The sequence below is a fragment of the Muscardinus avellanarius genome (genome assembly GCF_963383645.1).
Source record: "Muscardinus avellanarius genome assembly, chromosome: X".
Taxonomy (NCBI): Eukaryota; Metazoa; Chordata; class Mammalia; order Rodentia; family Gliridae; genus Muscardinus; species Muscardinus avellanarius.
In genome coordinates, this window is record NC_137792.1 from 45,443,041 (window position 1) to 45,587,219 (window position 144,179).

Here is a 144,179-nt window from a genome sequence, read left to right on the forward strand (position 1 = left end):
GCAATTATACTTTTTTGGGGTGGTAATTGGGATTGAACCCAGAGCCATTATACCTCCAAACTACAACTGTAGCCCTTTTATTTTTGTTTTGAAACAGTCTTGTTAGATTGTTGCAATGTCTAGCTAAATTGCTGAGGTTGTCCTAGAACCTGTTCCTGGCTGTGTCCCAAGTATTTGAATTACAGGTATGTGCCACTAATTTTACACTTTTTTTTTTTTTGCGGGTCTGAAGATGAGACCCAGGTGCATTTGACCTCCAAGCTACACCCTCTGCCCTATTTTTTATTCTTTCTTTTGAAACCGGGTCTCACTGAGTTGCAGAGGGCCTCACTAAGTAGCTGAGGCTGTCCGCAAACCGTGATCCTACGGTCTCAGCCTCCCAAATGCTGGGATTACAAGCGTGCGCCACCACGCCCGGCTTCCTAATTTTACACTTTTGAATAGGTCTTATACTATATGTAATTATTGTAACATTTTTTGCTTGAGATTATGCATGTTGAGATGTAAAACTACATAAAAATTGATGTATTTTATTGCTATATAGGATCCCATCATAAGCATTTATTCTTTTTGTACTGGGATTGAACCCAGGGGCATTCTACCTCCAAAGCTTTTAGTCCTTCAGCCCTTGTTAGAGAGAGGGTCCTAGTAGGCTGCTGGGGGTCTTGCTAATTCGCTGAGGCTAAAGCCGGGCGTGGTGGTGCAGGCTTGTAATCCCAGCATTCGGGAGGCTGAGACCGGAGGATCGCAGTTCGCGGACAGCCTCAGCTACTTAGTGAGAACCCCCGCAACTCAGTGAGACCCGGTTTCAAAATAAAGAATAAAAAGTAGGGCAGGAGGTGTAGCTCGGAGGTCAAATGTCCCTGGGTTCCACCCCCAGACCCGCAAAATATAAATAAATCGCTGAGGCTAGCCTTGAGCCTGTGATCCTCCTGGAATCCCCTTACAAGGATTGCAGATGTGCACCACATCCAGCTATTGCAAATTTATATTTCACTCATTATAACCAGGCTTTTTTTTTTATCTTCTCACCACTTTTAAGTTCCACTAACCTTTGTCTTGGTTTAGTGAATTTTCTTTTCCACTATTTTTTCTTTTGTGGTACTAAGGGCAGAACACAGGGGCATTCTACCTCCAAGCTATAGCCCAGCCTTATTTTTATTCTTATTTGAAACAGGGTCTAAATTGCTGAGGCTGGCCACAAACCTGGGATCCTCCAGTCTCAGCCTCCCAAGTACTGAAATTATTGCGCTACCACACCTCGTCTCTTCCATTATTTTAAAACCAAGTGTGGTTGTTGGTCTAGTGACTTTTTCTTTAAAAGCTGTCAGAACTGGTTATTGACCGCTAGTCAATGCCTTATAGCTACTGGGTTTCTTAGTGTTGAGTCCCAGTGGCAAACCATGTTATATAATTACAAATGTATGTTTATATATATAATTACCAGGGATTGACTACAGGGGCATTCTACCTCTGAGCTACACCTCTAGCCCTTTGAAACAGGATCTTGGTAAGTTGCCAAGGCTCGCCTGAAACCTGTAATTCTTTCAACCTCGAACCTGTGATTCTCCTGTCTCAGTCTCCCAAGTACTGGTATTATAGGCATGCACCCTGACCATTGTTATCTTTTTTTTTTTTTTTGCGGGTCTGGGGATGGAACCCGAGAGCATTTGACCTCCGAGCTATACTCCCTGCCCTAGTTTTATTTTTTTATTTTGAAACCGGGTCTCACTGAGTTGCAGAGGGCCTCACTAAGTAGCTGAGGCTGTGCGTGAACCGCGATCCTCCGGTCTCAGCCTCCCGGATGCTGGGATTCCAAGTGTGCGCCACCACGCCCTGCTCATTATCTTCTTGAAGCAGGCTACTGAGTTGGCTTTCTTTTTTCCAGGACTGTTCCCATCCACCCCTTTCCAATTAAAATGATCTGCCAGTTTTCCAGGAACTAGTTCTCAAAATTACCCATCAATTCTGTTCTCTTATTCTTTCCATTTGAATGCTCTATAGACTCCCAGCCTCTCCTCAAGCCAGGCCCTATCAAGTGAGCTGCCATCTTAACTCAGGTGACTCCCCTCAACTCCCACACAGCTTTACATTCCAGGAAGTGCTGACACACTGAGCTTCAGGCTCTTTCTACCTTGCAGGTCTACCCCCAGTCTAGCCCGCCGACAGGGTCATGGGGAGGGGCACTCACCTGTCCTCTCCGTTGTCAGAGCTGGGGAGAGGCCTGGGAAAGTGACTACTGAACAGAACCTAAAGGGGCTGGCAGCTGTGTGCCTCAGGCCCAGGGGATCAGGTTAAGAGCACCTTCCCAATTCCCTACACCCACTTTAGGACATGGCCATAGGGAAGTCTTTAGAAGGTAGTACCTTAGTGAATCAGAAAAACCACACAAAGCAAGCACCACTTGGGGTTATTTTTCTAACTAAACTTTTATTAAATTATTTTTTGTTGAAGGCTGGAACCATCAAAGTCCTTAGATCAGCTTTAAGTGCTGGATGGAGTAAAAACCACAAGAGACTAGTAGGTGATCTGTAAACAGACTAGCAGACAGGCAGGCAGATGACAGGGAGAGACAAAACAGACGAACAAACAGGATGGTCTTCTGAAGAGCTAGTCAAAGTTTTTGCTTTTTAGAATTTGTTAGAAATGAACTAAAATGTTAATAAGGGAAATAAAAACTTTCAACCGAGCCAGACTTCGACTTGCGACTGTGACAAAGGCCCACCTTGGCCACAGCCTCACCCTCGGGTGGGCCGAGGGGCCTCTGAAATGGTGTACAACCTGCTGCGGTTTGTCCCCCTCGAGCAAGGCGAGGCTCTGTCCTCGGCTGCGGTCTCTACCTCCATCACCGCCTCACGTGCAGATTCCATGCTAAAAAACACTTCCCCCAACTCCTGGTGGCTGCCGCTCGTCCTTCCTGACTGGGAGACCAACTTCCACGGAGAAAGCCGAGACAGTGGAGGCAGGTGGGCAAACTGGGAGGGCAGAGATGTTTTTCTGGAGAGTCTACTTGGATCTTTTCTCCAGATATCTAGTATGTGCTTGAGAGTTTTTTTAAGTTGGAAAAAAACTCCATTGTGAAAAGTGAGTTATGAAGAGTGCTCTTTATTTGAAACCTCCACAACACAGACGCCAATCTTGTCTCGCATTGAATCATTAGCTGTGCACATCAACACATTCCAAGCACAAATTAAGAAATGCAAACAGAACAAAAAAATATATATATATATAATTTTTCCCCTATTCAAAGGTTTCAAGTCTCAATGCAGCAAATCCTTCTGAACACAGAATCTGAGGAGCACACTGTTCAAACAGCTGGGACAAACAGGTCCCTGCAAAGGCTACTGCCTTTTTAACAGGGGATGGGGACCATGGACGGCATGGAACGGGGAGAGGTGAGGAGAGAGGAGTGGGGAAAAGAATGAGGAGGAGGAGGGAACAGGTATGCGCTGGGGAAGATGGGCAGCTGGGACGCACACATGGTGAGTTGGTGGATTTCATTTATTGGTTTTTGACATTTTCTTTCTGGTTCTTTTTAAATTTCCCCCCTCCCCAGGTCCGACAAATGGTAGAAAAACCCCACAGAGGCGGACAGGGCCTTATTAGGCCAGCCCAAAGCCTTCAGAGCACTCCTGGATGGCCAAAAGTAGCATGTGGCGGAGCTTCTCAAAGCTCTCATAGGCAGGCAGGTCCAGCTGATTAAAACTAGGGAAAGAAGAAGATGCATGTGTGAGGAATGGTGGATGCAAGCCCTGTGTTACCGCCGGCCCGCCCTCCCTGTAAGAGTCTACCCTATGCTAACTTTTTCTTTTGCAGTATTAGGGATGGAACCCAGGGGCATCTACCTCCAAACTACAACCTCAACCCTACTTTTTATTCTTTATTTTGAAACAGGGTCTCACTGAGTTAAAGGGCCTCAACTAATTAGCTGGGGCTGGCCCCGAACTGTGATCTTCCTGTCTCAGCCTCCCAAATGAGGATTGCAAACATGCACCACCACGCCTGGCTACCCCTAACTTCTTGCTGACTCCGGAGTTTGTCCCAACCTCATCTGCCCTTTTTTTTGTGGGTCTGGGGATGGAACCCAGGGACATTCAGTCTCTGAGTTACACCCCCTGTCCTATTTTTGTTCTTTATTTTGCACCAAAAACACAAAACACCTTAAAATCTTTAGGGAACCAGTTGTGGTGGTACATGCTTGCAATTCTAGTATTTGGAAGGCTGAGAAAGGGTGACAGGTTCTAGGTTAACCTTGGCAACTTAGCGAGGGCTTTTCTTTTTTCCCCCCCGCATGGTACTGGGGATGGAACCCAGGGGCACTATCCCTTCAAGCTACACTCCCAGCCCTATTTTTTTTATTCTTTATTTTGAAGCAGGGTCTCACTGAGTTGCAAAGATGTTCACTAAATAGCTGAGGCTGGCCGCGAACCATGATCCTCCATTCTCAGCCTCCCAAATGCTGGGATTACAAGCATGTTTAAAGCTTGTTTTGAAGTAAAACGTCTTCTCAATTGAATGCCAAGTGTGGTGACACAGGCATGTCATCCCAGTACTTGGAAGGCTGAAACAGCAGAACTGCAAGTTCCTGGCCAGTCTTACCAAATTAGGTTCTCCACAATTTAAGAAAACAGGGCTGGAGGTAGAATACACTTGAGTTCAAGCCCCAGTCCAACAACAACAAAAGCCCTTAAAACCTAAAAATGGGAAGGAGGTGTTAACTCAGGGATGGAATGTCCCTGGGTTCAATCCCCAGTATCAAGCCGGGCGTGGTGGCGCACGCTTGTAATCCCACAGCATTTGGGAGGCTGAGCCAGGAGGATCGCAGTTCTCGGCTAACCTTGGCTACTTGGTGAGACCCTCTGCAACTCAGTGAGATCCTGTTTCAAAATAAAGAATAATAAATAGGGCTGAGGTGTAGCTTGGACATAAAATGCCCCTGGGTTCCACCCCCAGTGGTGCAAAACAAACAAACACAAAAACCTTTAAGGAGGTATCGTATTCAGGGTCACAGGTGATCTGCTGACTTCTTTAGCTCCAGCCATACTAAGCCCTGGAAAACACCATGTTCTCCATTCTATGGTGGTGGTCACCTACTAATATTTTCCCCACCCCTATTGGTTTCCATCTTCTCAAACATCACCTACTCCAAAGAACCACCACCAAACTGAGCTACTCAAGGTCCAGGACTGGGCCAGATTTGTGTTTTCCACCTTAGGTAGAGGCTAGAAGTGTCTAGTCTGAATGCTGAAAAGGAAAAGGCAAACCTATCCTCTTACCAAGTGTGAGCTGAAGGCAGGCGATCTGTGGACCTGTCATCTCGATGGATCTGAAACTTCTGAATACCGTTCATACCTTCGAGGGCAGCAAAGCCTTGCAGGGGCACCTTGGAAGTACCCGTGACAAACTGGAGGAACTTGGCACGGTCAGCTTGGTCAAAAGAACGCAATGCTCTCCAGAACCACTGGATCTGCAAGAAAGGACACAGGAAGGCAGCATTAGGAAAGGAGCTCCTAGAAGGCAGGGGGGAAGGGATCTGGAACACGGGACTGCACTTGGAATCATGGGCAAGCCGTCTCTATGGGATGGGCTTCAGTTCCTTCGCTCAATAGATGGGCATGGACATCACCCGAGTATACCCTCCAGAAGAATGAAGAGTTAGGTATAGAGGTACACCCTCCCCCCTCCCCCGCCGCTATGAGGAGCACGCGGGGAGGGAGGCAGCCAGCAGCTCACCTGAATAGAGTTGGACTGGTATTTGTGGTACTCGGTGTTGGATTTCAGATCATCAATGTCGATGGTGGGCAGTCCTGATATGAGCAGTTCTAACTCCTGCTCAGTGAAGATGGAAATGAGGCGCTTTGGAATGATCTCATAAAAGCCTTCTAAGAAAGCTGCCAGCTGTTTACGGATGGCTCCTGGTGGAAAACCCAAAAACCACATAGATTATGTACTCACACAATTGCTTGAGGCTGGAGATACCGTGTGGCTCTGGATGCTACCAGGATGGTGACAGGTCAGGCTGCTAGTCTGTCACTCTGTTTCTACGAGTACATGGATTTGTTTTGTTTTGCAGTATTGAGGATGGAACCCAGGGCATTCTATCTCTCAGCTACATCTCCAGCCCTATTTTATTATCTTGAAACAGGGTCTCTCGCCAAGCTACTGAGGCTGGCCATGAACCTGTGATCTTCCCTCCTGTCTCAGCCTCCCAAATGCTGGAATTACAGGAATGCACCACCGCGCCCAGCTAAATATTTCTGTTCAGATGCAGTGACTCCCTTTGTGGCTACATCACAGGAGATGACAACAAAAGTAGTGCAGCGAATGAGAGCCGACCTCTTCTCAAAGACATCTTACCTGTCATTCTCATCTGGCACACCAGGTGCACATACTCCTTCTTATTCTCCTCTGTTACCAAGATGTTAGCCCCATTGGGTTTGAGATCACGAACTTCACAGACTCCAAACTCTTGGACCTAGAACACCCAGAACACCAGTCATACATACCAGGCTTGGTCTAGGATGCGATTGACATAGAGACCCTAAATTCCTTTCCATGTGCTGAAAGGAGACAAGGCAAGTCCAGAGCAAACACTGGCTTTATTACTCAGGAGCTTCTAACTCCCAATAGGGAAAGGCAACCATCAACAATGAAACGGAATAGTGCATGATTAGGGTATGTAATATAACACAATACACTTTATGAAACATAAACAACTGGGGAAAGGTAATCTGAATTTTTTCCTACTATGTATAATTTTTTACAATTATCTATATTAGGGAATGAAGCAGCTTGTGGTACTGGAGACTGAACCTCTGAGATATACCCCTGGCCCTTTTTATTTGCTACATGCCTAGCCCTTTTTATTTTGTGTGTGGTACTAGGGATTGAACCTAGAGGCATTCTACCCCCAAGCTACCCTCTGAGCCCTATTTAAAATTTTTTTTCTTTTGCAGTGCTGGGTTTGGAACACCACCACTAGCTCTATTTTTTTAATTCTTTACCTTGAAACAGGGTCTCACTGAGTTGCATAGCCCTCACTAAATAGCTGAGGTTGTCTGAGAACTGTGACTGACCCTCCTGTCTCAGTCTCTTGAATGCTGGAATTACAAGTGTGTGCCACCACTCCTGGCTCACATCTTTCTAAAACTTTTGCTAGGTTGATGAGAGTCTCACTATTTTCTGAGGCTATCCTCAAACCTGTGATCCTCCTGTCTCAATCTCCCCAGTATTGGGATTACAGGCATGGTGTGCCACCATGTCCGGCAGCACTCTTTTCTTGGAAATAGGGTCTCACTAAGTTGCTGAGTATGGCCTCAAACCTGTGATGTTCCTGCCTCGGCCTCTTGGGTACTGGGATTAGAGGCATGTAGCACTGGGCCTGACCCTAAAGCACTTAAAAATTTTTTTTGTGTGGTACTGGGGATTGAACCCAGGGCCATTCTACCTCCCTCCTAGCTACAACCTAGCCCTTTTTTATTCTTTATTTTGAAACAGGGTCTCACTAAGTTGCGGAGGGCCTCATAAGTTGCTGAGGCTGGCCGCAAACCTGCAATCCTTCTGTCTCAGCTTCCCAAGTACTGGAATTACAAGCACACACCAGCATGTCTGGCTTTGAAGTGCTTTTTTTTCTGTGGCACTGGGGATGGAACCCTTAGAGCTATACCCCCAGCCCTATTTTTTATTCTTTATTTTGAAACAGGGTCTCACTGTGTTGCAAAGGGCCTCACTAAGTAGTAGCTGAGGCTGTCTGTGAACCACAATCCTCCTGTCTCAGCCTCCCAAACGCTGGGATTACAAGCGTGCGCCACTACGTCCGGCACTGAAGCATTTTTTTTTAAAAAGGAGAAACCAACTAGCTATAGAATTGAGATATTATCCAGTGCCAGTTTCAAAGAGATCCCCAAATAGGTCTCCTGACCTACCTCAGTGCTGAAGGTGAGGTCATAGCCTAATGTGGACACATCATTTTCCAGCAGATAAACTAGGCCTTGGTAGAAGTGGTAATCTTCACTTTCCATATCCGTGTATCTACAAAAACACAATTAGAGTCATAGGTTGGTTGGGGGTAGGAAACACAGGGATGGAACAAGTAACATACCTGATCCCAGGCCTGAGGACACCTCAGGACTGTGCCATAACCTCACCTGACAGACTTGCCCAAGATGTGTTTGTAGAAGGATCTAGTAAAGTAGCACTCCAGTAGGCGGTTGTCATATACAGCTTTGGCCACAATGCGTCCGACAAACTTGAAGTAGCTGAGGTGGTTGGGGTTGCAGTGGGAAGATGGATTGATGGTGTAGGTGACTCGATCACCAGGTGAGGTACGGAACAAGGCATACATAGGGTTGAACATCTCTCTCGAGATGATCATATACCACTCTCGCAGGAGCCCTCCAGCATCCTGCCCTTCCTCTCCTTCGAACACTATATACCTGCATAAGAGAGCAGAAATGAAAGGTGTACAGAAACAGGGCACATCTGCCCAGCAGTATGTGAACAGGGGAGGCCGTGAGGCTGACTCTGGGAGAGTGGCATCAGACGAAGCGCCAGGAGACTTCTGGGAATACTGGTTTCTTGTGACGGCACAGATGGTGAGCCCAGGACACATGGGATGGGGAAGACTCATCCCATGGCACCAATAAATTGCTCATCTCATCAGCTTCTATCATACTTGGCATTGCAGATTACCAATCTCAAGGGGGCTTCAGAATCACCAACGAGCAGCTATCCACTTCTGTGGAGGTCACTCTTGCATGTACAATCTCCCTAATCCACAGTACCATTTGCTGTGCAGGCTTCCCATCCCTAATCTAACGGTGGTGAAAGCTCTCAATGTGAAACCTTCAGGTGTACCCTTATGAATACCAAAGACTTTCCCGTCTCTGTGGGAATTGTTGGGTAGCTCAGCTAAAGGGCCAGCCAGGTAGCAGGCCAGGCCTGGAAGATCAAGACAGTTCCTTGGAATTATCTAGGGCTAGATTCCCACTGGGGAGGGCAGTAACTTCCTAAACACTCTGAATTTTGAGGCCAGAGTAGTCACTGCTACTGTGTAGAAAGATCCACTCCCGAGCCCAGTCTGTTTTATGTCTGTTTTGAGTTCTTACAATCGATTCTTCATTTCTTCAGGGGATTTGCGGTGAAGCTCACGATAGGAGTCTTCAAACACATGGTCACGGCGAACATGCACAGCCATGTCTTCTTTCCGGAGCCCCTCATCTAAACGCTCTAGCTCTTGGCGGAAATATCTTGGGAGATGAGAAAGAAAGGAAAATAGGATTGGGGGTGATTGAGCAAACTTGTTTGCCTGATTAGGATGAAGACTCCAAATGACTCCATCCTTCACTCCCCTAATCTCTGTATCTCGTTGACCTGACAAAGGCTCAGTAGTTGGGAGAGGTAAATCATTCATTCATACCAATGTGAAATTTTTCCTCGCCCCACTGAATAAGTGCCCAGAGACTGGAATTTCTGCAATAAGCAGGTAAAGACATCTATGTGCACAGAAAGGAGGAGAGGAGCAGGGATGACTCCAGAGGTGCTGTATAAGTCCCTTTGAGCCCAACTGTGAGTGTACTAGAGCTATTTGCACCTCTAGCCCAAGCCCAAAGGATGCAAGGAAGCTAAATGTGGTGATGCACACCTGTTATCCCAGTACTTGGGAGACTGAGACAGGAAAATTGCAGGTTCACAGCCAACCTCAGCAACTTAGTGAGACCCCTTTTAAAAATTAAAGCCAGGCGTGGTGGCGCACGCTTGGAACCCGGTTTCAAAAATAAAGAATAAGCCGGGTGTGGTGGCGCATGCTTATAATCCCCGTGCTTGGGAGGCAGAAACAGGAGGATCGCGCAGGTTTGAAGCCAGCTGTGCTGGCTTAAGAGACCCTGTTTCCAAATTAAAATATATTAAAAAAAATAGGTCTGGGAGTGTAGCCCGGAGGTAGAAGGGCTTCCAGGAACCCCAGTACCACCAAAAAAAAAAAAAAAAAAAAAAAAGAATAAAAAATAGAGCAGGGGGTATAGCTGGAAGGTCAAATGCCCCTGGGTCTCATCTCCAAACCCGCAATAAAATAAAATAAAATAAAATAAAATAAAATAAAAAATAAGTTAGCATGGTGGCACATGCTTGTAATACAAGTACTTGGGAGGCTGAGACAGGAAGATCACAGGTTCAAGGCCAGCCTTGGTGACTTAGCAAATTACTCTGCAACTCTGTGAGACCTTGTTTCAAAATAAAGAATAAAAATTAGGACTGGGGGTGTATCTTGGAGGAAGAATGCCCCTGGGTTTAATTCCTAGTACTGCAAAAGAAAAAAAGGGGGGGTTATAGGGGTATGGCTCTGAGCTGGAATGCCCTGGGTTCAATCCCCAGTACCATAACAAAGCAAAGGGCTGGGGTGTAGCTCTGAGCTGGATTGTTCCTATGTCCAATCCCTAGTATCTCTATCTATCTATCTATCTCTCTCTCTCTCTCTCTCTCTCTCTCTCTCTCTCTCTCTCTCACACACACACACACACACACACACACACACACACACACACACAGCAAAAAAGGACAAGACAGGCATGGTGGCGCATGTCTATAATCCTAGTACTTGGGAGCTTGAGTTGAGAAAGAGGATGACGGGTTTGAGGCTAGCCTCAGCAACTGAGACCTTGTTTCAAAATAAGAGGAGGTAGGGAACTAGAGGTATCGCTCAGCGATAGAGTGCTCCTGGAAATTATGTCATTCATTTTGTTGACAATGAATAGACTGGTGATAGTGGGGATGAGGGTATGGAGAAGGCAGGGAGCATTTATGTCAGAGTCTCTTCCCTCCCCACCAACACAATTCCATGTGTTGCCAAGAGAAACTTATGGCCTCAGGAGCAACTTTAGCTCCCTTCTGGTAGGGGAGATAACATTTGGGCAGTTCCTGCCCCCGCCAATCTTCAGGACACATACTTGCGTTTGACATCAAAGTCGAGGACACGGATATAATCTACCAGGACAGCAAAAGGCCCATCAGCAAGGTGGGTGGTGGACTGCCTTAGGATCTGGTTTAACACAGTGCGATGAGTCTCTGAGGGAAGAAATGACAGCAGGAATCAGCACATCATGAGTCCCCGAAGCCTGCAAGACAGCTTACCAGCCAGCAACTCTTCCCTCTCTTGTTTTGGGGCCTAAATTAGCAGCCAGTCAAAGCCATGTATTTTTTATTTGGAAACAAGGTCTCTTAAGACAGCAAGGCTGGCTTAAGAGGGTTCAAATTGTGAATAGCATCTGACTCCTGTTTGACTTCCCATGGCCTCAGGACAAAGTCTAAACCCATAGAGGGGCATACAAGGGTTTCCAGAACAGGCCCTCAACTGACCCCACTAGGCCCACCACCCCTTGGTTTTCACTCTGTTGAATCAGCTAAGGATAAAACATGAAACAACCCCATCTGTATAAAAGGAAGTCTCTGCATTTGGGACCTGAGAATACCTGCAAAGCGAAGGAACTTCTGTGTGTCAGGGGGAAGGCTTGAGGAGATATGCATAGATGAGGGTTCCCGGGAGAAGAACGGGTCAAGGGAGGAAGGAGTAGCTGGGGTCAAGGGAGCAGGGGAGAGTGGAGGAGGCTCGTCCTTGATGTGTGCCAGCTGGCTCTCACGGGTGTCTCGGACAGGAGGTTTGCTCTCCCGCTCTGTGGCATGTACCAGAAAGAAGGCCTCGACGGCAGGCTGTAGCACTGGAGGTAGGAAAGACAGGGATGTGACACTTGTGTCAACAGACAAACCCTTCTGCCTTTAATTTTTACTTTAATATTTTGGTGGTACTAGGGATGGAACTCAGGGGCCTTCTACCTCTGGGCTATACTCCCAGACCTATTTTATATTTTATTTCAAAATAGGGTCTCTTAAGCCAGCCAATGCTGGCTTCGAACCTGTGCGGTCCTCCTGTCTCCGCCTCCCAAGTGCGAGAATTACAAGCATGTGCCACCACGCCCAGCAAACCCTTCTGCCTTTCTAAACAAACCACAACTACATAATAGAAGAATAAAAACCCGCAGGTAAGCCTGGCATCGTGGCACACACTTGTAATCCCAGCGTTTGGGAGGCAGAGACAGGGAGGATTGCAGTTAGTGAGACCCTTTGCAACTCAGTGAGACCCTGTTTCAAAATAGAATAAAAAAAATAGGGCTGGGGGTGTGGTTCGGAGGTAGAATGTCCCTGGTTTCCATCCCCCTAACCCCCTCAAGTCCCCCCAAAAACCAAAACAAAAAAACCCACATCCAACCACCCAACCAAACAAAAAACCCACAGGCAAATATAATTACAATGGTACAATAAAGCCACACAGGATGTCACAGCTTCCTTGAAACCAAAGAAAAACAGAATAGGCAACTAGTTACAGATTTCTGTGGTATAAAAAGTAACAGATTCCCGCTATTAAGAAAGAAAGTAAAAAAAAAATTGTCTGGTGTTGGAGATCAGATCCAGGACCTTGCACATGCTAAGCAAGTGCTCTACCACTGAGCTACATCTCCTGCCTCAAGGAAAAAAAAAACAAAAAAACAAAAAACAAAACAAAAAAAAAACCAAAAACAACAACAACAACAACAAAAAAAAAACACTTTTTCTTATGGTATAAGGCCAGAGGAAAAAACAAATAACCTTGGAATAATTCTCATTACAGAGATCCTGAGGGAAAGGTCTAACCTGGAAGGAAAAAACTTAACTCACAGTAAAGGTCTAGAGCAGATCCAGGGGCTGGGACCCGGACCCTCAGAGTACAACTCACCTAGCACCGCATGCTGGTCATGGGATTCCTCCAGTTCCTTTAAACACTCCCCCAGCATGTCCCACAGCTCGTCCAGGCTCAGCTGCTCACTGAGCAGAGGTAAGTCAGGTGGTCTCTCCTCTTTCTCCTTCTCCCCTTGTGGGGTTCCATCCGAAGCTACTGGGCACACAGAAGACAGAGTCAGAAAGCCTTTGAGGGGTCTGCAGCCTAACAGCACAGGCTACTAGACAGACTAAGTAGACTGGCTTGTATTACTCACTGAGCAACAGCTGAAAACAAGGTCTAATCCTGCACTAGGTGGCATTTAATAAAGTAACAAATATGGTTCCTCAGTTGCACTAGCTGCATTTCTTTGTGTGTGTGTGTGTGGTACTAGGGATTGAGCCTAGGGGTGTTATACCTCTGGGCTATACTCCCAGCCCTTTTCATTATTGCTTCTTTATGTCATGGTACTGGGGATTGAACCCAGGGGCAATGCATCTGAGCTACACCCCCAGCCCTTTTAATTTTTTTGTTTTGAAACAGGGTCTCACTAGGTTGCTGAGAATTTAGCTATGTTGCTGAGAGCTAGCCTCAAATCTGTAATTCTCCTGTCTCAGCCTCCCAAATTCTGGGATTACTGGTATGTGCCACCACACCTGGCACTAGCCGCATTTTAAGGGCTTACTAGGTGCTTGTCTAGTCTAGTCATTGCCTCATTAGCTCCAGAAGAACCTGTGGGCAAGTTACCTCAGGACAATGCAATCATGGTAGAACTTTAGATGGTTGCCTTCCAGTTCACAATGTATGTTTTAGGACACTATTCTCATTAAATTCTGACGGCTGCCCTGGGAAGTAGGCTGCTTTGTCCCTATTTTCCCACAACGAACAGGGCCAGGATTTAAAACCACATCTTTCTGCCTCTAAGTCTCACGCCTTTTGAATTAGTCATGTAGGACAGTTTAAACCCCCGTAGAAGCCGGGCGTGGTGGTGCACGCTTGTAATCCCCGCGCTTGAGAGGCTGAGACAGGAGGATTGCACGAGTTCGAAGCCAGCCTCAGCAACTTAGTGAGACCCTGTTTCCAAATAAAATATAAAAAAAATGTCTGGGAGTATAGCCCGGAGGTAGAAAGCCCCTGGGTTCCACCCCCAGTAACACACACACACACACATACAAAAAAAAAAAAAAAAAAAAAAACCCTAGAAACCATGGTGCAACAGAGAGACACTGGTATCCTTTGGAGGCTTATTCCAAACTCTGCTCAGTAGCCAAGCATCAGGCTCAGCCTCATTTTTGGGTGGGAAAGTGCTTCCTCACTGACCCTTCCTCCCAACATCCCCATTCTCTATAGTTGCCCAACAATACCCCTGCCCTGCTTAAGCTTCTTCCTGACTTTTGCTTTATATCTTCTACCCAAATCCTGACTATTCTTCAAGGCTTTTGTATCCCTAGGTTTGAATTCTAGCTCTGGCACTTGTAGATCATGTGACCTTGGATAAAAGGAGGATAGAGAACATGGGAATGTTTTACCTCCAAAAGTTCTGAAAACTAGTAAATTACTTAATACAGCATTTAAATGCAGGGGTCAGCGGTGTGTAATGGCAAATGCCTGTAATTTGGGAGGCCGAGACAGGAAGATGGCAGTTCAAGGACAGCCTCAGATACTTAGTGAGGCCCTTTGCAACTCTGTGAGATCCTGCTTCAAAATAAAGAATAAAAAATAGGGCTGAGGGTGCAGCTCGGAGGTAGAATGCCCCTGGGTTCCATCCCCAGTACAACAAACAAAACCAAACCTAAAAAACTCCAAAAACAAACAGGTGTCTTATGAGAACAACTCTTCCGCAGGAATGTGTTCAAAGGGTTCCCAAAAGTATTCTATGTGCAAAAGACTTCTGAGCTACACTATTAATGATAGCATTTGCCACACGTTAAGTACTATGCATGCATTAACTTATTTAATCCTAACAACTGTGAACATCAATATTTTAAATGTCTGCCTTAGGTCCCAGAGGCTAGTAAATTGGGGAGGGGCATGAGGGACTAGAAACATATGCTGTGCACATGTATAATAGCCTATCATATTTTTTTACTACAAGAATCCCAGGTGTGAGCTAGTTGTTAGTAACATTTACAGAGACCAGTATTCACTAGAACCAACTGGAAAACAGAGTTTATATATGTTGGGTGCAAGAGGTCCAGCAGACACTCTACAAGACTGTGTTTCCCTTTGCTGGGCTGAAGAGAAGTAGTACTGACCAATAGACTGAGTATCTTGAGCACTGGGAGATGGCTGGTCCACATCCATGGGCGACTCCTCTCTCCGGACCGCTGCCTCTGACTGGCTAGACTCCGACTGGATAGAAGGGAGACAGAGTAACATGAAGGGTGCAACTTTGCTCTCTTCAGGGACAGGCTAGAGGTTGCCCCTTTCTATTTCTCATACATTGAGCTTGGAGACATTTCCTATATCTGGTGAGGAAACCCTATAGCTCTTCAGCCGAAAGAACGGCTTTCCCATATCCTTTGCTATTCTTTACCCTGAGCTTGCAAATTTCTCAAAAAGCTCCCTGGATGTCTGTATTTCCTACACTCTACTCTTGCCCTGTTCCCAGTCAGACACATGCCTCCTGGAAATGAGTTCAAGTCTTCTTCTGAGACTGGTTGTTTGTGTGCAAACTGTTTCTATCTATTCAAATATGGGAATTGGTCCCAACTCACATGTATGGATGGGCTAAAGAGTCAATATGTGTGTTGTCAGACAGTGGGAAAGAACAGGCAGGAAAAATGCTCCAGAGCACAGATCTTTATTTTCCCTATCCTTCAGAGTCACTGCCCCCAAATCTAGGTTACACCTGCATGCTCAATAAAACCACACTTTGTAACAGTATTCTACCTAAAGAAAAACCAGGCCTCAGGACACCTTTATGCCCTGGATCACGGGAAGATAGCTTGCTTGTTGCAAAGACAGAAAGATGACTGTGCTACTGCACACTTCTGACATCAGCCTTTTACTAAAGCCATACTGTCACTGAGTTGGCTACTGAAGTACCTAAAGGATTCTTCCTAAAGCATCTGAGTGCCTAGGGGCCAAGGGATTATGGAGAACGGAGGCAGAGGCTAGGGTAGAGGGAGCAGCCATAGATAAGAGTGGCCGTGTGGACTATGTATCAAGCTTGGGGACTTTCAAGAGTAGAATTCCTGAGATGTCTCTGATGTAACTGCATTGTTCCATGAGACTGAAAAAAATCTTGGCCCCACATCCCCTCAGAAACCAGACACTTAGCATTAGGCAGTTTGCAAAAGCGCCACTATTGACTGGATAGCTGGGAGTGGGGTATGATGGCCAAGCTTTAAATCAAACCAAACCTCAAACCAATAAACCAATCAACAAACTATAAGGAAAACACCAACAGAAAAGTAACCCTATTGTCCAGAAGCATTCATAAGAGCAAACTCAATGCAAAAGCATACAAGGTAAGGGCAATGAAACCCCACTGATGACATGGTGGGGGGAGGAGGGGAGAGACAAATGAATGAGGGGCCACAGGCATCATGCTAACCGTTGCTGCTTGTTGCTGTCTCCGCGCCCTTTGACCCTCACGTACCATTTGTATAATGGCATCAGCCTCAGCCTCCAGCTGCCGAACAGCTGCCTGGATGCTGCTAGCTGAGCCTAAACCGGAGGAACCTGGGAGAAAGAAAAAATGAAGGCAAGATATCAAATGTAGGCAGAGGGAATGCCCAATCTCTCTCCTATCTCCTGGGCCGGCACAGGGTTTCTTGCTGAGGTCTTTGAGCTTTAGTTCAGGCAGCTTCAGAGTACTCATCATCAGGCACTAAGATCTACTGTTAGGAGTAAGGGCAGGGGACCATGATAGTAGGCAGACTGATGGCATGTGAGAGAGTTCTGTTGGACAGGAGAAAAAAGGTAGGGAAAATGATTTGGTAGGCCATGGCTGAGGCAACACGGCCAGTTTGCTAGGAGTGATCAAGGAAGCAAAAAGGAAGTGCACACCCAGTGAGTTAAGTCTTACTCGGCAATAGGCTGGTCCCCAAATTCCTCACCAGATTTCTATTCCCCTTTAATCCCCACTTGCCCTAAGCAATCTCCTATGCAGATAGCTTGTATGAGACACCCAATGCAGCCATCATTATTCTGATCCTTCTAAGAAAGGATCATCGGTTTCCTTTTGAAATATCAAACAGGAAGGAACCAGGACATGAGTCCTGCCCCTCCAGGGACCCTGGGTTTTCCACCACCAACCCTGCCCCTCAATTGGACACTCTAGTTTCATACCTAGCCTGCCTGTCTGCTTGGCTTTCTTGTTAGCTCGGCGTGTGTCGTCCCGGAGCTGGATGATGACCTGCAGTACCCTCAAGAAGAACTTCTGGGTAGATGTCTTGGATGTCAACATGGACATAGAAGGCAGCTGGAGCTCCCGGCCGCCCAAGGGTCGCTTCTGAGATGCCACAATTACCACATTCTCAGCCATGTCAAACCTAGATAGTGTAGAGGTGGCTTGCGTATACTGACAGCATCAATCCATAAACATCCAGAGCAAGCAGGGATTTCTGGTGTCAACCAGAGGGGTAAGAAACCTCAGAGGAGATTTTATAAAAAAACCAGAACAGGTATAGGAAAAATAGAAAAAATCACCCAGAGAAAAGAAAATAGGAAACCAGCAAAAGCCACCTTTCAAAATGTCCCAGATTCCAGCACACAGCTGAAAGGACAGCTACCACCTACCTGCTCTGCATTTTGCCTTTCAGCTTGGTGGTCTGTGGCTGCTCCTCGGGCAGGCCATCAGGAGAGAGGGTCTCACACTGGGCTCGCCGCTGCTGTTCCAGGTTGTATTCCCGTAGCTCAGCCAGCAGAGTACCTGGGTAGGCAGAGGAATCATCAAGTGTTCAGAGACTTCTCCACATCGTTCTAGAAAATCTACTCAGGCTACTCTCTTTGCAGAGAAACCAGGCAAGCAGGAAATTTGTTCTGCTCAACAGCTTTTGGGGTTGTTCATTGGCTTACTATATGTACTCATGGATCAACTATCTGGTGACCACTGATGTACTCAGCCTCAGGAATCTGCTGAACTCCCACCAAATGCAGGTTGATGTAGAAAAGAAGTCTATCATTTGGAGCCAAACAGGCCATGGTCTAAGTCCTGTACTTAACTGAGGTTTTTATGGAGATCTCAGGCAAATTTCTCGACCACATTTCCAGTTTGCTTAAACATGTTAATAACAGGAATGATACTGTGCACTTATTCCTGTTATTAAGGTTGTAGTGAGAATTAGGAGATATTTATGCATGTCGAGAAGTGCCAAGACAATACCCTAGCCGATGGGCCCAATACCAACAAATGGTGACAGCCAAGAAGGGGCAGAGCCTAGAGGCCAAATCCTTTCCAGAAGAACCTTGTTAATTCGAATGCAGCAAAGAATACCCTGGGTTATACACATCAGGTCACCTCCATTATCTTCTCAGCTTCAGGGACATTTGTGGGGAAAAGATAATTAAGGAGGGAACCAAGATACAGGGAGATCTATGACTAGGACTGGGTGGGAGAGAGACTCCATGCTGAAAGGAAATCTGGTCCTACTTTTGGTCCAATCACCTTATTATCCTGGGTTTTAGTTTTCTTCTCAGTAAAATAAAGAGAAAAGCAACGGAAGCTAGACAGTTTGCAAGTATTAGAATTTTTGCAACCTTGAAGCTGTATGAAAGCAGAGGGTATTTATCTGACTCTACAAGCACACATTTGAGGTAGCTAAGGTACTTCTGCAGCCTCACCGCAGGGCTCCTATAGGTGCTCAAGTGAGCACAGCTGTTCCCATGTGTTCTCTGTCTCTTCACTAACCATGGATGACCAGGCATTTGGGACATAGAAAGAAGCTCAGCCTTGCTAACAAATAGCAATTAGGCAGAGGAAAATGAGGGCTGTGCTATGCGAGTCTGATTTGGCCTGAGGGTTTGGGGAATGCTGCAGAAAAAGAAGATATCTAAGTGAAAGATTTTAGAAAGATAGAATGCTTTACTTCTGCTCATTACCTATCTGTTTACAAAGGGTATAACCCAGATGGCGGGCTCCATTCAGTAGCAGCTTGAGAACTGTGTCCCGGGTGCCAGGGTCTCCCCGAGAGAGCTGCAGCAACACATTGGCAGCATCTTCCAGGCCTTCTTCAGAACACGAGTGGGAAGTCAATACCTGGGAAAAAAGAAGGGAGAAGGGCTAAGCCCTAACCTAAGAACTCAAGCTGTTCCCACCCTGTCCTACCCTCTTTTCCTAACCTTACCAGGTCAGAAGAGCTTGGACTCACCTCCACAGAGAGCTGGAGCTGATTTTCAGTGAGGCCAGAGGATACCATCTTGAAGTCTGTACTGCTGTTGCCTCCCTCACCCACCTTTGCTGGAGATTTGCTGCCTTTAGTAGTAGTAGAAGCTTTGAGGAAACAGACAACACTGTAAGGCTCTGTGACTTTCACAAGCCACAGACTTAAGTGGCGCAAACAAAGAATAGCTGAAGTGTCCAGGGCTTTAAAGGGGAAGCAGTGAAAATAAAAATCTACCCCTAGAGCCAAATCCCAATGACACAGGGTGAGAAGGACTCTTAGGACTGGGCTCCCTTTTTTTCTTTTTGGCGGTACTGGGGATTAAACCCAGGGGTCTTCTACCTCCGAGCTGTACCTCAGCCCTATTTTTTATTCTTTACTTTGAAACAGGGCCTCATTAAGTAGCGGAGGTTGGCCGTAAATCTGCGATCCTTCCGTCGCAGCTTCCCAGTATTGGGATTAGAAGTTTGTGCCACCACGCCCAGCTATGACTGTGTCTTTTATGGTGACAGAGAAGCCCAGGCATTTCTCCAAACTGTTCCTCTACTATCAAAGTTCCATCTATTCTTTAAAACCTACATATACAGACAATTCACAAGTCATCTGCCACAGACCTCATTCCCTTCATTACCTGGGATGTTCTGGCTACCCTGATTCACAATGTATTGACTGCTCTTGGACTACAAGAAATGGCTCCCCTCAGTCAGGTGAGAAAGTGAGAGTTCCCTGAAGACAAGAGTCTTTCTTTTCTTCTTTTAGTACCTAGCCTGGGAAGCCATATTCACTAAATGCCTGGTGCGCGTGCACGCGAGAGAGAGAGAGAGAGAGAGAGAGAGAGAGAGAGAGAGAGAGAGAGAGAGAGGAGAGAAGAGAAAAGAGAGAGAGAGAGAGAGAGAGAGAGAGAGACACACCCACTAGGGCAAGAATACTCTGCACTTACAAATATAAATCAAGCCAATTACTACCGCTTAGGGAGGGAGGAGTACCTGGTTGGGGGAATGGGGATGAGAATGGAAGCCAATCCATACCCCACAGCTCCCAGACTGTAGCCACACTTACTTGAAACAGTAGTGGTAGCAGTCGTGGGGGTAGTCACGGTGGTTGAAGCAGCTACGGCAATGGTGGAAATAGCTGTGGCAGCAACCAGAGCTGGGGTGGAAGTGACAGGGGTGGTTGCAGTAGGGGGTGTGGGTGTGGCGGCGGCAGTGGTGGTGGTGGTAGACGTGGTTGAGGTGGCAGCAGTGGTGGAGGAAGCACTGCTGCCAGAGTTAGCCTGTGCTTCTGACACTTTGTTTTCTGGGAGAGCAATTGAGATGAGCGAGAGGAGTCTGAGGAGTTTTTCTGTTAAGAGAGAGCTCCGCCGGATGACTGGGTGTGACAACATGTTCATAAGCTGCCCAAGTGGAGAGGCTTCAAGGCTGTATGGGGAGGTTTCCCCTTCACCACCAGCGCTCACTGGCACTGACTTCACAGAGTTCTTGCCTTTCCGGCTGACATTCATGTTGTCCAGTTTTACCAATAAGTCCCAGAAGTCTGTACAAATGCCACTGCTGGTGGATTGTGAGGAGCATGGGCTGCAGGCCTGCTTACTGCCCCTCTCCCGATCGCTCTCACAGTTTGTTTCTTTGGTCCGCTGCTGTGTGAAATGGCTGGGAAATACCTGTAGGGAAAAGGACAGGCTTGGTCTCAGGGGTCTCCACATAGGATAAGCCTTTTGACAGAGAAACAACAACTAGCGCCCAGACTCTCCTCTCCTTTGGACAGCTCTGGTATCAGGGACAGCTGGCATAGAGGAATTTTATCCAACAGATGGTGAAGCAGCCTACAGAAATGGACAATGGCTTTGTGGCAGGACAGATTGAAAAGCAAACTTTTCTTTTAGCTCCCTTTAGTGTTTGGATCTCACCCAAATTGTTACTGCCATCCCTCTTCCATCCCCAGAAGTTGGGTTCCTTCAAGCTCCTCACCTTGGCCAACTGAATGAGTGTGTCTAGAACGTGTCTGCAGACAACAGGAGCAGCCTGGGGGTGGATGTGAACAGTGGAGCCACTGCTTGCATGCTTCTCTGTATGCTTACGACCCCCTGAACGCTGGATCTGGAATATATTAGTCCTGCAGCCTAAGGCTGCATCCATGGATACTGAGAGCCAGGAAAGTTGGTTGGAGCTCTTGGACTCCATCTTGTGTAGTAGGTCCAGGGGACGATTCTCATGGCTGCTTGACCCACAGCTCTTGCTTGACTTTTTGCCTTTTTCCTCACTTGTGGAGAGCTTGGGTGTCTCAATGCATAACTCACTCTCACTGCTGCGCTGTAAGATGGACAGGAGGCTGCGGATGACCCAGTGGCGGGTCTGGGCATGATAGCAGAGATTTCTCAGTACGCGGTGTAAACGGCTAGTATTCAGCTTTGGCTCATCCACAAAAAGGAGAACCAAGAGACAAGACAAGGCTTCATGGTCCAGAAGGAGCCGACCTCGGAGGCGGAGGAGAGTGTCCACGTTACTGCCAGAAGGCCTAGAAACAAAGTGTAGTTTCTTTAGCTAGATCTCTAAGGTGAGGTGTGTGTGTCTGAGAGAGAGATCTCTGGGATGAGGCCTAAAATGTGAGTGTGTGAATGCGTGTATTGTTTAGCTGGACACCTCTAGAGATGCTCAAGAAAGGAGGGTGCCTGTAACAAGTGCCCTCTTGAATATCTACTGTACAGCAGAAACTTTACAACACCTATAACTTCTTTCCCACAGGACTGTTGTATACGCATCTTTTGAGATGATGAACCAGAGATTCATTGTCTCAAAAGATGTGTTAAGAGATGTGTTCTATATCACAGGACCATGAAAAAGAGAGCAGAGATTCCAGCTCAGCTCTGTATTATTCACTGATTGGTAAAAACGTGACCACATCTAAAGTATGGAAGACAAAGCTTATTTTTGCCTTCCTTAAACTACCGAGGGGCTGCTTGTATTATAGGGACTGATCTTTATATATATATATATATTTTTTTTTTTTTTTTTTTGGGGGGGCGGGTCTGGGGATGGAACCCAGGGGCATTTGACCTCTGAGCTACACCCTCTGCACCATTTTTTTTTATTCTTTATTTTGAAACCGGGTCTCACTGAGTTGCAGAGGGCCTCACTAAGTAGCTGAGGCTGTCCGGACACGAACCATGATCCTCCAGGTCTCAGTCTCCCAAATGCTGGGATTACAAGTGTGCGCCACCATGCCCGGCCCTCCTTTTTTTCAATTTGCACAGGAAGCAAGTTGCTTGCCTTCTTGTTAAAACCATAGCTAGTGTCTGCTGCCACCCTGCTTTTGTGATTCTAGTCTTTGGTAGTTAAACTAACCCAAAGGTTTGGCTTTCTGAGTGTACTTTATATATAAAGATCTGGGTCTCCCACTCATTCAAGGAAACAGCCAACAGTGGTCAATCAGCTTGCCTCTCAGGGTTTTAGCTTCTTTTTCTATAAAATTAAGGGAGGTGGACTAATTGATCTGAGAGATGGAATGGGGTAAAGTAGAAATGATGAAGGTACCTGTTGTGGCTGCTGCTACCCCCCATTTGGAAGGTACCACCTCTCTGCACTGCAAGACGAGTGTATTGGACCCCACGGTTTCCACTCAGGCGACTTGTGAAAGCTGGAAAGAAAGAAAAAGGAAGCTGAGATGGAGAATGGAAGCGGCAAGCTGGGTCCAGGTTATACAAAGCCAACGGAGCCTCATGTGGCTAAAGCCAGGCTTCCAGAGCCTTCCCCCCACGTGCCTCCCTCTGTACCCGGGCTTCGGAGAATGGCAGAGAGTGCAGAGGTGCTGCTATGCCCGAATAGACGCTCATGCATGAGTTGTCGCTGCCGCGCTTCCTGCTCTCGTCTCAGGGCTTGCGCCTCGGCTGCTATGTCAGGTGGCATCACAGCCAACACGCTATCCTCCATGTCCTCTAGAACACTACGGCGCAGGTCTGAGGGCAGAGTCTGGATGAAGGTCACAGGGTCCATGGGGGTGTCCGAGTTGGCATTCTGGGCCAGTTCCCGTCGCTGCTGTTCAGCTCTCTGCTGTGCCAGCACCTATGGAGGTAAAGGGAGAAGTCAATGGAGGCTGACCTCCCATGGGGCAGCTAGGCCCCACCATTTTCCCGCTCACATACTTCCTCCTGAATGGCTGGAGGCAGGGCGGCCAGGAACTCAGGGCTCACTTCAGTCACGCCAGGATTGCCCACCACTGCGGGAGCTGAGCTATTTGTGGAGGGAGCACTTCGGGTTGGTGGACGAATGCCCAGCTGGTTCTGGAGGACCTCCCGACGGATGTCGTCGGGCAGAGCAGCCAGAAAAGAGGGGTCCACACCTTCAGGGAGACTGATACCTGAGGGGAGATGCAAGATGTGAAGGGACTCACATCTCTACAGATGCCCAAGATGGATAAGAAAAAAGAAACCCACGTTGCTGCTCGAGGGAAGCCAGCTTTCTATGTCTTCAGTGCTTGCAAAGGACAAAGGACAGAAGGCCTATTTACCTACCTTCCCTAAGCTCAGAACAGTTTTCCGGTGGCAGGTTCATTGTGTATAATGTCACTTAACTTTAATTCAGAATCTACCAGGTGGAGATTATCACTGCCTTAATGCTTTGATTAAGTGTTTCCCAAAGGTCCACACATTAAAGGTTTGGTCCTCAGCCTGTGGCACCAGTGGGAGATGGTAGAACCTTTAAGAGGCAGGGCCTCACTGGAAGTCTTCCAGTCATATGGAAATGCGTGCTCTTAAAGCAGATAATGGGACCCTGGTCTTTCCTCTTTCTCTCTGCTTCCATATGAGCAGCTAACTCCACCATGTGATCTTACCATATATTGACCTCATCACAGACCCCACTAAACATGGGCTGAAACCTTCAAAACTATGAGCTAAAACAAACCTTTCCCTCTTTACAGTGGATTGCCTAAGGTATTATGTTACAGCAACAGAGAGATGATTAACAGCATCAATGAGGATTAGAGAGACTAATAGTGGTCTTAGGTTGTAAAGTAAGGGAAATGGGATAGCAGAGGATTGAGTGAGCTACGGTCAGTTTGATTCCCAAGCCTGGGCTCATTCAATTCTGCAATATCAACAAGCCCTTATTACCACTCCTTCTCCCCCACACACGCCCTCGATCTGGAACCGTTTGGGGGGACATTTCCATGCAAAAGGCTATTGGAAGCCAAAATAATCCCAGGAGAGCCTGAGCATATGTGAAACTCACCTGCAAGGGGATCTTCTTCTTCACTGCTCGTTGAAGGCAATGGCTCTTCAAGGATCCCTCGGGAATCTGCCCCAGAAATGGCCACAGCAGAATCTCTGGTGGAAGAACTCTCAGAGGATGCAGGGGGAGAGCTGAGGGAAATCATTCTCAGGTTGTTCTCTGTGGTGTGCATTTCCACTTACAAAACATTCCTAACAACAGCCCTTTCTCAGAGAAACCAGATGGGTTTCCCAAGTGCAGTAAACATGCTCATTAGTTAACAAGTATGAAGGTGGCCCGAAACACCCTCCAACACATCCCTATTTCCATCTTGCCCACAGTGCTTACCTGTCCTCGGGTGGCTGGGTGGATTCCCCTGACCCGTCAGCCCTGCCTTGTGCTTCTGCCACAACTGGCGGGGCATCCCCAGGAGTGGAGCTGCCTGCTGTGGGCTGCTCAGAATTGCCAGCGGCTGAGGGGTCACCCACACCCTCCTCTAGGGTACAGGAAGCTAGGCTACTGGTGTCCATAGGAGAGCCTTCCAGTTGGCTGCTGACAGCAGTCAGTGCATCTGAATCTTCAGCTCTCTCTGGGGAAAGAGAGGCTAGAAGGAAGTCATAGGGAAAGGTTAGAAGTCTGCTTGAAATTGGAGCCACATAACAGACAAGGTCTTTGGTAGGGTTGCTTCCTTCAGAGCACTCAGCTTAGCCTTTTCAATATCTTCACTCCCTGCCGATCTGCTGTTCCTCTTACTTCTCACTTGCTTTTTAACCCTGTCCCAGTCACGCCTATCAAACATCTTCCCTAGGTACCCTAAGTAAGGGATCTTGTCATTCTCAAGATTATCTTCGGGTACCATTTTTAATATGCACATAACTAGTTCTGATTATCTAAATAAACAAGGTTCCCTGCATGAAAAAAAAAGACACCTTAAAGTCTCTCCAGGGCATACCACAGGCAGAATGGTACAGAGCATGGCCACTAAGAGTTTCAGGTTTCAATTTACGCCATTGGAACACTGTGCTTAGAAGAATTTCAAGGCCCCATTTCAAACCAGTGGGAACTAGTGCCATGAGATAAATGGTATCAGCCAGGAAGATGAGGAAGCCAGACACAGGATCACATGCTTGCCATCTGTGAACTGTTGAGGTCACACAGGTATGGATTTTAATCTCAGCTTACTGAGTGGCCTCAGGCTAATTTCCTGTTCGAGTTTCAGTTTATCTCTGGAGATAATATTTTGGAGAGTTGTTTTCAAAATTAAATAATAAGCCTGGTATGATCGCCTACAAACAGTAATTCCCTCAATAAACAGTTGCTATCCTCCCTCATCAGTATCACCTAACTATCAACTATAATCATTTGAGTTGAGGTCCTATTTGAGGACTTCAGCTTTTTTTTTATTGCTAGTGCAAGTGGAAAGAGAAGTTACAAAGACATATATTTGTCCCCTCTGCTCCATCTCCACACAAAGTTGAAATTTACTCACTTATAGTGGGAGCTGGGGATAACTCCATCTGAGTTGTCTCTGCTTCTCCACTTGGCCTTGTAGAACCCAATTCCTCTGACTCTACAGGCATCAATAGCTGTGCAGAGCTCCCCCCTTCTCCAGCTGGGGACTGCAGCTCCTGAGGAACCTCTCCTAATGCTGGTGGCGGTGGGAGTGCTGGCTGCTGCTGTGAGGGTTGCAGTCCAAGGGGCTCCTTGGACTCAGACGTAGTTGCATCAGTTGAAGATGGGGTTGTTGGGTAGCTGTCAGGCATAGGAGTCCCATCTTTCTCGGAAAGAACAATAATGGGGGTTAAGGAGAAATTAGCAAATGGCCAAAGGAAACAACCCAAAGAGTGTATGTGGCATGACAAGAATCCCACCCAAGGATGTGAAACTTTCTCCCACAATCAAATGCTCCAAGGAACAGCTCCTGGCTGGTTTGGCACAACAAGGATGAGGGCTAAAGCATGGTGCTATTTCCATCCCAAGAACTCGAGATCTGGCCCAAGAATAAAATCTTTTCTGTGCCCCAAGGTGGAAGGGGAAGATTGCAGGCCACAAAGATAGGGTGAGGCTAAACGTCTCTGAAGTTGCATAGAAATTCTACCTGGCCAGGTTTTGGATCCTCCCAATTTCTTATCTACTTAGATCAAGAAATGGTCAAGAGTTTCCCTAAAAACTCTTAGAGTAACATTCCCTTCTGTATATTCTTGTTTTATTACTGAGTAAATAAAGTCACCATAGAGTGGAAGACTAGCAAAATGTTAGAATTTATGCCCACTGGCAAAATAATCAATTACATGCTTCAATCAATAAAGGAGAAGCCATTTTATACTGGTATCTGCCTCACCCTAAGTATCACCTGTCCCCTTCCACTCCCTTTCCTTCCAGTCTTGAGTACCCAAGGAACACCTACAACGTTGTCTGATGGAGGCAACACTGCCAAGACTTAGTGTGAATATGCCCACACCAGGGAAAGTAGTAAGTTGTATAGTTATCTTCTTATTGGGGCCTAAAATCCCTACCCCACAACAATACAACTTACTACCTCACCCCGGCATGAGCAGAATCCTCTAATAAGGGCACTGGGGAAAAGTCATTTTACCTTCAGGCAGACCTTTTGCTAGATTAAAGGCAATAGGACCCTCACCTTCAGTGCTTTAAAAACATTTATGTTGGCTTTAGTACAATCATTTCCCAACTCTAAGAAGGTATAGAAAAGCAACAGAAGAAAGGTCTGAGAAAGATAGATGATAATACATGGACAGTTGTTAGAACCATAAAATGGGTACTGACCATTGTTAGGAAGATTTGAAAGCATACAATCATACATTCAGTTCATAAAGTTACCTCCCCCAAAAGTGCAGTGTCTAAGACTGTTCTTAGACTAAGACATCATGCACCATTACGACTTAGATAGAAAAGAACTATAATAAAGTAGAGTAGGGGTCATCATCTTTTGGTTTAGTCATGTAAGAAAAGAACATTTCATCAATATAATTTATTAAGAATATGTTGATAACAAAAGACTAGGAAGGATATAAACTCTAAATATAAAAAGAAACCAGCACTCTGAATGGAATAAATTCGGCCTTATGAAAAACACATTAAACCTTCCAAATTTTGTTCATCTCCACTGAGGACTGGCATTTGAGAACTACCACCATGAAGTGTTCTCATGAGGTTGTCATGTCATGGTGGTCACCAAAGGACCAACCATCTCAAAGATACATGCTGAATTGTAGAGGAAAAAACAGCGCATATGACCTCACTACATGCCATAATGAGGCACAGCATGACTAGAATTGGAACCTGAGCAGAGCCTGCTGGAGAAGAAGCGTACCACCGTGGGAAAGACAGTAGACTGTATAGTTATCTCCAAGATGGGGTATGACCCTAAAACTATACAATCTACTACCTCATCCCACAGAGCACCAGCGTCCATCTTCAGCCCACATGGGCCAGCTATTTGGAAAGGCCAAGAGAAAAAACCGACGCATCAATTAGCTTGAAGGGGGAAAAGGAGGAAGTTACCTGAGAGATTCTGTTCAGTGGAGTCATTTGTCTTAGATGCAGTACACTGCAAAAAGAAGGGACAGACCAATGTAGTACTTCTGCAGTCACATGAGATAGAAATCAACTGCAGGTGTCACCATCCAGGAGGTTCAGAAAACTGATGGAAAATGCTTTGGCCATGTCACCAAAAGATCATTTCAGCGTGCAAATGTATATCCAATTCCTCCCTACATACTCAGGTGGTGTGGGAAGGGCTAGGGATATAGCTCAGTGGAGGATCATGTGCTTAGCATGTATAAGGGGTGAAGGGGAACTGCCAGGGGCGCCAAATGAACAAGTAGGGAGGATAAAAAATGACTTTAGGGCTGTGCACACATGAAATTGGCAAGAAATTCTTAGTTTCATCCATCAATCCATCCATCCACCCACCCACCCACATCACTTCCTTGAGCTTATCTATTGATTGATTGATCTATCTATCTATCTACATCCCTTGAGCTTCTTGCACATGCTATGGGAGTGCTCTCACTGGGCTACATGCCAGTCCCATTCATATGCTAGGTTTGATTTTTTTCACATCTTTTTTCATGTGTTTCAAACAATATTACTGTTTATTAGACATACAGTTCTATATAAGTAATTTGTTTGATCAAGCTTGCTATTGTAACAGTACCCAGGACCTAGTGCAAACCATTGAGATACCACTGAGAAACCACTAAGATATACTCCCAGCCCTCAATGCCTTTCATTTTGTGGTAGTGGGGATTGAACCCAGGGAGATTTTACCTCTGAGATATACCCTAAGCCCTTTGCATATTTTTTTGTGGTACTGGGGATAGAACCCAGGGGCTTTCTACCTCCAGGCTATACTCCCAGCCCTATTTTATATTTTTATTTGAAAACAGGGTCATACTAAGTTGCTGAGAGCCTAAGTAGCTGAGGCTGGCTTCGAAACTGTGCGATCCTCCTGTCTCAGCCTCCCAAGTGTAGGGATTACAAGCGTGCGCCACCACGCCGGCTATATTTTTGTTTTGAAATAGGGTCTTGCTAGGTTGCTGAGAAACTTGCTATGTTGCTGAGGCCATCTTCAAACATGTGATTTTTCGAGCTGGGCGTGGTGGCACACGCTTGTAATCCTAGCATTCGGGAGGCTGAGACTGGAGGATCGTGGTTTGTGGACAGCCTCAGCTACTTAGTGAGGCCCTCTGCAACTCAGTGAGACCCAGTTTCAAAAAAAGAACAAAAAATAGGGCAGCGGGTGTAGCTTGGAGGTTGAATGCCCCTGGGCTCCATCCCCAGACCTACAAAATAAAAACAAACATGATCTTTCGCTCAGCCACCCAAGTACTATGATTATAGGTGTGCACACCACCATGCCTGGCTAATGCCCTTATTTGTTATCTACTGATATCCTAACTGCAGAGTGCAGGCACTCTAGTCTTTTGCCTTACCATTTTTTACTTTGTTTTTGTGGTACTGAGGATGGAACCCAGGGGATTTCAACCTCCAGGCTACACCTGAAGATCTATTTTTATATTTTATTTGGAAACAGGGTTTCACTAAGTTGCTGAGAGCCTAAGTATCTGAGGCTGGCTTCGAACCTGTGTGATCCTCCTATCTCATCCTCCCAAGCGCTGGGATTACAAGCATGTGTCACCATGCCTGGCTACTCATGTATTTTTGAAGCTATACTGTCTGAGGTCCCAGAAGTTTTGGTCAGAGGTAGGCAGCTTCTTTTTACAACCAAAACCATGTTAGGTAGGTTTTAGCCCTACCCTAGAAAATGACATGCTGTGATGACATTCAGAGTATGAACATTTTCTTTGATCTGACATCTAAAAGCCAAGTTTATGATGTCTGTGATAAGATGGGGTCATCCTGGTAAACATTCCTACACAGGCTGTCTGCTGAGAAATAGGATTGGATGAAGAGCATGGGCTAAGACAGGGTCTCTTCTGGTCAACTGTCTTCCTTGAAGGAAGACCATGAGATATGACTGATGAGAGAGGGGCTATTCTAGTTCTGCCTCCGGCTTTCCCCAGTGAGAAAGCTAGAGAAAAACCTTTTGCTTTAAGTTTGAATTCTTTCCACTAAAAACCAAGTGAGTGATTTCCCAGGTTCAATGCGAGTGATCTTGGATTCTGCAGTGACTGGGTTCCATGTGTATGTTAAAAGCACAAGAAATACAGACATAACCAAAGATGAACCCTCCCAAGCCCTTGGGAATACCTGTGCACTCTGATCCCTATTCTCCTTATCTTCTTTGCCTTTGTCAGTTATCTTTGTTTCTTCCTCAGCCAGTTGTTTCCTGCGTTTCTCTCGCCTCTCTTCCAGCTCCTCATCCCTCAGGAATTCCAGGTGATTGACAATGGGCACTTTAACCACTGTATTAAAAAGGCAAAGATCAGGGACTGCCCTAGGGCAGGGGTTGGGGAGAAAGCCAAGAGGCAGAGCTTGTGGCTACAGAACACCAGGAACCCAACACTCCACACACTTGTCCTAACCCTGGAAGGCTTACTAGTGCCCCAATAACTAAGCTTCCACAAACCTGAAACACAGTCGTGCATGCTCTCCGCATCAAGAACTTTGCATTCCTCTGTCCAGCGAGTCAGGGCTGTGGGGATGCTGGACAGGGTCCCTGTAGAGGAATAAAGGGTTATAATACTCTGAGCCTGTTAAGTGTCAACTGATCCAAAAATCAGAGTATTTTCCAAGTAGGACCACACAATATTTTCCCTAGTAGGACCCAAGATCTATCACAAGGTTTGACACATACCAGTTACTTACAGAGGAAAGGTTTTGTTGTCTTTGGCTAAGGCACTAAGTGGTTCTGGCTCCTATAAAATGTGGTTTCTCCAGGGCATTCCCTGATTTTCATCACCAGGAAAGAAAGAACCTACAAACTCTCCCCTTCACTTTTATTACAAAACTTGCCTGCTTGACTGGTAGCTGTGCTCTGGTCATGGAAAAAGTCATCGAGCAGTTCGTCGTCAGATCGGGCGATAATGTGGACGTCATCGTTGCCCACCAAGAGGCGAGCCCGGCCCCGGCTTTGTAGTGGAAGGCTGCTGCTCAGCTGAAGGATGTCAGCAGCAGCGGAGGGGCCAAGCAACCTATAGGGTGATGGTCACTGTAAGTTCTGAGCAGTTTGTTTCCAAGAGACCTTCTACTAAATTTAACACAGTTGTGGACCTTACCCAAGTTATATGTAAGCCATTAACTTGTCTGATTAGTAGACTACTTTGACAGATTTATTTGGGTTAAGGTTGCATAGTACTCTCTATAGTTCCCATCATGGAGTGCCACCAACAAGCTCCCATGTGTCGAGCGCTGTTAAGAGTATAACGCCTCAGTTGTCCATTCTCTGAAGTGTATCTATTAATCTTAACAACCTTTTTGTTCCTCTTTTTTGTGGTACTGAGGATTGAACCCAGGGGCATTGTAACTCTGAGCTTTTTGTGAGGTCTCACTAAGTTGTGGAGGGTCTTGCTAAGGTGCTGAAGCTTTCTCGGACTTGTGATCCTCCTGCCTCAGGCTCCCAAGAACTGGGATTACTGGTGTGTGCTACGACATATAATCACTTTTAAAATGGAGGGCAAGCATCTTGTAGATATACCAAACTTCTAAGTGTTTGGCATATGAGATTCTTAACAACTGCTGAATGTATGCACAGGACATAGGAAAAATATGTCATACAGTTTCGATGTTCCCCCAAAGGCTGCATATATTGCCTTAAGAAATTGGAATACAGTTCTTTTTTGTGTGATAAACAGCATTAAGCAAGGGGCCATGCCTCCCATAGTGAGAATAACACTGATATTCAGTGAAAAATTGTACCAGAGCTCTGTTCAGATCTTTGTAACTCACCTCTGGAGGATCAGAGGAGGATTGGGCTGGCGATTCCCAGGGTAATGAACATGAATGGTGTGGCCTGTATTGGCCGTCAGCTGCCTTAGGGTCCTCTGGCTGCGTCCGATGCCCTGGGTGAGACGAGTTGTGGAGGAGCCACTTCCCAATGTCAGGGAACTGTGATCTGCATGGCGAACCATCAGTGGGTGGGTGGTAGGGATATTTCCTGGGGACGGGGGGATGTCTGCTGCAAGGACAATATGCAAAGGGGTCAGTGCCAGAAAGAAATTTCTTCCATGGGTGTTCAAGCAGAACCATGTCTCCTGGGCCTTACTTCCTCACACGGAAACCTGAGCTTTGTCCTTTCTCCCTCATTCCCACACCTAATCTACAATCACTGACACTACCATAGCTTATGCCATCATCTCTCATCTAGATACTGCAACGGCCTCCTAAATAGTACCTTCTCCCAATCCATGCTCCACACTACAGCCACAGTAATGCTTCTAGGCCCCTCAAGACACATGCTGCCTCTTCCATCTTAAGATTTCTCTCTCCCTTCTTCACCTGCTCTTTTGTTCTGGGCCTAATATGCCAATTCCTCTATAAAGTTTGACTTCAATAGGCTGGGTTAGATGGCCCTGAACTCTGCTTTTTTACCATACTCCAATGTAATGCCTATTTACTTATAATTCCTAATAGACCATGAGCTCCTATGAGGGACCTTCTTTTTTACTGCATTATCCCCAGTTCCTAGGACACGCAGACACACCTGAAATATCTGTCCAATTTGCTGAATGGACAGAGGCTCAACTGTGAGGAAGACTGATGCAAATCACAACAATGCAAAGAGAATCATAAAAGATATCTTGAAAATTATCTAGTCCAACCCATTTTTTGTCTCATAATTTTCATTTACAGGTGATAAACTGAGGCTCAAAGAGGTAAGAGATTATTTGGCCAAGACATCAGACCAGAACAGTTCAGTGTTTTCTGCTACATTGTGTTTGTGATTTGAGGTCAAGACCTAAAGACAGTTTGAGTCTAAGAACTTGACTAACTTGATGCTAAAAGGGAACTTTGATGTCGATGGGGCAGGAGATTCACTCTCTCCCCTGAAAAGATGCATCCTTGATGAACAGAGTGAATATGTTCAAATCCATTCCCCAACTTCACGCTCAAAGGTGTCCATCCAAACCCTCAAGATCCAGTGTTATAGGAAAAGGATTATTGATTGCCCCGTTGCTGTCGTGCACACTCAGGTGCCTGATGCAATCAGCCTTGGTTTCATTTTTTAATCAAGCAAATCATCAAGTTGTCCAGGGTCTAAAATGGCTGTCTGTTTACTGAGGCGGAGCAAAAAAAAAATAAAAAAATAAAAACAAACAAACAAACAAACAAAAAAAACAGCCTCTTGCTATTCCTTCTTGTAAGGATATGCTATTGAGAGATGGATTCAGATATCCCTTGCCCCAGGAAGTCAGCATAGTAAAAGAAGTGCTGTCTGTATCAGATCCATAGCTGCTTTGGTTCACTGTTTGGCTTACCCTAAAGAAGGGTATAAGAATCAAGAGATAAAACCCGGCTGAGCCCCTGTATCTTACTAGCGCTGGAGAACATGTTGTCAAACTCAATGATGAGATCATCCTCCCGGTCAAAGCGCTCAAATCGGACCAAGGGAGAAGCGTTCATATCAGGGTAATCCTCATCCAATTCCATCTCAGAGCCATCGTCGTCATCGTCTTCATCTCCCTCTTCACCTTCATCATCCTCCTTAAGGGAAAATAGGAGATGGAGAATTGCTGGAGGTAAGGGTTTTCTGAAGTCTGGTGTCATGGCCATATTGTGCACACGAGAGAGGGAGGCGCTGAGGCTAGCTAGCAACCCAGATTGTTGGTTTTCGCAGCTCTGTGTTCCCATGGAAGAGGTCATCTGAACCAACCCAAACACAGTCCCCCCTCACCTGATCATCTTCCTCATCTTCCTCCTCCTCCTCCTCTTCATCCTGACTATCATCCTCATCCTCGTTACTGCCACTGCTGTCCTCTTCCTGAGTGTGCTCCTCCTCATCCTCAGGGTCCAGGATATTCATGGAATCTAAAACAAAGGGAGCACATTGGAGGACTATGCTGAGTAGCTAGAAAACAGGCTACTGTGCAGGCCGGCAGACTGAGTGGGAAAGCGATGGGGTATCTGACTCTAGGAGAGGAAGAATCAGATCTGGGGTGATGTACAGACTTAGCGAGCCAGCCCCGATTTCCTGAGAGTGCCAATCAATGCATCAACACGCTGAGCAGGGTAGCTGAATGTAGAGGCTGGCTCCAGGGTGGTGCTTGAGGAGCCACGGTCTAGGACTTGGCCAAGTATGCTGATGACCCCTTGCCTTTCCGGCCCTACTTTGCTATTTGACTGTATCCTGTTGGTAAGAGGGAGTCTGGAGCGATGATAGCAGGTGGGTGAGAAGAAAGCGAACCAAGTAAGAAGTAACAAACTTTGGGCAAGCAGTAGTAATATGTTATTTGAAAAACTGGCTGAGGATAAAGTGGATGGTGTATGTCAGCGCATGCAGACAGATGCTTCCTTATTCTGCACATGTGGGCAGCTGCCTCCAGGAAAACCCTAGTGTAGTGTCTGTCAGACGTGCAGGGCAAGAAGGGAGGCCTTCTGGCCTCGGCACTCTCACCTTCTCGGTTGGCCTGCAAGGTGGAAGCTTGGCTGAGGTTGGAAGGAGCTTCATCCATCAGCACGTCCTCTTGTGATTCATCCTCTCCACTTCTGCTCACTGAAGGTTACAGAGCAGAGCCTTCACTGAACAACAGAGGACTTCCCTTTCCAGATTGGGTGCGCCTAATTGCTATGTACACCTAGCAGATATCCATTTTTTTTTTTTTTGGATGAGGGAGAAGACCTGGATTCTCTGTCCACTAGCTAGGTGAGCTTGGCCAGTCACTTTACCTGTCTGAGTCTCAGTTTCCTCATCTGTAAAACGGGATGATTACATCTGTCTTGCCAATCCCACTAATTGTGATACCACAGAGGATACTGGGTGTGGAAAAGCTCGTCAAATTTAAGAATACGTGTCTACTTCCATTTCTTTTGATTTTCTTGATCAGTATAATGAAACAACACATATACCCTTGAAGCCAGGTGACTGTAGGGTATCTTTGCCGCTTTCCCTCAGAGATTTTAAAAGGGGCCACCCTTAACCCAGAGGCAGAAAACCCCTGGACTTCATGGAAGAACTCAAAGGAAAGCACTTTCTCACCCTACAGCCTCCTCTAGGCCTCCATGAATAAACATTCTTTTGATGTGCCTGATGTTATCATCTATACTGATGGTAACCCCCACCCCCACCCCCACACAGGCAATGCTTCAGACCTGCCACAGGCCTGTAGATGGCTTGTGAATTTCTCATCCGTAAGACCATCAACATCAAGACAAGCAGCAATCTAGGCTGGCTATGAGCCCTTAGGCAGAGCTGAGCAAGCAGATGATGAGAAAAAGGGTCCTCCCAAGAGAGACTGAGGCAAAGGAAGAGGCTATACTCAGTTCTGGGGCTCTCACCTATAATTGTACTGTTCCCAGATCCGCCATCCCTCTCAAGCAACTCATCTATCAGGTCCTCCAGCTCATTCTCAACCTGGAGAGAAATAGAACATACATATGGATGCACACAAGTCTATCATTGTGCTAGCACCGAAACCATGAAAAAAGCCAGCGAGGGAGCATACATTTCTAGGATAATGTGTGACAGAGGATGTTACATAAAAACCACACACTTGGTGCTAATAGCACAGAAACTACCGTGTGCTGCCAATCCACACTCAGACTGTCCTTCAAATGGGTCCATCCCAGTTAGCTGATTCCAGGTTAGTCTTTAGACTGTCCAGGATTACATGCAGATCTCCTTAGAGCTAGCAGCTAAGGACCATAGGCCCAATTTCGTACCCATTGCTACCAGCTCCAGAAATTACAATACTTTCTCTTTAGAGTCTTTAGAAGAATGCTGTTTTAATGGCATAAAGTGGTGTTAAGGAGCTTCCATTAATGACGAGAGCCAAGTAAATCAAAGATCCTGGGCCCAAAGGCCTTAGGCCAGCTTACTACTTCAACATTTCACCTGTGCCTAAGTTTTCTGGTTGGTATCTATACCATTTCATAGCACATGGCGCATTGATTCTACCCCCATCCCTTCTTTAATACAATTCAAACACATTTGCTGAGCATCTACTAAGCATACATCTGTGCTCCTCTGCAAAGCAGCAGCATTGAGGCAAGGAACTAAAGTACTCACCCACCCACACCACCTGGGGGTTTGGATTAGCGCCGCAACAGGAAAATGCTGGATGATCTGCCTCCCTACCTGCATCTCTTGTGAACTGAGCACCTCAGGCTGCCCAGCAATCACCACTGAGTCGGTTTCAGCCTCCCCATCCATGATATCCCCATCTGCCACCTCTGTCTGAGTGACATCATGATCCTCCTCCTGCACTTCTGCTTCCCCAGGCTCGCCTGAAACAATCAACCAACCAGCAAAATAATCAAAGGGTGCCTATGTGCTGGGCACCAAAAGGCAAGCGCAAAGACAATAAGGTCCCTTCCTCGGGCAAGTTTACAAGTTCTCAGAGAAAAAAACGAATGGGTGACAAAGGAAAAGACAAGGCTACGTGTGAGGATAGCCAAACAAGGCTGCAATTTGAAGGAATTCATTGTGGGGCAGATTCCCACGCCACTATGACAGATCTCTGGAAGGCCAGCAAGTTCCCAGGGAAACAACACCAAGCCAGAACAGTTGTAACCCCATGCCCGGAAAGCAACTACATATTCCCACCCATCCAGCTCTCCAGTCCATTGGCCGATTCCCTACCTGGTTCTTGCTGGTTGCTATTGGAGTCCTGAGAGGCTCCTTGGGCATCCTGTTCAGATTTGCTCTTGCTAGAAGCACTCTTGCTGCCAAAAAGGCTACTGGGCTGGTTCACAATCCGGGAAAGCGTTTCTAAAGGCTTCAGAGCAGCATTGACTGTGTTGGCCATGTTGGGACTGGGATAAAGGAATGTACAGAAATGAACTGAGTACAGAAATACTAGGTATTTATCCTGTAAATGTCACTAAGGTTCTAAAACAGAAGCAATTAGGAATGGGCACTATGTTAAAATACTAACATTCTACTTTTTGTTTATAAGAACAAATATTTTATTTAAAGGCCTTTTAAGAATCTACTCCCAAAGCAAGGGCTAATCAATGTCATTATGTCATAAGGCTGTGGCAAAAACACGAGGCACAAACATTTCACTAGATAATCACACATAAGTATAGCAAACCACTTCTCAGACAGATCCAGGTTGTACAATAAAAAAAGAAAACACCAGCATTTATCTCCCCCATTTTTTTGTGGCACTGGGGATTGAAACCACGGCATTTTACCTCTGAGCTATGTATCTCCAGCCCTATTTTTTATTCTTTATTTTGGAACAGGGTCTCGCTAAGTTGCAGAGGTCCTGCATAGTAGCTAAGGCTGACTGTGAACTGCGATCCTCTTGTCTCACCCTCCCAAGTACTGGGATTACAAGCATGCACCACCGTGCCCAGCCCGGTCCTCAAATCTTAAGAAATGAAAGGAACAACTGAAGTCTAGTGGCATTCATACTCTGTAGGGCTCTCTAGGTTTCAGTAAAAGTGACATGGAACCTACAGTTGGATGTGTAGTATATTTCTAAGTGTAATTAGGAATGTGAGGCCAGGTAGCACCCACAAAAATCATAATAGTTATATGAAAGCCTAAGTATGTGAATGTTTCCAGAGATAGTAGTCTCTGATTTCTACCAAAATAAATATTAAAAGGAACTAAGGCTCATCAGAATAATTGATCCAAAGAATAAATCATGGAACGTAAAAGTTAAGCCTGGGATATATCACTGTGCCAGATATCTTTCAAAGTTTCATTGGGAAGGGCTGAGGTATAGATTGGTCTTAGAGCATGCACAAGGCCCTAGATTCAAACCTCAGTAATGCAAAAAAAAAAATGAGAGATGATGATGATGATGATGATGATGATGATAGAGAGAGCCGAGCATGGTGGCACACGCTTTTAATCCCAGTACTTGGGAGGCTGAGACAAGAGGTTCACAGGTTTGTGGCCAGCCTCAGCTACTTAGTGAGGACCTCTGCAACTTAGTGAGACTCTGCTTCAAAATAAAGAATACAAGCCAGGCGTGGTGGCAAACGCTTGTAATGCCCATGCTTGGGAGGAAGAGACAGGAGGATCGGGCAGGTTCGAAGGCAGCCGCATGCGCTGGCTTAGGAGACCCTGTTTCCAAATAAAAATATAAAATAGGTCTGGGAGTGTAGCCTGGAGGTAGAAGGGCTTCCAGGAACCCCAGTACCACCAAAAAATAAAAAAACCACACACACACACACACACACACACACACACACACACACACACACACACACAATAGGGCAGGGGATGTAGCTCAGAGGTAGAATGCTCCTGGATTCCATTCCTAGTACAAAAAGGGGGGAAGAGGGGATGATAGGGCAAATTAGAGCAATTTGGGCGACTTAGCCAGACCCTGTTTAGCATGCACAAGGCTCTGGATTCAATCCCTAGTGCCAATAAAGGAGGACTAGTGGGATCAGTAACACAGGCCCAGTTTTAGTACTAAAACAAATTATGATGGGAATAAAAATAATATGCATTGACAGGGCTACAAAAGTGGGGATAGGCATTTCCTCATTATAGAAGAATGCTAATTGATAAGAAAAAGGGAACCAGAAAATCACCTATTGTAATAAGCAATATAAGTAATCCAAGCATGGACCACCAATGCCAAAAAGTCACTGAGTGAAGAATCTTCAGGGTGCAGAATGTTCACTTGATCCTCCCATGATTTCAGAATATAGCTCACGAATAATTACAAATGGAAAACTAAAAGACACCATTCTGGGTTACCAAATTTAGCACCATGAATAACGGGACATTATGTATGTCCTGATATAGAAAAGTAAATATCATCTACATAATATTTTTGGCAAAACTGTTTTAACCTGAACCTAACTATATGGAGGAATTACTCAAAATGAAGACTGGGTGATGTTCTATAAGACATCAAATTTGATTTTTCAATATAAAGTCATAAAAAGGAAAAGGTATGTGATAATCAAATGCCATGTACAATCCTCATTGGATCCTGGATCAGAATTCTCTCCCAGGCCATAATTAAATATACAATATATTTTTATATTTAAATAAATAATTAAAACAATTAGGGATATTTGAATATAAAGCATATAGAATATATTTTAATATAATGATAAATCTGTTAGGCATAACAACATTCTAGCCATGTAAGGGAATGTTTGTTCTTAGAAGATATTTGCCTAAGTGTATGGAGGTTAAGTACCATGTTGTTTATAACTCAGTTTTCAATGATTTTAGCTCCAGAAAAGAGGGGCAGGAAGTAAAGCAAATGGAGCGATATACCAGTGGTTAATATATGTATGGCATTTTTTTTTACATTATTGTGAGTTTGAATTTTTTTTTATCTTCCTTTTATATATTTATTTTTTATCCTGGGGATCGAACCCAGAGGCATTCTACTTTCAATCTCTATCTCCAGCCTGGTTACTTATTTTGAAACAGGGTCTTACTAGGTTGCTGAGAGCCTTAAGTGGATCCTCCTGACTCAGCCTCCCAAGTACTGGGATTACAAGCATGTACCACCATGCCTGGCTTGATCCTTTTTTTCTTTTTCTTTTTTTTTTGCAGGGCTGAGGATCAAATCCAGGGCCATTTTCATGTTAGAAAATTGCTTCAGCTGGGCGTGGTGATAGAATGTCACCGGGTCCAATCTCTAGTACAAGAAAAAAATTGTAAAGCTGAGTGTGGTGATGCACGCTTGTAATCCCAGCATTTGAAAAGCGGAGATAGGTGGAGCAAGGTTCATGCACAGCCTCAGCTACTTAGTGAGACCCTGTTTCAAAATAAAGAATAAAAAAATAGGGCTGAGAATGTAGCACAGCAGGAGAATGCCCCTGGGTTCCCTGGCACTGGGGAGGAAAAAAAAAAAAAGGAAACTGCTTCAACACTGAGCCACATCATAGCTGTATTTGAGAGTTTTTTAAACATTTTTAAAAAAGGGTTTATTAAAAAAAAACCCACAAAGTTGTCTTGAAGAAGTCCTGCAGGCCGAAGATTTAGTCATCTAAGCACAAAAAAAGAATGATGACTACACAGATCCAAGCAATTCAGTAACTTATTTTTTTGGCAGTACCACAATACTGGGGATGGAACCCAGGGGCATTTGACCTCCGAGCTACACCCCCAGCCCTATTTTTTAATTCTTTATTTTGAAACTGGGTCTCACTGAGTTGCAGAGGCCTCACTAAGTAGCTGAGGCTGGCCAAGAACCACGATCCTCTAGTCTCAGCCTCCCAAATGCTGAGATTACAAGCGTGTGCCACTATACCCGATTCACTCGTTTTTAAAAACTGCTAGAAATTCATGAATCCTTAATATTATTTAGGAAACAGTAGGCTAGAAAAAAACTCTTATAGTTGATATGATGACTAAACAAAATTTGGACTTTATACTGTAAATTGCTAACTAAAGAGAAAAAAATTGGTTTTTATCCTGCTTTTTCTTTTTATTTTAAGGTATTAGGGTTGGAACCCAGGGGCATTCTACCTCCGAGCTACACATTTAGCCCTGTTTTTTACTCCTTATTTTATTTTTATTTATTTTTGGTGGTACTGGGGGGTTCCTAGAAAACCTTCTACCTCCAGCTATACTCCCAGACCTATTTTTTTAATATTTTTTATTTGGAAACAGGGTCTCTCAAGCCAGCGAGGCTGGTTTTGAACCTGCATGATCCTCCTGTCTCTGCCTCCCAAGCATGGGGATTACAAGCGTGCGCCACCACACCTGGCTTATTGTTTATTTTAAAACAGGGTCTTACTGAGAAGATGTCCGAGAACCGTGATTCCCCTTCTCAGCCTTTCTAATGCTGGGATTACAAGCATTTGCCACAAGGCCTGGCTCTATTATGCTCTTTCAAAGAACTCTATTTTAGAGTAACCAGACTTTCTCTTTGGGGCTAGCTCACAGAAAAATGTCAGGCTGATATATTAGAAGGAATGAGAAATTAGAACAGTTATCATTCATAATCACCAACTAAATAAAGTGATTCAGGCAAGGATTATGGACTGACATTAAGATTATTATCTAGAACTAGGCATGGTGGTACATGTCTGTCATCTCGATTACTTGGGAGGCTGGGGCAGGAGGATCACAAGTTTAAGACCAGGGCATGGTAATCCAGAATGGTCCTATTTAAAAATAATGGGGCTGGAGTGTAACTCAGAATTAAAATACTCCTGGATTCAAATCCCAGTACTACGAGTGTGCGTGTATGTGCGTACACACACACACACACACACACAGAATCATTAATTATACATATACTGAGCAGAGTGCAGTATGCTCAATATGTGTGTGTGTGTGTGTGTGTATATGGGTGTGTATATGCATAGTGGGATATCTAATTTCCATTTGGATCTTAGCCATCATGTATTCAGAATATAGTATGCTATATAGAACTAGACATTTGTACAGTATCTGGCAAGAAAGAAAAAAATACTACAACACAATGATGTAATATTACAACTCTAGTTCAATGGTCCCTCTTAAACAGCATTAGTAATGGCAAGTTCAAAGAAATACTTCTCTCTGTTAGACGATTTGAGGCAGACATCAACTAACATATACTTTCTAGGCACAAATATTTAAATTTCTCCAATAAGCCCTAGATCTAACTAGAAGTTTAGAAACTAGTTAAGCCATACTTCAAAAAAACAACTAGACCAAATCTAGAAGGTAAAACCTGTACGACAGCAAGCACAGTCAGTTCAACACGTTAGTATTATGAAGAACAACAAAAATCAAGATGAAAACAATTAAGATCTGTGTTAGAATGAACACCACACATTACACAAGAGCATACACAGTGCACTAACATTTTAGTAAAAAATACACTTGTTTTCATATACAAAGAGAAACACGGGAAGATATCCAATAAGGTGATAGTAGTATCTGAGCGGTAGGAATATGATGTCTTAACATTCTTAGTTTTGCTCATGTGTATTTCATATAATACACTTATAATCCTTTTATAATATAGTTTTAATTAAAGTGAGGAGAAAGTTTGAAAAAAAAATACCAGCGCAGTCTAACTTCTGAGTTTGCAGCAAATGAGATAATTAAGGCCTAAAGAATGGTAAGTGAGCTGGGTGTGGTGTCACAAGCCTGTAATCTCAGTAATTGGAAGGCTGAGACAAGAGGATTACAGGTTTGAGGACATGTGGCGGTAACTCAGCAAGACCCTGTATCAAAATAAAATGGCTAGAAATGTAGTCCATAGGTAGAAACCTTCTGTGTTCAATCTCCTATTAAGTACTACAAAGAAAAGAATGGCAAGTACCCTACTCAAAAGCCAAAATACAAAGAACTTGGGTCTTATATCTACAACCAAAGTTTCCCCATCACACAAGCTGCCTGTTAACCTTTCATCTGGCGAGGATGAGAAGAAAAAAAGCCGAGGTATGACTTTACCTGGACAGGTCTAGGCTGTGAGGTACTCTGGCCAGGTCATTAACCAGCCCCTTCTTCAGGAAGAGCCGAATGATGTTGTTCATGCCGTTGTGCTGAGTCTTTGCTGTGGCACTGCTGTAGAAGCTGGACGTGGAGGGGCACGACTCCATGATAGTACTGATGATACACATCACTGCCTGAAGCCTGGGAGAGAAGTTTGACATTCCTATCATGTGATAACAGAACATTTTTATGCCATGTCTTCACTAACTTGCCTCAGATAACCATTTTATGACTTGTGTTTCCTTCTGGGAATAGTATCTACCAGAGTGAGAACTCTACTCCCTGGGTGGTAGTATTCTTCATTTTCTTAAGCACAATTTGTATTTAAATTAAAAAACTAAGACTGACAGCCATAAAGAACAAAATTATGTAATTTGCAGGAAAATAGATGGACCTAGAGAATACTTTCCTGAGACCAGTCAGTCTCAGAAAACTAAGGGCTCTATGTTTTCTCTCATATGTGGACACTAGAGAGAAAACAGGAAAGAAAAAGGGACTTCTGATAAACGAGGATAAATACCATCAGAACAGTGGAAGGGGATTGTCACAGGGAGGTAGGGAAGGGAAAATGGAGGACTGGTGAAGGAAACAGTTCCAAAATGGTGTGTCCATATATGCAGCTATCACTTCCAATCACTACCAACGTACAGCAAGTGGCGTGCAATCAGGAGGGAGTCACACAAAGTGCTCTGCACATATATGTATCAAACTGAACATCACTATAACATACAATGAAAACACAACAATAAAAGTATGTGTACGCATGTGTATGTCTGTGCATATATGTGTGTGTGTGTATCGCACTACTGGGGATTGAACCCAGAGGCATTCTATCTCTGAGCTACAGATCCAGCCCTATTTTTATTTATTTTGAAACAGCGTCTCACTACATGATTGAAGCTGGCCATGAATCTGTCCGATCCTTCTGTTTCAACCTCCCAGGTACTGGAATTAAAAGCATGTGCCCCCACGCCTGGCTAAAGGCATATTAAAAAAAAAAAAAGTAACCCACTCAATATCTTGCTTGAAGATTCAAAGAAATAAAAATAAAAACATCCTTTTGTTTTTTCTCTAAGTTGGTGGCCCCTTCCCCCATGATCAGTGCTCTAGATACTCTCTAATATCAAAACTATTAGAAAGGACCAGAGTGTATGAGACAAGTATGGCGAGAACCTGTTCTAGTGCAAGAACCACAGGGACCAAGAACTGAGTACGGGGATGCTCTTGATTATCAGCACTAGGGCAGGCATGGTTTTACCTGGCATGTTTCTCTGTACTCTCAGCCATAGCGAGTGCCCGTCCCAGGGCTGCTTTTACTTCATTCACTAAGGCCACCTGGGCATCTGTGCCACTCCCTGCAGCAGCTAGGCTTGCGAGGAATAGACGAGCTAGGGCAGGTGTGTCCTTGTCTTCTGCATTCTGGGTGTGTGGGAGGAGGTGGTCCAGAACAAAAGCTAGCACACTGCAGTCCTGAAAAGTCACCAATCATGAATTTATTTATACGCACAATTACAGCACATCATTCGCAAAGCAAGAAGGTCGATGCACACTTAAATTTCTCCCTTAACTCCTTCAATGAGTCAGGCCCACTTTATAGATAGATGAGGAAACCAAGGCTCAGAGGTACAAAGTAGCAAAATAGTAAACTGATTACAAAAGTTTGGATTTGAAAGCTTTATAAATTCCATTTATTTTCTGCTACACAGTTCACACATTGCCATGTAGACATCACTGCATTTAAAACATTCAGTGCATATTTAATGAAATGTTTATGCATATTCAATGAACTATTCACAACAAATCTGTACCACTTAACAAATTAAGTATCTTCCCTATTTGATAGATGGGTAATCTGAAGCTCTAAAAAAAATGGCTTGCATTAAGAATTTAGTCCAGGGCCTCATGAGAATTAAATTTCTGATTCTTAACTGAGTGCTATAATCCCTTAGAATTCAAATACAGTAACGTATTTCCTGACACCTAATATGTGCCTGGGACCCTGCGCTAGAAACTGGCCAGAGGTATGAATGAAAGCACAGCCACAAACATGCATATGCAAAAATATTCAATGCAGGATTACTTAAAATAGCAAAAAAAAAAAAAAAAAGCCCAACAAAGGGGATGGAAATTAAGTTAGATTCTACATTTTTATCTAAACTCTGGTCTGATGATTCATTTCAACAGACTCATGTTCTTGCCATGCAGGAAGATTTACAGATGTGATGGTTACACAACACAGTAAATGTACTAAATACCATGCATTTGCACACTTTGGGGACGTTAATTACCTTTCTGTTAAAGAGGAGACGCCAATAACCTTACAATGAAGTGATGAGGATCAATAGCATTTCTAAGTCACCCATCAGTACTGAGTACCAGTAGTCCACTGGATACTTAGGCAAGATACTTAATTTATAATTTTATGTATTATTCCACATGTAATGATATTATAAATTATGAATAGGACTGGCATAAATAAGTAAAGGCTTTGAAATACAGCCTAGTGTTGTTGAATACATATACATCACAAAGGATTTCTATACACAATATGTAAAGAATACAACAAATGAGTAAAAGAACCCCGGCCATAGTAGCTGCATCTGCTACTTGTGTCAGCTACTTGAGGCTGAGGTGGGGAAGATCATGAAGTCCAGGAATTTGAGGTCAGTCTGACCAACATAGTCAAGTCTCAAAAAACAAGCAGCAAGTTCAAACAATGTTATGTCTATAAACGAATGGGGTGGGATGCAGAGGGAAATACACCAAGTGCTGTGTGCAAATACATTTGTATTACTTTGTGACTCACCACGATGTATAAGATGCTATGTACCAATGAGAGTATATTAAAAAGACATCAGAGGCAGGGCATAGTGGTGCAACCGTATAAACCCAGCATTTATTTGGTAGGCTGAGACAGGAGGATCGCTGTTAGCAGACAGCATCAGCTACTTAGCGAGGCCCTTTGCAATTCAGTGAGACCCTGTTTCAAAATGAAGAATAAAAAACTAGGGCTGGGGTGTAGCTTGGAGGTAGAAGGCTCCTAGGTTGCATCTCCAGTACTTCCCCGCCCCCCCAAAAGGAAATCAGCACTTTTTTTTAGACAAAACAGTGTCTCACTACGTTGCTGAAGTCTTACTCCATCGCTAAGGTTGTCCTCGAACCTGCCTCAGCCTGTTTCAGCCTCCCAGGTACTGGGATTACTTGTGTGTGCCATCACACACGGCTGATGGAAAAATTTCCTAAAAGAGAGTTGGGCCGGGCGTGGTGGCGCACGCATGTAATCCCCGCGCTTGGGAGGCAGAGACAGGAGGATCGCGCTGGTTCGGAGCCAGCCTCACTGGCTTAAGAGACCCTGTTTCCAAATTAAAAGAAATATAAAAAATAGGTCTGGGAGTGTAGCCCGGAGGTAGAAGGGCTTCCAGGAACCCCAGTACCACCAAATTAATTAATTAATTAATTAATTAAAAAAAATAAATAAAAGAGAGTTGGGTGTGTTGGTGCACGCTTGTAATCCCAGTACTTGGAAGGCTGACACAGGAGGATTGCACAGGTTTGAAGCCATCCTCAGCTATTTCGTGAGGCTCTCAGCAACTTAGTGAGACCCTGTTTCCAAATAAAATATAAATAGTTCTGGGAGTGTAGCCCGGAGGTAGAAAGCCCCTGGGTACCAACAAAAAAACAAAAAAAAAAAAAACTAAGAGAATATTCAAATGACTAATAAACACATGCCAACAGGGAAATGCACACTTTTTTTGTGTGTGGTACTAGGGATTGAAATGAAGGCACTCTACCTTTGTGCTACACCTGCAGCACTATTTTATTTTTGTTTTGAAACAGGGTCTCACTAAGTTGCTTACAGTCTAAGTTGCTGAGGCTGGTCACAACCCTCAATCCTCCTGCTGTCTCAGCCTTCCAAGTACTGAAAATACAGTTGTATACCACCACACCCAGCTGGGAAATGCAAAATTTATTAGGTACACATCACTAGAAACCCACTAGAATGGGTCAAATGAAAAATACCATGTTGGTATGGAGGTAAAACAATCATAACTCCCATGTGCAGCTGGGAAATAAGAGTAATTAACATGATCATTCTGAAAAACTTTTGGTACCAACAAGAGCTGAATAAGTACATGCTCTAAAGCTTGGCAACTCTTTATGTGTGATATTGGGGTCTGAATCCAGGGTCACTCTATCTCTGAACTGTATTTTTTTTGTGGTATTGAGGGTGGAACCCTGGGGCTTTTCTACCTCTGGGTTATACTCCCAGACTTATGTTTTTATATTTTATTTTGAAACAGGGTCTCACTAAGTTGCTGAGAGCCTTAGTAAGTAGCTGAGGTTGGCTTCGAACCTAAGCGATCCTCCTGTCTCAGGCTCCCAAGTGTTGGGATTATAAGGATGGGCTACCATGCCTGGCTCTGAACTGTATTTTTTATTTTGAGGCCAAGTCTAAGTTGTGGAGGGCCTCACTATATATAACCTGATGAGGTGCCTATCAACCTTTGATCCTCCTGTCTCAACCTCCCAGGTACTGCTTGAGCTACCACACTTGGCTAGAGCTCAGCAGTTCTATTTGCAGGCATATAACACCCAACACAAATGCTTCCCTAGATACGTATAAGAATGTTCATAGCAATACTATCTGCGACAGCTCCAAAGAAAAGAATTATGCAACTACCACTATTAACAGCAAAATGGATAAAAAGATTATGAAAAGATTATGTAACATAACCACATGATCAAATTCTATACAATGAAAACAAACTCCAATTATACACAAAAATGAATTTTGCCACTGTTACACATAATGAGCCAGACAGAAAAACTCATACTATAAGATTCCATTTATATAAAGTATAAGCCCACTTTTTAGGGAGGGGCAGCTTCTGGGACTTTGCCGTATTTGACATGTGTGACACTTATACAAAAAAAAAAAAATTAACTGACTACTTACTTAGGATTTGTATATTTATAACTAAGGTTAAAGTAAAAATGCTTTCATAAGTAGAGCTGCTTCCATAAACTGTAACACTAGTGCTCTTATTCTCAGACCCTTTGCCACTAGAAATCATAAAACCACGTGTCCCGCAAAATGAAGTTCCCTATCCCAACCTCCGTAGATACCTATGTAACACACTTGGAAATATTTTAAAGTGTTTGTATTAAAGTGCCCACCTCACTTGAAAAACCTAATCTGAATATAATTCTATATTGGGACATATAACATGAGTTCATTATTTTCCACATCTCTTTTGAGGGACATCTAGACTATTTCAGTGAAAAGGAATTTAAAACAAAAACCCTGAAACAACCTTTAGTCCCAGAATGACTTCTCATCCTCCCAAATTCAATTCTTGTCAAATTACACCTTTAAAAGTCTCTTCAACTCACTTATTTTCCCCAACTTCACCCAAATCATGCTTTACCTAGAGGTTACTCTGTCACATTCCAAACTAATCTTTCTGAATTCAGTCATGCCTTTTGCAATCTCCACACTGCAGGCCAGTGGATTCTGAACAGAACAAAACCCACCAACTCAATTCCTGCAGTAAGCTCGATGACTCTACACGGGAAAGACCTAGCCGTTCAATGTGTGTCAAGGCGTCTCTAAATCTCTTGTCATTGGCACGAGTATTTAGCATGTATGAGTTCTCAGCAAAATGCCAACACACGGTAGTTATACAAAATGATGGAAGTAGAACATCTTAACAGCTGGAAATAGTACCTCTTTGATCAGCTCAGATTGGCCCACGGTGTAGCTGTAGTTGGCAATTAGTGTAGCGATACCAACATAGGACCTCACCAACTCTGCGAGAAGACGGAGGATAGTGGAGGTAGGCATTAAAGGTTTGCTGCCTTTGCCTTTCTGCTTGCCTTCTTCGGAGGCCCGGTCCCCTTCTTTATCTTTCTTCCCATCTCGAGACTCCTCCGGAGTTGAAGCACCTGAGAAAGAACCAAATACTACTTCAATCCACACTGGAATTAATGGGAAAAATCAAACCTTAGGTAGGAAGAATACAACTTTTCTTCCACTTAGGCCACTTGTTCAAATTGGACACTCTTGTCAGGCTTCAGTTGAAGGATAGAGGACTAGGATGACTCACGACTGAGATGTGTTATATAGATACAGTAAAGCAAGGAGCCTTTGCTCAGCTATTCAGGCATCCCCCGCCATTTCCCTACTCTTATAGGTAAGTTCATGCTGCAGAAATGCTGTACTGATAGTAGTTCCCCAGACATGCTGTGGATCCTCTATCACTTTCTTCCCTTATTTCTGCCTAGTATATACTTATCTAATTCAGCTTAAATGCTGATGTTCCTCAAAAAATCTATCTTATCCACACATATGGACATATTATGTGCTTACGAAACCGTATCCTAATATGCTTGACTCCCAGCAGTTATTCTGAAAGATAATCATTTACGGTCTCCCCCATTAGACAATTTTTAGTACAGGTATTCATTTTGGCATCTAATCTAATATAGTCTGTCTACATGGTGGACATGGATGCTTCCCTTGACTAATACTACTATAACCCATACTATATACTCCATATGGGCAGTAAGCCCATTAAAATGAGTTAACCACTAGAATATTCATTATTCTACCTTTTAATTGATTTCTAGGGACTAGAATGATATTAAGCAAAGTATCATCTAAAATAGACATTAAAGATCTTCCCTATCCAAGAATAAGCAGTTCTTGAAAGTTCTCATTAGACTGGCTTCCACATGACATTTCTCTTAATTCATGGTGATTAGCCAATGGACTCTGATACAGCCAGAAGACAGAAATCTGTCACAAAAAGAATATTGCTAGAATAGTGTCACTGACACTAAAGCTTTGTAAGCCAACTTATAGAAGCCATCAAAAGAAATACTGAGTGGTTTAAAGAGTACAACAAAAGGATCTTATCATAGCAACCACTAGTAAGTTAATGGCAACTGCAGTTCCATTACTTTCACACACAGATACCCTGAGTGTTCTATAAAAAGATCACTGAGCTCACCTCTGACAAAGTTTGCTAAGATAAGTAAATGTGACAATTACAATTACACCTGCATTTGCCTACCCCCTTGCCCAGGACACCCACAGTTTCTTCAAGCTGTCTTCCCAAGAAATAATAACATGAGAGGGAGGAAAGCAAATTACCCTCTCCTTGGGAAGTTCCAGATGTGGAAGTCTCAGCTGAGGCACCATCTGCAGCAAAGACCTGACTCTGTGGAAGAAGAAAACTCCTGAGCTATTACAAATTTCAAAGACAGTTGTCCCTAAATGGCAGGACTCCTTCCCAGGGTACCATCTGGGAATGCTACAGATCCCCTTAGGCCAATATTTAAACCATGCTGTTTCTCTCTCTGTACTGTAATCTGTGTGAAGCTATCATTATAACCCAGTGACTGAGGGCATAAGGGGAAAGAAATGGGGAAATGGTTCAAGAAACATTTCCAACCCAAGGGAGAAAAAAAGAAAATAAACCCAGGGATACTCTAATTTTATATTTGTTTTGAGGCAAAATGTTTTTTTTTTTGGGGGTGGTACTGGGGTTCCTGAAAACCCTTCTACCTCTGGGCTATACTCCCAGACCTATTTTTATACTTTTTAAAATTTGGAAACAGGGTCTCTTAAGCCAGCGCGGCTGGCTTTGAACCAGTGTGATCCTCCTGTCTCCGCCTCCCAAGTGTGGGGATTACAAGCGTGCGCCACCACGCCCGGCTAACAAATAATTTAGAGATGTCAAAATTAATACTTTTGAAGTTCCCCTGGCATAACTCTAACTACTAAGAACATAGAGACAATAGAAACGTAGAAAGATAGAAAAGCTGTTGGACCTGACTTACATTTAAAGAAAAACCTGACTGCGTATCAAAGTCGCTGCTTTGACGAGTTAATGACCGGTACTGCTGGTATACATCATCACCCATGTCTTGTAGGAGCTGTCCAACCTCCTGGGTCATACCCCCAGGTTTAGGGTCAGATTTTTCAGCTAAAAAAAAAAAAAAAAAAAAAAACAGAAACAAACATCAAAAATAAAACAAACCTCTTCCATAACTGTGCGATGTTAATGCCTATCTGGTAAGCTCAAGCAATTTTACTTAAAGTTTTTATGGCTTAATTATATAGTGACATAAATGGGGCCTGCACTTAAGAAATGCATAACTACATTTTAGTCAATAGTGGACTGTGTATACAATGGTACATACCATAGAACCTGGGTACATAGTCAGCTATACCATTTAGGTTTTTACAAGTGCAAGAAGGATATTTGCAGAAAACAAACTGGCATTTCTTAGCATGTACCTGTCATTAAACAATGCATGACTAATTAGCAGCATGGTTGATAGCTTCATTATAACACTAGTTTTCCTCTTGAATTTTCTCAGATGTCACTAGTAGGCTTAAATCAACAAAGCTGGTACTATAGCTTATGCAACAACATATGCTTGTCTACAGCTATTATAGCTAAATGATTTTCGGAAGGGAGGAAGGAGGGCAGGTAAAGTTCTGTGGCAGTAGGAAAAGCAAGGAACTCTGAATGAATCACAAGAAACCAAATAAAGACTCAGATATTTTACCATACGTTTTTGGTGATACTGGGAAATGAACCCAGAGGCAGTCTTCTACTTAGCCACATACCTAGTGCTTTTATTTTTATTTTGAGACAGGGTCTTGCTAGGTTACCATATGCTGGACTATCCTGTGATGCTCCTGTCCCATCCTAACAGGTACTGGTATTACAGATGTACACAGCTATCTTTGACTTTAAAATAAAAATTAAAGGCAATATTCAGTAATTTTGGCAGTTCTGTGGACATCTCATATATGTTCTATATGAAATCCAATATGACCTTATTGGAATGGAGCTGTGGATGCCAGGCAACTCAATCACACTTTTCCATATGCTTACAGGCAATGTATGCAGCCTTTTAACTAGAAATAAAGTAGGCTGGGATGGTGTTCGCAAAAGTGAGGAAATCATGCCATACCATCTAATGTCCCTAGCCTTGTGGGACCTTGTGGGGCAATAAAAATGCTTTGATTATGAAAAATTAGAGAAATACTAATATTTAATTTTTCATCTCTTCACTCAATACTATCATCTCCTAATCTTTGTTCATTCATCCCCTTGTATGGTATGCACTCTTTTTGCAGCTATATGTGTGGTACTAGGGAATGAACTCAGGGGCATTTTACCTCTGAGTTATACTCCCAAGTCCCATTTTATTTTGAAACAGGGTCTGACTAGGTTGCTGAGGGTGGACACAAACCAGTGTTCCTCCTGTCTAAGGTGCCCAAGTACTGGGGTTACAAACACATGCAACCACACAAGGTGGAATACGCTCTTTTTATTTATTTATTTATTTTTGGTGGGACTGGGGTTCCTGGAAACCCTTCAACCTCTGGGCTACACTCCCAGACCTATTTTTATACTTTTATTTGGAAACAGGGTCTCTTAAGCCAGCAAGGCCAACTTGGAAACTGTGCGATCCTCCTGTCTCCGCCTCCCAAGCACGGGGATTACAAGCGTGCGCCACCACGCCCGGCTGGCATACACTCTTATACAACGGACCTTTGGCAACCTCTTGATCCTCACCTTTCATGACTCCTTTCAAGACTGACTTATACTAATAAACTTTCCTATGGGTCACACCTCCACCTGGTGAAGGTGCCTTGCCATAGAACTCACTACTATGGTATCTGTGTCGTGTGACTATCAGCTTCTTCAGAGATGTGTTTTGTCTTATTCATCTTGATTCCCAGAGTGCTGGCATACACTGCATCTTACTAAGCTGTGCATTGGTTGAAATGACCCAGGCAATGCTGGGTGTGGCGGCACAGCTTGTAAACCCAGTACTTGGGAAACTGAGACAGGAGGGTAACAGGTTCCCAGCCAGACTCAGTTACTTAGGTTAGGCCCTAAGAAAATAAGTGAGACCCAACTTCAAAATAAAAAATAAAATAGGGCTAGGGGTGTAGCTTGGCTACGGGTGTCCCTGGGTTCAATCCCTAGGACCACAGAAAAAAAAAGACGCAGGCAAAATAATATATCCTTCTGAAGTGGCTGGTCACATACCTTCCTCTGGAGCATGGTATGCAGCCAGAGCATTCAGCATATCATAGATTACTTCCTTAATAGTATCAGGAATAACGGGCAGAGTTGAAGGCTTCAAAGGAGTTGTCTTCACGAGCTGTACAGCATTAGGACCTTTAATTCTAAGATTCTCAAATTCATCATCTGAAGCTAAGCCAAAAATGAGAGAAAAATCAGTCCTTGATTATCAACAGAGAAAGACTCAGAAGGGGGTTCACATAACATATAAGAGCTTGGGAAAGCAGGCCATTTTATCAGTGTTCAAGCAGTGTACCAGATTATCTTTTTTTCTTTTTTTTTGTTTCCCTAAGTGCTACATGATCGAATATAGGAGTACAGGCTTTGGAGATAGAGAAAAATTGCTTTAAAATTTAGATTTTTGCTTCAACAAAACTCAATTTCCTCATTCATAGAATTTGGTTATTTTGAAGATTAAATAAGAACACACATGATAGATGCCTAGCACAGGGCAAAGCACACTAACTGGGGTGCCAAAAATAATTGTGTCCCTACAATTTTTTTTATTAAAAACATACAAAACTAGGAAAAAGTTGAAAGGTTAGTATAATTAATATCTATATAACCTTCATCTAGAATTACAATTTGGCACGTCCCTCCTAAGATAATGAATATTTTCCTATAAATTAAAATGCTATTTTGACATCCAGAAATTCTTTTAGGTAGTAGGGATTGAACCCAGGGACAGTATACCTCTGAGATACAATCTCAGACCCTCCTTCCTTTTTGTAGTACTGGGGATTGAATCAAGAGGCATTCTACCTCTGAGCTACACCCTCAGCCCTATCTAACTCTTTATTTTAAAACAGGGCTTCACTAAGTGGCTGAGGCTGGTCGCAAAACTGTGATCCTCCTGTCCCAGCCTCCCAAATTCTGGAATTACAAGCATGCACAACCTTGCCCAGCTCGCAGTCCTTTTTAAATATATTTTTATGTTGAAATAGGGTGTCACTAAGTTGCTGAACTTGGCCTGGAACCAGCGAATCATCTAACTTAGCTTCTCATATCCTCTAGGATAATAGGCATGTTCCACCATATCAAAAAATTCAACATTAATAAAATTATACTATCGAATACAGAATATTCAAATATCCCCCAAATCTCCTCTATCTGGATCCAGAACTCACTTAAAGTGATGGTAGTTTCTTTTCCTAGACTTTTGAAACATACTGTTATCTGATTGTTTCCTCATAATGAAATATAGGCCAGACCTTTTGGCAGGAATACATAGATGGCACTGTAAACTTCTAATGTATTCCATGAGTCACGCATACATTTCTTCATCCATTATCATTTTATTTATAAACCATTAACTACAGGTGACCTCTTATCATACCAAGATGAACTCATTGAAGGTAAAAACTAGAATGAATGAGTCCTTAGTATCTCTAGAAGTGATTATGACAGGGAATGGCCTAGAGAAGCTACTGAAGTACCTATTAAATTGATTGACCCAAACCATCAATCGTCCAATTTCCAAAAATTTGCCCCAGGAGGCTTTCCGAGCTTATAGATATCTCGAGTTATGCTAGGTCAGACTTCCATCTTTGAAAGGCTGGAAGCAAGTGAAACTCACCAGTTCCAGAGCCTCGAGGGGCTGGAAGGGCGATGCGGATACAGCAGTTGGCCACTTCTGTAAATATGTCTGGATTGCGGCATGCAGCTGGCCCAAGGACACGAAGGATATAGTTGATCTCCCGAGAACCAAGACTGCCAGATACTACACCAGAGGTAGTGCTTCCAGCTCCACTTGTAGCTGCTGAGCGAACAACCTAGTAAAAAAGGGAGAAACACTACTGATTAAATGCCACTTGTTAAAAATACAACTGCAGCCAAGGAAGAGTAAACAAGTGTTAAAATACCAAGCTTTGCTTCAAAACATCTTTGATTTTTAGAGAGAAAGATATACTTGCTCTTCATGTCCTACCTCATCCTTCTCCATTAAAAAGAAAGTGGGTCAAGTTGGGCGTGTTGGCGCACGCTTGTGACCCCAGCATTTGAGAGGCGGATCACGGTTTGGGACAGCCTCAGCTACTTAGTGAGGTCCTTTGCAACTCAGTGAGACTCTGTTTCAAAATGAAGAATAAAGCCAGGCGTGGTGGCGCACACTTGTAATCCCAGTTCTTGGGAGGCGGAGACAGGAGGATTGCACAGGTTCAAAGCCATCCTCAGATACTTAGTCTCTCAGCAACTTGGTGAGACCCTGTTTCAAAATAAAATATAAAATAGGTCGGGGGTATAGCCCGGAGGTAGAGGGCCCTGAGTTCCATTCCCAGGATGAGGGAAAAAAAAGGAATAAAACAAAAAACGGGCTAGGGGTAGACCTCAGAGGTAGAATACTCCTGGGTTCCATCTCTAGTACCACATTAAAAAAAAAAAAAAAAGAGGGTCAAAAAGAAGTTGCCGTATATCTCAAAACTATCAATTCTTAGACCAGCCTACAAGTGATCTTTATAGAAATTGGGAGACAGATCTAGAACAGAACCCATATAATTTTCACATTTAGGTGCCAGCTCAGCCTCTCCAAATGTTGTCTCAATTTTTAAAAACAAAGGTTCAAGATGGGCACTGTAGTGTGTGCTTATAATCCCAGCATTTGGAAGACTAAAACAGAAGGATCACGGTTTGCGGGCAGCCTCTCAGTTACTACTTAGTGAGGCCCCGTGCAACTCAGAGAGACCCTGTTTCAAAAAACAAAACAAAACAAAACAAAAAGGCCGGGCGTGGTGGTGCACACTTGTAATCCTCACACTTGGGAGATGGAGACAGGAGGATAGTGCAGGTTTGAAGCCAGCCGTGCTGGCTTTTAAGAGACCCTGTTTCCAAATAAAAAGTATAAAATAGGTCTGGGAGTGTAGCCTGGAGGTAGAAGGGTTTCCAGGAATCCCAGTACCCCACCCCCAAAAAAATAGTACTGAGAGTGTAGCTCAAAGATAGAATGCCCCTGGGTTCCATCCATAGTACTGCTAAAAAAAATAAAAAGGATTAAAAAATTTTTTTTGGCAGTACTGGGGTTGGAACCCAGGAGTATTGTACCTCCAAACTATACCCCAGCCCTATTTTTTGGTATTTCTATTTTTTGGAACAGGGTGTCACTGAGTTGCGAAGGGGCCTTGTTAAGTAGCTGAGGCTGTCCGCGAACTGCGATCCTTTGGTCTCCACCTCCCAAATGCTGGGATTACAAGCATTCGCCACCACGCCCGACCAGGTACAAAATATTTAACAGTGATAACTGTTGAGTGTATAAGTACAATACTAAATGTTTTCTTTATGTCTAAAAGTCAACCATCATTCATAGATAATAGCCAAAGGAGATATCAACTATTTACAAATTGTTCGCTTTTTGATACCATAGGGCTTAAATATAGCTATGATTTTATTTTTCTCATAGTTACTTGCCAGGGCTGGGTGAGGTGACACACACTTGTAATCCCATTACTTGGGAGGCTGAGACAGCCTCAGCAAATAGTGAGATTCTCAACCTAGCAAGACCTTGATTCTAAATAAAAATTTAAAAAATAGGGTTAGGGGTGTAGCTTGGAGGTAGAATATCCCTGGATTCAATCCCCAGCACTGCAAAAAACAAAGAAATATAATGGAATTACTTGCCAATCATGGAAAATACAGAACTGTTCATTATCTATTTCTTTGTGAAGAGGTTCCCCAGAGAGATAGACATCACTCGGTATCTCTCTCAATGCCGTTTTTAACCACCATTCATGCTTGGTCTTTTTTTTTTTTTAACCAAATGACATTCTACCTTTAACTTAAGACTCCCAAGACTTTTTTTTAACATATAATATATATATATATTTTGTTGTTGTTGTTGTTGTTTTGTTTTGAAACAAGACCTTGTTAGGCTGCAGAAAGTCTTGCTACATTGCTGAGGATGTCCTTGAACCTGTGATCATCCTGTCTCAGGCTCCCAAGTTCTTGGGATATTAGGCATCCACAAGCCAGGCGTGGTGGCACACTCTTATAATCCTAGTATTTGGGAGGCTGAAACAGGAGGATTGCAGGGTCATGGCCAGCCTCAACTACTTAGTGAGACCCTGTTTCAAAATAAAGAACAAAAATACAGTGGCACACGTTTGTAATCCAAGTACTTGGGAGGTGGAGAAAGGAGGATCACAAGTTTGAAGCCGGCCTCAAAAACTGAGAGGCCCTTTGCAACTTAGTGAGACACTGTTTCCAAGTAAGCAATAAAATCAGGGTAGGGGTTTAGCTCAGAGGTAAAATGCCTCTGGGTTCAATTTACGGTGCCACAAGAAAATAAAAATAAAAAACAGGGCTAGAGATGTAGCTTGGAGGTGGAATGCTCCTGTATACCCCCAGTACAACACACACAATAATAGGCATGTACAACCACACCCAGCTCACCTTGGCTCCTTATAGTCAGTCTATCACAGCCTCTCACTTCTGCCTATCTGGCTAAAATTCCTCTTTTTTTTGGGGGGGGGATGCTGAGGATTGAACCCAGGAGCATTCTACTACTTTGTGTGTGTGTGTGTGTGTGTGTGTGTGTGTGTGTGTGTGTGGTACTGGGGGTGGAACACAGGGACCTTTCTACCTCCGGGCTATACTCCCAGACCTATGTTTTAATACTTTATTTGGAAACAGGGTCTCACTAAGTTGCTGAGAGCCTCACTAGGTAGCTGAGGCTGGCTTCGAACCTGTGCGATCCTCCTGTCCCAGCCTCCCAAGCGTGCACCACCACGCCCAGCTCCGCATTCTAATTCTGAGCTACACCCCCAGGCTGGTTTTTTAAATTCTTTTTTTTGAAACAGGGTCTCATTAATTTGTAGAGGGCCTCAATAAGTACCTGAGGCTGGCTGTGAACCTGGATCCTCCTGTCTCAGTTTCCCAAGTACTGGGATTAAGCATGCCTGGTTTATCTGGCTACAATTCTAAAATAATCTTTATTTTCTAGATAAAAGAAATTTTAATTTATGTAAGGCCATAATTTATTTATCCAGTTCCCTTTAGTAGACATTCGACCTCTAGAGTTTATAATATATAAATATATAATTTAATTATATAAATTTATTTAATATATTTAAATTTAATTAAATAATACATTTAATTATATAAATATATTATTTATAAATACTATAAAATATATATATATATTTTTTTTTTGCGGGTCTAGAGATGGAACCCAGGGGCATTCAATCTCTGAGCTACAGCCCCTGCCCTATTTTATTCTTTATTTTGAAACCAGGTCTTACTGAATTGCAAAGGGCCTCACTAAGTAACTGAGGCTGTCCTCGAAACGCGATCCTCCGGTCTCAGCCTCTGGAATGCTGGGATTACAAGTGTGCACCACCACACCTGGCTAGAGTTTATTAATAATATAAGTAGCTGGGTGTGGTTGCCCACAGCTTTAATCCTACTATTTGGGAGGCCGAGAAAGGAGGATTGCAGGTTCGAGAACCTGTTTTGAAATAAAAATAAAAAACAGGGCTAGGAGCGTAGCTTGGAGGTATAATGTCCCCAGGCTCAATCCCCAGTAAACACGAACACACACACACACACACACACACACACACACACACACACACACACATACCCACACCCCTCTCACTCCAGTGTTGTGTTGTATATATGCTATGTTGACATACATGATGTTAACCATCGAAAAAAATTTTAGCTAGGTCAAAGGATGGTACTGGGAATTTAACTCTAGGTCATATACCTTTGATACACCCCCGTCCTATTTATTTTTCTTTATTTTCAAACACTAGGGTCTCACTAAGTTGCAGAGTGCCTCAATAAGCAGCCAAAGCTAGTGGCAAACCTGTGCTCCTTTGGTCTTAGCCTCCCAAATACTGGGATTATAATATACACCACTATGTCTAGGTAAAGGATGTCTTAAACTGACAGTTACCAAAATGCACTCCAATGTGGTGGCACCAATTTCCACTCCTACCAAAAGTAAGAATATGCCTTGTCCTTCACACCTGTACTCACAATGGGTATTATATTTACTTTTGCCAGTTTGATGTGTTAAAATTGCCTCCGTCTTTCATTCCCATTGCCCCCTCCCAAATCTACTTAGCATTTGAAAGTATTTCATACAATCAGGGCCTCTAGGTAATCTTACCATTTTCCAGTTTTCAAAAATCTCAAATATTTCATGGTTTCTTGGGGTTTTTAGTTTAAATTTTGCCTCTCTATATATACATGTTTCTTCCCTGTTCAGCTATCTCTTGACCTTGGATTACTGTATAGACTGCCTTTAGTAGTTCTCTGAATTTTGCCTATGTGAGATAAAATCAGACTGGGTGAAGAACCATTTGAAGAATCTGAGATGTATATTCATACATGCAAGGAAGTGAAAATTGGTACTACCACCATTCTAGAAAGCCAAGTTAAAAATATTTATATCTTTTGACCTGATTTTTAGAAATATCCCAAAATATCAATTTTAAACATGAACAAACCAAACCTGGGCACAAAAATGCATACAGTAACCCTACTTAGCAAGGTAGAAAACACTATCCCATGGGAGGGGACTATAATTAAATTTATTCATAGTCATATAATGAAAGCTGACAAAAAAGATAGAGAATTCTATTAAAATGTATAGAAAAAGGTTTGATGGTAAAATGGTAAAACATTTACCTTCTACCTCTCTGTTTTAGTGTTAATTTTTCAAAGGTTGTGTGTGTGTGTGTGTGTGTGTGTGTGTGTGTGTGTGTGTGTGTGTGTAACCCAGGGTCTGGAACCCAGACCTATTTTATACTTTGTTTGGAAACAGGGTGTCACTAAGTTGCTGAGGCTGGGTTCAAACCTGCGCGATCCTCCTGTCTCAGCCTCCCAAGCGCAGGGATTACAAGCGTGCACCACCACGCCCGGCTCAAAGGTTATATTTTTTATAATTACTTTGACATTTCTTTCAGTGCTTTTTACATTTCCTGAAACATAACCTTATATTCTGATATGTACAGTAAACATTTGTTAAATGCCTATCACAGAACCTTGCAGAACATTCAAAATAACTTTACTTTTATGCTCCCAAAATAAAATGTTTTAGAAACAGGTTCTTTGGCAAATCCTTAAGGCGTATTCCTACATAGGAATGATCTTTAAGGCATAAACTTTGGAGAGAATATATCAGTTTGGTACTAAAGAATATTCTAGTTTGATTAAATAAATCTAGATTGTCAGAAAGAACTGTTATACAATTAGGGTTTGGAATGTCCTCCCTAAGGGTCTTGTTATAGCAAGTCCAAAGTGCATCCAAGTTCAGTGACAGAATATGGCTGGGGGTGTGTCCCTGCAGGCACAGCCAGGGACAGTGTCTCCCTCTCACTCCCCTCCCCCGGGGCCAGGCCACTGTAGTATCTCTCTCACTCTGTCATATCTTCTCTGCCTTGCTGCCATATCCCCTGGGTTCTTGAGGAGAGAGCTGGCCCAACATAGACCGAAACCTTCAACACTGTAAACTAAATGAATCTTCTTCCCTCTAAGATGTACTTGTCAGGCATTTTTGCCAGATCAAAATGCTAACAGAAGGACTTCCTAGAGAAGACGTACTACTATGGTAAAACTGTACTTAAAGGTAGAAAAATATATTTTCTAGTTCTTTTAAAGATGTCATTCGAGCTGGGTGTGGTGGTGCACGCTTATAATTCCCCCTCTTAGGAGACTGAGACAGGAGGATCGCGCAGGTTCAATGCCAGCCTCAGCTACTTCGTGCGGCTTTCAGCAACTTAGTGAGACCCTGTTTCCAAAGAAAATATAAAATAGGTCTGGGGTGAAGCCTGGAGGTAGAAAGCCCCTGGGTTCCACCCCCATTACTACAAAAACAAAAACCAAAAAAAAAACCCAGATGTCACTCAACAGGATAATCTACCATCACCCAAGCAATCTTTCAAGTATACAGTTGGGTATTTATACTGGACAAAGCATGTAATGCGTATACCAAATTATATACTCTAAGATGTTGCAGAAGTCTGTTTGAGACAAAGGAGAAGAAAAGTAAGATGTAAACTGGAACTGAGGCTAAAATAACTCACCTTTTCCATGGTATGACGGAGGGTACAGGGGTCCTCAATGATGTGTCTCAACAGAAGGGTGACCAGGGGAGTAAACCCATTGAAGCCAGAGCTCTGGGTCAAGTTCAAGATCATACGAGTACTCTTTAGCTCTGCAAACATCATGGCATATTTGTGGTCCCGGGTGAGCCTTAGGCAGAGGCGAAGGGTTGCATGCAAAGTATCTGGGTCCACAGGGACTCCCAGCATGCTCACACAAGCCCGGATTAACACAGTCACCATATCTTCTGTCAAGCCCTGGATAAGGATCTCTCCAACTTTTGTTTCTTCCAGACTGGTATCCTTTTCAGTGTTTGTACTCTCTAGTGCCAATGGGGTATCTATAAATGGGGAAAAATGAGTTTAAGACAGTTTAACTTGACATTTCCTTTCACACCTTTCTCTAAGTACCAGCTAAGCACTTGGGTCCAATTAGGAAAAATAAACCAAATACCAATTCTTAGGCCAGATGAAAAGATGGGCATATGAGAAGACTTTGAGTTTTTTATTTGTTTAAGCAGTCTGGGGGGAAAATCACTTGCAGTGAAAAAGGCTAAACCTTAAGCCATAAAGGCACATAATTTTAGATAAAACTAAAAATGAAAAGCTCATACCATTGCTTTTATTTTCTTTCCGTTTGATATCCATTTCTTTGCTTTCTTCAAGGGTTTTCTCTAGTTCTTGCCCATTACTATTTTTTGAGTTTTTATTTAACCGTGGTACCCTAAGGAGAGTCAGCATCACAGGGCGTCGGTTTCCTGTTTCCTCATTAACCTAGAAATTTAAGCAGACAAAATAATCTCACTAGGTACAGTGGCATATGCGATCAGTCCCAGCTAATAAAGAGGCTGAAGTGGCAGGATCACTTAAGCCCAGAAATTCAAGTACAGCTTGAACGACATAGCAAAACCCCCATGTCAAAAGAAAACAAAACAAGAATTATACAGTTGTGTGTAGGGACCTCCAAGGTAAAATGCTGAAATAGGAAGGAACCCAGGCAATTTATCCCAGTCCTATAATTTATGGAGAGAAATCCCAAAAGTTCCTAGAAGGAACCTGGCATACAGAAGACCCTACAATGAAGTAATCCTTGACTGAACACTTAAAAACCATTTTGAGAGCCTTGTGTGGTGGCGCACGCTTGTAATTCCAGCATTTGGGGAGCTGAGACCACAGGATCGAGGTTCACGGACAGCATCGCCTCCTTAGTGAGGCCCTCTGTAACTTAGTGAGACCCTGTTTCAAAATAAAGAATTAAAAAAATCATTTTGAGAAAGGACATTATCAAATTGCCAAACTGACAATAACTAATGACTTTAAAGACTCAGTTCTCTGAAGCCTACATTCAATAGAGAAGTAGGAATCCTACTCCTTTTTAACATATTAGGACTCTGGTTAAGCCAGTAACTTCTCCTCTTTTAAATAATGTTTATAGCAATGGGTGAACATGTACCTGCACCATTGTGGTGAACTGGACAGTGTATCTTCTTCGGCCAGCAGTGAATCGCACACTTGTCTCTCCAGATTTCCAGGCGGAGTCAATAGTGCTGTTGTTGCTTGCACTGTAACTACACCAACGCCCAGAGCGGTCATCAAACCAGCGCCAGTTGTTGCTATTGGACTGTAGGTACTAGAAAGGAAAGTACAAAGTTTCTTTTTATTTCCTTCAAAGTTGATTATTGTAAGAAATAGTAACATTATCAGTGTTCACTAATAAAACTAATCCAGGAAAAAGAAAAATACATTTTATTTTTTATTTTTTTGCAGGTCTGTGGATGAAACCCAGGGGCATTTGACCTCCGAGCTACACACCCTACCCTATCTTTTATTCTTTATTTTGAAACCAGGTCTCACTGAATTGCAGAGGGCCTCACTAAGTAGCTGAGGCTGTCCGTGAACTGCAATCCTCCGGTCTCAGCCTCCCGAATGCTGGGATCACAAGCATGCGCCACCACGCCTGGCTACATTTTATTTTTAATACAGAGAGAGGTAGACCTCTCTATCTGGAGCAAATATTATTTAAGAAGTTACTAAGCTAATGTGGTGTAGAGTGATTTTCATCTAAGGAGCATTTGATTTTGTAGAAATTGTTGTAGAGTAAAATTCTTCATGTAATAAAGGACCTACTCATTCATTCATTCATATGCACATAGAGTTTTTCCCCTTTTTGTAGTACTAGGGATGGAACCCAGGGACATTCTACATTTACAAGTCTGGCTAAGTTGCTGAGGGCCTAATTATGTTGCTGAGGCTCTCCTTGAACCTGGGAACTTCCTGTCTCAGCCTCCCAAATACTGGAATTACAGGCCCATGTCACAACGCCTAGCAAACTCCTCCTCCTCTGCACTATTTTAATATTTACTTTCAGGGTTAAATTCTTGATGTCTTCAGCAAGTAGCTTCTAAAGGAAAATAGTTCAAATTCCTCATTTGGAAAAGAAAATCCCTTAAGATTTACATCTGGAGAGAGACCTTTGTATTTTTCACTGTTATTTTATATTCTTTTTTAGTCTACTCTTGCCAAGAGAGTAAACAGTTCTGCCCTCATAGATACTATATATTACATACCTTCGTCATCTGGGCTCTCCTTTTTGAGGAGATGGCTGTCTTTTCATAGAAATCAATTAGGAGCAATACTGGGGTGATCCACCTAAGAATGAGAAATGATGTGTTCTGGTCATGAAATAAAAGTTGAACAAATTGGGAAAATATATCTATATTTCACGAGATACCTCTCAGTTTTCAAACCACGAAAGTACTCAATATTTGCCTCATATATGCCCCAGAAGAGTGTGAAATCAGGATATAGAGTCACTCACTTTGGGGTCTGGACCTCCTTTTGCTCCTTAGCAGCCTGTAGGCAGGGCTGAACCACTTCCAAGAGCTTGATTAGAACATTAAGGATGCCACTTGATTCAACAACCCAAGCACAAGGTAGCTTCAATTCCTGATTGATTCATCAAAGGAAAAAATAAGACAAATTTCTACTAAAAAACAAGGATTAGCACCCAATAGGAGAACAAAGGGCTGAACATCAACAGAATCTGTTGAATTCAAATTATACCTTTGATCACTTATCAGTAGCATAATTGCAGAGATAAAATTCCCTAGGTTTTGGGTTATCTCCAGTGTAATTCTGATGATTAAATAATATTTTATGTGTGTGTATATGTGCACAGACACAGGCTTAAGGTGACCAACATAGTTCCTGGCAAATTTAATATGTGATAAAACCAGAAATAGTTATTAATATTGTTAGGAACTGCCCCATAGACAGTGCATTCACTACTGTGAAATTGTAAGCTTTTGAGAGAAACTTTACATATAATCTTTCAAGGAAGATGGAAGAATTAAACATAGTCAATGATTCTTCTTTCCAGGGCTCCACTAAAGTGTTACTTTTTTTTTTTTGGTGGTACTAGGGGTGGAACCCAGAGGCTTTCTACCTCCGGGCTATACTCCCAGACCTTTTTTATATTTTATTTGGAAACAGGGTCTCACTAAGTTGCTGAGAGCCTCACTAAGTAGCTGAGGCTGGCTTTGAACCCGTGCGATCCTCCTGTTTCAGCCTCCCAAGCGCGGGGATTACAAGCTTGCGCCACCATGCCCAGCGGCTAAAGTGTTACTTTTAATGTGAAACTACTGGAAATGAACTGCAATAATAAGTGACTAAATAAATTTGAGAAAGTCCAAAAGATAGAATCATGTGAGCATGTTATAAAAAGTCACAATGTCCTAATGGAATATTCAATAAAAGAATATAACTTTCTATATGCTCTATCTCAATAGCTTGAATTGATAGAAAAAGGACTAGAAGAAAACATAAGACTATATCACTTGTAATTATATTTATTTATTCATTTGTGCTGCTGGGGTGGAACCAAGGAACATTCTACCTCCAAGATACATCCCCAGTTCTATTTTTATTCTTTTCTTTTTTCTGTTTTTGTTACCTTTCTTTTTTTCTTTGCAGTACCGGGCGTGGAACTCAGGGGCATTCTACCTCCGAGCTACACTCATATCTTGAAACAGGGTCACACTGAGTTGAAACAGGGTCTCACTGAGTTGCAAAGGGCCTCAATAAGTAGCTGAGGCTGTCCGTAAACTGTGATCCTCCTGTCTCAGCCTTCCAAATGCTGGGATGAAAAGCATGTGCCACCATGCCCAGCACTTGTAATTATTTTTAGTTGTGGTTCATAAATGACTTTATTTTATAAAGTCACTGAGGATTCCATGCACCCAGTTTTTAAAACCTTTTCCACAAATATCTATTTTTTTTTTGGTGGTACTGGGGTTGGACCCCAGGGGCCTTCTACTTCCGGGCTACACTCCCAGACCTATTTTTTACATATACATATATATTTTTATTTGGAAACAGGTTCTCTTAAGCCGGCTGAGGCTGGCTTCGAAACTGCAAGATCCTCCTGTCTCAGCCTCCCAAGAACAGGGATTACGAGCATGCGCCACCATACCAGGCTTACAAATACCTATTATAAAGGTGGTATAAGTATCAATTCCATAAGAAAGCCCTGTAAGAACTTTAACATATATAGAACTTATCTTCTTTTCATATGGGGGGTGGGGGAGGGAACTAGGGATTGAACCCAGGGGCATTCTCCACTGAGCTATACTCCCAATCATTTTATTCTTCTTCTTCTTCTTTTTTTTTCTTGGTGGTACTGGGGGATTCCTGGAAACCCTTCTACCTCTGGGCTACACTCCCAGACCTATTTATACTTCTTTTTTTTTTTTTTGGAAACAGGGTCTCTTAAGCCAGCGCAGCTTTGAACCTATGCGATCCTCCTGTCTCCGCCTCCCAAGAGCAGGAATTACAAGAGTTTGCCACCACACCCGGCTTATTCTTTATTTTGAAAGAGGATCTCACTAAGAAACTGGGGCTGGCTGTAAACCTGCGATCCTCCTATCTTCACCTCAGAAGTACCACGATTAAAAGTGTGCATCACTGTGCCTAGCATGAACTTATCTTCCGAGTTATTGTAAATGGTTGACTCCACTGAGGTCATGTTTCACTATTAAAACATGAAGAACTGCTTCTTAAGTAGTTTCTATATCAGATGAAACAATAATGCGTGCGGACAAAACCATATTCTTATTTCAAATCTGATGATTGATCACGTTAAAAAAAAGGAGAGAGGAGTCCAGTTCTACCTAAAACTAGTACCTTTTTTTTTAATGGTACTGGGGGTGGAACCCAGAGGCTTTCTACCTCCAGGCTATACTCCCAGGCCTATTTTATACTTTATTTGGAAACAGGGTCTCAGTAAATTGCTGAGAGCCTCACTCAGTAGTCAAGGCTGGCTTTGAACCTCCGTGATCCTCCTGTTTCGGCCTACCAAGCTTTGGAATAACAAGTGTGTGCCATCACGCACAGCTTACCTTTTATTTTTTTTTAAGTGGAGATTGAAGGTAGGGGCATTCTAATTTTGAGCTACAACCCTGTTCCGGTTTTACTGTTTATTTTGAAACAACGTCTCGCTAAGATGATGAGGGCCTAAGTTGCTGAGGCTGGCTCTGAACCTATGAACCTCCTATCTCATCCTCCCAAGTACCAGGATTATAGGCATGCACCACCACCATGTCCAGATTGAAGGAATTACCTTAACACTGATCATATCTCATTTCCATAGCCTACCCCACTTAAGCAGCTACTACTAAGGATTTGTCAGAGGTGAAAAAATTCCACAACCAAACTGTGATGATCATTTGAAGTTTTGTTTGTTTGTGTGATACTGGGGATAGAAACCAGGTGCAATCTACCTCAGAGCTGTATCTCCAGCCCTGTTTTATTCTTTTATTTATTTATTTATTGGTGGTACTGGGGGTGGAACCCAGAGGCTTTCTACATCCGGGTTATCCTCCCAGACGTAATTTATACTTTATTTGGAAACAGGGTCTCACCAAATTGCTGAGAGCCTCACTCAGTAGCTGAGGCTGGCTTCGAACCTGTGCGATCCTCCTGTTTCAGCCTCCCAAGAACGGAGATTACAAGCGTGCACCACCACGCCTGGCTTTTATTCTTTTATTTTGAAAGGGGGGTCTCACCAAGCTACAGAAAGCCTAAGCTCCTAAGCCTGGCAATGAACCTGTGATCCTCCTGTCTCAGCCTCACAAGTACTGGGATGAGGAGTGTGTGACACCATGCCTGGCTCTTGATCATTTAAATATTCTGCTTTTAAACCATCATCTCACAATATTTTCACCCAACTCTATTAATTACTTACTTGTTCTCGGAAGAAGCCTTTCTCTCACATTATCCAGAAATGATACAAATGCACTTCCTGACCTCAAATAACATTACTGTTACAATTCAGGCAGCACATAACATTTGATTTGGCATGTCTTAGCCTATCAGGACTTTTGGGCTCATGAAATGCATGGATTATACATTATACCTGTCTTCTTCAAAATCTCTCATATGGTACATACTTGATGATTCTTTGGTGAATGAACTAGAGGGTCCAAAAGATCTAAATCTTACCTCAAAAAGCAGCGTTAGAAGTAAGATCCTAGTTGCCAAATTGGAGGCCTGGGGCAGAGTAGCCATCTGACTGATCCACTCCGAAACAGTTTTTGTGTCACTTGTTGTCAGGGGAAGAGCAGCTTTGATCAAAACATCAGCAGCTTCCCACACCTAAGAAAAGCAGAAAAGTGGCTAAGTCACATTAACTGTAGAGCACAGATTCCTGAAGTTGGCGATACTACATATCTTTGTTCAGTCAATGTGTTGGAGTGGGACCTTTTTTTTTTTTTTTTTTTTCGGTTCTGAGGATGGAACTCAGGGGCATTCCACCTCCAAGCTACACCCTAGCCCTATTTTTTATGTTGGGTAACTTTTTTTCCTCCAAGGGGGTGGTATGCCAGTAAGTTTCGAAATCTATGCTACAGAGTAAAATGAAATTTGTGAAAACATTCTCAATCTTTTAAAATATTGTCCCATTTTTCCGGGCACGGTGACGCATGCTTGTAATCCCACCATTCAGGAGGCTGAGACTGGAGGATCATGGTTCTTGGAGAGCCTCACCTACTAGTGAGGTCCTTTGCAACTCAGTGAGACCCTGTTTCAAAATAAAGAATAAAAAACAGCGATGGGCATGGTGGTGCACGCTTGTAATACCGCGCTTGGGAAGCGGAGACAGGAGGATCACACAGGCTCAAAGCCAGTCTTGCTGGCTTAAGAGACCTTGTTTCCAAATAAAAATATAAAATAGGTCTGGAAGTGTAGCCTAGAGGTAGAAGGGTTTCCAGGAACCCCAATACCACCAAAAGAAAAAAAAAAGAATAAAAAAATAGGGCTGGGGTGTAGCTCGGAGGTGGAATGCCCCTGAGTTCCATCCTCAGAAGCGAAAAAAAAAAAAAAGGGTCCCACTCCAACACATTGACTGAACAAAGATATGTAAATAGCAACACATTTAGCAATAGGATTTAATGTTTATGAAAAGATATAACTAAACAATTATTTGCTTGGGCTAGATCATAATAAGCCTACATTCCAAAGGAAATGAAAGTTTTAAGAATGCTTGGCACATATAGTCAACTCCCAAAAGGGATTTACATTCCCATCAAGAATCCTTTGCTACATCTCCTGTACAATTATCATAAAAGCAAACACAATAAGAAAAAATAACCATGGTTATACATGTTAGAGAAATATCTGTTTGGATTTAGTTTGTTTGCTTTCCTATTTAAATTATGATTCCTAAAAATCATTTGTATAAATGTTTTGCATTGTTTTGTTTTGGGGAATGAACCCAGGAACATTCTACCTCTGAACCATATCCTCAGCCCTATTGTGTTTTACTTTGAAACAGGGTCTCTATATTTTTGAGGCTAGCCTCAAACCTGCAATTCTCTTGTTTCAGTCTCCAAGAACTAGTATTACCCGTGTGTGACACCACATCTGTCTTGCATAAGTATTCAACTAAACCTTTCTCAAGTGAAAATATCCCTTATCCAATTTTCCTTTAAGTGATTTAGAGTTAAATCTAAAGTAAAAATTTATATAGATTAAAAAAATGTTTCCAGCTGGGCGTGGCAAGCTTGTAATCCCAGTACTTGGGAGGCTGAGGTAGGAGAATCACAGGTTCGAAGCCAGCCACAGCAGCTTAGTGATCCTCTCAGCAACTTAGTGAGATCCTGTTTCCAAATAAAATATAAAATATGTCAGGAGTGTAGTCCAGAGGTAGAAGGCCTCTAAGTTCCATCTGGGTTCCATCTACAGTATCACCAAAAAAATTTTTGCTTTTTTATTTTTTCCCTTCTTATAGGCTTTAAAATTCTATAAAGCAAGATTCTGATGACTCAAGTAAACAGATTGATTAAAAATAACAAAGGAAATACAACCAAAATATTAAGTGGCAATCTCTAAGTTTGGGGTAACTTCTTTCTTATCCTATTGCTACAATTATGAATCTGAGAGGTAAAAAGAAAAACAAAGTCGGGTGTGGTGGCATGCCAGCATTTGGACGGCTGACAGGAGGATCGTGGTTCACAGAGAGCCTCAGCTACTTAGTGAGGCCCTTTGCAACTCAGTGAGACCTGTTTCAAAATAAAGATTCAAAAGTAAGGCTGGGGGTGTAGCTCGGAGGTAGAATGCCCCTGGGTTCCATCCCCGGAGCCACACACACACCAAAAAAAAAAAAGATTAAAAAATGAAAAAGAAACTTTATTTCTTCCAAATATATTTCTGCAATATATTCATGTTCAACAAATTCCCTGTTCCCAGAAAACATTCAGGCAAGAGGTAGAATGGGTTGCTTTTCAGAAACCAGGTTTTGATAGATGGCAGGGAAACCATTCTCATAGACTCCCTACCTGATTGACCACTTGCTTCAGAATCATGTCACGATAGTCGGCTCCATTACGTTTGATGGCCGTCATGATCAGATCGCACACGCGGTACACTGTATCTGGCAGCTCATCAAGAAGGTGGAAGCAGCCTGGCAACATGGTATCTGTGAAAGTGTGGAGCTCATCTTGCTCCAATGGGTCAGCATCCTGGAACTTCTCTAGACATTTAGCCTCTTCTTCTTCCTGCTTTTCCCGAGCTTTCCGTTCCTCTTCCTCCTTCCTGCAAGCAACTTCCTGAAGGCAAGGGGAAAAGCAAGCATGTGGGAGAGGCAAAGGAGGAAAGACAGGGAGGCTGAGAACATTTCCTCACATTATGAATACCTTTTACTTTTTCAAGCAGTTATTATTTTCAACAGCCTCTGGCAATGAGTAGAAGGGCAACCATAGAGGTAGAGATAAGACAGGCAGGACAGAAGAGAAGGATGCCTAAAGAACTGCTAATTTTCTGCAGCATCCTACACTACCTCCCACAAAATCATCTTTAGACACTCTATCATATTGTATAGCAATGTATTAAATGAAAGTAACTTACTTCCAAGGAACACTTTGTTATGTTTGGCTTAATGAGCACTATCAATTACAGTTTAGGTCATTTATCTATCTGCCTCATTTAAAGCTTCAGGGCAAGACAAGATAGATCAAGGATGATGCGCAAGGTTGAGATTGAATGAGTACTCTCTTAGTTTTCCTTAGCCTTTAATCCCATCAATTACTTCTTGTTAGTGGCAGAATGTTCACAAAAACACTAAGACCATTGGGCCATGCCTTTATGGATTTTCTAGTTACCTCAGGTGACTCTGCCCTTTGATCCATTGGAATATCCTGTCCCAGAGACATAGCAATTGCTCTCATCATCTGGTCCTCTTCGGACATGCTGAGATCCTACGAGTGACAACAGAAAATCCAGCAATTACACAAAGCCAAAACAAAGAAACACAAACAGGTAACCCTCCCGACTCACCAAAAAATCAGACATTTTATGCTAAAGCTTTAGAGGGGAAAGGGCTCTGAATGCTGCTCTACCTAGGAAAATGCAAATAGGAGGAGAAATCCAGATGAAAATTAAATATAAGAAGCTGTCTTCCATGTGATCATCTACTTTTCATTACATAAAGTATGCCTTTTCTACTGCTTTCTCACTGTCCATTTTTCTGTCGTCTAATAATTTGCATAGATAGGGGAGAAGAACCTTTGAAATGTTTTATTTTGAAGTTTTCAGAGTTATAATGAAAGGAAAATACTGGCATGGAGAAGTCTGAAAATGAATGGCAGTTTACGGAAATATCAGTGATAGAAGGTTAAAGGAAAAAAGAATATAAGTAACCAAACCCACACCCTGGCATATTAGAGCTGCTCAGCCAACTCACCCGAACAACACCTCCCATGATTGGGGGAGGGTGGGTTAGAAGGTACTCTGTGGCCTGCTCCATGGTGCTGGTGTTCAACAGGGCCTCCATGGCATGTTCTCTTGTGAAACCCATGTCCATGAGCTGCAACAAGAATGTGAGAGCTCAGTATCACATTAATAGAGAAATCCAAATGCATTTAAAAATGAAAGGAACTTTTCAAGATTGAAACTCAGTAACTTTATATGAAGCCAGAGCATTCATAAGACAGGGTACTTAAGTAACAAACAATCCTTTCTTTTTGGTACTTCTATAACATTTAAATGTTTAAGCAACACATTGGGGTGGGGGCAAGGTATTTTTCAATCCTACCCTTTAAGAAAAAGAAAAAGGGTAGATAGATATTATGATCAACAGGATTACTATAATTTAAAGATTGAGATTCATACACAGAAGCATATATGAGTCCCAATTATCTGTTAAACAAACAAGCAACACAAAAAGTACCTGACAAATGGTACTGAGACAAGAGGGCTGCGGGTTCAAAGCCCACCTCAACAACTTAACAAGATTTTATTTCAAAATAAAAATAAAAATAGGGAAGAGGAGCTGGGCGTGGTGGCGCACTCTTGTAATCCCCCTGCACCACACACAAAAGGAAGACGGCATAGCTCGAAGAGGGACTATCCCTGGGTTCAATCCCTAGTACATTACAACAGTTTTACACATAAGATCCCAAGAAACTCTTACTGGAGTACAAATTTAATTTCTATCACCCCTTTCTTTGATACATTAATCAGAAAGTAGCCAAGGACAAACACCAGGGGACCATAACAAGCTTATCAGGAAGACCAATCTGTGCAAAGTATTGGGATTACATTTCAGCTTTCATGAAAGAGAAAAAAAGAGAGGAATGATTATAAACCTGGCTAACAAACCCAGGCATTTAGTGGCATGTGAGTTTATAAAACCAATAAGCATTCTATTAGGTGCAAAGTGTAAGCCCTGAAGTGTGAGGCCAGGACCCTACCTGCTGCAGTTGTTGCTGGTTGACCTGAGGTTCCCTGCGGGAACCGCCTTCCTCTTGCCCTGTATCCTCTTCTCCTCGTGACCCTTCTTTCTCTTTGCTTAGTCTCTCTCGAATCACAGGTTCTCCTCGGAGAATGTGGCACAGAATGGCCAACATGGACTCAGCCATTCTTCCGCCATACACCTTCAGGGGTTTTCTGTTCCACAAGTTCTTGATGCAAGTAAAGGCTGCCTGTAAGTCATTTGAAAAGTATGTAAAATTTTTTTAACTGAATTCAAAGCCCCAGGAGAAATAAGTATAGGATCTATAGAACAGTCGTACCAAAGTCAATATCAACAAAATTCTAAACCACTAATATGAGATCCTACCTAAGGAAATAACAAGAAGGGGCATTTCATTCAACCTGAAAGTACCAATTTGGAGTTTATAGTTCATTATGTTTCCAATATGGGAACTTCTCCAATGGTTTCTATTCCCTTCCAAAAATCAGTCTTATCTGGGAATAGAGCCACTTATGTTGGAAGATCACTGGGGAATCCAGTGATTCTTCAATAATCATATTTTTTGCTGGGTTATGTATAGCTCAATAGTAGAGCACTTGTTAAGGCAAGGCCCTGAGTTTGATCACCAACACCCCTACCCGCCCCCTAATAAAATATATTGTTTAAGGCAGATACAGAGTGGGAACCATCCAGTCAGCATAAAAAAATTCCTCTTGATTTTAGAACACAAAATACTCACTTTCTGAGTTACCACAAGAAAGCGGAGAGCACTGAATTGTGGAAAGTTCTGGACACCTCCAGGCAATTTGGCAGGCAGTGAATGTGGAGATTCAAGTACCGTGGTGGGATTCACCATCTTTTCAACAAGCATAAGCCAGGCATCCAGGAATTCTCCTGTGCCATCAGGTAAGTCTGAGTGTTCCAATCCCTCAGAGACAGGAACTTTGCCTCCCATGGACAGAGCCCAGTTAAAAGTTCTAAATTCAGAAAGACAAAGTATAGGAATAAAATATTAGTATTTTAGACAAGGGAGGATTTTTATTTAAAGAAGGCCCCAATCTCTACATTCACATTACAAGTCCCCACTCTTGGAGGTTTTTCTTGGTTGTTTTTTGTTTTTGCAGTACCGGGGATGGAACCTGGGGCATTCTACCTCCGAGCTGCACTACCAACCCTATTTTTTATTCTTTATTTTGAAACAGGGTCTCACTGAGCAGGAAAAGGGCTAAGTAGCTGAGGCTGTCCTTGAACTGTGATCCTCCGCTCTTAGCCTCCTAGAGGCTGAGATTAAAAGTGTGAGCCACAACATCTGGCTAACTTCAATCTGTTCAACATTCGATTTACTTTTAAAAGCGTTAACAAAACTCCCTCAAACCAGTGAAACTTAGAAATATTCTGACAAAAAAGTAAAAAAAAAAAAAAAAACACAAAACTTGTAATCAGAGAAACAACAGATTAAGTCTATTAAAAACTGTTTACAGGTAACTAGAATCAAATAAGAAAAAAAGAGAGACCCTGGCAAATATCTCTAGTACAGGCTACACACTACCCTCTAAGGACAAAAGAGACAGATTTGGCTGCTTCCCTGAATATGAAGGGGCGCCACCAATAGCTATCTCCGTATACCTCACTTTCATGGATAGGTGACTTAGAAAGCTGTGGTCTGACAAGGAATACAGAAAAGACCAAACTCCAAGAAATGCTTCTCTGTGAAGCAAATAATTCTTACTCAAAAAGAGCATTGTGGCCTCCAGAGCAGAGAAATTTCTGCAGCATGAGGTGGTATGGATACTTCCTCTCATCAAACAGCATTGGGGATGTGAAGCCAACTGAACAGATGAAGAATGTCAGCCTGAAAGAGGAAAAATAAAAGCACAAATATAACCGTTTTTGGAGGCAGACACAAATACAACTGGGAAACTCACATAAAAGCCAACTGTAAAACTTAACACACGAAAGTGACCAACTGAATGAGTGAAAAGGAGAAGGGTGACTAGTAGGGTTATTAAAATTTCACAGGCAGCAAGAAGTGGTGGTGCACACTTGTAATCCCAGCACTTGGGAGGCTTAGACAGGAGGATCACTGCTCACAAACAGCCTCAGCTACTTAGTTGAGGCCTCTTGCAACTCAGTGAGACACTGTTTCAAAATAGTGAATAAAAACAGGGCTAAGGGTATAGCTCGCAGGTAGAATGTCCCTGGGTTCCTTCCCGGTACCCGCTAAAAATAAATAATTAATTAAAAAATCAAAGGCACAAAAAATGTGATGATTGCTGCCTACTATAAAATACCAGGTTGTTAAAATGCAGTTTGACTGCCAATGCTGTTAAAATTTCCATGTTCTACACTAGGTACAACTTTCCACTGTATTTGGGTTACACATCTAGATTAAACAAGGGACTTGGTACTCCTCTAATTTAGTGGTGTGTGCTCCATTTAAGTAATAAGAAACACGTTATATTATTCTTATGAAAATATTCTAGTACAAGCTCCTCAAATAGAACCTCACCTGAAGCGAGGGGTAGGCGTATACGGTGGAGGCTGCCATGATAAGCCCTTTGTGAGGAGCTTAGTGAGGGCCGAGGCTGTTGATCGAGCAGCAGGTGTCGGTGCTGTTGTGGTGCTGGCAGCATGATGGCTTCTTCTCTGACGGACAGGAGACCCCACACAAAGTTTAACAAGAAGTCCAAACAGTTCAGCAAGTGCTCTGCCTAATCTGGAGGAAGCTGGAACCCAGAAATCAGAATAAGGCTGTATACTATTCTCTGAAGTTTCATTCCAACAGATACTATTAATAAGTTTTTATGATGGGCCACTTACTCTGAATAATGTACCAAAGAAACTCTTAGATTTGTTCTCATATATGAAATTCCAAAATGTTCACAAGGGACAAATGCCTCTTGAATGTAGAAGAAAAAGATATATTCTAGGACTCAATATGCAAAAAATGCAAAAAAACAAGACAAGCACTCACTCTTTTACAGAAAGGATAGAAAGGAACTGTCTTTGTCAAAGCAATATGTAGCGAATGGTGTAAGCAACTGATACATCTACTGGATTTTAGAGTCACATAAAATGCTTACAGAAAACTTTAAGATGGCATAAATGAAAAGGATCCCATACACTATGTACTTGTGATCACAAATTAGAATTTTTAAAAAAGGAAAAAGTTTGCTAGGAAAAGCAAAAAATCTTATGATTCTTAAGGAATTAGATAGATTATAGGCTTTTCAAACTCTCATCTTTATAAAATACTTGTGAGGATAAAATACTTGTGAGGATAAAATATGTTAAAAGAGTGCATAAAAAGATAAAGAAAATAAGCCTAAACATTGTTTCCTTGCTTTCTTTAAACACTCTTCTATACTTTCCTATTTCTTTCTTTCTTTTTTTTGCGGGTCTGGGGATGGAATCCAGGGGCATTTGACCTCCGAGCTATACCCCTACCCTATTTTTATTCTTTATTTTGAAACCGGGTCTCACTGAGTTGCAGAGGACCTCACTAAGTAGCTGAGGCTGTCCGCGAACTGTGATCCTCCTGTCTCAGCCTCCCGAATGCTGGGATTACAAGTGTGCACCACCACGCCCGGTTTTATACTTTCCTATTTCTACAATGTGATAACTATTAAAAAGGCTGCGGTAGCACTTCTGAAATAAGTATTATTGCATCTTGTTCCGGAGACAAGAAGCTCTAATGTTTCAATCAAAGTAAGTTTTCTGAGGATAAACATGCACATATGAACCCACTGTGTAGGTTCTACCTGAGCTCCTGTCATTGTCAAGCTGTAGACTGTACATGTTCAGACTCTCAAAACCTAATGAATGCCAATCAAAGAGAAAATATATTCCAAAAACCACTGGTTTCAGGTGAATAGAGAGCAAAGTAGCTCAAAGACAGGTCAAAGTAGAGACGCACATCAAAACTATGAAACGGCCCTAGGTCCATACAGAAACCCCAGAATGCTCCAGGGTACGATCAGTCAAAGTAGTGCAACAAAACAAAGAAAAAGAAACTCAAACATCGCCTTAGATGGCCACTTTACTTCAATTTTGGGATAAGGTCAGGAGACTTTCAAATGAAAACAAGATGGGTGTAGTGGCAAGTGCCAATAATCTCAGTATTACAGAGGCTTAAAGAGGGAGAATGCAGATTTGAGGTCAGCTTCAACAATGTAGCAAGGCACTATCTCAAAAAATAAAATGGACTGGGGGTGTGACACAGTAGTAGAGCCCCCCCCCCCCTTCAAGCCCAAGTAACAAAACAAGTTGCAAAGAAATTCGCGGAGGATTTAAAGTTAATATAAATACTAAAGGCCATTTTCTGCTTGCTTTTGAGCAGGTCCCCAAACTCCCACAAGCTATATTATATAATTAAGGGGTTAACAAGTCAATTACTGAGGAATACAGAAAAATGCTTCCTGGAACGTTATTACCTTAAAGAGCAGAAGATGGCAAAGACAGACCAATAAACAACTTTAATGCAGTTTTGTATCGTGCCACGGTAATCTTCATGGAGGTGCTAATGTCACTTTAATAAAACACATGCTAAGCTGTGCCAATTTCCAGCTTTCTTTGTTTAGGAGACAAAGAAAGGAAAAGAAGACAGACAGAGAAGGCAGACAGGTAATTAGGAGAGCTCAGTAACATAAATGTCAAAGGAAGAGCTATGTCTAGAAGGAGATGGTGGGCTCACTACCATGCTGCACACACGTGGAAAGGCAACTAAGAAATATCCAGTGAACTCAGTAAAAAGGAAAATGTTGTAACAAGAACTGTGATGAGACGTTTCAGTGGAATGGTAGGAACAAAAGCCATGTGTAGGAGGAAAAGAGATTGAAGACGGGAAGGTAGACATGTCTCTCAGGAAGGGATTCTCTCATCTATCTCTCGTAGCCAGGAAGACCCCTGGCACATAGTAGGCACTCAACAAAGTACACTTAAATCACAGACACTGCAATCTTCTTAATACAAAATGATACGGTCTTTCCAATTCAATCTGAGGACTGGTAAAGGCTCTGAAAGCCAGAAAAGGGAACAGATAGAATACAATCACTCACCTGACAACAAAGGCTTGATTTGCTTAATTCTGGCAGCCATGGCTGGTGTGATTTTAGACTTGCCCTTCGAGTCTGAAGCAGGTTCATCTGTCTCCATGGGAGCCAATGTGTCACCATCTAAGCCAATACCTTCTAGTAAGCCCTGGGTAGAAGCATCCATACTTCCGGCAGTTCCATCCTGCTCCCCATCTGCAGATATAAAAGGGGAGCAATAAGACCATGCACAGCCAGCACTTACCTGGTTCCTTGTTCTGAAGAGTTCCAAGAAAGAGCCACCTACATAAATGCCCTTGGGTTGCTATCCTAGTACCAAGAAAAATAAGTAAAGAGAAGAAAAAAAGAGGATAGCCACAGGCTCGCTACTCTTTAAATTTCAATGATTTCCTAAATCTGAAAACAAAAATATAGCCAAAAACTGTACTGTATAGGCTACTGTTTGGAATTCCTGTAAGTAGCTAATTGATGATACTTTCAAATGAAAGCATATGAATTGCTTAATTCAGGGAATACCACTCGCATAGACTACCATGTACGTGGTATCTGATGTGGTCAATGTGAATGCCCTGCTAGAATTTTATATATTGTTCACAAAAACATATTGGACATCACACCACTGGAGAATTCCGATTCTTAGCACTTAAGAATTACGTACATGACTGAGCGATGTGTGTGCGCGCTCGCAGGTGAATGTGTGTGCATATGCAAATGCACACACACGATTTAGATCTAAAAATCAACCATGAAAACTTTATAAATCAAGTTTTTGTTAATGCTTTGAAAAACTTATATAAAATCTTGAGTCTTCCTTGTTTAATGTGATATATTGCTAGGAGATATATCTCAATGGTTTAGGAGAGGCAATTCCTTTACAGTGAAATTTAATTTCACCCTCAGTTCTTAGTCAATTATTTTATTTCTTTAGTTAAATTTGATCTGTTCTGACTACATTTGAAATTCTCATTTCTGGTTGAGTGGGTATGTTTTCTTCAAAATTAAGTTTACCCGGGGCTAGTGTATACTTTTTAATCCTTTATCATTGCACATAATAACCAAATGTCATATAAATCTTTATTTAATGCTTCAAAAGCTACATCTGCTTTTCTTATCGTCACTGGTTTTTCAGAAGTTTCCCTTTCCTTAGATATTTCAGTATAATTCTAAACCTCATCATTTTAATACACGTGTTGACTGTTTTAATAGTTTAACTTAAATTTTCATTTCCTCCTTAGTATAGAAGACAGGAGAAAATTTTCAGGAAAATTTGCTATTATATTAATTTTAGGTTTGTTGCATTAGGGTCAGAAAACTGTGTACAATCTGCTTACTACACTTTGGAAATTTTATTGTGTGTTAACAAAGAAATTTTTTAAAGCAGCATTGCCTGAAAGAAATATAATGTGAGCCACATATGTAATTTTACCTTCTCTAGTGGCCATATTAAAAACTAAAGAAAGAGGTAAAATTTATAGTTTTATACTGTTTAATCCAATATGTTCAATATTCTTATTTTAACATATAAAATAATTACTGAAATTTCATACTAGAATTCAAATATCACCATGCTTTTTGATAGTGATTGAGGAATCATTTACTACATTTCATGAAACTACATAAAATGGCATTCAATTTTCAAAATATTATATTAGAAACTTAACAGGGAATGGTCAATCCATAAAAAGAGACCTAGAATGTTTAGGATAATCAAAAATAGCTCCAATAAAAAGAACAAGGCAGATACTTCTAAAGTGTTATGCTATGTTGGTGGTATAAATATGGTTTCTTCTTCCTTCTGTTTATATTTTCTAATTTCTACCATTAGGTATGTTTTTAATAGAGAAAAATGGTAAAAAGTTTAAATTTAATAAAAATAAAAGTCAATGAAAGGATGGAAACCAAGGATTATGTATGACAAGACTTAATTAAATGTTCACAATAAACACCTCTAAAGAAACAGGGACAGAACTTAGAAGAGTTAGTGACTAAGATTTTAGTTTCTTAGAGTTACCTGATCTTTTTCCGCCCTGGGTCGTACCTGCCTTCTCATCCTTTGGAACCAGTTTCTGCATGTCCGCTTGGCCAAATTCACACCCAGATGGTAGACTGCAACAAGAAATATAGTGAGCCAAAGAGGAAAAAAATAATACTGATACTTCATTTCTTTTGTTGTGCATGGTCTCTAGCTTGTTTTGCCAGCATTATCCCTCCTTAGAGCAGGTAAATTATCCTGAATGTAATAAAACACCAGCAATTCCTGAGATAATATTCAAAAAGTTTTCCAACTCAATTGTGGGACATTCTATTTATTTTGTGGTACTGAGGATGGAACCCAGCGTCATTCTACCTCCGATCTATACCCACAGACCTATTTTTTTATTCTTTATTTTGAACAGGGTCACATTGAGATGCCTCACAAAGTAGCTGAGGCTGTCCGTGAACCTGGATCCTCCTGTCTCAGCCTCCAAAATGTTGGGATGATTACAAGAGTGTACCACCACAACCGGCTAGCAATTGTGGGGCATTTAAAACATATCTAACATAGTGAGGCAGAAATCCTAGGATTTCAAATCAAAGATGCACACGGTGTTGTAAATAGTCAATTCAGTGCAAGAGACAAAGAAGCCTCTGGGTTTTTGCCGTATCTTAGATATCTGACCAAAGCAATCCTCCAGGCTGAGCTTGGTTTCTCTGTCAGCAATGGTAATTAGAGCTACTAAGAGAGACAAGCATTCTCTTACCTGTTCGGGGTACACAGAGAGAGGAGGACAGTGCTTTCCCACACCAGAGAACAGTATAACTGGCTCAGCTTGCTCAGAACACTCAATCCCAACTGAGAACCCCATTGGTTTACGGAGATGGAACGAATTTCACTCTGTAACCAAAGCAGAAAGAATTTTGTGTTTGAGATAGTCTCTAAACAATTTTATTCAAAATCAACTCTCAGTTGTTGTTGTTGTTGTTGTTTTTTGCAGTACTGGGGACGGAATCCAGGGGTATTCTACCTCTGAACTACACCTCCAGCCCTATAGTTTTTATCCTTTTAATTTTGAAATGGTTTCACTGAGTTGCAAAGGGCTAAGTAGCTGAGGCTGTCCGCTAACCACAATCCTCCAGTCTCAGCCTACCAAATGCTGGGATTACAAGCATGTGCCACCATGCCTGGCAAAGATTCTATTTTTATTTCAGTGTTATTCTCACAGAATTTTCACCTTCGTAAACTATTTCTTGCATTCCATCTCATTGCTTTTTGTAAAGTGAAAGACAAGCATTGTTGACTACACTTTCTGAATCAAGCAAACAGTATAAACTCATTAAGTACTGTATTTTTTGGCTGGGCAAGCTAGTTACTCCCTCCAATTACTACAGGAAATATTTGCACTTACTTAATTGACTATTTAGTTTCATTTTTATTTAATAAAGGCAAGCCTTAAAATACACTCCCTTAGAACAGTATAAAAGAGGGTTGGTTATTACGCAGTTAACTACCTGAGAATTAGTCAAAGTATGGACATAAAACAAAAAATTCTTTCTTACAGAACATGAGAAAAGACTATGGATTGCAGGCAATGGGTTTGATACTTAGGCTATTTTAGTCATTGGTTCACCACTATATATTTAAATGTGCTGAGTTGGGAGGCTTAGACAGGAGGATCACTGGCTCACAGCCAGAAACTGAGACCCTGTTTCAAGATAAAAAATGAAAGATAGGGTTGAGAGTATAGGTCAGAGGTAGAATGCCCTGTGTTCAATCTCTAGTTACATCAAAAAGAAATGCTGCAGTCAAATGTCCTTTACCATTCCATTATTAAGCCTATGTATACCTGTAGAAAGATTAGAAATAAGGATCAAACACAAAATTGAGGTCCATGTGCTTTGGGTGATTACACATTACAAATGGCTTCTATAGGTGGTACAGATCAATTAACATCTCGTAACCATTAAAAACCTGTCTTTGGTGTCAAAAAGGTCCGTTTCAAATGATTAGTTATATGGCCATATGACTTAGTAATTTTAAAAAACCTCCTGAGGAAGAGGGAAACTACATAGGAACTTGAAGCATAAATACCAATCACCCATCAAAAGGGCAGACACTGTCAATAACTGTCACATCATTTGGTAGCAGAGCAAGGTGTGTGCTATACATGCGTTACTGACTTAACATGTTTGCTCAAGATCATTCTTACCTGTCCAACTCTGCAAGTATGAACAAACATCATGATGTAGGCATGGGCAGCAGTAAGTGCATGCAGCAGAGGTGTGGCCTGAGCTGAGAGTGTAGCATCAGCAACATTGCCAGCACATGCCAGTTCACGCAACAACACTGAGCCCCCAGGGGATTCAATGGGGCGGTGTAAGGGCTCCAAAGAGGAGAGAATGGAGTCCAACTGAAGGAGACCTTCCTGAAGGACTTTGGGTTCATGTGACAGTGTCTGAAAAAAGAATAATTTATGTGTTAACAGTATATAACAAACTTTATATGCATCTTGTCTTTTAATAGTCAAAAGAAAAGTGACTAGTAAATAAAAGTTTCCCAAATTTTAGACATGGCTTTATCTTTCTCCTGGTAAATAGGAGATACAAACTATAAATCCATATGATATACTTCAATACCTCTTCCTAGAGCAACAAGCTACTACCAAACTTCTTGAAACAATCATATTTGTTAAGTCCAAATTGGAATTCTGTTAAGAGTGAGGACTACGCTGTGATGCTAACTCCAAATTGTGATCTACAAGAAACAATATTAGGGAAAGTTCCAAAGCAAAGAAATGAATTATTATTGCAATGAGTTTTCCCAAGACCAAGAGAGAAGATTCTAGAATTAGCATCAGTTAGAATTAAACAGCCCTTATGATTTCTTTCTAAATCTGGAGGAAAAAAAATGTACAGTAAACCACTATGGTTTGCTAGGAAGAGGTAGAAAATACGTGCCTTCCTATGGCTTTGAATAAATTGATCTCTGTACAGTATCTTAGAATAAAGACTGATCAGTACTCTGCTCTTTCTGTTATAAAGAGTATTGAATATTTTACAAAGAGTAAAACAAAATACATTATAAAATCAATGAAGGTCTTTAAGCCACTGGATTTCTTGATATTCCCCCAAAATTCTTAAAGAATTTCAACAGATTCCAAATAGCCAATATAATCTGAGGAGGGGGGAGCACACTACCCAAATCTGGAGATCTTACACTTCCTGATTTCCAACATTACAGAGATATAGTAATCAAAACTATGGTGGTATGGTGGCAGACGCTGTAATCCCAGTACTTGGGAGGCTGAGAAAGGAGGATTGCAGGTTCAAGGAAGACTCAACAATGTAGCAAGACTCTCAGCAACCTAGTGAGACCCTTTCAAAGCAAAAAATAAAAAGGGGCCAGGGGTGTACCTCAGAGGTAGACAGCCCTAGGATTCAATACCCAATATCAAATATATAACACAACAAAACAAAACTGTGGTACTGACATAAAAATCAATGGAATAAACGGATAGCTGGGGAACCTTCCCATTTGTAGTCAAATGATTTTTTTAAATAAAATCATTTAATGGAGAAAGAACAGTCTTTTCAATAAGCGGTGTTGGGAAACTGGGCACTCACATGCAAAAAAACAAAGCTAGACCTTACTTTATTCCATAAAATTTATAGTTCCAAATGGATCAAAGAGCTAAGTGTTAAAATCATAAAATTCCTAGAAGAAATCATAGAAACAAAGTTGCATAACACTCAATTTGGCAATGATTACTTGAATTTGACACCAAAAGCACATGTAAAGTGGTGGGGAGGACATGAACTGGACTTCAAAATTAAAACTCTTGAGCTGGGTGTGGTGGTGCATGCCTATAATTCCAGTACTTAGGAGGCTGAGACAGGAGGATCACAGGTTCAAAGAGTGTCAGCAAGTAGTGAAATTCTCAGCAACCTAGTGACCCTTTTTCTAAAAAAATAATAAAAAAAATAGGGCTGGGAGTGTAGCTCAGAGATAGAATGCCCCTGAATTTAATTCCCAGTGACACAAAAACAAGTAAAACTTGTGTATCAAAAGACATGGTCAACAAGAGTACAAAGACAACCAACCCAAAGAAAGGTAAAAATACTTGCAAATCATATATATGATAATGAATTAATATTCGACTACAAGCCGGGCATAGTGGTGCACACTTGGAATCACAGCATTTGGAGGCTGAGACAGGAGGATCGAGGTTTGCAGACAGCCTCAGCTACTTAGTGAGGCCCTCTGCAACTCAGTGAGACCCTGCCTCAAAATAAAGAATTTTAAAAAGATGCTCAATACCACTAACTGCTAGGTAAAGTTGAAATGAAAATGAGAAGCCACATGATATTCAGTAGGCTACTATTAAAAAATATAAAAAAGGAAAGGATGAGAAGAAATAATTATCTTTGTATACTGCTGGTGGGAATGTCAAAAGCTCCAGCTTTTAGCACACACTTGTAATCCCAGTGCTTGGGAGGCTACTAAGATAGGAGAATTGCACAGGTTCAAAGCCAGCCTCAACTACTTAGTGAGGCTCTCAGCAACTTAATGAGGCCCTGTTTCCAAATAAATTATAAAAAATAGGGCTGGGGATGTAGCCCAGATGTAGAAAGCCCCTGGATTCTACTCTCCAGGACCACATACACACACACACAAAAAAGCTCCAGCTTCTGTAGAAAAATAGTATAGAACTCATTGAAAAAAATTAAAACACACATATAACCCTGATATTTTACATTTAGGTATATACTCACAAGAATTAAAAGTAGGCTCTTAATGGGGGGGGGGTTTGCTGGGAATTGAACTCAGGGGCAAGCTAGCACTGAGCTGTATCTCCAACTTATTTTTTTTTATTTTATTTTGAGACAGGGTCTTGCCAAGTTAACTAAGGTTGGTCTCCTGTCTCAGCCTCCTGAGTACCTAGGATTTTGAAAATGCACCATCATACCCAGATAAAAGCAGGGTATTGAAGAGATGTCTATATACACATGTATAGAGAAGCATTATTTACTATAACAAAATGTGGAAGTAATCTAAGCTTACATAGACATATGGATGAATAAAAATTCAGTTAATATATATGTCATTATTTACCTTTAAAGGGGAAGAAAATTCTGACACATGCTACAAAATGGATGAGCCTTGACCCCCCCCCAAAAAAATTAAAAAATCTCAAATACTATAGGATTTCTATTACATGAGGTAACCAGAATAATTACACTTAAAAGAAAGTAGAATTAGCCGGGCGTGGTGGCGCGCGCCTGTAGTCCCAGCTACTCGGGAGGCTGAGGTGGGAGGATCTCTTGAGTCCAGGAGTTCTGGGCTGTAGTGCGCTGTGCCGATCGGGTATCCGCACTAAGTTCAGCATCAACATGGTGACCTCCCGGGAGCGGGGGTGTGGGGGGAGACCAGGCTGCCTAAGGAGGGGTGAACCGGCCCAGGTTGGAAACGGAGCAGGTCAAAAGAAAGTAGAACTATAATTTCTGAGGGCCGGGGGAGGGTAGAATATGGACTAGCCATCTAATGACCATAGTGTGAATTTTGCAAGATGAGAAGTGTTTTAGTGTTTTATTCTCATTGTTGAATGTGAATACACTTAAAACCCTACTGAACTCTACATCTTCCTTCCTTCCTTCCTTTCCTTCCTTCCTTCCTTCCTTCCTTCCTTCCTTACAGTGTTGGAGATGGAACCCAGAGGCATTCTACCTCCGAGCTACACCTCCAGCCCTATTTTTTATTCTTTATTTTAAAAACAGGGTCTCACTGAGTTGCAGAGGGCCTCACTAAGTAGCTGAGGCTGTCCGGAAACCGCGATCCTCCTTTCTCAGCCTCCTAAATGCTGGGATTACAAGCGTGCTACACCATGCCCAGCTGAACTATACATTTCAAAAAGGGTTAAGATAGCCTGGCTTGGCTGTACATGCTTGTAAACCCAGTATTTGAGAGGCTGAGATAGGAGGATATCACCCACCATAAAGTAGAATGAGAGGCCTACAAAATCCATCTACAAAGCTTTGAAATTACATTCTACAAACTCAAAATGATGATGGAATTATATACTGAACTCAGGAAAAAAGATAGTATCTTGAATTTTCAATGAGAAATAAGCAGCATACTAAGTATTAAGTCGCAAAATTCACTTGCAGAACACAACACAAAGTAATGCATTATTTTTAAATGAAGGTTAGAGAGACCACAGTAAAAACATATATACAAAGCTATTGCAAAACTGCCTTGTAAGAAATGGAAATGGAAATGTTTGCCCAGATGCTTCTTACCAATATCGATTTGCAGACACCTGCAACAGCCTGACAGGCAGCAGATGTGGGAAAGTCAATGGGCAGATTGGGAAGACCCAAAATGGTAACCAAAGGCAAGAGTCCTTTCTGATTCACAAATTCCTGGCAATGGTCATCTGTGGTATTGTTGCTTAGAATAGATTCCACAAATTTCATCTAAGTAATGAAAAAATTTTAAAGCAAGTTAGAGGCTGATACTTAGAACTAGAAGTCGGGTATGGAGTAAGAAGTGTGGCATGATTGTCCAGTATTTTCTATACTATTAAGGCCTCAAATGAACAGGTACAGAGATCCAGGCACTCTAACATCCTGAAAACCTTCCCATTCTACCTTTTTAACCACACCAGAAATCAGAAAAATTTAAAGTAAAGGGAAGTTAAACAAATTGCTTAGGGACCCACTACAGATTAGTGGAAGAATTGGGTTGAATTTATTAATTCAATCCATTCTTGCATGCCTCCCCCAGAGGCAAACATAGCAGATATTTTTCCGTGAAATGTGCTTATAATGCAATTAGAACATAGAACTCTGGTACTGATTTGAATTGAAACACTGCATTTTTTAAGAAAAACAAATACAATGCAGGCAAAAACACACGGGCACAAGAGAACCCATCTCTGGACATCATGAAAGTGCTTAATAGGCTAATGCAAATGCTAAGCGGGCTTTCCCTTATTGGTAAACAACGCTAGGAAAAATAAAACTCTTCATTTTTTTCCTGTGACATACTCAGTAAGTTAAAAGAAAAGGCCACATTAACTGAGGGGTAGGAAAGGGAGGAATTAATGGGGGAAAATACATGTTGGATATGTTCAAAAAACAATGCTGGATTGGTATAATCCAAAGCCTTCTCCCTTCCCATTTGGATTCTAATGGGGTATGGAAAAATGAACAGAAAATTGGGAATGGAGGGTGGTGCTAGTTAATTTTTTCCTAACTAATATAACAGAACAACAACAACAAAAAGGAGTTTCAAATGTAATACATCTTTCTCCTCTGCACATTAGTGGTCCCGGTAAAAATACTGAAATTATTAGATTCTTTGATAACCCTACACAACTTCCAAAAGGCACACATCTTTATTCAATTTCCCCTACAATGACTCTTACCACATTAAGGATGTAATCCATGAGGGGAATAGGAATACGTTCCTCTGTACCAACAACCCTGTTAACGGAGAAAAGAATGAGTTACACAGAAATTCACAATACCAGTGTAAGACAAAGTAAGAAAAGGGACACAGTGAGATTCTAGGCATTTTTCTGTCTTGCAGTACTGGGGATGGAATCCAAGAGCATTCTATATCTGAGCTATACTCTCAGACCTATTTTTTATTCTTTATTTTCAAACAGGCTCTCATTGAGTTGCAAAGAACCTCACTAAGTGGCTGAGGCTGTCCTTGAATGGTGATTTTCCTGTCTCAGCCTCCAGAATTCTGGGATTACAAGTATGTGTCACCACTCCCAGCTTTTCTAGGCCCTTTTTAATATTAGAATTTTAGCAGTTAGTAGCTAGCTTTTCCAACATCACCAGAGTTGGGAAAATAAAGAATCCCAGTACTTGAGAAGCTGAGACAGGAGGATCACAGGTTCCCTGACAGCCTCAGCTACTAGTGAGGCCTTCTGCAACTTAGTGAGACCTTGTTTCAAAATAAAGAGTAAGATTTGTGGCCAGCCTCAGCTCCTTAGTGAGGCCCTCCGCAATGCAGTGGGACCCTGTTTCCAAATAATACTAAAAAATTGGATTAGGGGTGTAGCTCAGAAATAGAATGTCCCTGGGATCAATCCCCAGCACCGAAAAGGAAGGAAGGAAGGAAGGAAGGAAGGAAGGAAGGAAGGAAGGAAGGAAGGACGGGCAATAGGGCTGGGGGTACAGCTCAGAGATAAAATGACCCTGGGTTCCATCCCCAGTACCACACACATACAAAACCCCCACCATACGTAAATATGACATAATAAATTATTTCATCTTTAGTAACCAATCATTAGAGGAATAAATTGATATGGAAATAATAAAATTAAGGATGTTCACTTAAAGATGATTTAAACATTTACTTAAAGGGGCCAGGCACAGAAACATATAACATCTCACCGTGTTCTTGCATCAGGTTTAGTTATGGAAAGTAGGAAATGGGATTTACTTATTGGCCCCAAATAAATACTTCCACTGACCAATCAAGTATGAAACTGACACTGAAGAACAATCTGGACTTGAAGCATGATAGTTCTGAAGAGAAGGATGCAATAATGCCATTACCTAAAGATAATGTAGCCTTTACCATAATGGCTTTATCTTAGATTTTGCAACAAAGCAAGAGAGGAACAAAACTTAAGTGAAAAATGGAGCATTGTGGAAATGTCCCCTGGGAACAGATTTGAGCAGGGGTTTGGGAAGGAGGGTCAGAGACAGAAGAGGCAGAAGGAAAAGGGAAGAATGTTGACAACATGCTAACTGTTCTTATCCTGGAGCAAGACATAATGTGAACAAAGATTTGCCAGCTAGGTATGAGAACATCTGGCAGTAATATGTACAAGTAAAAAGAAAGGATAGGTATCATGAATGGTTTCATTGATAAATATCCATTGTGTTTCGCTATTTGTGTAGGATGTTGTAAACATCTTCAGTGGAAAATTTGAGGAAGAATTTTATATAAATGAAGGCGACCTATAAGCCAGGATTGTATGGTTTCCAGGGGAAGACTATAAACCTTTCTTTAACCAATACTGCTCTTCCTCAGAACCACAGCCATATTCCATGTTACTTATACCAATTATCCATCTCTGCTAGGCCTCAAATCCTTGGAAAAATCCCAGAGATCCACCTTTATAGGCTAAATGGAGATGTGGCTCCAGCAGGGGAAACTAGTCCCTTTTCAAGAGCCAAGTATGTTGGGAAAGAGCTTAAACAATATTTTAAAAGGGGACCTATAAGCTCCTTTTCACTGTTACAAGAATTTGGGAGAAGAACAAGACAGAGTACAAAACCAGCAGTGTTTTTCTTTTTTTAAATTGGTATCAGAGATTGAACCCAGGGCACTCTAACTCTGAGTAAAATCAGGGTCTTAATAAATTGCAGAGGCTAATCCCTAACCTGCAATCCTCCTACCTCAGTCTCCCAAGTAATTCAACTGCAGGAGTTATCACTGTGCCAGGCAGGGGGTGGGTGCTGAATGAGGTGTTCTTCTAGTTCTTAAGACAAATGTCTCAACAAAAGAACCCACCGAATGGGCCATATTTCAGACACAAATGTTATCTGCAGTCATTGCCTTTAAAGCCCAAATAACCCCTATTCAAGTTCCAAAGACCACACAGGCTTACATAATTCACTTCTTTCAAGTTACCAGGAGAGGTAAGTGGTAATATCAGCATAATAAATGGGATCGACCACAAAATGAACCACTGGTGTCCCAGCTACAAACCTTCGTTATTTACTGGTAAGTATGTTCATCCCCAGCAACATCAGAGAATCAAACAATTTAGAGGTGGAAAAAAGGTTAAAAAGGCAAGTATTTATGAACTATTTATAGTGAACATACCTGAATGTAGAATAGCACCCCATAAAACATAAAAACACTATTTAAAATTGAGTTGCTAATTTTGGGGAAAATAGCAGGTTTACATTTGAAAAAACCCTGTAAACCCATGTCCATCAGCAGGGAGAATGGATAAAGTACCATATTCATACAATAGACAACTACTCAGAAATAAAAATTAAGGAGCTACTGAGAGATGAAACAAGATACACAATGAGCAAAGAAGCCAAATATAAGAAAGTATATACCTTAGACACAGTATTGCATTTATTGTATATATTCTATTGTATTTAAGTAAATATTTATATGATTTTCTCTTTATAAGATGTTCTTTATGGGCCAAAAATTCAATGAGACTAGCTCCAACTTTATTTTTGGCAGGGAAATTAGAAATTTTATTTTATTTATTTCTTTGTGTGTGGTACTGGGGTTCCTGGAAGCCCTTCTACCTCTGGGCTGTACTCCCAGACCTATTTTTACATTTTTATTTGGAAACAGGGTCTCCTAAACCAGCGTGCGCGGCTGGCTTCGAACCTGCGCAATCCTCCTGTCTCTGCCTCCCAAGCGCGGGGATTACAAGCGTGCGCCACCACGCCTGGCCAAGAAATTTTAAATCTGTGTGGTTTACTCTATGGAAACTATACTTTGCTAAAAATATTGAAAATGACTGTGTGTGTGTGTGTGCATGTGTGTGTATACAGGACACATTGAAAAATGAATGAGAACATGGGGAAGGATAGCCAAAAATTTAATGAATGAGGGCTGAAATGAATTACAAGTCTTTTTAAACTACTCCATACTGAAAGAAGAAAATAATTTCCAGCACAACCAATTGCTAAGGACAAAGAGCTAAAAGAATTGGACACTTTAATATGTGTAGATTTCAAAATAAAAAGGGTTGCCTCACAAAATCTGAATGGGGTAGTGATAAAGTCCTCATGCCTAGTGGAGTGTAAAAATACATGGATACTAGGTTATCCATGTATTTTGCATCTTAGGATCCCATTCTGAATACTATTGTAGTTGAATATTAATGTTATCGGTAAAGATCTCTACTTTCTTTTTCTTCCCATGGTGCATTAGGCCCATCTCTCTGTGCAATAAAGACTTAGGGAATCCTTAATCTAATGTGTTTTATTCATTCTATCAAATAAACACTTATTGAATGATTACCTACTACATGTAGATAGGGATACAGTGCTGAATTAACAATGTCACGGTTCTTGAGTAGCAGTGAGAAAAACCATTTGCATACAAAACTATTAAGATTGTACTCCCATTTGGAAGCAAAAATTGCTTTAAAATGAGACATCTGAGCCAGGCACGGTGTTGCACGCTTGTAATCCCGGTACTTGGGAAGATGAGACAGGAAGATTACAGGTCTAAAGACAGCTTCAGCAAGTAGTGAGACTTGCATCAACCTAACAAGACCCTGTTTCCAAATAAAAGTAAAATAAGGCTGGGGGTGTGGCTCAGAGGTAGAATGTCCCGGGGCTCAATACCCAGTGCCACACACACAAATAAGAGACACCTGGGACGAGGATATAGCTCAGTGGCAGAGTGCTAACATAGCATGTGTAAGACCTGGGCCTTACAGGAATTTGGTAAATCGAAGAAGAGGAGATGATTTAGAAATGAGGAACATATGTAAATAGAGTAATACAAAAAAAGAATGAAGGGTGATGAAATGAAGGCTGCATAGGAAATGCTTATTTCCTATATACCACCTGAATTCTGAGTATGAAGATCTAGGATGTATATTACACATTCATTTAGAAATGTTATATGGAGATGGATATACACAGCTTGATACAAAAGTATCACTATCATCCACATTAAAGACATCTTTACTTCATTGTACTCAGGAAAGGAACTTTAGCAGGGGCACTGACAATCAAGACAGGGCAAAGGAAGCACGGGGATAATGATGCCTTTGTAAAGTAGCTAGACTGGCTTTACAGACTCATTGCTATCTAGAGTTCCAAGAGTTTGGGATTCTAGCCTTGACCAATGCTGTCTATTTCACCTGAATCTTGAATTAAGTCCCAAGCCACCCTTCAGTAACAGCTCAAACCCACTCATATAAACGCCTACAATGCTCATGCACCTCTCACACTTATCTACACATCAAAAGATCAGTTATTAAATAAGTGGATATATGCCTATCTAGAGTTAACTAGTAGTTCACATGGCATCTACTGCATGTGAATCCTCCAAGCTCAGAACCTGGTGTACTATTCATTAGTAGCCAGAAGGCTTTAAGTCTCCAGATGCCCCAGCATCTTTTTTTTTTTTTTTTTTTTTTTTTTTTTTTTTTTTGCAGTACCAGGGATGAAACCCAGGGGCATTCTATCTCTAAGCTATATCCCCAGCCCTATTTTTTTATTTTGAAATGGGGTCTAAGTTCCAGAGGCCTCACTATGTAGCAGAGTCTGGCTGGGAAACCTGCAAACCTCCTGCCTCAGCCTCCCAAGTACTGGGATTATAAGCCTGAGCCACCACATCTGGCTTTCTTACACATCAGGATTCTTACATACCACAAATCTGAAAGAAAACTACTGTGCATGTTTAGAATCATAAATTGCTTTCTAAATGATCTGGAAAAAAATAATAAAAAAGAACAAAACCAAAAATAACCAGCTAACAACAAATCCCCACAACTCTAAAGGAGATAGGCTCTGAAAGTGGAATGTTTTATATGTTTGAAATTTAACATTCTATGAAATGGAATGTCAAATCAACCAAGCGATAGTTAGACCCTCTGTGTAAAACCCATCAACTTAATATACTGAATTCTAACTTGATTTCATGAGCAGTTTTTATTTATTTTTTTGTTGTACTGGGGTGGAACCCAGGGGCATTCTACTACACCACAGTCCTATTTTTATTCTTTATTGAATTTTTTAAATTCTTTTGTTATTTTGTGGTACTGCAGGTAGAGCTCAGGGGCTTTTCTACCTCCGGGCTATACTTCCAGACCTATTTTATACTTTATTTGGAAACAGGGTCTCACTAAGTTGCTGAGAGCCTCACTAAGTTGCTGAGAGCCTCACTAAGTAGCTGAGGCTGGCTTCGAACCTGTGTGATCCTCCTGTCTCAGCCTCCCAAGTGCCAGGATTACAAGCGTGTGCCAACACATATGGCTTATTCTTTATTTTAAAACAGGGTCATGAATAGCATTTTAAGTAAGATAGCGTCCTAAGGCAACCACTACTAATAAATACGGAAACATAAATTAGGCTGCAGAATTTGAAGAAAAACTACACACTTATTAAGTCCAGAAGAAATCTTAAAATGACCTAAATAACTTACTTTTTCTGTGGTGCTGGGAATTGAATCCAGAGGTATTCTAAGACTGACCTACATCACATCCCCATTTCATTTTTTATTTTGAAGCAGAGTCTTGCTAAGTTGTTCGGGCTGGCCTCAAACCTGTGATCCTCCTGTCTTAGCCTCACAAGTACTAGGATTACAGGCCTGTGTCACCATGCCTGGCTTAACTCTCATTTTTTAATAGATGAAAAGGACAATAAGGGGGCTGAGGGTGTAACTCAGTGGTAGAGCACCTGCCTAGCATGCACAAGGAATTGGTTTCCAATTCACAGCATCACAAATATAAAGCAAAACATTATACCCTAAAAGAGTATGGCACTAAGACATAGGTAGTAGTAAAATGAAGATCCCAAAACCAGCAAATGTATCTTATGAACACTTACTGCTGGCTAGGTTCAGTGTCACTTTGCTGTGTAGAATTAAAGCTCTGCATGGCCTGTACTTCTTCTTCCTCCTCATCCTCACTAGAGGCTTCTTCTGCGGCATGATTAGACCTGGGGGGAGGAGCAGTGGCGGTGCCATCTGCCTTTTGGATGGATGGCTTCTGACAGATGTATTTAGGGTCTCTTCCAAGATTACAGATTTCTTCAAGTAACTGAAAAGCAGTGAGAATAATATTACTAATATAAGTAGGAATATAGGAAATGACTAAGATTTTGAGCGCATCTTCAATGGGCTATATAATTGCCAAAACAATATAAGTATTGTATATAACATTTCTTATAGAAGCCCTGCAATTTTGATTTGTTCAGGGTCATATGGCTGCTTAAGTGACTTACTGAGTTTATCTCACTGTTTAATTCATCAAACATAAGAAATTCATACTAGTTTAGCAATCCTAAGAGGAAAATGACAAGGCTAATAAATGTGGGAGAACAAAACATCAAGTAAAAATTACTGGAAAGGGCAATATGCTTTAACAAACAGAAGAGCACCTTATCTATTTGTTAATATACTAGATAAGAAAGCAATATGTAGAGGTTTACATTAAATGAGTCATTTCTGTTTATAAGGAAGATAATTCTCAACCGGGAAAAAACCTGAAAAGAACAGACTTCTTTCCTATGAGACAGGAATTAAAATGACTCCCCTCCTATGGACCAGACAAAAAACATGGAAAACGTGTGGTCAAACTAATGCTTTTAACAGGCAGAATCCAAGTAATCTCCAGTAGGTCAAACCTTTTTTGAAAAATGCACCTCTCCTCTCATGAATACAGTCACAACCTTTTCTTGACCTACCTTAATGATGGCAGTCGTTGCATCTGTTTTGAGGGTGGGCTGATGTCTCATGAGCTCATCAACAGCACTTCCCAGGTTGGATGCAGTGTCACCTAAAAGCAAAAAAATGAACTATTAGAAATACTTAAAACGAGGGGAAAAAGAACTTGTGACTATTTTCTGCCAGCCTAGGATAAAAAGAAGAAACTGAACTGGTCGGTATGATTATTGTAATTCTGGGAATTAAATCATCATTTAAACTTTCATTATCCAAATTGAGGAGGAGGGAGGGATCAGTCTAATAAATATTTTAAAGTAACTATGAGGGTTGTACTCTACCTGCACATTCTCTACTGTCAAGGTCTGAATTAGTGAGTGAGTAAGATGACAAGAGACAAAATTAGGGAAGTAGAAAACATTGATCATGTGGCTACCCCAGTGAGGAAAGCATGACTAAAATGCTCTAGTGATGGTGGGAAATTACAAAGTACATTTGGTTTTTCATTTTAGAGACAGGGTCTCACTCCGTTGTCCAGGCAGGCCTTGAACTCCTGGACTCAAGCAATCCTCTTGTCTCAGCTTCTTGAGTTAAGAACTGTTATAGTAAGTTCCCCCAGGAAAGCTGACAGGCTGGCAATGCTTAACAAGGTTAAGAGGTAGGAGGACATGGCTGGAGGAACTGGGTCACTTGGAACTTAACCTTGAGGATTTTGTCTGCCCCTGGCTACTTCCTGTCTAGTCTGTCTCTCTTCCATCATTTCCTACTGCAACAATGTTTTGTATTACAGTCAACTGACTATGGAATGAACCCGTGAATCCACCAAAATAGTCCTTTCCCAACTCCTCTAAATTGTTGTCAGGTATTTTAGTCACATCAATGAAAAAAGTAATACACCTACTTTTTCACTATTCAATGTTGTAGTCTCATATACACTGAGAAGGAAATCTATGGATCTGTACCTATTTCAGGGACTTGGATATGAGAACTCAGATTATCAGGATCAACATCAGTTAACAAGTGAACTGTCAACTTTCCAGAAGAATAGAAACATTAAGGATAGAAAGGCAAGAGTATTCTTTCCTATCTACAACAGAAAAGTGTAGTTGATAACTCCCATTAAGCTTACTGCACTTTGCCAAAGAAACAATGTGAAGTCAAGGAAGGATTTCATTTGCCAAAGAAAACAATTTTCCACTATGGAATAATTCCTAGCAACTCACCAAGGGGATCAGAACTCCTCCTCCTTCGCATGGCTGGGAGGTAGTCTGGAGAGAGAAGAACTTTGAAGAGTCGTTCAAACGGCTGACATTGTACAAAAGACTGAAGACCTCGGGCATTCAAGCAAAGTGCACTGAATACATTTGGGAGGGAGCCAAGGACTTCACGGGTAGCAGGAACCTAAAAAGAACATAAAGTGAGCTTGAATGCATCTAAAAATGATTCATGTATGGACGATGAGAAAATCTGGATAGGGATCTTACACTGAGAAATAGAAGGGTTTTTGACAACCGATTCCAGTAAAATTTCACACTACAAGCCAGGTGTGAGGGAACACGCCTATAATACCAGTATTTGGGAGTCTGAGACAGAAGGAATGCAGGTTCAAAGATAGCCTCAACAAGTAGGGAGGCTCTCATCAGCCTAATGAAACCCTGTTTCAAAATAAAGATAAAAAATAGGGCTGGGGGGTATAGTTTGGAGGTAGAATGTTCCTGGGTTCCATCCCTACTGCCATATACACAAAAAAGGTAAGATTTTCATACAATAAGACTTTTGTTAAGCATGTATTAGGAAAGGGGTATATATACATGGAGCATTCTTCATAGAGCAGCAGAAAAGACTCACATCTTTGATAAGCAGTGCATGTAGCATGACATCTGTCAACCCATTGTCCTGGAGTGAGGAAAGCAATGATGGTTCTTGAAATACAAACACAGTTACCACTTCAGTAGCTAAAAAAGATGAGAACATATGGAAAACTAAGATTCCTCACAGGTATTAAGAGCATAACACCAAAAGTTTTTGAAAAAAATACTCAATGTTTTTAAAATTTAAACACTTGTGCTTATAGGAAATGAAAGTTTCTAATACCTGTATTAGACATTAATAATTACTAAAAATTTAGCTGAGTGTGGTGGTGTACATATGTAATCCCAGTACCTGGCAAACTGAGAAAGGAGAATCACAGGTTTGAAGCCAGCCTTGGAAATTTATAAGACCTTAAGCAAATTAGCAAAACCCTATTTCAAAATAAAAATAGGGCTGAGGGTATAACAGAGACGTAGACTGCCCCAGGGTTCAATCTCCAGTAACATGCACATACACACACAAAAAACAAAATTAGTAATTACCCTTCAAGATTTTTGAGCACATTTTTACATATATGAAGTTATCTAATTTACTTTGGTTTTACCAGTAGCACTATTTTCCCCTAACACTAACAGCATTCATTTTGAATGGATACATAGTATTCCACAAAATAATTACCCCACATTATATATAAACAAACTTCCTGCTGTAAAAATTGGTACCATATCACCCTTTTTTGTTAGGTTCAGCAGAAAAAGAGATCTCACACGCATGTTTGGTGGGTTAGAGCAAATACATAATGTGTGTTGTAAAAAGGTGATTAGAAACAGCAGTCCTTGGAATGTGTAATAATCTAAAGAGTTTGAAACCATATTTAGAAAAGTTCACAAAATAAAAGCTATTACTGACAAAGATTTTAAAGATACATAATATTGCCGGGAGTGGTGGCACACACTTATAATTTCAGCCTTTGGGAGGCTGAGATAAGGATCTGGGTTCGCAGACAGCCTCAGCTACTTAGTGAGGCCCTTTGCAACTCAGTGAAACCCTGTTTCAAAATAAAAAATAAAAATCGTGGTGGTGCACGCTTGTAATCCCCGTGCTTGGGAGGCAGAGGCAGGAGGATCGAGCAGGTTCGAAGCCAGCTGTGCTGGCTTAAGAGACTCTGTTTACAAATTTAAAAAAAAAATAGATCTGGGAGTGTAGCCCGGAGATTGAAGGGCTTCCAGGAACCCCAATACCACCAAATAAATAAATAAATAAATAAATAAATAAATAAATAAATAAATAGGGTTGGGGGGTATATCTCAATGGTAGAATGCTCCTGGGTTCCATCTACAGTACCACACACACAAAAAATAAAAGATACACAATATCCGTGAACTATGTATAAAAAAATGTTCATGGTAATGTCTTAGATCGAAAATATAAAATAGCTTCATTTATCCCCAATACCAGTGAAATAGTAAATATATAAGCAATTACTGAATATGAAGAGTTATCAGTGGCCTTTGAGAGAATTGACTAAGTCTTTATGGATTCCTATTGGTATGTGACACAACCTTATATGGACTTACATTTGTACAAATGTATGAATCTTAGAGTTAATAAAATAGTACATTATGAACTAAAGTTGGTATTCAACTAGTAGTAACTAAGACATTAAATTTATTGTTTTAAGAAGAGGCCGAAATCAGGTGTGATGGTACCTATAATCCTACTACTTGTATTTTTTTCATTTTTGCCTTTTGGAAAAGATACCCAGGAATGGTATAACTGGATCATATGGTGGATCCATTCCCAGTTTTCTGAGGAATCTTCACACTGATTTCCATATAGGAGCAGAACTAATATACTTATGTCAATTTCAGTTCTTTGTACTTTTTATTGGGAAGGGAGAAGTACTATGTGCATATATGTCACTGTCAACATGATTTACATTATAATGCACCAAGAAAAGCATATTATAAAAAAAAACAAATGTCAGCCAGGGTGGTGATGCATGCTTGTAATACCAGTACTTGGGAGACTGAGACAGGAGGATCTCAGGTTCGCAGCCAAGCGCAGCTACTTAGGCCCTCTGCAACTTAGTGAGACCTTGAATTCAAATAAAACATATAAAATAGGGCTGGGGGTGTAGCTCAGAGGTAGAATGCCCCTGGGTTCAATCCCCAGTGCCCCCCCCACAAAAAATCAGAGATTAATGAAGAAAATAATGGAGGAAGAATGTGGATTTCCATTGCGCTAAGTCTAATTTGCTGCCCGTGACCCTCACTTCCTGCATTATACTTATAAGTATCACATGCTCCCTACCTCCACCCTGCAAGCAAATGTGTTTTCTTGCTGCCTCTTCTAACCAAACCTACCTATGTACTTACTTTTCTCTGTTCTGCACTTTCTCTCAGAGAGAGTGCTACCGTATTTCCATACCTTTGGCCCTGTAACTGTATATAACGATTTATTTTTTGGTCCTATTAGGGATTGAACCCAGGGCCTTTCAACCTCCAGCTACAACAACCCCAGCCCTAAACTTTATTCTTTATTTTAGTGGTACTGGGGGTGGAAGCCAGAGGCTTTCTACCTCCGGGCTATACTCTCAGACCTTTTTTTAAAATATTTTATTTGGAAACAGGGTCTCACTAAGTTGCTGGAAGCCTCACTGAGTAGCTGAGGCTGGCTTCGAACCCGTGCAATCCTCCTGTCTCAGGAGGGGATCCTCAGCCTCCCAAGCGCGGGATTACAAGCGTGCGCCACCATACCCGACTAAACTTTATTCTTTATTTTGAAAGAGTTTCACTCAATTGTGGAGGGCCTCACTAAGTAGCTGAGGGTGGGGAATTACAAGATGCAGTACCACACCTGTATCCCATTATGTGGGAGGATGAGACAGAAGGACTGCACGTTTGTGGCCAGCCTCAAGAACTTAGGCTCTCCAAACCTTAGTGAGAAACTATTTCAAAAAAAAGAATAAACTGGGCTGCACTGTAGCTTGGAGGTAGAATGTCCCTGTGTTCCATCCCCAAAACACAAAATAAAAACATTAAAAAATTCGTTATGAGTTAAGCAATTTGAATCTAAAACTTGGTGGAGTTGCTACAACAAAAGAAAAATTCCTCAAATATCCAAAATTTATCTAGTAGTACAAAATTTATCTACTAGTACAAAGAGGCCTTCCCTACTTCACACCTACCAATAAATACCAATAAATTAGATTTTTAAGAATTCAAGAAGCACATGTAAGCAGAGTGGGGTGGCACATGCTTGTAATCCCAGCATTCAGTAGGCGGAGACTGGAGGATCGCAGTTCCTGCATAGCATCAGCTACTCAGTGAGGCCCTCAGAACTCAGTAAGACTGTTTCAAAAACTAAAAAAGACTAAAAAATAGGGCTAGGGGTGTATCTCAGAGGTAGAATGCCCCTGGGCTCCATCCCCAGTATCAAAACACACACACACACACACACACACACACACACACACACACACACACACACTGTGTACTGTCCCAAATACATATGGCACACAATAAATACTTATTAATAAAAGTAAGTCCAGGTTTAAACCAGACATGGTGACATATGCTTGTAATCTCAGTACTTGGGAGGCTGAAGACTGGAGGATTGCAGGTTCAAGGACAGCCTCAGCAAGTAATGAGACTCTCATCAACCTAGAAATATCCTGTTTCAAAATAAAAAATTAATAGGGCGAGGGGTGTAGCTAGGAGGTAGAATGTTCCTGAAATTAATCACCAGTATCAAAAAATCATGGTTTAATAGCAACAATATGCATGACAATGTAAAAACACAAAAACACACTAAACAACTGAAAAGTACTTATAGTCTAATCTGTACACGTTGGATATTTAATTCTGAGAACTAAAGTGTTCCCATCAGATTGCCAATACCAAGATTAAGGGTTAACCACTAACTAGAGAAGTATTTTTTCTTTTTGCTTACTTCATTTCTTAAATCACTCATAGCATATGAATAGCATAAAACAGAAAATAAGTACAATAATGCCTCTTTTCTCCTTGTTTTGTGGTACGGAGTATTTAAATCCAATGGCATTCTAATCCCAAACAAAAACCTCTATCCTTTTTATTTTTTTTTTGAAATAGGGTCTCACTAGGTTACTGAAAAAGCTTATTATGTTGCTGAGGTTGTCCTCAAATCTACAAACCTCCTGTCTCAGCCTCCTAAGTATTAGGATTACAGGCATGTGCCCCCATGCCCAAGCTACAATAGTATTTATTATAAATGATTTAAAATACACTACATTGCATATGAAAGGTATACTGAATACTCAAGAAATGAGTACTTATTTGAAATCATGTTCTGACCTTTATTTCATAATCAATAAAAAAGCTACACAGTGGGTAAAATTCTCAAAGTATATAAAATACATAGAGCTCTGCAAGGTTATCCCAACTTGAGATAACCAATTTTGAATTCCACTTACCCAAAAGAAAAAGTGATGGGCCATAGTATTCTGCATTGCTGATGATGTGTTTTAGGGAGGTAGGCAGAGAACCATCCATCACTAAGAAAATATGAAGATTGCAGAGAATATGAGTTTACAAGTAGTGAGAACTGAGAAATATATTACACCGTGGCAAACAAAGTCTGTGTTGATTTCGATCTACTGGCCCCTATTTGTGTCCTTACATTTTATTATGTTTTCACTGTCCATACAAATAAGCTTTCTAAACAGGGGTCAAGAAGAGAACAAAGAGTGTGCGAGACTGGGGTAGTAGGATGAAGCGAGAAGCTGGAAGGGGGGATATATGTGTGAATATTTACGAAACCAACTAAATAAACCTCAGGTCTAGGAAATCTGTTGCCAAAAAACTAAAATCTATTCAAAATGGCATATTTTTCTTTCCCTAATCCTGCTGTGCAGAGCAGGCATCAGAAGAGTATGGAAAGGACCTGTCTTTTGAGAGAAACAAATATCCTTTGACAAAATTATCTGTAATCAACTACCATGTCGTATGCCATCTGAGAAAGCAGGGTCTTGAATGGCCTTCTTAAGGAAATTCAACATGGATTTGAGAAGTGCAGCTCGTTGTGGAATACACTGGACTCCTGGGCATGAAAAGAAAGGGAAGAGAATTATGCTGGGTTCACCATTAAACCTCAATGAACAGTTTTAAAGAGACCTACATCTACAACTGCCAAAGCAAGAGCCACTGAAGTAAGATCTCTAGATTTGGGGAATAATAATTTGAAATTGAAAACATAAATCAGCAAAGATGGTATCAGACAAAATAAAATTAGAAACAAACCAAAAAAGAAAACTTGCAAAGTAGAAAACCCTGTGAACCTTACACAGTTCCTGTTTTGGAAAGTACATGCCCCTAACATGGCTGGTTTTGATAATCAATGTGTATACTATTAGAAACTATAAAGTCATGTAAAAGACATACTAATAAGAAAGTAGAATACAATAAAAATGAGATAACATGCATGTCATAGGAAGAAAACTTCCAAATGTACCATCTTTACACTCCTTCTAAAGCTCTCTTCTTCACTCATTTAATAAATCAATCAATGAAAGACTTTGCATCCATGTCTACACACCAGGACGAGGGCCAGGGCCAGAGATGTTGGTGCTGGCACTTGATGTCCTTAATTCAACTTCTAGCCGGTGCTCCATAGGTATTGATGAGCCTGGACTGCTTTCCATAGTCACATCCGCAACTAGAGAAAAAGTTATGATAAAGAAACTAATTATAAAAAAAAGGTACCATTAAAATAAAGGATTTTTGTTTAAAAAAATTTTAACCACTGAGGTGAGGTGATATAAAAATAAAGGATTAGGATACTGAACCCCAAAAGTAAAGTGTAAATTTTATACAACAGAAAGGTATTTAACATAACTAGTTATTAAAAACTTGCAAAATAAAATCAATCTAGAAAAGTAAATCCTTCAATATTTTTCATTCAACAAAGTAAGAGATAAGAAAAATTAGAGCATGCAATTTCATATACTACTGGTAGTAAATAGTAAATAGAGCTATATAAAGGAGTCAATTACGTAGCTCCTCTCCTTTCTCAAAATAGCCAGATAAAAAGGCCACATTTTAGATTTATAACCTCTATATCTTTAAGATAGTACACATTAAACAATAAGGATATATCTGACAATGTAGTAGGAAAAAAAAGTCAATATCCTGATCCCATGGACCTTAACATTTTAGTTGGAGTAAATAAATGATAATGAACCAAGCTGGGCGAGGTGACCCATGTCGGTGATCCCAGTAACGTGCAGAGCTGAGACAGAAGGACCACAGATTCTAGATCAGCCTCAGAAATGTAACAAAAATTTCAGCAACCTAGGGAGACCTTGTTTCAAAAGATAACAAAACACAAAAGCTGGGTGTGGTGGTGCATGCTTATAATCCCAGTACTTAGAAGGCTGAAAAAGGAGGATCACAGGAAAGAGGCAAGCCTCAGCAATTTAGCAAGGCCTTCAGCAAGTTAATGAAACCCTGTTTCAAAGTAACAAATACAAACTGGTACAGATGTGGTTTGGAAGAATCCTCAGTGTGTGTGTGTACACACACATACACACACCCTATACCTCACACAAAAGTTATCAATAAAAAGCTCCACCCCCCTTTTGATACTGGAGACTGAATGCAGAAACCATCTCAGCAACTTAGTAAGACCTATTTTGTTGTTGCTGTTGTTGGTACTGGGGGTGGAACCCAGGGACTTTTCTACTTCCGGGCTACACTCCCAGACTATTTTATATTTTATTTGGAAACAGGGCCTCACTAAGTTGCTAAGAGCCTCACTAAGTAGCTGAGGCTAGCTTCGAACCTATGCAATCCTCCTCACAGCCTCCCAAGTGCTGGGATTATAAGCGGGTGTCACCACACCTGTAGTAAGACCTATTTTAAAATAAAAAATAAAATAGGGATGGGAGTGTATCTCGGGAGGAGAATGTCTTTGGGTTGAATCCCAAGTACCACAAAACAACAAAAAGATAACAAACCAATACATAAAAAAACATTAAGTGATGCAATAAAAGACTGGCCATTTGAATAGTAGTGTACCTCAGCTTTAAACAATTTGCAAATCACTTATGTCAGAAAAACTTTGCTGCTGAAAATATATACTTGAAGTGAGCAGTGTACTTTATGATTTATAGGGAACAATTAACAATTTAGTGAGAATCCCTGCTTCAAAATAAAAATAAAAAGGGCTCGGGGTGTAGCTCAAAGATAAAATGCCCCTGGGATCAATTCCTACTAACATATATACCACACATAATAGAATGTGAATCAGGAAAGTCTCAAAAAAATATTGACTTCATAAGTTTAATTACCGTCCATATCGGTTTCCATTTCTTCTCCTTCTTGGGTGGTACTGGGTCTCTGGATCTTTGGCTTGATGACAAATGGACATTCTTTTCGGCACAAATCTACTTCATGCTACAATACAGGAAAAATAAAATCATTTTATATATACCATATATATGATATAAATATTCAGGATGAAAAACAATTGTAATGGAAAAACCAATTAGGCAGATTACAGAATTGGTGTCAAGAAACAGAAGAGATGAAGTGATTGTTTAAAATAATTAGGAAGTTCCTAGGCTCAGCTCTTACTGTGTATATAGTCTATGCAAACTGTTCCTGGAATAATAATACCTCAAGTCGATAAATGAAGATAGAAAGTCCACTATGGGACTGAAAAGCTGCCATGTCCAGGTTGGTGATGAGGTCAACCACTCTGACAGCTCTGGTGACAAACGTTATCTGGTCCTGTTCATCACCAAGAAACTTTATGACCTACCAGGGAAAGAGAGGCAAAAACAATTAAATGAAAAGATACAACGCTGTAATACGATCTTTTGTAAACATGCAGTCTGGGGCCCCAACAAGCAGCACAGAATAGGGGAGAAACTTGTGGTTGCTTTTTATTTGTGCTTGCCTAAATGATAGCTCAACTTTCAGGACTCAACCCCCTCTAAATAATATGGACATCATTTAATTCACAGCATTAAATAAATTATTTAGGGAAATCAATGCTACTATTAGAACACTATTTTACAAAGTATATTTACCAACACTGTTCTCAAGGCCAAGCCTAATATGACATCAAGTGAACATGTATTAATACCCAGGGAATCCTGACTATTACACCATGATAAACTACCCAAAATTATTAACTACGATAGCTGTTTCTTTTTAAGTTGCTAATGAGATTAACTAAAAAGCCAAACTAGAAACATCACTTTTCCTGTGTAAACTTTGCTACGCTATTTCCTCTCACTGTGAAACCTTCTTAATAGGTAAGTATGTACTCACTCTTAACTAATTTCCCCACAAAGATATTTTTAAAAAAGTAGAGCACCTTTAGTAAGGCTTCCATCATTCCACAGGAGACCAAGGCTTCACCACCAGCATCGTAGCTGGCCAGATGGTATAAAAAAGAGAAGAGAGCAGTGGCAAACTGGTGAGGGTATGGATCCATGGAAGGATCTAAAGGGAGTTTGGGAGGAGGAGAGAAAGAATAAGCTCAGAATTTGGTATTAAGCTTGCTGGATGTTAACACAGGAAAGAAAAGGGAAGGTTCCTCTTCTTGCCTAAGATAATTGCCACCATAACTCACCAATCATGGCCTGGATACAGTTTCGGACAAGTACAGGTAAAAATCCATGATAGGAAGCCGTTCCAGTACAGTCAATAATACTGCTAAGTTTGGGAGTTCTCTCCAAATGGACAATTGAAGTTAATGTACGCAAAGAAGCAGCTTTAATCTCCTATGAGAATAGAAGGTAAATACAGGATATGTCAAATAAAACATAAAAATAACTGAATATGGTACTAATATTCCGGACTCAGCTAGTTACAGTGGCACACACCTGTAATCCCAGTACTTGGGAGGCTGAGACAGGAGAACTGCAGGTTCAAGGGCAGCCTAGGAAGACTCAACCTAGTGAGACCTTTCCAAAATAAAAATCAAACAAGGTTGGGGGGTATAGAATGATCCTGAGTTCGATCCCTAGTACCACAAACAAAAAGAAAATCACAAACTCAAAATTCAGAGTACTGCTAAAAACCTGGCATTTGCTAATTTCATGACTGACATGCCCTTTTGGAGTTCTTTCTAACATCCCATGGAAAATATAAAAGACAAATAGTTATGAAGTTGATATGCAGAGACGATTATAAATACTTACCATAAGCTGCTTATCTGTTATCTGAAGGACATCTACCAACTCTTCTATCAAACCATTATACAAGATACTGTTTGCCGATTCCTGCAAGGCATTGGAATATACTGCAAAAGGAGAAACAAACACTTCAGGCAAGAAGGCAGTGGTTAAGCTACTACTCAATGACAAACCATTAAGTAATTAAAGATTAATTCCAACAACAATTACAGAAAGAATCACTGAACTCAAGAGGACTGTATCAAATATGGTAACATAAGCTCTTTATACCCACCCAATCCACAAATTTCCCTATTAAAAGTATAAATAGAGCAGGGCATAGTGGTGCAGGCTTGTAATCTCAGCATTAGGGAGGCTGAGACCGGAGGACGTCGGTTCGTGGACAGCCTCAGCTACTTAGTGAGGCCCTGTTTCAAAATAAAGAATAAAAAATAGGGCAAGGGGTGTAGCTCAGAAGTAGAATGCCCCTGGGTTCCATCTCCAGACCCACAAAAAAAGTATAGCCTTGAGCAAGAATTTGGGGGAATGGAAGTAGCAAGAGAATGAAGAATTTTTCACAACATCACTACTTGCTATAACGACACTATGTCTTGGACACAGACTTCCATTTTAACCTTCTTATATGCTCTATAAGCTATAAACAGAATTTATGGACAACTACAGACTAAGTCAGAAATTGGTGTGACACCATTATAAAATGCAAGCATGTATGTCATCTACTTTCAATGAATTCCACACTAGTAAACAATACTGGAAACAAAAACAAATAGGATTTCAGCACCCTGGTTTAGTTCTCAACAAATATTTCCAGAGTATTCACTGACATACTAAACGTTATGCTAGGTGTCAGTAAAAGTACAAGAGGATGCTGGGCGTTGTGGCGCACGCTTGTAATCCCCGTGCTTGGGAGGCTGAGACAGGAGGATCGCGCAGGTTCGAAGCCAGCCATGGTGGCTTAAGAGACCCTGTTTCCAAATAAAAATACAAAATACGCCTGGAAGTGTAGTCCAGAGGTGGAAGGGTTTCTGGGTTTCCATCCCCAGTACCACCAAAAAAAAAAAAAAAAAAAAAAAGTACAAGAGGATGATTTTATAGCCAGCAACTGACATTTTTTTAAAGAGCTGACAAACAAGTAACAATATAATGAAGGTATGTAATAACTGTATTGCTATCATTATGTGCAGGGCTATGCTAGGTGTTTTCATTTAATCTGCAGAGCAGTCTATACAAGAATTATCCCAATATAACCAGGCTGAGAAGGTAACCATTTAGCCAATAATCTACAAAAGCATAAGGGTTAGAGCCTAGGACTGGTCCAAATACTGTGCTTCCTATTCTACTACTCTCCTGCAGAAGGAGTTAAGTGCACAATATTAAATATTTAATGAATATTTTCCGACTTTAAAATTATGCCCCTAGGAGGATGAAAGAAGAAGGTGAAATAGCAAGAGCAAGGGCAGGCACCAGTGGAAAAGAACTGTATGCACATCATTTGGGGGAAAAAGATTAAACCCATATCTGATGTCAATAAGGATCCTATCATCCTCTTTCTGGTACTACATTAAGGAGCTCAAGAATGATAAATGAATGAACACTAGGAATCAGCGCTAGAAAATGTTACAACTTAAGTTGCCACCTAGACAGCTGCCTTATAATAATAAAAACAGTTCAAAGAAAATCAAGTCCCAACTGTACAATTACCATCTACTAATTATTGTGTTCTTACCTAATATAGATATTGCATGCAGTCTGGCCTGAACAGCTTGTAATCGCTTCCTGTGATTAGAAAAGCCATGGGCCAGCCGTATGTGTGTAAATAACAGCATCTACAGAGAGAGAGAAAGAGAGAAAGAGAGAAAGAGAGAGAGAGAGAGAGAGAGAGAGAGAGAGAGAGAGAGAGAGAGATATTAAGAAATCACTGGAAAAGGTGAACATACTTTCATTGAACTGCTTGGTAAAATGGCTTATTGTTGCTATTAACTAAAGTATTTAACTGAACAGTTACCATCTACTCTGAGAATAGCTTAAAAATGGGAGTGACAAAACAGAGATTCACAGAACTCTAATATACCAAGGTAAGTCAAGAACTATCACTATACTGACAGGCAATAAATAAGCGCATTTAGCAAGAGTTCTGATTATCATTCATCATATTAAGTATTTGGTAACTGCCAAAATAAACAGGGGGAAAACCCCAGAAATATTTTCTCCTAAACATATCCAAAATGCTGAGAAAGCTACTAACACTTAATAAATACTCAGAGAGAGGCAGGCAGTTTACACTTTTTCCTCAAACTCTCACAAGGATCTAGGAAGTTATTAAGTGCTGACCTTATAAAAATGAGGCTAAGATAAGGCTGGGAGAGGCAAATTGCCCATGGTTTTAACACCAAAACTGGCATGCTTTTTGCTATTCAGTGTCTCTCTCCAATACATTATCATTAGTCTACATGGACAACCACCACACTTGTCTGGATATTTAAGACTTATCATACCTGCTTATCCTTAGGAATGCTGTACATTTTGGTTAAAGATTCCATGATTTCAGAAGGGCTTTCGGAAATCTACATTAAAAAATATAGTTAGTAACAACCAAAAAAAATCGGCCAAACATTAAGAAACTAGCTCTCAAAGGTCCCTCTTACCTTGTCAAGTTGTTCTATGTGAATATAATGTAGTGTGTTACTAGTTGTCTGAAATAAAAAAAGAGCTCTTAGTCACTTACCACCAGAGACTGCAAAAGTTGTATAAAAACAGATATCACCCTAGGCCTACCTGAATGCTCTGAAAAATCAAGGTAAATTTCAAGTCCCCCAAAATCATTATATATAGTTTATTCACATTGAAGTTTACTTGAAAACATTATGTTTAAACTACAATGCAAAAAGCCAAGTATATTTCTTATTTTACTTTGTTCCTTTTTAACCCTCAACTGATTTAATCTCTACAGCTTCAGTATTTATAGCAAAGATTAAATCCATGAAGTGATTTCTCTCTCAATATGCACATCAGTTTTTTTGTTTTTTAAGTGGTACTGGGTATGGAACCCAGGGAACTTCTACCTCCAGGCTACATTCCAAGACCTATTTTATATTTTATTTGGAAGCAGGGTCTCTTAAACCAGGCGCGGCTGGCTTCGAACCTGCGCAATCCTCCTGTCTCAGCCTCCCGAATGCTGGGATTACAAGCATGCGCCACCACACCCGGCTTCACATCAGTTGTTTTTAAGGCAACGTTAATTTAGAAAGATTTAACATCCTAGGTAGAAGAAAAAGGATTTTATTCACTAGACTACCTCTAAACCAAAAGGAATTTTAGTACCTCTTAAAGGAACACAGAAAGATCAGATATTTTTTTTTTTTTTTGTATTGGGGGTGGAACCCAAGGGCTTTTCTACCTGCGAGAACCTATTTTACTCCCAAACCTATTTTATACTTTATTTGGAAACAGAGTCTCACTAAGTTGCTGAGATCCTCACTAAGTAGCTGAGGCTGGCTTTGAACCTGTGCGATCCTCCCATCTGCCTCCCAAGCGCTGGGATTAAAAGTGTGCGCCACCACGCCCGGCAGGATCAGATAACTAAAGTAGGACCCTATGTGCAACAGAGATCTCTTACAGGCTGGTTTAGAGAAATGTGAACTATTACTATCTGGATTATTATACTATATATAATAATTATTGAAAACAGTATGTTTAAACTACAATGCATACAATAGATTATTATATTATATGTTGAAATTCCCAATTGAGACTATGAAAAAATACACAAGACAAAGCAATACACCCTAAATGAACTCCTATCTTTTGGCAGTTCCCACTGTAAGAAAGATCAACCACTGTAAGATTTCCCACTATAAGAAAGAGCTGGGCATGTAATTAGTACTTATTCCTGAGAAGCTGCTAGGTATATTTAGCTTAGGAAGGCATCAATGTAGTTCAACATTTCCCCACGTTTAAAACTAAGAAAGTCTAGCTGGGTGTGGTGGCGCACACTTGTAATCCCAGCGCTTGAGAGACTGAGACAGGAGGATCGCACAGGTTCGAAGCCAACTTCAGCTACTTAGTGAGGATCTTGGCAACTCAGTGAGACTGTTTCCAAATAAAATATAAAATAGGTCTAGGAGTATAGTCTGGAGGTAGAAAAGCCCCTGGGTTCCACCCCCAGAACCACACACACACACACACACAAAGCTAAAAAAGTCTAGAAAAGTCAATTTCATTTATAGTAGATTGTGGATTCTATTGGAAGAAGTCTGAATATGACTCACCCTTTTCTCAATTTTGACCTCAGCTCCGGGGTCTGCATAGAATTCAAAGTGTAGTGTAGTTGCACTGGGTGGGTATTTCTATGTATAAAGCACATCAAATAATGAGACACTGAGTTTCAACTGATTTTAGAAAAGACAGATATCTCCCAACTCTTCCCTCAAAGTCCTATCCACTTGTCCAACTCATTGTGGCAGCAGAATGAGTAGCATATTCAATACCTACAAGTGCCTTTGAACTCTACCTCTTAGAGTAGGGTCCAAATGAAATGAGACTTATTCAAACCAGAACCAGCAGAATGACGCTCAAAGTTATAAAAAGCTTCCACATTTTTTTGTTTATAAGTTACCTATTGCTCTTTCTTACATAAGATCAAATTTGACTCGTATTTGGTATGGGCGAAGATGAGCAAATCTGCCATGCAATAATGAGTAAGAATTCAAGAAAGGATGAGGGGGAAAAATCAGTGTCTAGGTACCACTTAAAGAATGGAAGAGAGCCAGGCATGGTATGGTACACGCTTGTAATCCCAGCATTTGGGAGGCTGAGACAGGAGGATCCGGGTTTGGACAGCCTCAGCTATTTACTTGGTGAAGCCCTTTGCAACTCAGTGAGACGCTATTTTAAAATATAAAAAAGAATAAAAAATAGGGTTGGGGTATACCGCAAAGCTAGAATCCCCCTGGGTTCAATCCTCAATACTGGCAAAGGGGAGGTACCGGGTGCGGTGGTGCACGCTTGTAATCCCAGTACTTGGAAAGCTGAGATAGGAGGATAGAAGGTTCAAAGCCAGCCTTGACAACTTAGCAAGGCTCTCCAAAAATCTAGTGAGACTCTGTCTCCAAATAAGAAATAAAATTGGGCTGGGGGTTTAGATCAGAGGTAGAATGCCTCTTGAGTTCAATCTCCAGTACCACCAAAAAAAAATATTAATAATGGAAGAGTATATTCTTATGGAAACCTCAGTATCTGCCATCAGCCTTGTGAAATACGTTCCATACCACATCTCATGACACTTGTTTTCCTATATAGGTATATATATAAGCCAATAATAAACCAGACCCTAACAGTACATCTCTTTAATATCTAGAAAAACATGACAAACACAATCAAGATCACAACGGCACATCCATTAAGATGTCTCCTTGAAAGAAAACATTAGCAATGGTTGCCTCTGAGGGTGGAGAGATTACTGCTGTATACCCATTCGTACTCTTTGAATTTTTAAAAATGTTTATGTATCATTACTTTCTTTTAAAGGGCACAAGTGCTTTTCAAATTTTCAAGATATACCAAATTTCAATGAAGAAATGTATGGGTAATTTATTTTGTAGTGGGCCTCAAACATGCAAGGCAAGTGCTCTAGCAGCTGAGCTACATCCCCAGTCTAGGATAAGTGACTTCTTAACACAAGCTAAATGAGCTAACAGACATCATAGAAGCCTAGTACAATATACCACAATGTTTGGCCCAAGGGACAAAGGACAATCTTGACATGCTTATGGAGGTTCAGAATTAACCCACTAAACTTTCAAATGAAAAATTATGTTTTTAAAATTTCAAACTCTAGCTACTTTTAAAGAGACATCTCCCTTATTACTAATATCTATTCATAAAATACTCAAGAAACTATGCCAGCTAAAGTAGGGAATTATCAAGCTCTATTTGTATATTTGTGATTAGAAAAGGAGCCACTCTAGAAATGGGGATGAGTTGGTAAGATAATTTGCTTAACTTCATCATATATTTTGTGCTGAACATTACAAAACTGACACAACAAACTAAACACCGAAGGGTTATCAAGAAACTAACACCGAAGGGTTATCAAAACCCAATTATACCTGTAGCTCTATAGCAACATATCAAAGCAGAGGGAGGATGGCCAAAAATAGGGGAGTAAACGTGAAAGCACATAGGACAGTGGAAGTTCTCAAAACCCTAATAGAACTGTGTTCCAAGTAGCCATTCCTAAATGCTGTCGAGAGTCCTGATAGCTTGAGTGTGATAAAGCAAGCAAATGCTTTTTCTGGGTTTTAAAAATCACTGTCAGACCGAGTCAACAAATGCTACCCCTACCTCTTCAAGAACTGTGCAGGAGCATATGCTGTTGTCTGTGAGATTATTTATCTACTATGACAACATCAAGAGACCAAGCACCGTTAAGATTGCTTCCTAGGGTCTACTATATCCCAATCCATCTCATTTTCATAAAGTCCTGCTGTCATATATAGTATATGTACCTTATATTCCATAGATTCATTGTAAAGCAAGGCACAGAAAGAGACCAGAGCTCTGCCAAGAAACCCATATCTTGAAGGGTTACTTACCAACATATGCAAGTCTCTGCAACATTCTGCAAGACCAAAGCCATTCTCCTTTCCACCCCAGCTCTGGAAAAAGGAAAGTCAGTGCTAAGACAGGGCTCATGGTCTTATGAAGTAATATGTACAATTTTTTTTTTTTGCGGGTCTAGGGATGGAACCCAGGGGGGCATTTGACCTCTGAGATACACCCCCTGCCCTAATTTTTATTCTTTATTTTGAAACCGGGTCTCGCTGAGATGCAGAGGGCCTCACTAAGTAGCTGAGGCTGTCTGCGAACCGCGATCCTCCAGTCTCAACCTCCCGAATGCTGGGATTACAAGCGTGCGCCACCACGCCCAGCTTGTACAAAATATTTAAGAGTATGTAGATGCTTAGAGCACACAGTCGAGAAAACATCCAATGATAAAGTCAAACAAAAACAGAAAAAAAAAGCAAGAACTCAAGATTAAAAGCAAATTCTTCAACTGGCTCAATTTTACAGTTCTGCTAAGATACTCGTAGGCAGAACGCAAGCAGCAATGGCCAGCCGTTGCATTCCACGGACTTATATTCACATTTGCTGATGGTCAGTCACATCCTTGCCTGTCACACTGCTTGCTCACCTACTCTGCCAGCTTAGTTTCTTCACCAGAGTGGAAAGTATTCACTTTCCAGTTCCTCTCTTTTCGACATGAGCTACTGGCAGGATCAGCCTTGTTTACTACTGCTTGTCTACCAAAGTCTAAAACATTTTGAGGCCCTGAGATAATAGGGAGAAATAGCTCCACTGGCTTCCAACGCCCCAACTTCAGGCATATAATCTTGCTTACCAACCAGCCTGAATCTTCACCAGCCTTTGAAACACCAATGATTTTAGCATTAAGAAAATTGTATTTTTGGCCAAGTATAGTGGCACACACTTGTAAATTCAGTACTTGGAAGCTGAAACTGAAGGGGCGCAGGTTAATGGCCAGACTCAGCTACGTAGTGAGGCCCTCCACAACTTAGTGAGACTCTGTTTCAGAACAAAGGAAAAAAATGGGGTTGAGAGTATAGAATGCACCTAGGTTCAACCCTGAGTTCCACTAACTAAATAAATACATACATAACTACATATAGCTGGCAGGTGTAGCTCAGAGGCAGAATGGTTCTGGGTTCAATCCCCAGTGCCACACACAAAGACCTGCCTGTGTCTATCATCTCCAATACTGGGGAGGCTGGGACAGGAGAATCTCAGGTTAGAGGCCAGACTCAGCATTGTAGCAAGGCACTGTTTCAAAATAAAAAGTTGGGCATGGAGGCTGGATGACGGGGACTTTGTGTGTATGGGGAAGGTGGTGTACTACTAAAAGCAGAAAATAGCCTTCTCAGCAGAGGAAATGATGTGTGCAAATACAGAAGTGGGAAACATGGTGTGACAATAATTATTAGTATCCCCAGACTAATAACATCCAAAGCCTGCACTCCTCCCAAGGCCTGGGCTCAGCAAGCGGCATTGACTTCAAAAAGGCCCAAGCGGCCGGGCGTGGTGGCGCAAACTTGTAACCCCAGTACTTGGGAGGCTGAGACAGGCGGATTGCTGGTTCACGGCCAGCCTTGGGTATTTAGTGAGGCTCTCTGCAACTCAGTGAGACCCTATTTCAAAAAAAAAGAGTAGAAAATAGGGCAGAGAGTGTGGCTTAGAGGTAGAATGCCCCTGGGATCAATCCCTAGTACCGCCCCCCACCCCAAAAGAGGAAATTGTATTTAGCTACAACTGTGATCATGAATGTACTCCCATTCTTCCCTTAATTCTGCAGACAACTCATGTCTGGCATCATTCCAACACAACCCTCCATAAATCTATGTCTTCCTTTTATTCCCCTGAACTCAGTGTGGGTCCCAATCACTGCTGGTTCTGGGCTACTACTGGAACTTAACCGGGTGCTCTTCTCTGTGTGTCCTTGCTGTGAAATGATATCATGTTACCACCTCTTAATAAAATCCTTTAACAGTATAAATAAGCCAGATGGGGTGTCCCAGGTTTGTAATGCCAGCATTCAGGAGGCTGAGACAGGAGGAACGTCGTTTGCAGACAGCCTCAACTACTTAGTGAAGCCCTTGGCAACTCAGTGAGACCCTGCCTCAAAATAAAGAATAAAAAAGAGGGCTGGGGGTATAGCTCAGAAGTAGAATACACCTGGGTTCAATCTCCAGTAACACACACACACACACACACACACACACACACACACACACACACACAAAAGACAGTATAAATAACTGAATTTCCCATTCTCGTGTTTCCATCACATAATATTATTATTATCATTATTATTATTTGGTGGTACTGGAGTTCCTGGAAACCCTTCTACCCCCGGGCTACACTCCCAGACCTATTTCTTTATATATATATTTTTTATTTGGAAACAGGGTCTCAAGCCAGCGTGGCTGGCTTCAAACCTGCGTGATCCTCCTGTCTCCGCCTCTCAAGCACAGCTCACAATATTATTTTCTGGATGGAAAAACATGAGCCAAAATAGTCTGCCTATCTCAAGAAATAAACTTTTTCAAACTACACCTTTTCTAATCCAAGTATCACATATGAACCAGAGAAGAAAGTGTGACTCTTAATTTTCCAAAGCACAGAAGAGAAGTAATTTTGTTGCATAAAAGATATCTCCGGGCATTAGGTTTTACTTCTCTAGTTGAAACCCTGGTAGAAAGGCTGCCTAGAGACAGATATGTGTATCCCCCGTTCCCAGCTGGTTAACAATGGACTGTTCTACTGGGAGTGATGTCAGTGAAAATAACAGAGAAGGGAAAGCCAAGAGCCCAACCATTCACAAAGTAACGAAGAGAGTGGCAAAACCTCCTAGAATCAACTTTAGCAGAACTCTAGAAAGTAATCAACATTTACAGCAACCAGAAAATGCCTAGTTGAGGAATACAAAAACAGCCAAATCATAAGGAGCACATTTTGATCTCAAACTTAAACTGGGTTCAATTTCCAGCATCACAAAAAAAAAAATAATTAAAAAAATAAAAATAGGGCTGGGGGTGTAGCTCAGAAGTAGGATGCCCCTGGGTTCAACACCTAGTACTGCAAAGTGAAACAAAATTATATAGATAGGAAGAACCGGGGGAATAATTTAAAACACAGGGCTCATCTTAAACATCATACAGAACAAGTTACTGAATTTCTGATCTTTACCTCAAAATTGAAAAAATAATGTCTATCGCACTTTTCTGAGAATAAAATTAAACAATAATGTATAAAGCACAGGGTGTGATATTCATTCAGAAATTAGTAAAAAAAAAAAAACCTATTGTAAAATACTGCCAAATATTCATGTATTAAAAATTTCACTATGAATGCCCGGTGTCGTGGCGCACGCTTGTCATCTCCTTGGAGACAGGAGGATCGTGCAGGTTTGAAGCCAGCTGCGCTGGCTTAAGAGACCCTGTTTCCAAATAAAAAGTATAAAATAGGTCTGGGAATGTAGCCTGGAGGGAGAAGGGTTTCCAGGAACCTCAGTAGCACCACCCCCCAAAAAAATTTCACTCTGACACCAGCCGTGGTGGTTGCACACTTGTAATCCCAACTCAACTTGTAATCCCAATTCTCAATTTTGGAAGCTGAGATAGGATCTGGGATTGTGGCCAGCCTCAGCTACTTAGGCTTTCTGCAACTTAGTGAGATCCTGTCTCAAAGAACAAACAAACAAACAAACAAACAAACAAACAAAACGGGCTAGGTGTGTAGCTCAGAAGTGAAATGCCCCTCGTTCAATCCCCAACACCACAGTAAAAAAAATCACTATGGCATTATTTATAATGGAATAGTACTAGATATTACTCAAATAGTATGAGAAATATAAAAATTGACAAACCATTGATGACATCAGTTGACAATATATTAAAACAGTCACATACAAAAGGTGAAAGACATATTGTCATAGAATTTCTTCTTTCCCAGTATTAGCCTCTTTCCTCAAAAGGCCTTTCCTAATTCAAACAAAATAAAATCTGGGCAGTTAAACTTTCTTACAATGTTTTTAATACCATCTTAAATTTACTTTGGTGAGGTAAGATCTAATTTTCTTGCCCTTAAATAGTGAACCAGCTATTACAAGTCAGCAAATAATCCACCCTTCTTGGGAAATGCCTTCTCTACCATAAATTCAATTTTCACACAGTGAATGTTTCTAGAACCTAAGTATTGGTCAATTCCACTTGTAACCACAGTACCCTAATCACTCTAACTTTATAACAATGGCTGAATGCCTAGTGAAATAAGTACTGCCTCACTGTGTTTCCAATAATTTCTTGGCTATTCTTAGGACTTCCAGTGAAGACAGGAAATTTTGTGAAAACTAGAAGAATAATGGTGTAAAAAGGCTGGAGTTTACATACAAAATGTCAGCCTAAGTCAAACCAAAGCTGAATTTGTAAGGCAGAAGACTCTTCAAATACCACATCTGCACGATAACTCTTTTTATTTCTCAATTATCCTAACTAGTTCTATTAGAATATTTTTATTACTGTCACCACATACTCTTTCTTTCCAACCTTTGTGATCTAATAAAAATCAAGCACCTCTAATTAGAAAGTTATAGGAAGCTTAGATACTTAAAAAATCCAGGCCAAGCCATGTGTTGGTGGCACACACTTATAAGCCCAGAATTTAGGAGGCTGAGGCAGGAGGATCGCAGGTTCACAGCAGCCTCAGCTACATAGTGAGACCTCCTGCAACTTGGTGACAACCTGTTTCAAAATAAAGAATTAAAATATCGGGCTGAGGATGTAGCTTGGAGGTAGAATGCACTTGGGTTCAGTCCCCTAAACTACACACACACACACACACACACACACACACACACACACACACGCCAATCCAAACTTGATTCATGAATGTTGGTGATTTTCCTACATTTATGAGCTAGTATCATTGTATTAAATATAAAGAATTGTTTCTGCTGGGCATGGTGGCGCACGCTTGTAATCCCCGCGCTTGGGAGGCTGAGACAGGAGGATCACGCAGGTTCAAAGCCAGCCTCAGCTACTTAGTGAGGCTCTCAGCAACTTAGTGAGACCCTGTTTCCAAATAAAGTATAAAAATAGGTCTGGGAGTATAGCCTGGAGGTAGAAAGCCCCTGGGCTCCACCCCCAGTACCACCAAAAAGAAAACAAAAAAGCTTGTGGTGGGAATAGGAAGATTTTAGGCAGCTGTGCAGAGCATGGAGAATAATGAACTTCCGTCAGCAGATGGAATGGACTGGAGTGGGATTGTATGCCTTTTACTATGTATTTGAAATCAATGAGACAACAGGTTGGCTTTGGAACATGTTCAACAGCACGCTGAGGAACCCCATGAAGGAACCACATGGACACACTCTTGAAAACTCAAGTTACTCTCTCTCTGCCTTTTTGGTTGTGGACAATTATTTTCCTGATTCCTTACTTACAGACGTTGTTTCTTTATTCTTGCACAGTCCCAACATAGTGGGCTACCGTATCATTCCCATAAGCTTGGCAGTTATTTGCAATTGCCATCAGGCATTTGTCAAGGCTTCTAATCAGATCAGCTGACTACAGTAGATTGACACATAAAATGGTTACAAAACTGCCAGTACTATATGGAGTCTAATCACAAGACTACAGTTTCTTCACAGATCTCAGGAAGTTGTGGTGGGACAGAGGCTTTCAAACAACAGTGTGGCCGGGCATGGTGGCGCACACTTGTAATCCCAGCTCTTGGGAGGTTAAAACAGGAGGATCGCACAGGTTCAAAGCCGGTCTCAGCTACTTAGTGAGACCCTGTTTCCAAATAAAGTATAAAAGAGGTCTGAGAGTATAGCCCAGAGGTAGAAAAGCCCCTGGGTTCCACCCCCAGTACCACACACACAAAAAAAAGTGACTAGGAGACTATTTTTATCTGAATAATAATAACTTTTTAGGTGAAGCCAGAGATAAAGTAAACAAAATCATGTTGATGACTTCAGGTTTTGGGATTAAAATTGTGTTGTTATTTGCAATCTTTAAAAACTTGAGTAAGAGCTAGGTGTGGTGGTGCACACTTGTAATCCCAGTACTTGGGAGGCTGAGACAAGATGATCTCAGTTCTTTGACAGCCTCAGTTACTTAGTGAGGCCCTTTGCAACATAGTGAGACCTTCTTTCAAAATAAAGCATTAAAAATTAGGGCTGGGGTGTAGCTCGGAGGTTGAATACCTCTGGATTCCATCTCCAGTACCACAAAAAAAAAGAAGAAAAGAAAAAGAAAAAACTTGAATAAGTACCTGAGGAACTTGTATTTCTATTCTACTGTGCAACAGTATGAATTCAGAAATTTTTCCTTTGGCGAAAAACATGAATATAAACATTTCCATTGTGATAAGTGTAAAAAGGTTCAAACATGGTCATATAATTTAAAAAAACAAAACAAAACAGGGCTCAGAGTATAAGCTCAAAGGCTGAATGCACCTGGGCTCAACCCCTAGTACCTCCCACACACACCACGTATGGAGTAACCATGCTCAAGCAACTCCCTAATAAAGTAAACAGCAAATGCTGCATTTCATTGGTTAAGAGCCCATAGTATCTGTTTAAAAAATCATATAGATCAATTCTGAGCCAAATGGCAACCTAGGAAGACTCTGTTTCAGACCAAAGAAAAAGGGCTAAGGATGCAAGCTGAGAAGTAGAATGCCCGTGGGGTTCCACTCCTACCCCCTGCCTCCTCCACACACACTGTGGCATATAACAGTGGAGAATGCAACTGCCAGGAAAAGCTTAACATTTGCCTTGGAAAGGTCTAAGGGTCATGAAAAACCATGATTAGACTGATGGATGCCTCTAAGATAAAAAGTTCCCCAGTCTCTTGCTGGTGCCTATTGTCTCAAGGATTTGCTGCACTTCCTCAGCAGTTTAATTAATAGCTGCTATCTCAAAGACCTCCTGCATTTGTTCTGTGGCCAGCCCAGTGAGACATTAGCCCCTAACCCTCACAGCACATGTACTAAACCTTACCTCCCGAGCTCTGTACATATGCAATGGCGCCCATACCTCAACCTCCCCTCTCAAGAATAAATAAAAGCTGTAAGCCAGTGTCCAGAGGGATCTTCACCTAAGACTGAGGTTCCCTGGCCTGCCCCTCTCAATTTGCTCTGTGTGTGTGTCACTGAGTGAGAGTCGAGAGTGAGTGTGTGTTAGTTACTTGGAATGTGAACCTAGGGGCCTTCTACCTCCTGGCTATACCCCCAGACCTATGTTTTTTTTTTTTTTTGGGTGCTGCTGGGGATTGAACCTGGGACATTCTACCTCCAAGCTACACCCTCAGCTCAATTTTTTTTCTTTTTTGCGGTACTTGGGATGGAACACAGAGGTACTCCACCTATGAGCTATACCCCCAGGCCTATTTTTTATTCCATATTTTGTTTCTTTAATTTTGGAAACAGGGTCACTTAAGCTAGCGAGGCTGGCTTCGAACCTGTGCGATCCTCCTGTCTCCGCCTCCCAAGTGCAGGGATTACAAGCATGCGCCACCACGCCCGGCCCTTATTCTATATTTTGAAACAGGGTCTCACTGAGTTGCAAAGGGCCTCACTAAGTAGCTGAAGCTGTCCATGAACCCAGATCCTTCTGTCTCAGCCTCCCAAATCCTGGGATTACAAATGTGAGCCACCATGCCTGGCTTTGATTTGTGTGTGTGTGTGGGGTGGGGGGTACTGGGGTTCCTGGAAACCCTTCTACTTCTGGGCTATACTCCCAGACCTATTTTATATTTTTTTTTTTTTAATTTGGAAACAGGGTCTCTTATGGTTTCAAACCTGCACGATCCTCCTGTTTCTGCCTCCAAAGCATGGGGATTACAAGTGTGCGCCACCATGCCCAGCATTTTATTCTTTATTTTTGAAACAGGGGCACTCACTAAGTTTTAGGGGGCCTCACTAAGTAGCAGAGGCTGGCCAAGAACCCAGATCCTCCTATCTCAGCCTCCTAAGTACTGGCATTACAAGTGTGGGCCACCATGCCTGGCTCCTATTTATTTCTTATTTGGAAAGAGGGTCTCGCTAAGTTGCTGAGAGCCTAAGTTGCTGGGGCTGGCTTTGAACTTGCAATCCTCCTGTCTCAGTTTCCCAAGTTCTAGGATTACAAGTATGTGCCACCTTACCCGGCTTTAAAAATTATGTGAGGGGGAAGGGTACAGAGAATGAACTCCAGAACCATTCTACCTCCGAGCTACACCCCCAGCTCTATTTTTTTATTCTTTATTTTAAAACAAGGTCTCACTAAGTTGCAGAGGGCCTAAGTAGCTGAGGCTGTCTGGGAACTGTGATCCTCTGTCTTAGTGTCCCAAGTTCTGGGATCACAAGTGTGCATCACCACAACCAACTTCAATTACTTTCAAAACACTCCTATCCTAGCACAGTAGCACGTCTGTAACTAGTACTTGGAAAGCTGAGACAGAAAGATCAGATTTGAGGCCATCCTCAAGAACTAAAGCAAGACTCTCATTAACTTAGTGAGATGCTGTTTCAAAATAATAGTGGGAATGTGGTTCAGAGATAGAATAACCCTAGCTTGAATTACCAGTAATGCCAAAAAATATATAAAAATGTCTTGCCTCAAAAAGAGTTTAAAAATAATTAAACCTACAAGGACACCTACTATATTCAGTCTTCCCACAGCGGGGGAAAATGGTTTCTATCTCTACTTAGATCATCTTTTAAATCTCTAAGGTCTTGTGTTCTAACAATTTAAATATTGCTGGCTAGATTTTCTCTTATTTATATATCCATTTATGACACTATTGCTCATTCTGACTACCTTTTCCTGCCAATGGCAACTTCGGGTGTCTTTCCTCTTTTGTTTTCTTGAAATTAAGTTGCCTTGAGAACATATATTTTTAAGTTCCTGAAATAGTACTAAGCATCAAACACCATTCTTTTACTTTGTTATTCATTAAGAACTTTTCATTCTTAATTCATTAAGAACTGTTTAAAAGCCGGTCGGTCATGGTGGTCGTCCACGATTGTGATCCAAGCATTAGGGAGGCTGAGATCAGAGGATAGTGGTTCGCAGACAGCCTCAGCTACTTAGTGAGGGCCTCCGTAACTTAGTGAGACCCTGTTTCAAAATAAAGAATAAAAAATAGGGGAGGGGGTGAAGCTTGGAGGCCAAAGGCCCTTCCATCCCCAGACCCGCAAAAAAAAAAAACCAAAAAGAACTGTATAACAGCTATTGATTAATGTTCCTATGTGTATGTATTATTTGGCTCACTGCTTCTGCCATATACTGCAGAGTGTACACATTCCACATTTTACTTATTTAATCTAACAACAGATCCAAGGGTACCTCACTGCCACAAACAATAATGATGATAAATGTTGCTTTTAAAATGAAAGTCAGGGAGAAACGAGTCATAGGAGGAACTCTAGATGAAAAAGGAAATCGTATGGAGGAGCAAACAAGGCAACCTAGAGGAGGAGAAAGAAGGGGGGAAGAGGGAAATCTCTAAAACACACAATGTACTTAAACATATCGGAGTCAACCACTAAGCCGAGCAAGGGAAGGAGGGACGCGGAGGGAATGGGGTGAAATCAGTAATGTGTACATGTATGTACACACAAGCTTTTTACCACAATATGATGTATGAATATAATGCACCAATAAAAATTAAAAAAAGAAAAAACTTAGTTTACTGTAATTATGTATCATATACAGATTCATTTATGGAATGCTGTGATACTATTTTGGGGATATATAACCACAAGTACCAGTCCATACCTAAGGGTTTCTATATCCTCACATACTTGTCAACACTTATCATGATACAGTTTTCTAATTTCTGCTAACCTAATAGCCTTCAAATCTGAATCTTGTTCAATTTTTCTCTAATTACTGAGTTTGGACACCAATATACATGCTGGATTTCCGTATCAATGTTAAGTTAGAAAAGTTCCTTTGATAGCCAACATTAATGGTCCCCTTTGTCAGTTTTGAAACCCTCAATCTATCATGGGTCACCCTCATCTATCATGCTGAACACCCTCGATCTATCATGGGTCTATTCAACTAAATGTTTTGAAAATGTAGATTCATGACAAAATGAATTTGTATCAGAATGCTATTCACCAGTAAGTACAATATTTACTAAAAGTGACATTATTCCAAGTGAAGTGAAACCATGTGATTTAAATTCCAGTATTAAGTGTCCAAGAAGTAGCATTGGCCTGTGGTGTTTTCCACTGAAAAGGAAGTCTTAATTTTTTATTGTAAAATTCAAATTTTGGTCAGGCATGGTGACGAAGGTTCAAGGATAGCTTCAATAAAATGTGAGACTCTCAATATAGTGAGACCTTGTTTCAAATTAGAAATAAAAATAGAAAGCCGGGCATACTGGCAAATGCTTGTAATCCCAGCATTTGGGAGGCTGAAACAGGAGGATCATGGTCCACGAACAGCCTCAGCTACTTAGTGAGGCCCTTTGCAACTCAGTAAGACCCGGTTTCAAAATAAAGAATAAAAAATGGGGCTGGGTTGTAGCTCAGAAGTAGAATGGGTTCTATCTCTAATACCACCAAAAATTTAAAAATAAACTAAATATAGGACTGGGGGTTAGCTTGGAGGTAAAATAAATAAACAAAATTTAACTTGTGGCTTGTTTAAGAGGTATATATATTTGGTGGTACTGGGGGTGGAACCCAGAGGCTTAGGCTGGCTTTGAACCTGTGCAATCCTCCTGTCTCAGCCTCCCAAGCAGGGTGATTACAGGCATGCACCACTATGCCTGGCATGTTTTACAGGTTTTAAGAATTCCTTCCCCATCATGAAGCCACACATTATCTTCTTGTTAAATTCATAGCTTTGCCCAATATGGCTTATTCCATAGATACTATATATATAATAAAAAGGAGGTATTTTTACCAATCATTTCCTATTTGGTTAATATAAATACATCGAGAAGCTAAGTATTTCTGTATATTGATCTTTTTCTTGGCTAGTTGACTGTTTTTTATTAATTCTAATAACTATATATCTCTCCATAATACCAAAAAATATTTACTCACTTTACCTACAAATAAAAAAGTTTCCCTTTTTAATATATATTATTGTTTTGATTTTTGATATTAGCAATTGAAATTCAGGGCATTCTAACTGAGAAATGCCTCCATCCCTTTTTATTTTGAAACAGGATCTCCCTTAGTTGCTGAAGCTGGCCTGAAACCTGCAATACTCCTATCTCAACCTCTCACTTATGAAATTACAGGTGTGTACCACTTCATCCAGCTTATAGTCTTCATTTATCTCTTATTGTAATGGTTAAGATCTCTAGGACAAATACAGAAAACAAAATACCTGGCATTTCTGTGTGCTGCTTTCCCCCTTTTTATTTATAAACAGGGTCTCATTAAGTTGCTAAAGCTAACCTCACATTTGTCATCCTCCTGCCGCAGCCTTACAGGCATGTGACACTACACCTGGCTTTTGTTTGACTTTTGAATTCAATTTCCACAATATGATTTCTGCAAGATAACTTGTATATTTACACCTTCATTTCCTAGCTTTCTCAGAGTTTACATTAGTATTTTATTAATGTGCTAAACTTTATCAAATGATCCAATGTTGAATTGCCCTTTGTGAGGAAATGTTTACAATATCAACAAAACAGACTGAAGGACTGGGAGTAAACAGCCCTTGCATAGCAAGAATGAAGTCCTGGGATCAATCCCTGGCACCATTAAAAAATAAAATTTTAAAATAAATGAAAAAGTTGCACATATATAGATCTAGCATCTGTTGGAAAGAAAGTTTATAATAACAAATTCTTTATGAATAGGAAGAATAGGACAGAAAAATTTATTTGTGAATGCAAGTAAAAATGCTCAAATTTAAAAAGCAGCCTTCTCGGAATATATTATAGGTGATTATATTTTTCCTGTATATCCAAGAATTTCTGCTATACATGTTACAAATCTAAGTAATCACAGCACCTAACACTAACCTCAAACTTGAGTTGCTTGTGAGGTAACTACATTAGCTTTTAAAAAGCCACTCACAGCCAGGCGTGGTGGAGCAGGCTTGTAATTACAGTACTTGGAAGACTGACACAGGAAGATCTCAGGCCCAAAGCCAGCCCCAGCAAAGTAACAAGGCTCTCAGAAATCTAATGAGACCCTGTTTCCAAATAAAGAAATAAAGGTTGGGGGCATAGCTTGGAGATAAATGCCTCAAGGTTCAATCCCCAGTACTCACCCCACAAAAAATCCAGCCACATTTTTCTTCTAAGAAAGTTTCCTAGCAATGGTACCCAAAGTCTATGTATTTATTGCAAATTGCCTCTAGGAATACTGAACGATGGCTTAGTGGAATTGAACCTTTTTGTAAGAGGTCTGGACTTCAACTTCAATCAATACCATCACAAAATAATTGCCGACAAGAGCACTAAGTACCATAAAACAACTCAAAGTTAGATAACTGAATTCCCAGCTAAGAAAACTGAAATTAGAACTAAGAAGTAAGGCTAAGATTCAAATGCAGATCTTCTGCACTACGCTTTCTATTCATAAAGAATCTGTGGCCAGGTGTGTGGTGCACACTTTTAATCCCAGCATTCGGTGGCTGAGACCGGGGGATCTCAGTTCGAGGGCAGTCACAGCTACTTAGCGAGGCCCTTCACAACTCAGTGAGACCCTGTCTCAAAAATGGAGTAAAAGAATAGGGGTGGGGGGGGTGTAGCTCAGAGGCACAATGTCCCTGGATTCCATCCCCAGTATTGGCTCCACAAAAAAGGAATCTGATTATAAACTTTCTTTTCAACAGATAATAGAGTTGAAGAATCAGCTTTAAAATCCTTTAAAACTACTACTTAATAATTGAAACTATTTAGGGGTTTCTGGAACTTAGCTAAGTTGCCCCAAATAATTCTACTCAACTACACCAGATTCTATTCCACTTTGATAGTGAAGAAACACCTGTTGAAAGGATATGTTTCAATTTCTGTCTTCCGCTCTTCACCCAAGACTCACCTCTGCCAAGTGTTGCAACCGTGTTAACAGTGGGGTCCTCTTGTCAGATCCAAGACGTGTGATGTAGTTTGATCTTTTGCTAAATACATACAGAAGGTTAAGGACTGCCAGCACCACTTGCATATCGGAAGAAGCCAATAAAGTTGTCAAATGCTATAGGGACACACAAAAGGATCAAGTTCAAGGTACCAGGTACACTCAGCCCTGAAAACTTAAAATGCTAAAGTATTTGTTAATATTCACAAAGCTATCACGTTTAGGAAAAATACAAAAAAAAACCGTATAAACACTTTAAAATCAATATCATGCAACCTTGTCTCCAAGAAGCTTACAATCTAGCAGCTAGCCATTAGGCAAACACTATAAAAGGCAGTTCAAAATTGCACATGTGTCCCCTCAGGTAGAAATTATAAGAAACAAATGCAATATAATATATATGTGTGGAACTCAAGAACTTTCCAACTGAACTTAAAAGTATTTTTAAGTTCATAGAGAAAGGAGAGCCATCAAAAAGAGCTGGAGGTAATTTTGTATAGTAAGATTATTACAGTATTGTGTGCTCATACATAACCTGAAAATCACTATTTTGGTTTTTAAATATGATTGAAATTTACCAATATAACAAAGAACCTGGTCAGAATCAAAATGGATATGTAATTTATGTAGAAAAGGCATTTCCATTTGCTGATTATCCTGAAGGCCATGAGCATCCTTGGGCAGTACATGTATTTCATCTTCAACAGATGGCTTATCACTCCTCACTTGTAAGACCTGGGAGGTATGCCTTTGATTTATCACTCCTCACTTGTAAGACCTGGGAGGTATGCCTTTGATTTAGTTTTCCCACACTTCTTTTTCAAAGTTATTTTCTTTCTGTTTGTTTGTTCTGATTCTGATTCTTCAAGAAAATTAACACTTCAAGAAAATTAATCACTCCTTACAGTGATGTTTTTTGGGGGGAGGTGGTACCGGGTATGGAACCCTTCTATTTCTAGGCTACACTCCTGGACCTATTATATATATATATATATATATATATATATATATATATATATATATATATATATATATATAGTGTGTGTGTGTGTGTGTGTGTGTGTGTGTGGTCCTGGGGGTGGAACCCAGAGGCTTTCTACCTCTGGGCTATACCCCCAGACCTTTTTATATTTTATTTGGAAACAGGGTCTCACTAAGTTGCTGAAAGCCTCACTAAGTAGCTGAGGCTGGCTTCGAACCTGTGTGATCCTCCTGTCTCAGCCTCCCAAGTGCGGGGATTACAAGCGTGCGCCACCACGCCCAGCTTCTATTTTATATTTTTATTTGAAAACAGGGTCTCAAGCCAGCAAGGCTGGCTTCGAACCTGCGAGATCCTCCTGTCTCCGCCTCACTAAGTAGTAGTTGATGCTGTCTATGAACCGTGATCCTCCTGTCTCAGCTTCCCAAATTCTGAGGTTACAAGTGTACGCCACCACAACCGGCCTCCTTACAATGATTTCTAACCAATATAAACTGATTGCTCTCACTTTAAGGATAGAGGACGCTATGGGTACAGTCGGCCCTCCACAGCTGTGGTTCTTGCCTACACTGATTCAACCAAGCATGGATTGAAAAGATGTTTTTTAAAAAAATCCATCTATATCCAGATGTGGTGGCACACACTTGTAATCCCAGTGTTTGGGAGGCTGAGCCAGGAGGATCTCTGTTTGCAGACAGCCTCAGCTACTCAGTGAGGCCTTCTGCAACTTAGTGAGCCCTTGTTTTAAAATAAAGAATAAAAAGATAGGGCTGGCAGTGTAGCTCGGAGGTAGAATGCCCCTGGGTTCCACCCCTAGTACAGCAGGGGGAAAAATCCATCTGTACCTAACATATAAATTTTTTGTTACTATTCCCTAAACAATTTTGTAGTAACTGTTTCCACTGCATTTACACTGTTATGCATTATAAGTAATCTGGAGATGATTTAAAGTATATGAAGTTGAGTGTAAGTATAAGGAATCTGAGAGCCCGTAGATTTTGGTATACACAAGGGTTTTGAGGAGGATTACATATATTATGGGGAGGACACTGGAGTGTAAAAAAGAAACCAAAAAGCAGTACATTAAAACCTAAAACAGAAAGCTGGGCACAGTGGTGCATGCTTGTAATCCCAGCATTTGGGAGGCTGAGACCTGAGGATCGGGGTTCGAGGACAGCCTCAGCTACTTAGTGAGGCCCTTCCCAACTCAGTGAGAACCTGTTTCAAAATAAAGAATAAAAACTAGGGCTGAGGGTGTAGATTGGAAATAGAATGACCCTGGGTTCCAAAATAAATAAAAAATATGGCAAGGGGTGCAGCTTGGAGGTAGAATGCCCCTGGGTTCCATCACCAGTACAATAAATAAATAAATAAATAAATAAACAAATAAATAAATAAATAAATAAATAAAGCCCGGCATGGTGGCGTATGCTTGTAACCTCAGAATTTGGGAAGCAGAGACAGGAGGATCACGGTTGTTGGACAGCATCAACTACTACTTAGTGAGGTACTTTGCAACTCAGTGAGACCCTGTTTCAAAATAAAGACTAAAAATAGGGCTGATGGTGTAGCTTGGAGGTAGAATGTCCCTAGGTTCCATCCCCAGTACCACACACACACACAAAAAAAAACTTAAAATAGATCTAGGTGTGGTGGTGTGTGCCTGTAATCCCAAAACCTGGAGGTTGGGACAGGAGGTCCATAGGTTCAAAGCCAGTCTCAGCACTTAGTGAGGCCCTCTGCAACTTAGTAAGATCCTGTTTCAAAATAAAGAATAAAAAATCGGTCTGGGAGTGTAGCTTGGCGGTAGAATGCCCCTGGTGTTCAATCCCCAGCACCACTAAATAAATAATTAATAATATAAGTAACTTAAGGATTCTCAAATAATGTAGGACAAAAATCAATTCTTATAAATTCTCTAGGCTAGTTGAATGTGTGTACTACATTTCTCTCACTTTTTGAATCTTGAAAAGTTAGGGTAAAGGTAATAGCACAGATCCTTTTCATTTAACCTAAATGTCTATATCCAAGAAACATCTTGACATTATCTTCCTTTTTGGCAGTGCTGAGGATTCACTCTAGGATTTTGCACAGCTAGTCTACCACTGAGCTGTACCCTAAGTCCTTGACATTTCATTGACACTGAAAAACCCAGAGTTCCATGAAGATAAGGACAGAAGAAACCATCAGAAATAGCAAAAGTCAGGCATGGTGGTGCATGCTTGTAATCCCAGTTCTTGGGAGGCTGACACAGGGGGAATCTCACAGGTTTGAAGCCAGCCTCAGCTACTTGGTGAGGCTCTCAGCAACTTAGTGAGACCCTGTTTCCAGATAAAATATAAAATAGGTCTGGGAGTATAGCCCGGAGGTAGAAAGCCCCTGGGTTTCATCCCCAGTACCACAAAAAAGAGAAAGAAGTAGCAACTGCACTGTTTGTAGTTGTGTGCAATTCTAGTCGAGAAGAGATTATGCAGGTTTCAACCTCCCCTACCTCTATCGAACTGTACAGATGCCGGGAAAAACTGTACTCGATGAGCAAGGCTGTGAAGTTCAACACAGCCAGGAGAAGCATTTTTAGCTGCTCTCTTTCTGGCCTATCACATACAAGCATCCATGACATATTTTCCACTGTTTGTCCAGCATCTGCCAGAATTCCATCAAAGCGGTCCAACAGGTCCACCCAGTGATATAACTCGCACTGGAGAGAGAGAAGAAAAAAGAATATGGTCAAAACACTGTGTGGGTGTTTTGTAGTTGAGCCTTGTTATAGGAGACTGCTGAGCATGAGGCTTGGACAGGTTCCCATCTATACCCATATGAGAACAATCGTAACTCTGAGCAAAACATGGCCTGAGTTTATTGTTATATCCATCAAAGTAATGTTACCACCAGCAGATACCACAAAATATCTAAAGCTAGGTCTACAGAGGGAGAAGATTCTGGCTAGGTCTCCAATGACAAGGAATGTTGCCACGAGAACCTCATTTTACTTATGGTTCATTTTTTATGTTATTTAATGAAAATTCCTTCAAATGAAAAGTAAAAATCCAGAGACTACATCAAATTCTTTCCATCACACGTATAAGCATTTCTAATTCTCAACGACGCAACTTTCTCGGAAGCCATTCAGTTGCTAAAAGCCACCTCTGAATACGTTAGTGCTGAGTCAGGCTTACCCTTAAGGTTTCTTTTTCCATATCAAACATAAAAACTGATGTACTAGTAGAGTGCACCCTGTCTTTCGGTAGACTGGATTTCCTTACCTTTCCAATGTTCCATGTTTTGATTTGCTGCAGTTCCGAGAGGAGTTGCTCATCATTACAAACTTTAAGTTTGTCTATTAAGGCTCTGCAGTCTGCAGGCTGAGGGAAAAAAATCAAGAAAAAATTCACAAAACATGTTTTGGAAAAAGGGAGAATAGGAAAAGTAATCCAAAGGCTGCACAGTAAATTTACTTTTTCCTATATAAAATTAGAGATATGCCAGATGGTTCCTTGGGATTAAAATAGACACCTCATGAGGAAACTTACCTGCCCCAGACCCACAACAAGCCATGTATCTTTTTTTCTTAATTGTGGTACTAGGGTTCCTGGAAGCCCTTCTACCTCCGGGCTACACTCCCAGACCTATTTTTACATTTTTATTTGGAAACAGGGTCTCTTAAACCAGCGCACACAGCTGGCTTCGAACCTGCGTGATCCTCCTGTCTCTGCCTCCCAAGTGTGGGGATTACAAGCGTGTGCCACCACGCCCGGTTTGTGTCTATTTATTTACTACTTCTTTTTGGCAGTGCTGGGGACTGAACCCAGGGGCATTCTACCTCTAAGCTATACTCCATTCCTATTTTTTATTCTTTCTTTTGAAAGAGGGTCTCACTAAGTTGTGGAGAGCCTCACTAAGTTGCTGAAGCTGTCCGAGAACCTGTGATACTCCTATCTCAGCCTCCCAAATACTGGGATTACAAGCGTGCGCCACCATACCTGGCTTCATGCATGCATTTTTCAAACCTGGATAAACCTATAGATGAAGACAAACTACATGGAAGGTTAAAGACACATGGAAGGTTAAAAATAAAAGGAAACAAGGTAAACAACTATAAACAAAATTAAGGAATCTGGACCACTGTCTGAAAGGTAACCAAAATGCCTGGTAAGGTATGCTGAATGAGAGAAACACTGACAAGCCCTAGAGAAGTCACAGAGACTAATATTGGCTGTATTTTCCTGCAGCATCAAACCCACCAACTGTAGGAGGGCAAAGAGATTCTGAATTTTATAAAATTTAAGAGCCCATTCTTACTTGAGAGTTCCCATTTCCATACATTCCTGTTTCTTATCAAGATGGATGGGATTGTTTGTCAGGTATAGGAGTGGATTGACAGTTTAAAGTTTCCAAAAGTAGAAGGGAGAAATGAAATAGGGGGTGGGGCAGAAGGATTCTATTAATGGACAGCAGCTGGGAGAAGTGATTACATTTGTTCTTTAGCTCTACAAAGATAGTTTGCTTTCCAAGGACCAGGATTAGATTTTGAAGCAAAAAAAAATCTATGTTCAGATTTTAGTTTGTTTATTAAGCTGTTTGATGACAAGCGAGTCCAACTCCCTTGGCCAGTTTTCTGACCAGAAAAACAGACCTAATAGCTACCTTGAAGATTAAGTTCAAGGATATGCCACATACAAAATGTACTTACCTCACATAATAAGTATTTAAATGTTAAGAGGCTATATAATAGTTTAAAAAAATGGGCTTTGAAATTAGGTAGTCAGTGAGTTACTCTTTGAATCTAGGCATCCTTTTCTATAAAATGAACTAATACAACTTACCTAAATAGCAATGTTATTTTCAGATTTAAACTGGAGAAACCTGGCATGGTGGCACAGCCCTGTAATCGCAGTACTTTGGAGTACAGGAGGATCACAGGTTCCAGACCAGCCTCAGCAACTTACTGAGACCCTGTTTCAAAACAAAAAATAAAAAGGGCACACACATAGAACATGAAATACAGAAAGTGGTTAAGCCAAAGATGGTTTCCTTTAAGCCAAGCCCTCAAAGTTTTTATCCCTAAAGTAAGGATCTGCCTCAAGTTTCTATGATAATTAAGCATATAAAATCTTTTGGCACAAAATCCTCTGATAAACCACACCTGAACTTTTTCCTTCTCTCCTTGGTATATAGATTGGTAGAAAGGCAATAAAGCAAAAGAAATAGAAAACAAGGAATTTCAAACACCTGCTCAGGCAGTTCCTCTGGGTCTCTGGATGAACATGGGCAGAATGAAATATGTTGCTTCAATTTCTAATAGAATGCAGCTATGTAAATTCAATTTTATGATTCGGTGGATAACAACACTTTCATGAATATTTGAGTCCTGTAATCACTTGGTCTGTCCCATTATCAGGCATCTGGTCGTTAACAAGGCCCAGAAGAAGGCACAAAACTGTTCTTTTGAATCTAAAATAGTTATTGGCAGCCAGGCGTGGTGGCACACGCTTGTAATCCCAGCATTCGGAAGGCTGAGACCAGAGGACCATGGTTTGTGGACAGCCTCAGCTACTTACTGAGGCTCTGCACAACTTAGACCCCGTTTCAAAATAAACAACAAAAAATAGGGCAGGGGGTGTAGTTTGGAGGTCGAATGCCCCTGAGTTCCATCCCCAGACCCCCCCCCCAAAAAAAAGTTATTGGCAAAGGATAGCATGCCCCAAACCCCAGGGGGTCTTAGCTATAGTGAAGGCTTGGGACTTGCCAAAGGCATTGCATGACATGTTTGGCTGACACTTAATTCAGGCACCTGGATCTATGGGTCATAATGTACAAGTGGTAGGGCATCTTGCATCATAGTCTAAACGGTCTGCAGTCTTTTCTAGATCCAAATCTCACTACAACTACAGCTCTGTCCATTGAATGCTTCAGAGGTTGCCCAGTAAATAGGTCAAAACAGCATGCCCAAATTGGACATGTACTGGCTCCAAAATCCAAAGATGCACTACAAATGCTATTTCTCTTTCTTCATGGTAGATAGTACATGATAAACTAACTTGTCCCTCAATTTCAATGAGGCACTCTGCATTCCCAAACCTTGGAACCCCTAGACACTTTCCTCATGTGGCAGGGCCTCAAGCTTTCACAGGGCACATCTCTGACTCTCTGGCACATATCGTATAAGTCTCAAGTGCCTAAGGTACTTTTTCAGCTCACAAAAATCCAATAAAAGCCAGGTATGGTGGTGCATGCTTGTAAACATAGCATTTGGGAGGCTGAAACAGGAGGATGGCACAGGTTGGAAGCCAGCCTCAGCTACTTAGTGAGGTGCTCAACAACTTAGTGAGACCCTGTTTTCAAATAAGGTATAAAATAGGTCTGGGAGTAGAGCCTAGAAGTAGAAAGCCCCTGGGTTCCACCCCCAGTACCACAAAAAAATAAATGAATGAATGAATAAAGGCCGGGCATGGTGGTGTACGCATGTAATCCCACGCTTGGGAGGCTGAGACAGGAGGATCGCGCAGGTTCAAAGCCAGCCTCAGCTACTTAGTGTGGCTTTCAACAATTTAGTGAGACCCTGTTTCCAAAAAAAAAAAAAAAAAGGTCTGGGAGTATAGCCCGGAGGTAGAAAGCCTCTGGGTTCCATCCCCAGTACCATAAATGAATAAAGAATAAAATAAAGAATAGAAAGTAGGGTAGCCAGGCGTGGTGGCGAACACTTGTAATCCCAGCATTTGGGAGGCTGAGACAGGAGAATCACAGTTTGCGGACTGCCTCAGCTACTTAGTGAGGCCCTCTGCAACTCAATGAGACCTGGTTTTCAAAATAAAGAATAAAAAACAGGGCAGGGGGTGTAGCTTGGAGGTCAAATGCTCCTAGGTTCCATCCCCAGACCCGTTAAAAAATAAATAAATAAAAAATAAGGCTGGGGTGTAGCTTAGAGGTAGAATGCCCCTGGGTTTCATCCCCAATACCACACAAAAAAAAATTCAACTAGCAGAGCAACATTTCTTTACCATCTTGTACATTACATAATGGCACACCAAATTTTCCTTACCAATAGTAATGTAAAAAATCTAAAAGAAAGCATTTCTCCCAGTTCAATAATTGCATACCAAATGACAATATTTCTTCTAAAAGTTATCAAATCTGTGGAATAATTCTTTGCACTGGGGTCAATGTAAGAAGCAATCGATAGGAAACTTTTCTTTCTTTTCTTCAATACTGCGGATTGAACCAAGGAGCATCCTACCTCTGAGCTACACCCATTTTATTTATTTCTAAACAGGGTCTTGCTAAGTTACCATACACTGGCCTTGAACCAGTGCTCAGCCTGTCTCAGCCTCCTAAGTACTAGGATTACAAGTGTGAACCATTGTGTCCAGCATCAATAAAAACCTTTCTTAAAAATAACACTTAGTAGCCAAGCATGCCTGTAAACCCAGTATTAAGGAGGTTAAGACAGGAGGAACACAGATTCAAGGACAGCCTCAGCAAGTAGTAAGACTCTCAGCAACCTAGCAAGATCCTCTTTCCAAATAAAATCAGGCTGTGGGTGTAGCTTTGGGTCAAGATGCCTCTGGACTCAATCCCCAGTACCACACACACACAAAAAATAACATTTAGAAGGCAGGCATGCGCGTGCACACTTATAATCCCAGTACGTGGGGGCTGAGACAGGAGGATTACAGGTGGTCAGACAGCCTCAGCAACTTAATGAGGCCCTTTGCAACTTAGTGAGACCGTTTCAAAATAAGAGATTAAAATAGGGCTGAGAGTATAGCTCAAAGATACAATGCCCCTGGGTTCCACCCTCATTACCCCACATACAAAGAATAATTAATACTTAGTATTGACTACAGTATGGGAAACTGGGAGTTCTTGAATGCTGCTCAAGGAAAATAGACAACTCAAACCTTAAAAACAGTCACCAGGCCTGGTGTGGTGGCGCACACTTGTATTCTAGTACTTGGGAGGCTGAGAAAGGAGGAGCAAATGTTCATGGCCAGCCTCAGCTACTTAGTGAGGCCCTCCGCAACTTAGTGAGACCCTGTTTCAAAATAAACAACAAAAAACAGGGCAGGGAATGTAGACTGCCCCTGGTTTCAATCCCCAGTAACACACACACACTCACACACACACAGTACCAGGCATAATGGCACATGCCTATAATCCCAATACTGGGGAGGCTGAGACAAGAGAATGCAGGTTTGAGGCCAGCATCAACAACTTAGGGAGACCCTGTTTCAAAATAAAAAAGGAATAGTAGAGCTGGGCATGGCGACACATACCTGTAATCCCAGTACTTGGGAGGCTGAGACAAGAGGATTGCAACTTGGAGACCATCGTTTGCAATGTAGTGAGACCCTCAGCAACTTAACTAGACCCTGTTTCAAAATAAAAAAATGAAAAGTGCTGGTGGTGTAGCTTGGAGGTAGAAATCCTCTGGGTTCAATTGCTGGTACCCAAAACCAAAAAGAATTCATAACAAAGCATCTGACAATATTCTCACAAGAATATTAACAAGATGTTAGCACTTTTTTGCATTCAGAAAATTTATTTGCTCAAATAATTAATTTCCTGAAGCACTATTGTTTTCTGAAATACAAAAAAAAGAGAACCATCCAATAGTAACAGTGAGAAAAGGTACCTGCTTTTCCCATTATACCATATGGTCAATGTGTAAGAATAATAGCCTGGACACCTACGTCAAGTACCCACAACTACAAAATACTATTTAGTGGTCACTTCCCACAGGTCAGTTGGCCATTCATTTTTAATCAAGAAAAGCTTAAAAGAAAATCTAATTGTTTCAAGGCAAATTGCTGTTTCTTTCCTCTAATTTTGGACTTCACTAAGTAGATGAGGCTGGCTGTGAAACTGTGATCCTCTTTTCCCAGCCTCCCAAGTGCTGGGATGATTTTTTTTTCTGAAATAAAGCATAGGTAAAGCCAATTTTTAGATACTTACAGCCTCAGTAGGTATCTTCTTCAGTTTAGTCCTGTCTACTTTCATGTTTTCGATTTTCTGCTTCTATGACCTGAAAAGAAAATCCCAAAAGAAATGAGAACTTAAAAGTTATAATCCTGAGTTGTACAAACATGGACACAGACAATATAGAATGAAGAGCATGCAAATCTTTACAGTAAATACACTAGAATTACACTGCTATGCTGATTCTTAGGCACAAATGAGGTAGAGTGGAGTAAGAATCTCTCCAGACTATTAGGCCTATTGGCCACTCCTATACTCCCAGTAAATGGGAGGCTGCGACAAGAGGTTCACAAGTTCAAAGACAGCTGGGCAATACACCTAGACTGTTTCAATATAAAAATTAAAAAGAAATGGGGTGTAGCTCAGAGGTAGAATTTCCCTGGGTTTAAGCCCCAGTACCACATACAAAATAGAGATTAATACACAACTGTTAAATATTACAGATAATTGATAGATGTTATGGTTCAAGGCATAATCTTAGTACCTGGGAAACAGTGACTGCAGTCACTGGAGATAAATGTCCCCCTCCCAAAAAGACTGCCATAGCCAGGCTTGGTACATGCTTGTAATCCCAGGGGAGGCTGAGACAGGAGGATGGTCAGTTCAAAGCTGGACTTGAAAACATAGCAAGGCCGGGCGTGGTGGCACACACTTGTAATCCCCGCGCTTGGGAGGCAGAGACAGGAGGATTGCGCAGGTTCAAAGCCAGCCCCGCGCGCTGGCTTAGGAGACCCTGTTTCCAAATAAAAATGTTAAAATAGGTCTGGGAGTGTAGCCCAGAGATAAAAGGGCTTCCAGGAACCCCAGTACCACCAAAAAAAAAAAAAAGAAAGAAAGAAAGAAAAGAAAACATAGCAAGGCTCTCAGCAACCTGGTGAGCCCCTATTTCCAAATAAATAAAATCAGGATGGGCGTGTAGCTTGGTGATAGAAAACCTCTGTGTTCAATCTCCAGCACCAAAAAAGGCTGCCATGATATGAAAGTGACCAAGTAGACATTTTAGGCAGCTTTTGGCCTAAATTTAGTCCAATATACTCAGTAATATGGAGATAGCATCAATTTTCCTATATGGCTTGTATCAAACTCAATGATAGGTATTCAGGAAAAGTTGGTGAAAAATTTACAAAAAATTTATTAAAAATTGTATACGAGTTATGGACATTTTATTTTTAACTGGTATATAATGTTTTGATACAGGCATACATCATGTAATGATCAAGTCAGGGTAATTAGCATATGAATCACATCAAATAGTTATCATCTAAAACATTTCTGTAGAGACGATTACTGAAAGAAAAAAAAGACATCCCTCTACAGTTGTTATTTTGGGTATGTAATTCCGGATTACTTAGAAAATTACGTTAGCATCTAATCCAAATTGAACAAGATACCAGCTGCCAACAACCTCAAAATATCTAAAACGAGGCCAACTGGATTCTGGCAACAATCTTATCCATTAAGTGAAAACTATAGGTTGAGTAATTTGTACACTAACTGTCAAGCTAGCTTTTTCTTTTTTTTCTTATAATACTTCTTACATCCATTGCTTAAAGCAAGTAGATTTCACACTATTGGGACTGTAGTCATTTGCAGAGACAAAGTACTGCAGTCAGCCCAATGCAAATAACTGATCCTTTCCCTCTAAGATCAGTAACAAGACAATGCTGTCTGTGGACCACTTATATAAAAGTGCTGGAAGTTTTAGCCACTATAATACAGCAAGAAAAGGAAATAGCAGGCACACAAATAAGAAAGGAAGAAACAAAACTGTCCTTATTTGGAGATTGAAGATTATCTACAGCCTGGTGTGGTGGTACATATTTGTAATCCCAGTACTTGGGAGGAAGAGGCAGAAGGATTGTAGGTTAGCAGCCAGCCTCGGCAACTTAGTGAGGCCCCTGCAACTTACTGAGACTCTGTTTCAAAATACAAGAATAAAAGAGGTATGAGGGGGTAGCTCAGAGGTAGAATGCCCCTGGGTTCTACCCTCACTACCACACACACCAAAAATAATCTACAAAGGAAATCATATGACACCAATTTTAAAAAATCTCCAGAACTAATAATAAACAATCTCAGCAGTTGTGGGGTACGAAAAACATAAAATGAATGATTTCGTGAACTCCTATATTAAAAATATAATACCATTCACAAGTGCTCAGAAATAATGAAATACTTAGGTATAAACCTACAAAACATATGCAGAACTAGTATACAAAAAACTAGAAACACTGCTTTAAAAAAATTAAAGATGAGGCCACGTGTGGTAGCACAGCCTATAATCCCACTACTTGGGAGGCTGATACAAAAAGGATCATAGGTTCTAGGTCAGCCTCAGCAACATAGCAAGACCCTGTTTCAAACTACAAAATAGATAGGGCTGGGGCTATAGCTCAGAGGTAGAAGGCCCCTGAGTATAATTCCCAGTTCCAAAAAAAAAAAAAAAACTCCAAAAACTTACACCTTACACTAAAATTAACTATAAAATATACTCATATAGTTGGGAATAATTGCACACGCTTGTAATCCCAGTACTTGTGAGGCTGAGACAGTAGGTTCGCACAGGTTCAAAGCCAGCCTCAGAAACTTAGTGAGGCTCTTTCAGTAACTTAATGAGACCCTGTTTCCAAATAATACAATGTAAAAAATAAGTCTGGGAGTGTAGCCCAGAGGTAGAAAGCCCCTGGGTTCCATCCCCAATACACACACAGACACAAAAAAAGGATTTACGTACTTAAATGTAAAAATAAAACTGTATAGCGAGAAAATATTTGCAAGCCATACACAGTATCTAGAATATATTTTTAAAAACTCAAAATGCACAGGGCAGCCGGGCGTGGTGGCGCACGCTTGTAATCCCCGCGCTTGAGAGGCGGAGACAGGAGGATAGCGCAGGTTCGAAGCCAGCCGCGCTGGCTTAAGAGATCCTGTTTCCAAATAAAATATAAAATAGGTCTGGGAGTGTAGCCCAGAGGTTAGAAGGTTCCCATCCCCGGTACCACCAAAAAGAAAAAAAAAATGCGCTGGGCAACAAGATGATGCAAAGAGGCTGACAGGAGGACCAGAGGTTCCATGCCAGCTTCAGCAATGGAGTAAGGCCCTCAGCAACTTAGCAAGATCCTATTTCAAAATAAAAATTAAAACTAGGGCTAGGGGTATAGCTCAAAGGCAGAATGTTCCTGGGAAAAATCCACAGTACTACACCCCAAAAAGTCTATAAAATAAAATGGTTAAGTAAAAAATCTAATAATACTTAATGGTGAGAAACTAGAAGCTTTCCCCCCTTAATAGCAAGAATATTTCCTAATCAATGCTTTTCAACAATGTATTTCAAGTCAGAACTAAGGCAATAAGAAAAATAAATAAAAGGTATATGAATTGGGAAGGAAGATACCAATCAACTATGTAGAAAATTGAAGTGACAAAAAAAGACCCTTACAGAACTAGCAAGTGATTATAGCAAGGTTGTAAGATACAAGGTTACTATACGAAAGTCAACTGTTTTCCTACATACCAGAAAGGAGTAAGTAGAATTGTAAATGAGAAGAAAAAAGCCCAGCACAATGGTGCACACCAATAAGCCCAGTTAACTGGGAGGCTAAGACAGGAGGACCAAGGGTTTGATGTCAGGCAATCTAGTGAGATTCTGTTTCAAAATTTAAAAAATTAAAAAGGGATAGGGTGTATCTCAGAGGTAGAATGTTCCTGAGTTCAATGTACTATTATGAGTAAAACTACAAAACGCCAATAAAAAGCAAAGAATAACTAGCCTTATCCATTTAAATGGGTATGACTAAATGCTATCAAGATGTCAGTTCTTCCCAACATGATCTATACATTCAATGCAACGCCAACTAAAATCTAAGCAAGTCATATTGTGGATATTGACATTATCGATTTTAAAATTTATACAGAAGGAAAAAAGATCCAGAATAGCTAGCACATCATTGAAGAACAAAGTCAGAAGCCAAACATCAAGAGTGTGAGAACTGGTGAAAGAGGTCAGTGGAACAGAGAGCCAACAACTAGACCAACATAAATATAGCCAACTAGCCAGGCATGATGGCACATTCTTATAATCCCAGTACTTGGGAGGCTGAGACAGGAGGATCGCAGTTCTTGGCCTGCCTCAGCTACTCGGTGAGGCCCTCCGCAACTTTGTGAGACCCTGTTTCAAAAAAAAAATGGGGCTGGAGGTATACTGCGGAGGTAGAATATGTCCAACTAATCCTTGACAAGAAAACAAAGACAACAGGAATCAAAGGTAGTCTTCTCAACAAATAATGCTAGAAGTGGACATAACATGCAAAAAAAAAAATAGATCAACATTATACTAGTCAAAACTTAAATCAAAATGGATCACAGACCTAAATATAAAATGCAAAACTGTGCTTCTCCTAGGTAACAAAGGTAATGAAGAAATCTAGATGACAAAGGATTTCACTATGACATTTTAGACAGAACCAACAGTACTATATATTGTCCATAAAAGCAAGAATTTTAAATAGGATTTCACTAAAATTATAAGCATGTGTTCTGTGAAATACACTGACAAGAGAATAAAAAGACAAGCCCTAGACTGGAGAAAATATTTTCAAAAGCCATATAAAGGGCTGTTACTCAAAATACACAAAGAACTCTTAAAGCAGTAAGATAATAACTAATAAAAATTAGGCCATAGACCTTAATAAATGCCTCACCAAACATATACAGCTAACAAATAAGCTTGTGAAAGATGTTCCATATCATATATTCATCAGGAAAATATATATTAAATGAGATATCACTATACACCTATTGCAATGGCCAAACCCAGAACAATAACATTGGCAACATCAAATGCTGTCAAGTATGTGGACAAAAGAAACTCTCATTGCTGGTGAGAATGCAAAATGGTACAGTTACTTTGGAAGACAGTTTTTTATTACAAAATAAAACATACTATTACCATGACTCAATAATCATACCCCTTGGTTATTTACCTAGAAATGATAAAAACTTATGTCTACACAAACACTTGTATACAACTGTTTATAGTAGCATTATCTATAATTGCCAAAACTTGAAAGCAGCCAAGATGTCTTTTGGTAGCAGAATTGATAAAATTGTGTTACAGAAAATGAAATGTTCTAAAAAGAAATGAGCTATCCAGTCATAAACAGACATAAAAACTTAAAATCATATTACTCAGTGAAATAAACCCATATGAAAACAGGCTAATATATACTATATGCTTCCAACTACATAACATTCTAAAAAAGAGTCATCTATGGGGAGACAATAAAAAGATCAGTGGTTATAAGGAGTTAGTGGGGAAGAAGGGATGAATAGATGAAGCACTCAAGATTTTTAGGGTGATTATTCTGTTTGACATTATCATGGTGGGTACCTGCTGTTAATAAATGTATCCAAATCCCAAAAATGTAAAACACCATGGGTAAATGCTAAATTGATAATCATGTGTCAGTGCAGGTTCATCAACTGCAACAAATATATCAACCTGGTGAAGGAATGATGATAATGGAAGGGGTTATTCATGTGTGGGCCAAGGGCTATACTGGAAATTTCTGTATGGCCTGCTATTTTTGCTGTGAACAAAAAACTGCTCTAAAAGGTAAATCTTAGAGCCAGGCATGCTGGCGCACGTTTGTAATCCCAGTACCTGAGAGGCTGAATCACGTGGATCATGGCTCGAGGACAACCTCAGATATTTAAGTGAGTCTGAATCACGTGGATCATGGCTCAAGGACAACCTCAGATATTTAAGTGAGGCTCTCCGCAACTTAGAGTGACCCGGTTTCAAAATAAAGAATAAAAATATAGGACTGGGAATGTAGGCTTTGAGGTAGAATGCAGTACCACAAAAAAAGAGCAAATTCTATTTGTATGTGTGTGGTACTAGGGATGGAACCCAGGGGTGTTCTGCCTCTGACCTACACCCCCAGACCCTTTTTACTCATTAATTAATTAATTAATTTTGTGGTACTGAGAATGGAATTTAGAGGCATTCTACCTCTGAACTACACCCCCCAGCCCTATTTTTTATTCTTTATTTTGAAACAGGGTCTCACTGAATTCCAAAGGACCTCACTAAGTAGCTGAGGCTGTCCAAGAACCATGATCCTCCTGTCTCAGCCTCACAAATGCTGGGATTACAAGTATGTGCCACACCCCCAGCACCAAGTATCTTATGCACTAAAACAACAGCTAGAGCTGTTTCCACTAAAGATGCTGTACTAGCCAAGAGGCTGGAACACAGAAAGTCTGGCTAACTAATGCAAAAATGTAATTTACCAGGGTGTCTGATACTCACAGAATTGACAGAAAGCTAGAGATTCACATTCAGAAAAGGGGTAAAACCAAGGAAGCAAGGCAGCCTGGAACTACAGCCAAGAACCTCCCACGGAACCAGCTTAGTTGGGGGTGTTTCTGCTGCCAACACCAGACTTTGAATGCCTAGAAGCTACTGCTGGTGGCAAAATGGTTTGTAAATTGTTTCAGGTTATTTGCATCAGTGGCTCTACACTCAAGTCCCAAGTGTGAGCATCTGATACACCCAATTTAAAAAAAAAAGTCAAACAAATGAAAAAACGCACAGAAATGTCCCCATAACAAGTATATGCTAACCTGGTTTCTCTATTGCAAAAAAAAAATTATATATATTTTGTGTGTGTATGGTGCTGAGGCTGCAACCCAGGGGCATTTTATCTCTGAGCTCCACCAGCAGCCCTATTTTTTATTCTTTATTTGGAAACAGGGTCTCACTGAGTTGCGAAGGGCCTCACTAAGTAACTGAGGCTGGCCACGAACCGATCCTCCGGTGTCAGCCTCCTGAATGCTGGGATTACAGGCGTGCGCGCTGCCATGCCAGGCTAAAAATATTTATATTTTAAAAAGCAAAAGCCGGGTGTGGTGGCACACGCTTGTAATCCCCGCATTGGGAGGCTGAGACAGTAGGATCATGGTTCGCAAACAGCCTCAGCTACTCAGTGAGGCTCTTCACAACTCAGTGAGACCCTGTTTCAAAATAAAGAATAAAAAATTGGGCAGGGGGTGTAGCTCAGAGGTCGAATGCCCCTGGGTTCCATCCCCAGACCCGCAGGGGAAAAAAAAAAAAACACCGTCCTTGAGAGATCAACTAAAACTTCAGAAGCTATTTCGTCCCAATTTTATTTCTAAACTGGTTTCACAGTAGAAAGGGAGAATGTTTTCTGAGTGCTCACTATAAACAGACAATACTGAAGCTAGTTTATTCCAAAAATTATCTTGTTCTGTATCTGGGAAATGTTACAAACAGAATTCCCCTTTCTCTAGGACAGTCACATGGCTGATTGCCAATATTAATAGTTCCAAGAAATCTTGGGTTACAAAAGCTTATTGGGGCACAGAACATGTTTTCAAATAGAATCTAGTCAAAGCCTACCAATTCAAGTATTCCAAAGAATACATTATGAGACTTGCTGCCTAGGTGCTTCCTAAAATGTTCTTTGGTATAATCTGTACCCGCCAAGCCAAGTTTTGTCCCTATTAACAGATAGACCATTGAGACTCAAAACAAAAGTACCGGGTGTATTCATTCAAGTCACCCCTCCATGCCAGTCTGGTATGGAGCTGTACCTATCCTCTGTATTTCTATCTTTCTAATAAACTTCTTTTAAAAAAACAAAAAAAGTACCTATTTTGGTTAGTAAATGTTGGCACCAAGACGATAAATGCTTGCAGGTTAGAATATAAACCTGTAACAGACTTTCTATACTGTTCAATCCTATTGTTAATTTAAAAAATACCTAAGAGAAAAGGCTTGGTGTACAAGAAGATAAAGTCTCACTACTGAAGGGGACACTACTAGTAGAATGAGTTCTACTTTTGAGAAGTTAAAGACATGAAAACCCAACTTGTAATCCCAACTTGTGAGAGGCTGAGACAGGAGGATTGCAGTTCGTGGACAGTCTCAGCTACTTAGTGAGACCCCGTTTCAAAATAAGTAAAAAAATAAGGCTGGGGATGTAGCTCAGAGGTAGAATGCCTCTGGGTTTCATTCCCAGTACCACAAAAAAAAAAGAAAGAAAGAAAAGAAAAGAAAAGAGAAGAGATAGATTAAAACCCTCTAAAAAAAGAATTTATTTTTGAGTCGGGCAAGGTGACGCATGCTTTAATCCCAGCATTTGGGGGTCTGATACAGGTAGATCACAGTTTGAGGACAGCCTCAGCTACTTAGTGAGACCCTTTGCAACTCAGTGAGACCCTGTTTCAAAATAAAGAATAATAAATAGGGCTGGGTGTGTAGCTCGGAGGTAGAATGCCCCTGGGTTCCACCCCCAATACTGCAAATAATAATAATAATTTGTTTTAAACAAATCCCTGGCAATGGCCTGATGCCTTTGCTGGGTCAGAACCAGAACTCTGAGCATGAAGCAATCTCTGTGTGTAATAAACATTTCTTCCTAAACTTGTTAGGAAACAGCCAACTTTAAGGAAATGAAGTATTAAAATCACTATCCATAATTATTACCATTACTTTTAATTAACCGTTTAATTTACTTCCCTATTCTCTAAACCTCCCCTTAACTTTGAGGTCTGAATCTTGATTTTTGCAGTTTATATCAAGAACAAATGAGTACAACTAAAATATACCAAGTGAAGTCCCTCTAAAGGGTGACCTCATTTTGCATCAATCACTTCCTGTTGACAAAATTTAGAAATAATAATTTTTACTACTGAATCAATTTAAGGGCAGAGAATGCTTCTATTTCCCAAATCTTGACTCAATAGTAACTTGGGTATAGTGGTAAACTAGCCACTCAAAATGTGTTCTAAGGGCTGCACATGGTGGCACACGCTTGTAATGCCGCTACTTGGGAGACTGAGACAGGAGGATCATGGGTTTGTAACCCTCCTCAGCTACTTAGTGAGACACTCCCAACTTAGTGAGACCCTGTTTCAAAACGAAAAAATAAATAAAAATAGGGGTGGAGTGTAACACAGAGGTAGAATGCCCCTGGGTGCCATCCCCAGTACCACACACACACACACACACACACACAAAATATTCCAAGGATCAGAGGCACTGACAGCACACCTGGTAGTTATTAAAAACTACAGACTGTCACCTCTGCTCAGACCCAATCAATCAGAATCTGCATTTTAACAAGATCCTTAGGGGATTCATATATAAGCACAAGATCAGGATATAGGCTGTGAAGCAATAAACCTGGGACAGAATCCCTGCTCTAACACTCTTTGTATTACCATAGACAAATCTGCCTCTGTGTGCCTCTTTCCTCAACTGAAACAGGGCTAATCTTATCAAGTCCACACTCACTTTCATCCTATCTACTTTCCAGACAGCAACAAAAGTAATCTTTTAAGAACATATACAAGATCATGTTGCTTCCCTGATTAAAGCCTTTAAACAGTTTCCCTACAAACTGTAACCATGACCCAAAGAGGCGTTGGTATGACTTAACCTTTAAATCTCTTTCCAAAATCTTCTCTCCACATAACCACATTAATTTTTCTAGTTAGTAAAAAGAACTTTGTGTGTGGGGAACAGGGGTGGTACTAGGACCTGACCCTAGGAATGTTCTGAGTTAGACTCCCATCCCTATTTTATTTATCTTGAAATAGGGTAACACTAAGTTGCAGAGGGCCTAAATTGCTGAGGCTGGCCAAATCTGCTGCAATCCTGTCTTAACCTCCCATATACGGGGATTTCAGGCATCCGCTATGGTGTAGAGCTTGTAACACTCAATCTTCTGACCTCTAGTCTCCAAGTGTTGTTTCCAAAGGGTGGTTTCTGTCCACCACCACCAAATCATTCCATTCAAGGAATTGACATTTAAATATCTGGAGAAAGCCGGCGTGGTGGCTCAAGCTTGTAATCCCAGCCTTGGGAGGCTGGACAGAATTATTGCACAAGTTCAAAGCCAGCCTCAGCTACTTAGTGAGCCCTTCACAACTCAGTGAAACCCTGTTTCAAAATAGAGAATAAAAAATAGGGCTGGGGGTGTCACTCGGAGGTAGAATGCCTCTGGGTTCCAGCCCCAGTACTGCACAATAAATACCCAGAGAGAAGAAGCTGGGCATGGTGGCTCATAATTGTAATCCCAGTACTTTGGAGGCTGAGACAGGAGGATCACGGTTTGTAGCCAGCCTCAGTTAGTGAGGCCATATGTAACTTACTGGGACCCTGTTTCAAAATAAAGACTAAAAAACAGGACTGGGGGTGTAGCTTGAAGGTAGAATGCCCCTGGGTTTCATTCCCAGGACCACAAAAAGAAGAAAAAAAATCTAAAGGCAGAAATGTATATTATCAGTTGTTGCCTCTAGGTGGCAGAACAACACAGTTTTATTTATGCTTCATGTTTTTGAGACCCTTCCAAGTTTTCTATAAACCATGCACCTGTTACAATCAGAACTTTTTCTAACATTTTCCTTAAGGAACAAAACAGTGACCTTTGAACCAAATTAAAAACAGTATCATCTAAACAAATGC

The 144,179-nt window shown here is 41.2% G+C and overlaps 1 protein-coding gene and 1 pseudogene across 2 annotated transcripts; one reads left to right on the plus strand and one right to left on the minus strand.

Moving 5' to 3' along the window:
- Positions 1-3,602: 3,602 nt before the first annotated feature.
- HUWE1 (HECT, UBA and WWE domain containing E3 ubiquitin protein ligase 1) lies at positions 3,603-108,799 on the minus strand (the record flags this gene model as incomplete). Its single annotated transcript, XM_080718876.1, has 75 exons — positions 3,603-3,705; positions 5,277-5,467; positions 5,734-5,915; positions 6,358-6,475; positions 7,926-8,031; positions 8,148-8,435; positions 9,108-9,248; positions 10,944-11,061; positions 11,466-11,711; positions 12,764-12,919; positions 15,001-15,097; positions 16,350-16,432; positions 17,042-17,244; positions 17,492-17,624; positions 18,794-18,950; positions 19,039-19,184; positions 20,134-20,734; positions 21,042-21,588; positions 22,605-22,707; positions 22,844-23,132; positions 23,213-23,427; positions 24,300-24,430; positions 24,627-24,867; positions 25,768-26,056; positions 30,015-30,169; positions 30,334-30,423; positions 30,720-30,898; positions 31,653-31,881; positions 33,239-33,407; positions 33,598-33,731; positions 34,318-34,416; positions 35,199-35,274; positions 35,998-36,146; positions 36,502-36,674; positions 42,244-42,426; positions 43,544-43,755; positions 44,574-44,577; positions 47,715-47,800; positions 48,014-48,264; positions 49,442-49,508; positions 50,131-50,276; positions 52,365-52,532; positions 53,977-54,172; positions 60,422-60,780; positions 61,054-61,213; positions 61,893-62,069; positions 63,007-63,088; positions 63,258-63,385; positions 66,938-67,090; positions 69,271-69,540; positions 70,093-70,188; positions 70,674-70,796; positions 71,683-71,913; positions 72,424-72,661; positions 73,414-73,536; positions 74,194-74,330; positions 75,432-75,499; positions 76,742-76,930; positions 78,747-78,841; positions 79,477-79,610; positions 80,923-81,168; positions 85,010-85,186; positions 86,140-86,197; positions 92,279-92,490; positions 93,137-93,228; positions 94,337-94,514; positions 94,962-95,068; positions 99,906-100,007; positions 100,503-100,622; positions 102,256-102,361; positions 102,584-102,724; positions 103,290-103,417; positions 103,548-103,698; positions 104,119-104,219; positions 108,745-108,799. The coding sequence occupies 75 exons, from the start codon at positions 108,797-108,799 to the stop codon at positions 3,603-3,605; spliced, it is 12,387 nt and encodes a 4,128-aa protein (XP_080575002.1).
- Positions 108,800-115,910: 7,111 nt separating this feature from the next.
- On the plus strand, positions 115,911-116,252 carry LOC308278632 (lysosomal enzyme trafficking factor-like; annotated as a pseudogene). The gene has a single exon. The product of its transcript is annotated as a lysosomal enzyme trafficking factor-like (transcript).
- The last annotated feature ends 27,927 nt before the right edge of the window (positions 116,253-144,179 follow it).